General features: G+C 44.4%; 2 gene segments (V, D, J or C); one reads left to right on the top strand and one right to left on the bottom strand.

The window, feature by feature from the left end:
• Positions 1-24,616: 24,616 nt before the first annotated feature.
• LOC122497153 lies at positions 24,617-126,800 on the top strand. The segment is given in 5 exon segments: positions 24,617-24,621; positions 40,617-40,689; positions 40,814-41,108; positions 122,412-122,446; positions 126,271-126,800. Coding segments are annotated over 4 exon segments (717 nt in total).
• Positions 107,335-108,138, bottom strand: LOC122497159. The segment is given in 2 exon segments: positions 107,335-107,828; positions 108,033-108,138. Coding segments are annotated over 2 exon segments (528 nt in total).
• Positions 126,801-141,951: the final 15,151 nt, after the last annotated feature.

The raw sequence follows: 141,951 nt of genomic DNA, 5'->3' as shown, positions 1-141,951 counted from the left end.
AAAATAAATAAATGAAACATTAAAAGAAATAAAAAGTAGATAATATTAAGTGCAGTAAAGTGAACTAACTGTATATCAGGTGAATTCAAAGTATACACCCGGATAAAGATAAACATGTGCATGTCCTCCTCTAACTGCTACCCAGTCCAGAGACCCGTGTTTCCAGCATCCTAAAGACCTCCTCGTGTTCCTTCCATCATTTCCAGACTCCATCCCCACCACGCCCACCCGACCCCCAGCCGCCACCACTATTCTCTTTCCTCTGGTCTTAAACTTCACATAAATGAAATCACGCACTGTGTACTTTTTGGCAGCTGGCGTTCTCTGGCAACACGTTTTTGAACTTCGCTTTTGTGGTTGGTATGGCCATAATCTGTCCCCTTTTGCTGCGGAAAAGCTCTCTAGCATGTGAACGCATCACGATTTGCTTTAAATGTATGTGTCCTTCTAGATTTGAGACTGTCGTTGATAAAGATTTTAGGAACATTTTTGAAACGTCTTTTGTGAACTCACGCACTCACTTCCCTTGGGTCCATTCCTCAGAATTGCAAGCAGGGCGTTGCGTGAGCTCGGCTGCCAGTTGCTATCTAAGCTCCAGCAGCTGAGAATGAAAGTCCCAGTTGCTATAATCTTTGCAATACTTGGTGTATTCATACTTTTTACTATAATCATATTGGTAGATCTTTAGGTGGTATTGTGGTTAAAACGTACATTTGCTTGATGATTAATGATGTTGAGTAACTTCTCATATGTTTTTCATTAGTTATTTGGATATCTGGGGAAATATCTGTTCAAAACACTATATATATATAAATATATATAAATACACATATTTTGTTACATATTCTGAAAATAGATCTTTTACCAAAAATATGCACTGGGAAACCTTCCCCCATTTTTAAGAATGTCTGTTAACTCTCTTAATGATATATTTGAAAATAAGTTTCCAATCTTGATGAGGTCTAATTTATCAGTCTTTTTCTCCCTTAATTTTGCATGTGTGTGTGTGTGCTCCATTTAATAAATATTTGCCTTACCTTTAGAGCCTAAAGATATCCTCCTGTGCTTTGTTCTAGAAGCTTCATTATTTTAGCTCTCACGTGTAGATGATAATGCTCCAGGAGCTCATAGTTTTGCCAGATGTAAGGTGGGACAAGGTTTTTATTTCTACTGTCCATTTGATCGCATTTCCGCGTCCAATTGCTCCTCGTTATTTATTGGAAAAGAAAAACAGCATATCATCCACTCCATTGTGTGGCAAATGGCCACCTCGGAATCATTTGTCATTTAATGTGAATATAATTTCTTTTACAAAAACCTTTATTGTACAGCAGCTTTAAAAAAGAACCAAGGTCTGAAAAAAAAAAAAAAAAACCTCTTGGAAAGCAAAGAGACTAGAAATGAGCTAGAAACAGAAGAATGCTTACTTCAGTTGATAGGAAAATTCAAGGGCAGGAAAACCCAGACTACCGTGAGAGAGTCAGAATGATAGCTACCATGTTGGGAGTAGTTACTGGCTGGGAAAGTGCATGAATGAGGTTTCTGGAGGATTTGAAATCTTCAGTATTTTCATCCAGTTGGTGACCTACGTGTAAACCTTAGTCATTTGTGCCCTGAAAATTTTTGCCCTTTTTTCCTGTACATGTTTCATCTCAATCAAAATGAAAAAGGACAAACCCAGAGCCTTTCAAACAAACATAAAGAAAAAAAGCAAAAATCACTAGATACTTGTGGAAACTCAACCCCGTTAAAATATAAATACGACTAAGAAAGTTCTGAAAGACCAGAAAACTGGTTGAGAAAATAGAAGGGGACACTGAACTGTGTGCCTTTACCCCGGAGGCACCACAGAGTTTATCTCTATTGATTTTCCTCGAACTACGGAGACATGTTATCTTACTTGGCTCACAGGAGAGCCTCCCAACCCCTTCTGGTTCTCTCCACACTGCTGCACCCACAGGGGATGTGCACGCTGTTCTCTCGGAAGGCGCTTCCCTTGCAAGTCTGAGATAAAAGGTCAGCTCTCACTTTGCTTTGACTTATCAGGACTCATCAGTTCAGTTTCTCAAAAGGACATTCCCTGCTCAGTTCCTGGGGCAGCTTATGCTCTGGATCGCTGGCAAGGACAGAGGGCCGATGACAAAGGAACAGGGGTTGGGACGGTGAATTCTGGGGACAGAGGTGCATATCAGATGGATTTATCGACATGTTAGATGCATACATCTTGCTCCCTAGGATGGGTCATGTGATGTTTACATTCATGAGCCTGAGGAAAATTCCAGAAGGAACAAGGACCTGTGTTCTGATGAAGACTGTAACACAGAAGGAGAGGGATGGCACAGGTGACTTACACTCTCCTTTGAAGAGGCCCCTTTGTATGCTGCAAATCTCGGGTTCTTTTTGAGATTGGATATTTTAGGGGTTTTAATCAAAACTTTAAAAATGGTTTAGCCTGAAATAAGTAACAAAAGAAAAGTTCTAAAAATGACTCATAACGTTTGTACATAACCTTGCATTTCTCTCTTCTTACTGTAGGGTCTAGTGGGGATGTCGTGATGACACAGACCCCTCTGTCCCTGCCGGTCACCCCTGGACAGCCGGCCTCAATCTCCTGCAGGGCCAGTCAGAGCCTCCTGCACAGTAACCAATATACGTGTTTAAGTTGGTTCCTGCAGAAGCCAGGCCAGTCTCCAGGGTGCCTGATTTATAGGGTTTCCAACCGGGCCTCTTGGGTCCCCGACAGGTTCACTGGAAGCAGGTCAGGGACAGATTTCACACCCTTACAGAGCGGAGGCCGAGGATGCCAGAGAGTTCATTACAGCCTGCAGACTCTACAAACTCCTCCCATAGCTCTGCCCACAAACCTCCCCTCTCTGGTTCAGGCAGCTGCCCGCCCCGTGGTGATAGTTTCGGGTAAACAAGTGGGCAGATTATTGTCTTACTCTTTTGAGTTAGTCTCTGGGTGAGCTGGGATCAGCAGAGAGTTTCACACTTACAGACCAAAAGCCGTCATCTCCGGCACATGATTTTTCCCCTTATCCTTATGGATCAGTGTTTTAGAATCCACTCATAAGTGAGAACACACACTATTTGTCTTTCTCTGTCTGATTTATTTCACTTAGCGTAATGTCCTCAAGGTCAATTCATGTTGTCACAATGGCAGGACTCCCTTCTTTTTTTTTTTTTTTTTAAACGTTTATTCATTTTTGAGAGAGACAGAGCGTGAGCAGGGGAGGGGCAGAGGGCCCCTGCCCCTAAAAGTTTTCATCATAAGGAAAGAAACATGTTTTTCTTTGTTTTTGTTTTTGTTTTTTGTGGCTTTTTTTTTTTTTTTTTTTGGTTTGTTTGCATCTCTATGAGATGATGGAGTTAACTAGACTTACTGTGGTGATCATTTCACACTATACATAAGTCAAGTCATCATGCTGTATACCTAAAGTTTATACAGTGGCTGGATGTCATTTCTAGTTCAATAAAACTGAAAGGAACAAAGAATTTGGAAAACTTTAAAAGTTTTATGCTAATTTCACAGAAATAACATTATTCCCGGGGCGCCTGGGTGGCGCAGTCGGTTAAGCGTCCGACTTCAGCTCAGGTCACGATCTCGCGGTCCGGGAGTTCGAGCCCCGCGTCGGGCTCTGGGCTGATGGCTCAGAGCCTGGAGCCTGTTTCTGATTCTGTGTCTCCCTCTCTCTCTGCCCCTCCCCCGTTCATGCTCTGTCTCTCTCTGTCCCAAAAATAAATAAACGTTGAAAAAAAAAATTAAAAAAAGAAAGAACATTATTCCCTAATTCATACCTCTTAAAGACTTTTGTAAAAAAGAGTTTCTGAAAACTGGACCTGTATTAAAAGCAAACAAGATAAGATTCTCACTACCACTCATTTCCCCCTAATCTATGTTTTCATACTGGATCGTGGGCACATCTGTTCCTAGGGTTGCCATGACAAAGTATCACATACTTGGTTCAAACAACAGAAATGTACAACAGACTTCAAACAACAGAAATGTACAACAGACTTCAAACAACAGAAATGTACAACAGACTTCAAACAACAGAAATGTACTCTCTCTCAGGCCTAGAGGCTTCAAGTCTGAGATCAAGGTGCTGGCCAGACCCTGCCGTCTCTGAAACCTGTAGAAGACGATCTTCCCTTGCTTCTTCACAGCCCTGGTGGCCCCAGGCATTCCCTGATTTGGGGCAGCGAAAATCCAACCTCTATCTCTGTCTTCACATGGTCTCTTCTCTCTGTATCTCTGTGCCTTTTTGTTTCCTTCTTCTCCTCCTTTGTTTTTTTTTTTTTAGGTTTATTTATTTATTTTGAGGGAGAAAGAGTGCATGCGAGCAGAGGAGGGGCAGAAAGAGAAGGAGAAAGAGAATCCCAAGCAGGCTTCATGCTATCAGCACAGAGCCCAACTCAGGGCTCAATCTCACCACCATGGGATCGTGATCTGAGCTGAAATCAAGAGTCTGAGGCTTAACTGGCTGAGCCACCCAGGTGCCCCTCTCCTCCTTTTCCTTATAAGGCAACAGTAGGGGCTAAGTGTAGGCCACCCAAAATGTGCCACTTAGGCATATTGATTATTTTAGGTAAGTTAGTTGAAGGACAGCCTATGTAAGAAGGACACTTAGACCCTCATCTGTTTCCCTGAAAGCAGGAAATAAATATCTCATGTGAAAGGTATCCTCCCTGGACCAGGAGCTAAAGAGACTCCTTATCATCAGATACAGGAAGTTTCTAACTGAGAGGGCTGTATCAGCAACCTTCGTTACTTTTTCCCAAGTTACTACCACTGCCCAAATCTTGTTTAGAATTCCTTACTAATCAAAGTTCTCAAAGTTCACTTTTCTTTGTCCTGTCAATTCCTTATAGATTTGTTGTTTCTTTGTCTAAGGAGTATGAAAACTGTCTGTCTTTTTTTCTTAGGCCTTTCTTAGGGCCTCAAGTTCACTATTGGGCCTCTGTGCACACGTAACAAAAGTTTTCCCCTGCTTTTCCCCATTTTTGTGCTTACTGTGTTTTTCTCTTGTAAATCTGTGTCACATAAATTTCTTAGTCCAGCTAGAAGAACCTTGAGCAGAGGAAAGGCTCTTCCTCTCCTCTGCCACCAATCATATTCATCGAGGGCCCAACGTACTAGAGTGTGACCACATCCAAATTAATTCTATCTGCAACGCTTTTTTTTTTTTTTCCAAACAACGTCACATTCTGAAGTAGTAAGGGGCTAAAACGTCAACATAATTTTTGAGGGGACACAATGCAACCAATAATAGTGTATAAAAACAGTTTTTAATTTCATACATTTAAAAATAGTCCAAGGAGGGGCGCCTGGGTGGCGCAGTCGGTTAAGCGTCCGACTTCAGCCAGGTCACGATCTCGCGGTCCGGGAGTTCGAGCCCCGCGTCAGGCTCTGGGCTGACGGCTCAGAGCCTGGAGCCTGTTTCCGATTCTGTGTCTCCCTCTCTCTCTGCCCCTCCCCAGTTCATGCTCTGTCTCTCTCTGTCCCAAAAATAAATAAAAACGTTGAAAAAAAATTAAAAAAAAAATAGTCCAAGGAAACTAGCTTTATGATTTTCAATAGAGACCACGCTATGTTTCTTTGTTACTTTTTTTTTCTTCAGCTGCTTATCTTTCTTTCACTGGTGAGATTCATGAAGAGATCTGGAATTTTTAGGACGGCAGCCTATTACTTAGCAATAGAAACACAAGTATTGGTACCATCAGAGGCCAGGAGCAAGACCCAAAATTGTTTCGTTGAGCATCATAAGAAATGACCAGGTCCAAGAAACCAAAAAAAAAAAAAAAAAAAAAATTCAAAATGGAATAAAATAAAAGGGTAATAATCTTTTAACTAGTGGATTATGGGACATGTGTAATTCTACATCTAACTCTTCACCATGATTTATCTGAGCAAATGAGATCGCTACCATAGAGTTCAGAGTGAATGATCAACGCAATTGTTACTCCATTATCTTTTTCAGCACCGTGTTAAAATCTTACTCTTGTAGATTTCCCAGAAAATATTGTCAGCCTAAGTAATGAGGTAAAAACTGAGGCAAGTTTAAATGACCAGAAATTGAGTTTTTTTCTGGAAGAACAGGGAAATCACAATTTGGACCAAGCTACTGGTGAGTCTGCTGAGGGTTTGGGGTAAGCTCTATTTATGGGCAAGAAATGGAAGAAGGGGTAAGGCCATCCGGAGTCCCAGCAGTGAATTCATTGGCTTGAGGATGGGGAGAAATTCTTGGTGGATGTTCACTGGTCAGCAGATAAATCTGGATCTTCTGTAAATCAGGCATTTAATGAAAGTCAGTCTCTCGGTTCTCAATTTCCATTCTTCTGAAGGCCCATATGTGAGATTCTCCATTTCACATCCACCGGTTCTATATTAAATTGAAATCCTTTCACAATGTTCAGACCAAATATTCTTGTGGAATCTTACCTAGATTAGTATTTGTTAATTTGTTTCCTTGGTCAGTTCAGTCTGACTCTGGATTTAAATTACCCAAACTATAATAGGATGGCCAAATGGAGTTTTTCACCTGCTCCAGAATTTAATTTGCAGGACAAAAGCAATTTGACACAGGTACTGTTTATCAGGAACTGTTCGATTCAACGTGATCTGTTGACACATGAAGAAAAAAAATGGGTTATTTCCCTGTTTGTGAAGGGTGGTGGGATAGATTGACATCCCAGAGCAGCTCTGACCCAGCACCCTAATCCATAGTGATCATATTTAAATGAGAGCCGGGGCGCCTGGGTGGCGCAGTCGGTTAGGCGTCCGACTTCAGCCAGGTCACGATCTCGCGGTCCGTGAGTTCGAGCCCCGCGTCAGGCTCTGGGCTGATGGCTCAGAGCCTGGAGCCTGTTTCCGATTCTGTGTCTCCCTCTCTCTCTGCCCCTCCCCCGTTCATGCTCTGTCTCTCTCTGTCCCAAAAATAAATAAACGTTGAAAAAAAAATTTAAATGAGAGCCCAGGAATGGATCAGTGCCCTGAGATATTAAAATAATGGAGGCAGTCATTGCTCTTCTCAAATATGGGATCTCCTATTGAATTGTACAATCATAGCTATGGCTTCCCCACATACAGGCCAGGTGAGAGCCTAAGGTTCTCCCACAGAGCTAACAAGAAGTCAGAATATCCTGGTAGGGCTTTGCTCTATTTGATGGAAAAGAGTCAGTATGAAAAGAGGTTTTCTGGTTTTCCATCCAGGAAGAAATAATATAAAATCATTCCTTTTTTATTAGGTCCCATCATTCCAAGGGAATTATTTCCTTAAGAACTCTTTGATTGGCCTGCTATGTGTATATGTGTGTGTGCGTGTGTGTGTGTGTGTGTGCGTGTATACCACATTGTAACAACTAGTTTCTAGGAATTTCATATTCCTAGCCAGAGACATGAATTTTTTTCACCCTTACTATTCTCTGTGCTGGGCTATAGGCTATCTCTACAACAGACACGTTTTTTCCCTGTCCACTTCTTTCGACCTGGGTGCTCTATAAAATTCAATTCACTGAGTCCGAGGGAAAGACCATTTATGCCATGTGATTCTAACATTCTTAAACAATTAACCTACAAGAGTAGATACCAGAAAATTCTCAAACTAGCTCAACTCCATGTTGCTACTGGGAAAAAATTCTTATGAGCAGTACTTGTGAGGTGGGAGCTGTCTCCTTAACTAGATTAGGTGGAAGAAGGTGAGCGAGATGGCCATTCGTCTCAGGAGACTGACCCTGGACACACATGTGTGCATTTCAGGGTCTCTGATTCCTTCTCAAGGGGCAGAGCCCTGTGTGCTGTATGCTTACAATACATTCACACTTGCAGAGTGAGATTCGTCTTTCCACTACTGCAGGTAGTATGGACTTTAGCTTTGTATTTTCTTCCAAATGCAGAAGACCTTTTATTTCACTTGCTTGAAGGTAGGCTCCTCCCACCCTCTCCTTGGCTCTTTGCACACTGCTGTACCCACCAAGGGATTTGCATATTGTCCCCTAGGGAGGACCTTCCCCTTAAAGTCTAGATAAAAGGTCGGCTTGAATCTGGCTTTGACTTGTCAGGACTCATAGGTTCGACTTCTCAAAATGAGGTTCCCTGCTCAGCTCCTGGGGCTGCTAGTGCTTTGGTTCCCTGGTAAGGACACACGGGGAAAGAAAAAGGAGAACCAGGTGGGGAGGGTGAGCTCCAGGGGTACCACTGTCTCCAGGTGTATTCTTTGTGCATGTCTGACATGTGTGACTTGTCCTCCAGGGTGGGGCAGGTGACATTTAGATCTGTGAGTGAATAAGTTTCCAGAAGGAACAAGGGCCTGTGCTCTAGTGAGGACTGTGACACAGAAAGTGGCAATGGTGTTAGCGATGGTTAGAGACCTCTCTCCTCTTCATCTTCATAGATCTCAGGTTCCTTATTGTGATGGGACATTTTTGGTGGATGCTGGACATCGCAAGTACTGGGAGTAAAACAAAGTAGTATTTTATTTTTAAAAAAAATTTTTTTTAACGTTTATTTATTTTTGAGACAGAGAGAGACAGAGCATGAACGGGGGAGGGGCACAGAGAGAGGGAGACACAGAATCGGAAATAAGCTCCAGGCTCCGAGCCATCAGCCCAGAGCCCGACGCGGGGCTCGAACTCGCGGACCGCGAGATCGTGACCTGGCTGAAGTCGGACGCTTAACCGACTGCGCCACCCAGGCGCCCCAAACAAAGTAGTATTTTAGCTAAAGTAAATGAGAAGGAAATAATGAAAGTTGCAAAGAATATTTGTATGTAACTTAGCACTTCTCTCTCCTTCATTTAGGATCCAGTGGGGATGTCATGATGACCCAGACCCCTCTGTCCCTGCCCGTCGCCCCTGGATAGCCGGCCTCAATCTCCTAAAGGGCCAGTCAGAGCCTCCTGCCCAGCAATGGATACTCCTATTTAAGTTGGTACCTGCAGAAGCCAGGCCAGTCTCCACAGCGCCCCATCTATCAGGTTTCCAACCGGGCCTCTGGGGTCCCAGACAGGTTCAGTGGCAGCGGGTCAGGGACAGATTTCACACTCAAAATCAACAGAGTGGAGGCTGAGGATGTGGGAGTTTATTACTGCTTGCAAGATATACAACTTCCTCTCACAGTGATTCAGCCTTGAAGATAAACCTCTGTCTGAGCGGGTCCAGCTGCCCGAGCATGTGGCTTCTGGGGAACACACAGGACGTTCTCTGAGTCTGTGAAAAAGGAAGGTGCTGGAGAACCCGAGGAACGGCTTGCAGCTGGATATCGGGCTCCACATGTCAAGGGCCCGTCAGCTGCACAGTCTGGCAGGCAGAACCAGCAGGGAAAGGGAGGGTCCTGTCCTGTGAGGGACCGGTTACGGGGACAGAGCTAATGACAGCTCCGCCTGGTCCTCCGTGTCGTGCCCGTGTTTGTCAAATACACGTAGGCAACGTAGTAATGAGACAAGTGACACAGATGTGTGGCCAAAAAGTTAATACCTTTTGGAAATGAATAGTGTGGGATGTATTTTTCACAGGACCATATTTGTTAATCTTGGTATTTTCTCACTTTCTCCTTTTTCTACTTCTCTACTACCTACACTATCCCCTCCGTTAATATGTACAAGAGAGCAATCTACACAAGCTGCCCTCACAGAGAGAATGGGTGAGAAAGATTAGCAAAAATGTTTAATTCTGCTCAATCCAAGGACCTTTGCAAATTTTTAGTAAATATAAGATTTCGATGCCAAGTGTCTTTGATTTGCCTCCACTACATTTGCCTCCGTTTCAAAGGCGGACTTCGAACTAAACAGAGAAAAGTAATGATGGAGACAAAAGTTGCATTTCTACACCACAGGAAAATCCAGAATATATGAGGTATTCCTTTCTCTCCTCAATGGTAAGGATGTTAAGTATACGGAACCTAGACATTGCTTTAGATATGATGAATTTGGAATCTATTGCTGTGAAAAGGATCTTAAATAATAAATAAGTGCATTTTTTTCACATGACATTGTCATGGGTTGAACATGACCCTGAACAGTATGTTTTTTGGAAATGTACACAAAATTCATCCTTTGAATAGATCCCATTCAAAAGAATGCCTCAAAGTGACACCTGACGTAATTACTAGTCATGCCCTTATGTCATCACATACCTGATAAAAGCAAGAGTGATTAAATTCACAAAACACACAGCTTTGTAGATAAGAAATAAAGTGTGTTGGGGATGATCGCCTATTCTAAGATAATGAATATCATGACAAGTGCAATTCAGTCTGATGTGTCAATTCTGATAGTTTTGATAGTGTGTGGAAAATGTATATAGAAATCAAGTAACCAGGAGCCCACAGATCATGGGACTTTGGAATATTGATGAATGCATGATTGAGATGGACAGAGATTATGCAAAGCACTGGGAGGAAACGCAGTGTGAGCAGGAAGACCAGACTTCAGCAATGCCACAGTCATCTTACTCCGCATGATTCATAGCAACTTGTGATCTGGATGTTCTACTTTGATGTCAGACTGTAGAGAAAGCCAAACTCACTCCAAGTGTTGAGATAGTTAAAGGAATCCACATGATGCCCTAATCCCAAAGGTGCTATACTCAAAACAATAGCGAGAAATAAATTACGCCCCCTCCCCCATTGAAAGGGGCCACCAAGAAGAATCAGAAGACAATCTAATTGGCTGTTCCAAAGAAATCCCCAAATACTCATGGTTGAATGTGGCAAGATGACTCTGTCTCTAGTGAAACAGTCCCAAGGTGGGCAGGTGGGCAGGCTAATTTGGTAACATAAGCGGCTCTGCTCCATTAGGTCATTTGGGTTTTCCCAAACTGGTCAATGTGTGTAGTGATTAGTGACCCTGCTTTTTATTTCACTCCTTGGCCTCAAAACCTATTCATTCCTTTTCTTTATTACATGTATATATATTTTTATTTTTAAGTAATCTCTACATCCAACGTAGGGCTCGAATTTACCCAACAGAGGGCTGAGGTCAAGAATCGTATGAGCTACTGACTGATCCAGTCAGAAGCCCCAAACCTATTCATTCTTAGGCTGATGGTCACTATTTCAAAACACACATCTCACGATAGCACATCTCAAAGAACAGTCTTTGAAGTCTATAGCATTTAATATCCAAGCAGGCCTCTTTGTGTGTTGTCGTAGACAGTGTGATTGACGGAGGCCACAGTCCTGTGTCTATTGTTACTCGATCTTCATCACAAAATGGGTTCCCTTCCCAACCAACTCTCTCCCGTGAACTCTTGGATGTTGATAGCAGCTGAGCCTCAGTGGACAGGGAGGGCTTCACTGTATCTGGAATACAACGAATCCCGGGAATGATGCATGACACTCTCTTGAGGGGAACTGGTATGAAGTGTAAAATTACCAAGTGGTTGGTAGTGTTAGTCCCTGGGTGTGAGAGCTCAGATACCCAGAGGTGACAATAATTAGCTCTACACCAGTAGAGATGGCAGTGGTGGGCTCATGCCTTTGGGCCTGTGCATAGCCTCCACCTGTGTCACCATGGCTATGTCTCTCCTGAACAAAGTGAGCAAGAACTCTGGAGCTTGAGACAAAGGCTGAGGCCTGCTCATCTGCTCAGAGGTGTAAGCTTGTGTTTGTTTGTTTTATGTCTTATCTGTGGTGGATTCTCTGCTGAATTTTGCTGTGACATGAAGTCCTAATGACCGTACATCCACGATCTTTTTTCCAGATCTCACAATTGGTGACCTTCTGATTTTCTCTTCCTAGGCCCTTCATTAAACAGTCACCTAGGAATCCATGTCAACCTTTATCTCAAGCCAGTTCTCTATCCAGACTAAGTTCTCTGTGTGTGTTTGTGGTAGACAGAGGCATAAAGACAAGAATGCTTAGTAATGGAGGATTCCTGGCATGGTAATCATACTGCCTTCAGCTAGAGAAAAACCAAACACTTGGAAGAATTCACGAATTCTACTCCTTTCCTGTCAACACCTCTCTTGTCATACCCTCAGGGCCAAAGCAGCCACATAGTCTCCTTTATTTTTCTCACCTCCAAGCACCTTAAAATAAGAATTGCATGCAAGAAAAGTCAGCTACAACATAGAGAGTAGGGATCCCCTGGGTCTCCTCAACCCCAGCCTGGGTTTTAGGTTTCCTTCCTTGTTTAGGTGTTTTTGAAAGGGAGGTGCTGTCTCATCCAGCTGGGTTGTCACCTGAGGGTGCACTTTGGGGATTTACAAAGAAATAGGATGCAGGACAATGGCTCTGGATTCCCAGCATAGAAGAGGCCAGAGTGAGTCCTGAGAGGCTGTGTAGGTGGAAAACAAGAACTTGGCCCTCAGACCTCGGGCCACAGTCTTGGAAGCCTGAGGGTGAGGACTTCTTATCAAAGAGCCACAGTCACCTGAGTTGGGGTCTTATCAGGATACCCGATTTTATCATGACCATCACAGTCTGTCATGCATTTGGGGACCCACCTTCAACAATGCATCCATTAGGCCCCCAAACAAGGACTCTCAGGTGCCTTGGTTGAGGTGGGATGGACCCCACTGGATGAAGCAGGTTCGCGGTGGGAGCCTGTGGGTGAAACACCATAGTCCCCATTCAGAAGGCTCATAGTCACCTGAAGTAGGAAACAAGTTTCTCCTAATTGTACTGATGACTCTTACACTTGAGGGCCCCTCACTTACTGACAGAGGTTCTCTGGAGCTATTGACGGCCAGCATCTGGAGTGGGTCTGTGCAATCCAGCTAGAAACGTATCATGGAGAGAAGACTCTTCCTTTCCCTCCAGGAACAGCTTCATTTTCTGTCTGGTCCTTATCAAGGATAAGAAAGTCCTTTCATGACAGCTCTGATTTCTCACCTACAATTCCAGTCCCCTCTCAGGTCAGAAGCTATTCCCAGGAATCCTTCCCTGGGAGCCATCTCGTCTCCAGCACCTCCAGCCCATCTCTCCTAAAGTCAGGAAACATGGACTCCACTAGGAAGTGGTCCTCTGAGTTTCTAGGTCACTGAATCCTCATGTTTCCCCAGTTCTGTGATGTCAGGCACATATGAAACCTGCATTTTACCTCTTTTCTGTTTTATTTTGTTTTGTTTTGTAACTTTTGCAATGGTTGGGACTCTAAAGTGTTCAACATTTAACCTAGGAATGAAGATTCCTTTCATTTTTTTAATCTAAAAATTGTTTTGGGGGCGCCTGGGTGGCTCAGTTAGTTAAGCGGCCGACTTTGGCTCAGGTCATAGTCTTACTCGACTTCTCGACTTCTCGAGTTCAAGTGCCACATCTGGATCTGAGCCTAGAGCCTGCTTCAGATTCTGTGTCTCCCATTCTCTTTTTGCCCCTCCCCCACTCTCTCTCTCTCTCTCTCTCTCTGTTACTCTCTCTCTCTCTCAAAAATAAATAAACATTTAAAAAATTTAAAAATTGTTTTGGAGATTACAACCTTGGTACTATTTTGTCATAAAAGGAGATTTTTACAAAAAACATGTACTGTTTTCGTGTATCATAGTCATTACCTATGATTGAATATGATACTAATGTAATAATATTTGTATAGAAAATATATACTTTGGCTGGATACCATTTATTTAAATGCTCTAAAATTATTTCTGAACTAATACTGGCATGTCATTTACATATCATAGTACAAAAAAAGGAAACCAGTGTTTGGATAGCAAGGATAATACAGACTTATTTATGTTACAGAAATAAATCATATTAGACATTGTTTCCTTTTTCAAAATGTCGATTCCATAACGAGTGCAATAAAAATGTATTGTTAACCGAAAAAAAAGGAAAGAAAGCAAGCAAGCAAGAAAGAAAAAAAGAAAAGAACGAAAGAAAAGAGGAATGCTTTAGGTTAATGAGTTTATAACACATATAAAGAACGACAAGAGGGGCGCCTGGGTGGCTCAGTCCGTTAAGTGTCCAACTCTGGATTTCAGCTCGGTCACGATCTCACGGTTTGTGAGTTCAAGCCCCACGTTGGGCTCGGTGCTGAATTGAGAAGCCTGGCCGTGGAGGCTTTGAGGAGAAGACCACGGAGGCCTCTGACACAACCACCGGGTCCTCGTCTGTGTAAACAGGGGCCAGGCCATCACAGGACAGCGTCCCAGAGCCTCTTCCTCCCTCCTCACTTACAGAGTTCATGCCCCACAGACCCTCCCGGGAAGGGCCTGCCTGGTCTTCCTGGAGAGTCCGCTACCTGCTTTCACCCGGTCCTTACCCCAACGGAACACTAGGGGGCGGCCAAGTCAAGGGTTCAACTCACACCGTTCTCCTGGTGTAGGTCCTGGTCCAAAGTTGTTTTGTATTTTCCTATCACATCGAAGGTTATTGCTGTGAGGGTGTTTATTCAAAGTAAGCCTCTCATATCTCTCTCATTGTCTCTCATTCTCTCCCTGTCTCTCTCTGTAAATGTTAACTGGAGACAAATTTGGTAACGGCAGGTGCATGATCTTTCTTTTGTCCTTCACGTTCTGTTGTTGAACTGCCGTTGGGACCAGTACTACAAGGATAGTTGGAAACAAGGATACTGGTGGAAATGTTAAAACCTTGGAATTAAGGCAAAAACAAAAGCTGTTGCTCTCGTCTGCCCAGGCTCATCCTCAGGGTTGTCAGTGACTAGCAAATATTTGCTTTATTTTTTTCCTGAAAATCAGTAGATTTCTCCCGTTTATTTTGCCTTAAGTAAATCATCTTGGAACAGAATTACCGTTATACTAGATTAATATACACCCTCATAACTGGTTTCAAATTCCATCCAGGCCTGCTGGATTTCCAGAATATGAGAGAGCCACTGTCTGGGTTGAGGATGTTCCCAATTTCCTAGTCTAAGAGTGTGAGATGCGAGGAAGCTGTGCCCCAGTGAGTGCCTGACAATTGTCATAGCCTAGAACTTGTTGTTCAACTTCGAGATTTCATCCTGTGTCTGCTCCAGGCAGTTCAGAATTTAGTTATGTCATAATATTTTATTTTACTAGTGACCTTATTCTCAGCTGGGGATACTGGTAATCTAGAGGAGTCAACGCATACATTTCTGGAAGCCTCGAGCCCCGTCATGACAGGTGATACTTCCAACAGCATTTGCCCTTGGGGTTATCCTTGGCTCCAAGTCAACCAAAGACTGAGGACCTGTGAAGTTCACACTGAGAGGCTGCTGCTCCCCTAAGGCAGAAAATCACCATTTTCATTCACTAATTAAAATTCGCAACGACCCTTTGTTTGCAAATGTCACGTCTGAGGAACGGGGTGCTAAAACTTTAACCCTACTTTAAGGCAGGTAGAAGACACAATTCAACCAATAAGATTGTGTAGAAACAATCCACACAACTTTTGAAAATAGTCCTACAAAACTAGCTTTACAATTTCTAAAGAGTCCTTTCTTTCTTTCTCTTTCTTTCTTCCTTCCTTTCTTTCTTTCCTTCTTTCTTCCCTTCAGCTGTTAATGTTCTGACTGCTTTCATTGGCATATTTCGTAGGAGGCTGCCATTGTCAGGACACAGACAATAATACTGGTAATACGTATTTGAATTTTTTTTTTAACGTTTTTATTTATTTTTGGGACGGAGAGAGACAGAGCATGAATGGGGGAGGGGCAGAGAGAGAGGGAGACACAGAATTGGAAACAGGCTCCAGGCTCTGAGCCATCAGCCCAGAGCCTGACGCGGGGCTCGAACTCACGGACCGCGAGATCGTGACCTGGCTGAAGTCGGACGCTTAACCGACTGCGCCACCCAGGCGCCCCACTGGTAATACGTATTTGTATAGATATCGTCAGGAGCCAGAAGGAACACCTAGAATGACTTTGCTTATAATCATAAGAAATGACCCGGCCAAGGCAGCTCCAAACCCGAGCTAAGGTAGTACACTGAATGGTAAACAATGGTAAACAATATGGTTCCACATCTACTCCACACACTTTTCTCTGCAACCAGGATTCTTGCCCCGAGTTCAGAGCTGAACGCTCCGCAGAATTGTGGCTCAGCTGTGTTCTCAGCTTGTTTTAACATATGATTCCTGAAGATTTCCCGGAAGATGTTCAGGCCAAACACCCCCGAAGAATCTTACATAATACCGTCATGTTAATCTGTTGTCCTGATCGACTAAGGCTGAGTTTGCGATTAATATTCAACATAGAATAACATGGCAAATATGTCTTTTTCAATTGGTCCAGAATTTGATTTGCAGGGAAAAGCAATGTGACATGAGCACTATTGTTCAGGAGCTGTTCATTTCAAAGCCATCTGTGTCGGGCTGGCACGAGAAGTAAAATCACATCATTTTCCTATTTAATAAGGCTGGTGTGGTAGACGGACGCCCCAGGGCACCTCTGACCCAGCACCCTTTCCCCGAGTGATCCGATTTAGACAGAAGCTCAGGACGTTGTCAGTGATAGGCTGAGGCTCCGTGAATAAAATACTGGATATAGGCATTGCCTTTCTCACACATGTAATCTCCCTTTGAATTGTAGACTCATGATGTTGGATCCCCAACCTTTAGGGCAGGTGAGACCACAGGGTCCCACACAAAGCTAAGGAAACTGGGATGTCCTCATAGGACCTGGTTCTGCGTGATGAAAAGGCATCAAAGGGTACCATTCAAATACAATTATTGTAAAATCATTTCTTTTCCTTTATTTCCCATTATCTCAAGGGATTTTTGTCTCTGAGAAATCCTTGGAATAATTCTATCCAACTATCTAGATGTGTGTGTGGAGTGAGAAAATAAGATAGACTAGACACCGTATTGTAAAAATTGCTTTCCCAGAATTTCATGTTTTCTCATTCATAGCCAGAGATATAATATTCTTTTACCTTTTCCTCTTGTCTCACTGGGCTATTAACTCTCCCTACAAGAGACCCATCATTACGTCCCTGTCAAATTCATTTGTTGTGAGCACATTTGGGAAATTTAATTGCCAGGTTTCAGGAAAAGACCATTTCTTTTTTTTTCAACTTTTTTTTTTTTTTTTTTGGGACAGAGAGAGACAGAGCATGAACGGGGGAGGGGCAGAAAGAGAGGGAGACACAGAATCGGAAACAGGCTCCAGGCTCCGAGCCATCAGCCCAGAGCCTGACGCGGGGCTCGAACTCACGGACCGCGAGATCGTGACCTGGCTGAGGTCGGACGCTTAACTGACTGTGCCACCCAGGCGCCCCTAGGAAAAGACCATTTCTACACCTGATTCTTCCATTCTCAACACTTCACCTGATGACAGCAGCTACCAGACAATCTGGAAAGAGCTCAGCTCCAAACTGCTATTGGGAAAAGTGCTGATGACCACACTCATGGGGCGGGAGCCACTTCCTTATCCAGACCAGGTGGAAGAATGTGAGCAGATGGCCATTCACCTCCCAGAGATGGACCCAGGGCACACATGTCTTCTCCCATCTCCATGCTTTCTCTAGTGCAGGCACAGTGAGCGCTGAGTCCCTGCCGTGATTCACCCTTTCACGTGGGATTATGTTCCCACTCCAGCAAGTTGCATGGACTTGACTTTATAGGTTTTCTCCCAAACACAGAAAACCTTATATAGCACATTGCTTAAAGGGAGGCCCCTCCCACAACCTTCCAGCCCTGTCTACACTGTTGCACCCACAAGGGGATTTGCATGTTGTCCCCTCTGGAGGACCTTTCCCTTAAAGTCTAGATAAAAGGTCAGCTTGAATCCTGCTGTGACTTGTGAGGACTCATCAAGCCAACATCTCAAAATGAGGTTCCCTGCTCAGCTCCTGGGGCTGCTAGTGCTTTGGTTCCCTGGTAAGGACAGAAGGGATGAGAAAGAAGAACCAGGTGGGGAGGGTGAGCTCTGGGGGCACCACTGTCTCTGGGTGTTTACTGTGCACATGTCAGACATGTGTGACCTGTCCCCCAAGGTGGGGCAGGTGAGGTTTAGATCTGGGAGAGTGAGGAAGATTCCAGAAGGAACAAGGGCCTGTGCTCTAGTGAGGACTGTGCCACAGAAGGTGGGGATGGTGTCAGCGATGGTTAGAGAACTTTCTCCACTTCACAGATCTCAGGTTCATTATTGTAATTATGCATTTGGGGTGCCTGCTGGAAGTCACAAGTAATGGGAGAAAAACAAAGTTGTTTTTTAGCTAAAATAAATGAGATGGAAACAATGAAACTTGCTAAAAATATTTGTATGCAACTTGGCACCTCTCTCTCTGTTCTTCAGGATCCAGTGCGGATGTCGTGATGACACAGACCCCTCTGTCCCTGCCCGTCACCCCTGGAGAGCCGGCCTCAATCTCCTGCAGGGCCAGTCAGAGCCTCCTGCACAGTGATGGAAATACTTATCTGAATTGGTACCTGCAGAAGCCAGGCCAGTCTCCACGGCGACTGATCTATAAGGTTTCCAACCGGGACTCTGGGGTCCCAGACAGGTTCAGTGGCAGCGGGTCAGGGACAGATTTCACCCTGAGAATCAGCAGGGTGGAGGCTGACGACGTCGGAGTTTATTACTGCCAGCAAGGTACAAAGTATCCTACCATGGTGGTTCAGCCCAGAACACAAACCTCCCTTTCTGGGGGTCCAGCTGCCCGAGCATGTGGCCTCTCTGGGGAACACGCAGGACGTTCTCTGAGTCTGTGTAAGAGGAAGGTGCTGTAGAACCCGGGGAACAGCCTGCAGCTGCACAGAACGGCCCCGTCAGCTGCACAGCCTGGCAGGCAGCATCAGAAGGGAAATTCAAGAGGTCCTGTCCTGTGAGGAACCAGTCACGGGGAAGGGAAGAGCCAATGACAGCTGCACCTGATCCCCGGTCCCCGCCTGTGTTTTCAATTAAATGCAGCCAGTCTAGTCACCAGACAAGTCACATAGATATTTGGTGACAAATTCATCCATATTGCAGATGAACAGTGTGGGGTATGTTTTCCACAGCATCGTAGTTGCTAATATTGGTAATGTTGGTATTTTCTCACTTTCTCTTTTTCTTACTTCTCTGTGACTCCCTGTCCCCTGCATTCATATGTTCAAGAGAGCACTCGGCACAAGCTGTCCTCACCGAGAGTACGGATGAGAAAGGTTCGTAACGATGTTTAATTCTGGTAAAATCAAATTAGCCTTTTGAAAATTTTCTGTAAATATAATAAGATTCCAGTGCCAAGATTCTTTGATTTCCCTCCATTGCATTTTTCGGAGTGCAAAGGGGGTTCTCGCAATTTCAAAAGTGGGTTTTGATACTAAACAGTGAAAAGGAAGGATCGAGACAAAAGTTACCTTTCTGTATCCCAGGAAAATCCAGAATACATGAGATTTTTCTTTCTCTCCTCAGTGGTAAGGGTGTTAAGTATCTTGAACGTAAACACTGCTTTGGATATGACGAATTTGGAACTCTGTTGCTATAAGAAAAGGTTTTGTACAATACATGAATGCATCGTTCCATAGGGTGTGCTCATTAGCCAAAAATGACCCCGAATAATATATGTTGGGGGAATGCGTATTGAATTCATGCATTGAATACATCCCCTTCAATAGTGCGCTTAAATGTGAATCCTGACTAATCACGGGGTCATACCATTAGTTCATGGCACATACAACAGAAGCAAGAGAGATTAAATTCACAAGCATCTAATCCTATGCCTAGTTAAGAAAATAAGGTGCACTAGAGATGATCGACTCTTCCAAGATAATGAATATCATGACAAGTACAATTAAACCCAATGTTTCAGTTCTGGTTGCTTTGACAGGGTGTGGAAAAATGTATACAGAAATCAAACTGACTGGAGGCCACACATCATGGCAGCCTGAGTGATTGGTGTGAAACTCCTTTGCTAGTATGCATGTTAATCGTTACCAGTTCAGACCTATAAACCCACTGCGTTCTTGTCTCCCACAAAGTTTGGTATACGGTATATTCTTTCAACTCAAAAAACGTTCCAGTTTCCCTTTTTGTTCTCTCTGGACCTGACTTTTGCTTGGTAATTTCTTACTTCGTTTCTAAATGTTTGGGGATTGTTTGATAACTTTCTGTTACTGACTTTGAATGTATGTCCCTGTTTTCATAGAATAACGTTTTATGGCTTGTCTCCATTTTAATTGTATTGACATAACCTGTGGCCCCCACTTGTGGTTTATCATAGCGAATGCTTTGAGGGAACATGTATTTTATGACCTTCAGCACAGCATCCTCCAAGTGTGAATTATGTCCCTGTGGGTGATGTCACAGTTCGGGGCGTCTGTGTCCTCACTGGCCCCAGGGTAGGGCTGTCTGCACTGGGGGCTGGACCTGCAGAAGCCCGTCCCCTGCTGTGGTCCCCACTGGAAGCCACCTGACTTCATGTCACCTGGTCCCCAGGCCAGACCCGTCCTCCTAGACGGGATGGTCTTGTCCCAGAGTCAGGGATGCCAAAGGCAATTCCTTCTTAAAGTCAAAGATAGACACTGAACACAATGGAAGGGAAGGTACCCTCCAATCCTGTTCATGGGGTCCCCAGGCTGGGGTCTGTCACCAATGGGGGAAAATATTTTATGAAAATAAACATTCTGCTGGAATTCTAGAACTCTGTGGGTTGAGGTTGTTCCCCACTTACTAGGGTAAGGATAGGAAATATGGGGGAAATGTGCCCGAGGAAGTTTCTCCTAAATTATGGTACCTGGTAGTTTTTTGTGAAATCTTATGCTTTCATCATGTGACTGCTCCAGGGGACTCAGAATTCATTCATTCTATTTTTATTTTATTTTTATTTCATTTATTGTATTTCTGATCCTTATTCTGCGCATGGCCGAGAGGTACTTTAGAAGAGTCGATACGCAGATTTCTGCAAGCCCTGCAGAATGAAGCCAGTTGAAGTTTCAAACAGCACTTGAACCTTGGCTTACCCTTGGCTCCTGCCTAGAAAAGGCCACATGGATGTGTAGGTCACCAGTGTGCAGCTGTTGCTCCCCTGGGGCAGGAAGTTACTGTTTTCACTTACAGATGCGGACAGAGACTGTACTTTATGATCAGGCCAGGAATGGCCACTGACTACTCCATTCAGTCCTTGCCTCTTTGTTGTTTGGTACAATTCGTGTTAACAACTGGAATAAAAAGAGGGGGTCAAAGGGAATTTCAGTTAATTTAAAAAAATCAGCTTGAGTGATTGAATTCTGATTTTGCTTCTCCCAGAGGGTATAAAATTCTCTTGTTCAAAATTTGTGTAAGCATTTTGTAGATTCTTGCAATAGCTGAATATGGAAGCAACATTGAATTTGGGATTCTCAGGCTCCATTTTTCTGCGAGTAGACTAGCTTTTCTAAATAAACAAAAATCCAAAGAAAATTATTTTCTTTTTTCTCCTGGAATATTAAATTCAGTTTCTCTCTTTCAAGTCCCACATTGTATGTTCAAAGGCAGTGTCGATTTAAACTTAAAAGACTGGAATGCCCATGTCTCAAGAGAACCAGCCTCTCTTACAAGGTCAAACAGATTATGAAAACAGCGATTAAATTTGCAGACAAGCTGTGGCTTCTAGGAGACCGTGATAGCAGGGACTCCCATTTCTGCAAGGGCGAGCCTAGGGAGGGTCTTCAAGGAGGTGAAAAACTTATCAGGCAGAGATGTTCAGTAGGCAATAGAATTATTGTCTCACTTTGTCCAATCAGTCTGGACATGGCAGCGAGTTTCCCATGGACAGACAAAATGCCTTCATCTCCAGCACATGATTTTCTCACCTGAGAGATGAATCGTATATCTCTATAGGATTTTTATATTGATTTCAAGAAAAAGGAAACAAAACTAAATCAAATAGTTGGATACAGATTCATATGAAGCCGATGAAAAGTGACATCTTGAGAATTCAGAAAAGTCAGGTATGTAAACATATCTGGTTCTCAGTGCTTTCAGAGAACCTATACACTCAGAGGATTAAGCACATGCACTGAGCCTTCCCAGACCTCCCTGCACATCGGGAGTCGTCCTCTCATGGGTAAAACATTGTAGTTATTCAGGAGAGATGGACACATTTAATCCCAGGGGCCTCAGGGGCAGGAATCCCCTCTAGTTCACCTATGGTTGGGGGTGCTCCTTAATGGCTGGGTTGATCTCAGTGCTCTGACAATGACATCACTGGGTCTTTAATCAGGAAGAACCTCTATTTGTGTCCATGGAAGGAAGAGGCCTTTGTGTATCTCTAAGCTTGGACAAAACAGTGTGGGTTTGGACTGTTTGGACCGACAAAGTCTACAGAACACGGTGCCCACAATGTGTGGGAGTATCTTACTCCCCACTTGTGACGGGACCACAGACTCAGAAGTTCCATCTGCAAGACCGCCTTCCCACGTCACCCCACCTCCACACCAGCTTTCAGTTTCACTGAACCCAAACTAATGTCCTCCGACAACACAGACAAAATTACAGTAAAAGCCACCCGTATAAGTTTTCTTCTCATTCAGCTGATGATGGTCACGTATAGAGATACACAGAGCCGCTCTGTTCCCTACTCAGACCCCATACGTCCCTTCACCAGATGTTATTATTTCTGTCCAGGCTGGAATGACTGACTTGGTTCAAGGGCCGATTTGTTGTCCAGGGCACAGAATGGTTTGTTAGAACTCAGAGTGTCACCCTTTCTGTCTACAGGTAGTAAAGGAAAACCGTGAAGCCTGTGTGACCAATTCTATAGGATGCTACATGTGTTGTGTATTTCAGAGCAACAGACTATGTGACAAAACAATCAGCCAGAATCAGAGACTCTTAAAAGACTTTTTTTTACATTAATTTCACAGGAAATAACAAAACTCTCTGATACCGAAGTATGGCAAAGAATACTTTATAAAAGTAACCTTTTCAAGAATTGCCTTGTAACAAAGAAAACACACGTTTCTCACAGTTACTACCTTTCTCACAATGCAAGCTTCAGTTTGGGTGATCAGTTTCCAAGCCTGCAATAGCAAAGCTCCACTAACTTGGTGGTCAAAGGGGCAACATTCTCTGATGTTGGAGCTCTGGTGGCAAGAAGTCTGAAATTAATGCTGTTCAGCAGCTCTGACCCAGCACCTAGTTCCCTGGTGACCATCTTCCATGAAAGTCCATGGAAATGTACAGGATACACTGAAACTTGAAAGGAATGCTGTGTCTCTTGTTCTAACATCATGGAATCTCCTTTTAAACTGGGAACTCATGGGGGCGCCTGGGTGGCGCAGTCGATTAAGCATCCGACTTCAGCCAGGTCACGATCTCGCGGTCCGGGAGTTCGAGCCCCGCGTCAGGCTCTGGGCTGATGGCTCAGAGCCTGGAGCCTGTTTCCGATTCTGTGTCTCCCTCTCTCTCTGGCCCTCCCCCGTTCATGCTCTGTCTCTCTCTGTCCCAAAAATAAATAAACGTTGAAAAATAAAAAAAAAAATAAACTGGGAACTCATGGCTGTGGCTGCCCAAAATACATGACAAGAAAGAGTAGATGTGGGAAGAGATTTTCTAGAACTATTCGGAAAAAAAAATAATTTAAAATGATTTTTTGTTCATTTTGTTTCATCATATTTACTGCTAGAAACACATTTCCTTTGCCCTTTTCTCTTGCCTTAAACAGAACTATCAGTGGAGAACACTTTTGCACTTTGGGGGGGAATGCAAACTGGTGCAGCCACTGTGGAAAACAGGATGGAGTTTCCACAGAAAATTAAAAATAGAGCTGCTGTAAGAGGGAGCAATTACACTACTAGGAATTTATCCAAAGGGTACAAAACTGCTGATTTGAAGGGGCACATGCATCCCGGTGTTTATAGCAGCACTATCAACAATAGCCAAAGTATGGAAAGAGCCCAAATGTCCTTCGACTGATGAATAGATAAGGAAGATGTGGTATATATATATATATATGTATATATATATATATAGTGGAATAGTACTCAAACATCAAAAAGAGTGAAATCTTGGGGCGCCTGGGTGGCTCCGTCGGTTGGGTGACCGACTTCGGCTCAGGTCATGATCTCACGGTTCGTGAGTTCGAGCCCCGCGTCGGTCTCTGTGCTGACAGCTCGGAGCCTGAAGCCCGCTTCAGATTCTGTGTCTCCCTCTCTCTCTACCCCTCCCCTGCTCACATCCTGTGTCTGTCTCTCAATAATAAATAAACGTTAAAAAAAAAATTAAAAAAAAAAAAAGAGTGAAATCTTGCCATTTGCAACAAAGTGGATGGAACTAGAGTGTATTATGCTAAGCATAATAAGTCAAGTCAGAGAAAGACAAATGTCATGTGACTTCACTCATGTGCAATTTAAGAAACAAAACAGATGAACATAGGGGAAGGGAAGGAAAAATAAGATAAAAACATAGAAGGAGGCAAACCATAAGAGACTTCTAAATGTAGAGAACAAACTGAGGGTTGTTGGAGGGTTGTTGAATGGAGGGACAGGCTAAATGGGTGATCGGTATTAAGTAGGGCACTTGTCGGGATGAGCATTGGGTGTTATATGAAGGGATGACTCCCTAAATTCTACTCCTGGAACCAAGTAACACTATATGCTAACTAACTGGGATTTAAATTTTAAAATAAGTCGGGGCGCCTAGGTGGTTCAGTTGGTTAAGCGTCTGACTTCCGGCTCAGGTCATGATCTCACAGTTAGTGAGTTCGAGCCCTGCGTTGGGCTCTGTGCTGACAGCTCGGAGCCTGGAGCCTGCTTCGGATTATGTGTCTCCCTCTCTCTCTCTGCCTCTCCCCCACTTGTGCTCTGTCTGTCTCTCTCAAAAATAAATTTAAAAATGTGAAAAAAACTTTTTTAATTTTTTAAGTAAAACAAAGCCTTCTTTTTGATCAAAGAAGAATTCTTATAGTATTTTGCATTTTCTGAATTCTTAAGGGCAACAGATTATGAGATAAAAGAACCAGTTAAAATGGCAGACTTTTAAGGGAGGTATCAATTAATTTTCACAGGAAGTAGCGATATTTTATGGCATTCAAGCATCTTGAAAAATATTTTGTAAAAATAACATTTTAAGAATCAATGTGTGGGGCGCCTGGGTGGCGCAGTCGGTTAAGCGTCCGACTTCAGCCAGGTCACAATCTCGCGGTCCGTGAGTTCGAGCCCCGCGTCAGGCTCTGGACTGATGGCTCGGAGCCTGGAGCCTGTTTCCAATTCTGTGTCTCCCTCTCTCTCTCTGCCCCTCCCCCGTTCATGCTCTGCCTCTCTCTGTCCCAAAAATAAATAAACGTTGAAAAAAAAAAAAAAAAAAAGAATCAAGGTGTAATTAAAAGGAAACATGACGGGTTTCTTGCTGTTACTCATTTTCCCATAAATTGGGGTCCATACTGGAGTGTAGGTAAAACCGATTAATTTATACCTTTACAGAATGATCCTTTAAAACTAGGTTAAGGTATATGATATTGTTCTTTTTCTGTTTTTATCTTTGTTTTCATGTTCAATTCAATTGTTTTTTTTTCTTTTTCAACTGCATGTCTTTTTGACTTCTTACTCCAGGATGGTTAATTAGGAGTCCGACATATTCTCAAGACCCAGAATTGAAGTAGGTAGCATAATAAATAAAAGTCAAAGAAACACAGAAGTTCCAAAAGGTAAGGAAAGAAAAGATAAATAAAATTGTTGCTAGTGAAATATGAGACATTTATTGTAATCCTGTCTCCTTACCATAATTTGTTACTGGCCACCCAGATTCTTACCATAGAGCTCAACAGTGAAAAAACTATATCATTTTTACCCAAGATATTTTCCAACCTTGTTAAAAATTCTTATTTTGTTTATTTTTTCAAAAAATCAACTCTTGGTTTCATTGATCTGCTCTACAGTTTGTTTAGATTCTATAGTGTTTATTTCTGCTCTGGTCTTTATTATTTCTCTTCTTCTGCTGGCTTTGGGGTGTCTTTGGTGTTCTGCTTCTATTTCCTTTAGGTGTGCTGTTAGATTTTGTATTTGGGATTTTTCTTGTTTCTTGAGATAGGCCTGGATTGCAATGTATTTTCCTCTCAGGACTGCCTTCACTGCTTCCCAAAGCGTTTGGATTGTTGTATTTTCATCTTCATTTGTTTCCGTATATTTTTTTAATTTCTTCTCTAATTGCCTGGCTGACCCATTCATTCTTTAGTAGGGTGTTCTTTAACCTCCATGCTTTTGGAGGTTTTCCAGACTTTCTCCTGTGGTTGATTTCAAGTTTCATAGCATTGTGGTCTGGAAGTGTGCATGGTATGATCTCAATTCTTTTATACTTATGAAGGGCTGTTTTGTGACCCAGTATGTGATCTATCTTGGAAAATGTTCCATGTGCACTCGAGAAGAAAGTATATATTCTGTTGCTTTGGGATGCAGAGTTCTAAATATATCTGTCAAGTCCATCTGATCCAATGTATCATTCAGGGCCCTTGTTTCTTTATTGATCCTGTGTCTAAATGATCTATCCATTATTGTAAGTGGATTATTAAAGTCCCCTGCAATTACCACATTCTTATCAATAAGGTTGCTTATGTTTGTGGTTAATTGTTTTATATATTTGGGAGCTCCTGTATTTGGCGCATAGATATTTATAATTGTTAGCTCTTCCTGATGGATAAACAAAATTCATAAACCTCAAGCCAGGGTTTTCAAAAAGAAAAGGGAGATGACCCCAATAGATAAAATCATGAATGAAAATGGAATTATTACAACCAATCCCTCATAAATACAAGCAATTATCAGGGAATACTATGAAAAATTATATGCCAACAAACTGGACAACCTGGAAGAAATGGACAAATTCCTAAGCACCCACACACTTCCAAAACTCAAACAGGAAGAAAGGAATACTTGAACAGACCCATAACCAGCAAAGAAATTGAATCAGTTATCAAAAATCTCCCAACAAATAAGAGTCCAGGACCAGATGGCTTCTCAGGGGAATTCTACCAGACATTTAAAGCAGAGATAATACCTATCCTTCTCAAACTGTTCCAAAAAATAGACAGAGAAGGAAAACTTCCAGACTCATTCTATGAAGCCAGCATTACTTTGATTCCTAAACAAGACAAAGACTCAACAAAAAAGAGAACTAACTACAGGCCAAAATCCCTGATGAATATGGATGCAAAAATTCTCAATAAGATACTAGCAAATCAAATTCAACAGCATATAAAAAGAATTATTCACCATAGTTAAGTGGGATTCATTCCTGGGGTGCAGGGCTGGTTCAACATTCGCAAATCAATCAGTGTGATACATCACATTAATAAAAGAAAAGATAAGAACCATATGATTCTGTCAATCGATACAGAAAAAGCATTTGACAAAATTCAGCATCCTTTCTTAATAAAAACCCTAGAGAATGTCGGGATAGAAGGAACATACTTAAACATCATAAAAGCCATTTATGAAAAGCCCACAGCTAACATCATCCTCAATGGGGAAAAACTGAGAGCTTTACCCCTGAGATCAGGAACACGACGGAGATGTTCACTCTCACTGTTGTTGTTTAACATAGTGTTGGAAGTGCTAGCATCAGCAATCAGACAACAAAAGGTAATCAAAGGCATCAAAATTGGCAAAGATGAAGTCAAGCTTTCACTTTTTGCAGATGACATGATATTATACGTGGAAAACCCAACAGACTCCACCAAAAGTCTGCTAGAACTGATACATGAATTCAGCAAAGTCGCAGGATACAAAATCAATGTACAGAAACCAGTTGCATTCTTATATACTAATAATGAAGCAACAGAAAGACTAACAAAGAAACTGATCCCATTCACAATTGCACCAAGAAGCATAAAATACCTAGGAATAAACCTAACCAAAGATGTAAAAGATCTGTATGCTGAAAACTATAAAAAACTTATGAAGGAAATTGAAGAAGAATAAAGAAATGGAAAAACATTCCGTGCTCATGGATTGGAAGGATAAATATTGTTAAATGTCAATACTACCCAAAGCTATCTACACATTCAATGCAATCCCAATCAAAATTGCACGAGCATTCTTCTCGAAGCTAGAACAAGCAATCCTAAAATTTGTATGGAACCACAAAAGACCTCGAATAGCCAAAGTAATTTGGAAGAAGACCAAAGTGGGAGGCATCACAATCCGACTTTAGCCTCTATCACAAAGCTGTAATCATCAAGACAGCATGGTATTGGCAAAAAAACAGACACATAGACCAATGGAATAGGATAGAAACCCCAGAATTAGACCCACAAAAGCATGGTCAACTAATCTTTGACAAAGCAGGAAAGAATATCCAATGGAAAAAAGACAGTCTCTTTAACAAATGGTGCTGGGACAACTGGACAGCAACATGCAGAAGGATGAAACTAGACTACTTTCTTACACCATTCACAAAAATAAACTCAAAATGGATAAAAGACCTGAATGTGAGACAGGACACCATCCAAACCCTAGAGGAGAAAGCAGGAAAAAACCTCTCTGACCTCAGCCACAGCAATTTCTTACTTGACACATCCCCAAAGGCAAGAGAATTAAAAGCAAAAATGAGCTATTGGGACTTCATCAAGATAAAAAGCTTCTGCATTGCAAAGGAAACAATCAACAGAACTAAAAGGCAACCAATGGAATGGGAAAAGATATCTGCAAATGACATATAGGACAAAGGGCTCGTATCCAAAATTTATAAAGAACTCACCAAACTCCACACCTAAAAAATAAATAATCCAGTGAAGAAATGGGCAGAAAACATGAGTAGACACTTCTCTAAAGAAAACATCCAGATGGCCAACAGGCACATGAAAAGATACTCAATGTCGCTCATCATCAGGGAAATACAAATCAAAACCACACTCAGATATCACCTCACGCCAGTCAGAGTGGCCAAAATGAACAAATCAGGAGATTATAGATGCTGGCGAGGATGTGGAGAAATGGAAACCCACTTGCACTGGTGGTGGGAATGCAAACTGGTGCAGCGCTCTGGAAAACAGTGTGGAGGTTCCTCAAAAAATTAAAAATAGATCTACCCTATGACCCAGCAAGAGCACTGCTAGGAATTTACCCAAGGGATACAGGAGTACTGATGCATAGGGGCACTTGTACCCCATGTTTATAGCAGCACTTTCAACAATAGCCAAATTATGGAAAGAGCCTGTATGTCCATCAACTGATGAATGGATAAAGCAGTTGTGGTTTATATATGCAATGGAATACTACGTGGCAATGAGAAAGAATGAACTATGGCCTTTTGTAGCAACATGGATGGAACTGGAGAGTGTGATGCTAAGTGAAATAAGTCATACAGAGAAAGACAGATACCATATGTTTTCACTCTTATGTGGATCCTGAGAAACTTAACAGAAGACCATGGGGGAGGGGAAGAAAAAAAAAGGTTAGAGAGGGAGGGAAGCAAACCATAAGAGACTCTTAAAAACTGAGAATAAACTGAGGGTTGATGGGGGGTGGGAGGGAGGAGAGGGTGGGTGATGGGTACTGAGGAGGGCACTGAGGAGGGTACTGTTGGGATGAGCACCGGGTGTTGTATGGAAACCAATTGGACAATAAATTTCATATTTAAAAAAATAAAAATAAAAATAATAATAATAAATTCGTATTTTGAAGGATTGCCCTGAAGATAGTCAAGCCAAGATCTCTTTGAGAAGCTTATCGAGAACTGTGTTTATTTGTTTGTGTTCTTTGGCAATTAAGTATGACTTTGGGTTAGTTACCCAAGAATCCCCAGAGGCACACACTCAACTTTTCAATCGCTCTAGGCTGGTTTCTTTGTTTTGTTTTGGGTGACAAAGGACAGTGACTACCCTTGTGAAACAATTTAAAATAAGCTCCATTTTTCACAAGTTGTTCAATCCATCATGACTGGCATCACTGACGAGGGAAGGAGATTCAGGCGGATGTCCTCTTTGAATGACCCGAGGTATGGTGATCTGATGCCCCTGAGCCATGGCTATCTTTGAGGGAAATTGCAGGGAAATATCAGTCATAGGAAAGGGTTACCCCAAGATGTTAAAACAGCATCTCCGGTTCTTGCTCTTCTCACATACAAATCTCCTTTTGAACTCTAGGCTCATGGCCATGGCTGTGACTCATTCAGGTCGGGAAGAGACTCAGGTTTTCACACAGAGGGAACAAGAACCTGGAAGACCTGAAAGAACCTGTCCTACATGATGAGAAAGACTGTATGGGAGGAGTTTTTCTAAACACTAAGAAGGAAAAATAGTCCTTGTTTATGTTATGCCATTATCTTAGGCAGCTCTTCTGTTAAGAAATTCCTTTGATTAATCTGGTACATGACGGGTAAGTATGATGGGATACAGCCCATCAGTTGCTGTCCAAGAATCCTACATTCACTGCCTGATACATAAAATCTTCCCTGTCTTCCTCTTAAATTGGGCTATTAGCTCTCTATATGTAGGAGATGACCTCGTTTTCCCTGTCAAGTCCTCTTACAGAGTGCTTTTACGCTGCTTAACTCCCCAGATGACTTACAAGGGCGGTTTCTAACACTGGCATTTTACATTCTTAAGCAGCTATCCTGGCAACAGCAGATAGCTGACGACACTTGAACTAGCAGAATACCATCTGCCAGTGGAGACACCCTCTTGGTCACCATCAGAGTTGATGGGAACTATTTGCTCTACAGATGAGCTGGCAGGAAGCCAAGAAGTTGGACATTCACTTCCCAGTGGTTGAACTTAGCTAGATACACATCTCTACATAGTCAGTGTCCCTATGCTTTCTTAGAGTGTCAAGGCCGGTGCCCTGGGTCCTCACCACAGACCCAGATCTCCACGATCAGATCTTCACACTTCCACAGGCATCAAGAACCGTATCTTTATTGCTTTTCCTCTGACACCACAGCATGCTTTATATGAATTTGCTTACATGATAAAGCCTTTACCCTTTTGTTGGCTCTTTCCACTCTGCTGCAGCCACAGGAGATTTGCATATTGTCCCCTAGGGAGGACCTTCCCTTGCAAGTCTGAGATAAAAGGTCACCTCTAAACTTGCTTTGACTTATCAGGGCTCATCGTGTTCAGCTTCTCAAAATGAGGTTCTCTGCTCAGCTCCTGGGACTCATCATGCTCTGGATCCCAGGTGAGTGCAGAGGGGGCGATGAGAAAGGAGAATGGGGTGGGGAGAGGGTGCCCCTGCTCTCCATGTGTATTCTGACCATGTATGTTCATGCTCCAGGGAAGAGAACTCGATATTTTGCCTATGAGAATTAGGAACTACCTAAAACAAACAATGACTAGTGTCAGATGAATTCCTTGAGACAGAATCCTTTTTATGCCTTGTAAATATTAATTTTTTAATTATGATATGGGTCATTAATAAAAAAAAAACAGATGAACCTGAAATAATTAACAAAGGAAAATCAAGAAAATTGCTTATAATGTCTGTATGTAACCTTGAACTTCTTTCTCTTTAATTTAGGATCCAGTGGGGATATTGTGATGACGCAGACCCCTCTGTCCCTGCCCGTCACCCCTGGAGAGCCAGCCTCAATCTCCTGCAGGGCCAGTCAGAGCCTCCTGCACAGTAATGGAAATACTTATCTGAATTGGTACCTGCAGAAGCCAGGCCAGTCTCCATGGCTCCTGATCTATAAGGTTTCCAACCGGGACTCTGGGGTCCCAGACAGGTTCAGTGGCAGCGGGTCAGGGACAGATTTCACCCTGAGAATCAGCAGAGTGGAGGCTGACGACGTCGGTGTTTATTACTGCGGTCAAGCTTTACAGTATCCTCCCACAGTGGTTAAACTTTGAACAAAAACCTGCCCGTCTGGGATATTTCAACTGCCCAAAAGTGTCGTTTGTCTGGGGAAGCCACCGCAGATCGTCTGAGTCTGTGTGGGCGGAAGAAGTTGGACAACCCAGGGGAATAGGTTGCAGCTGAGGGCCCCAGACCATGAGGGCTTTGGCTGCCCCTCAGGCTCCACGTGTTAAGGTCCCATCAGGTGCCACAGGCTAAGAACGGCAGAGCCAGTCTCGCGATGTTTCTGTGGACTTAGACACGGGCTTATATTGGGTGTATTGTTAGCAATGGAGTCTGCATCACAGGGCTGGCATGTTTGGCTCCGGCAAGAACTGCCGAATGGTTTTCCAACAAGTCAAACGGACACTCCGTCACCTATGTACAAGTTCCAGTTGCTATAAATCCTTTGCAACACTTCTTATGCCACACTTTTTATCATATCCATATTGCTAGATCCTGAAATGGTACTGTGGTAAACATTTATATTTCCTTGATGAGGAAGACGTCGAGAAAATTTTCATGTTTATTTCCGATTAGCTATTTGGATATTCTTTTTCTTGGGAAGTGCTGGTTTTGCTTGTTTCACTGATATATACACTTACCTATCATCATATTGATATAATAGGTAATTTGTATGTTTATACATAAATATACATGGCTTGTCTCTTCTCTTGTAGGGAGTTCTTTATACATTCAGAAATAACCTTTTTGTCAGATTGGAGTATCCTCTCATGCTTTACGACACGTCTATTCACCTTTTAAATGATTATTTGAAATGAAATTCTTAATTTGATGAAGTCTCATGTATCGAATTTTTTCCTCCCACAATTATATGGCCATGTTGTTTAAAATGTATTTGCCTCCCTTTCTGGGTACGTGAGTGACTCGGTTGGACGTCTGATTTCAGCTCAGGTCATAATCTCACAGTTCGTGAGTTTGAGCCACCTGTCCGGCTCTGTGCTGACAGCTCAGAGCCTGGAGCCTGCTTCAGATTCTGTGTCTCCCTCTTTCTGCCCCTTCCCCACTAGCGCTATGTCTCTCAAAAATAAATAAAAACATTTAAAAATTAAAAAATATATTAAAACATCTTTACCCCCCCCTTTAGGGACCACAGATACCCTCCGACACTTTCTTCATTAAAGCATAATTACCTTAACGCCTACATGTAGAAATATGATCCTTCACTAACTCGTGCTTTTGCTTGATATGAGTTGGGCCAAGGTTTTTATTTACATTTTTATAACTTATTAAAAAGTAAAAATGACCAATAATCCACCTTACTGCCTTTGTTAGAAATCAAGGGACGGCGTACATGTGGGTCATTTCTTGGACTTTTTGTTTAGTTCTATTTGTTTGTCTATCTTTATACCCAGCATACACTACACTGTATTATGCAGCTTTGTCATAAGTTTTAAAACCTCTCATTATTAGTTTTCTGACATTATCTTACTTCTTAGGAGTTCCTTGGAGATTGTAGATCATATAAATTTCATGTAAGTTAGTTTATCAATTTCTTCAATTTTGAAAAAAAGTCCTTTAGGAATTTTAATTGGATTACATTGAATATTTATATCAATTTGGGAAAAATTTAATCTTAATAATGTTGACTCCTTTACGTTATCAACCTAGAAAATATCTCTAGATACCAAAATCTTCTCTAACCCACAATAGATATTATATATGTTTTTATTTATTTATTTGGAGAGAGAAGGAGAGAGAAAGAGAGAGAATCTGAGTGGGGGAAGGACAAAAAAAGAGGGAGAGAGAGAATCCCAAGCAGGCTCTGTGCTGTCAGTGCAGAGCCCGACGTGGGGCAGGTTCTTATGAACTGTGAGATCATAACCAGGGCCGAAATCAAGGGTGGGATATTAACTGACTGAGCCACCCCGGCACCCCTAGGTATTTTAGAGATCGACACTGAACCCAAAGCCTTTGCTAAGATATTTCTAGTGTTTTCTTTTAGATTTTTAAAGATTTATGTACACAATATGTTATCGTAAGTAAGGATAGTGTAATGGAACACATTTCACAGGGTTTTACATTATGAAGATGAAATACAGAGGCAGGTAACACTGCATCCTTATTTCCTGTCTTTTTTTGATTCATTTTTAACCTCAGGTATTTATGGTGACATTATGTTTGACTGAGTCCCCAGTCTCTGTCTGGAGCTTCTAGAGGGAGAATTATCATTACCCCCAAGGCCAATGAAAGTCTCAAGGACACTGATGGGAAAACCGATTTGAACCGGTCCCAACAGAAAAGGGGAAAACCCAAGCACTTCATTTACCATGTTGCCCAGTTACAGCCTGGGGGTCCCGGGATGGTTCAGGGCCAGTTAGTCTGACAGGGATTTCCCACTGACCATCAGCAGCCAGGAGGCTGAAGCTGCCACCATCTTCCTTCCCTCCTCCCACGGTGGTGCAGTCCCCAACAGAGACCCCACAAAACACATCTCCACGAGACTTCACTCTCAGTTGCTTCCCCCTACCCAGGCCCCTACTTGCCTGGTCTTAATCAGTGACTTGATGAATCTGTGGCTATTTAATTGAAACAGAAAACCCAAACCCAAACCAGAAACCCCAGGTCTAGAAGGAGCCACCTGAGTTTTAGTCAAGGACCATCCAGTGCCATTTCAATAATCTTGTAAATAAATAATTAATGCCTTAGAGTTGTCTTCAGTCGCCTGAAGGTAGAAACAATTTCTTGTCTTGAAAGAAGTCAAGAGATGAGGTACATGCAAATCACACTTGAAGGATGACAAACACATTTTATCCATTTTAAACCAAACCCGGCTACGCGTTAGTATTTTCTTCGTTACTGGGTGCAAGGTTTAGTGAGGAGAGGAATCATTTCGTGTTCCCTACAGACTCTGGCCTAGTGATGGACGTCATAGTGTCAACTTCATGAACAACAGTGAAGAGTCTCACAGCCCAGACTCAAAGGGACCCCACATCAAAAAATCCTTTGAGTTGCTATATCACACCAGAGCCATTAGATGGCAGGCAAACCCCACAATAAACAACAAAGAAGAACCCTAGTCCTGATCTTCAAATACTGAGAGCAAGAGTGATATTGCCCAGTTATGACCCAGGAGCTCCAAAGGCTGAATGGGTTCTCTGGTGCGGTGGGGACACCTGAGAGGAGCTGTCTCTGTGCTGGGTGGTGGAGAAAACCCTCTGTGTGGCTGTGCTCTAGACCAACGTGGCCTTGGCCCATCTCCTCTGTGATGGCTGTGTCTCAGAGCACTTCCCTACCTTCTTGGGGAAGGGTCAGCTTCAGCAGGAACCTCGGGGACATGGGGACCCCGGCTTTGCTCCTTCCTTCTTGCTGACTGACTCTGGTGAGGAAGGAGGACTCAGGCTTCATCCTCAGCTTGTTGGCATTAAACTTGGACATTTAAACTTGGACCAGTAATACATCAAACTGAATGAGCTATCTGCTTAGTATTAACGCTTGGGGATGTCCATGTTGGCTTTCCCACTTACGTGCCAGTGGGGACACTGTGTGGACATCTCCTGCGTCCCTCCCTACGGTCCAGGAGAGAGGGTCACCATTCCCTGCAGGGCCAGCCAGCAGAGGAACACTGCCTTAGCCTGAAATCAGCAGAAACCAGGAAGGGCTCCTGGGCTCCTGCTCACTCACACTGCCCCCTGGACGCGATGCCTGCCTGGTCAGGGGCAGCGGGTGTGGACAGAAGTCACTCTCGTCATCAATGACCGAGATGCTTGCATAAACACAGGTCCTGTCCTCCTGTCCCCTCTTGGGGGCACAAGCCTCACCCGGCTGTCACTCCTGCCCTGGGGCCGCTGAAGGTCTGGGACCTTGGCCACAGGAGTAGGGCCGACAGCTCTGACATGGCATCCTCCCCCTCTTCCTGCCACTGGCTCCCAGGCTCCTCATCCGGGCACCTCCAGTGTGTCTCCTCTTGGTCACCGAGTGGAAGTGCAGCGTGTGTGTGCAGCTCCTGTTCTGGATTCACCCACCCCAGGTCCCCTTACTTCCCGCACAGGCCCTTCACGCCTACAGACGACAGCCTTGTTCCCTCACACATCCGGGCCCTTGTTAACCTGCGGTTCTGACTCCACCTCAGAACTCTCTGTTGGTAAGTGCTGGTTCTTGGAGACCAGAAAGTAAACTATAAACACTCAGAATCTTGCACATGGGGACAGACCGGCCACTGAGACCCGCGTCCTGGAGGCCGTGGGTGGCAGTGAGAGCTGGGCAGGGAGATCACACCTGGCAGGGAGTCAGACACGAGGCTGTGACCAAGCCATGGAGAGGTTTTGTCTGTGAGCTTGGCTACAAGGGAAGGACTCATCCATCTGCCTCTCAAGGTGGGGTTGTGCCCTGTTGGGTCACCTTTCATAACTTGTCCCGGGCCCCAGGACGCATGGACAACTCCGTGAATTCTTGGACACAGGCAAAGGTGGGAAGGCCCAGGGGCACTTGATTTCCGGTTTGTGCCACATTTAAGCATGACGTGGCTCTTCTGAGCATCCACGTTTCCTCAAAGGCTTTGAGCGAAATAATACACTGCGGTGCCTGGGTCGGGTGTCGTTGCAGGCAGCGGAGGGTGGCACGTCCTGACTCGGGCCCCAGAGACCCTGGCAGCATCTCGGGACAGCTTCGTCTCCATCACCTGCAGAAGCAGCACGGAGGTAGGTACCTCCATGGCGTGGTACCAACAGAAAGCCAATGAGGCTCCCAGGCTGCTCATCTTTGGGGCGTCTGCCCGGGCCGCCGGAACCCCGTCCAGGTTCCGGGGAAGTGGCTCTGGCTCGGACTTCTCCCTCACCATCCACGGAGTGGAGGCTGAGGACATCGGGATATATTACTGTCAGCAGCACTTCAGCTGGCCTCCCACAGCGACACGTCCCCACACCCAGATCCCCTGTCTGGGTCGTGGATGCCGGTTCTCGAACCAAGACACCTGCTTCCTGCAGGAGGCCACGGCGTGAGAGGTGTGACGTGCCTCTATTTGAGATTCCACACCCTGAGAGTCTCTGTCTCCTGACCTGGTGATGCGGGGGCGGGCTCCAAAGAGTGAATTGACTGTAGAAATTTATAAATTGGTGGCAATGCTACTTTTATCATCACCGTCCACCGGCAATTGTGAACAATGCCAATGACAAGACACTTGTTCCCACAGGAAGGACCACGCCCCCCAGCACCCCACACTCCCTGTCACGCCACTGGATGGCCCACTCACATGTCCGGTGGTTGGTGCGGGCTGTCGGCCGGGTGCCTCAGGGCCCCACGTGGCCTCTCATCGGCCATGAGGCTAGATCGGCTTTCTTGCACTCTGAGATGGAAGGTGAAAGCTGCAAAACCTCTCGAGGCCCGGACTCCAGAACTGGCCTGGGGCCCCTCTCACCACATGCTGTTTGACACAGCACGTCCCAAGGGTGCACTTCGATTCAAGAAGTCAAGAAATAGTCTCGACAGTCCTAAAGAGATCAGTTCCACGCTCGATGGGAGGAGCAGGTGGCAGTGTTCTTCTCACCTACCATAAGTGCCTTGAATTATAAGTTTAACAACGGCCAAGAGAAGAACGGCTGAGATATGTACTTAATGCTTATTATGTGCCATAAACTGAGCTAAGTCTTAATATGAGATGTTTTATTTGCCTCTTCCAGTAGAAGGCTATGAGGCAGAGAGAGGTTATGTCATTCAGACAGGAAGCCAGGATTCTAACCAGAAAATCTGAATCATAGAACGGGGTGGGTGGTGTCACCACCCAGAGGAATTCTGCATAGCTAGCCGTGGAAAAATTCCCTGAGAAGCACTAGCACTGGGGGGTAGCCAGTCACATAATAAATAATCTCAAGCCTCAGATATATCCCAGATCGGACCAGCTCTCACCTCCTCCACTGCCTGACCTGGCGCAAGCCTCCATCATCTTTCACCCGGGCCAGGGCTGCACCCTCCTCAAAGATGGCCAGCTTCTCCCCTGGTCCACCTGCAGTCCGTTCTCAACTCGGCAACATCCCCTCGCATCTTCCGCTGACACAGGTTTGTCGGTCAGGTAGCATGACGCCAAGAATTTTGTGAGCCACAGACCGAGGTGCTGACAGTAGCATGGTAGACAAGGACGCCAAGCAGTAGCCAGACGTAGGGTCTACTGTAGTGGCGACAGACGGCTGTCCCCTTCTTGGTGGAGGGGGTGCATAAAATATAGCTACTACCAGACGGGTAGCTGGATCCCCTGGGCACTGAAGCCCGATAAGGGTTCAGGGATAGGATTCATCTTTTCCTTTAAACTGTTGTGCAATTACCTGGTGGGAAAATGCCACGTAAGTCCCGGTTAGAGGACGTCTGTGTTGTGGAGCCCGGGCGTCACCTCCATCCTCCTTGTCGTGGCCACCGGATGCCTGAGCTCAACAAACAGGCACCGGCGTGTCTGGGAAAGAGGCTAACTGACCTCCACGGAGTTGGTCATCTCGTCTGCCTGATGATTGAGAGCTCCCTGTACAGGGCACGTGTTGTCATGAGCATTTGCATAAGACACAAATGCTCTTACAGTAGGTGCCTGGTCCAGAGATCCATTCATAAAACTCTACTTTGGAGCCTCTCGTCACCAACCTCCCAGGTCGTTTTATCCAATCTTCTGACCGTCGGACCACACCGTTAAGGAGTGCCCTTGAATGTGGTAGATCTCTGATTTGGGTTCTGAGAGGTAACATGGATTGGAAAACACAACCCCAAGCTCTGCCCACTAGATGAATTTCCTCCCACGTGTTCTCCTCCCCACCCCACCCCCCCACCCCCGCCATTTTTAAAGTGGTCATTAAAGCTAAAAATCTACCTTGGAGGGCTGACAGCATATCCCACGTAAATTAAATCTAAACTATTTTCTTTCTCATTCAGTGTGTAGAGAAAATTCACATAAGGCTGTGGGTATAGGATGAGGGTAAAGGAGGAATTCAGCAAGTGCAGGTTCCAAGACAGTTTGAACAACTTCTATATGTATAGCACGTGTGCCCTGGGGACTTCGTCAAGGACCAGCCTGTGTATCCCACTTCTACCTGATGATAGGAGGCTGTTGCGCACGTATGCATTTATATCTGGGTGCATCAGATCCCACTGAATTCATAAAGGACAATGTAGATCACACAGCTTCTTTGTGTCCTAAAGACTACAGGTAGTCTCTACCGGGGCTCAATGAGAAGTCAGGACTATTATCCCACAAGGGACAGGTTATCTTTAGGAGAGACCATAACATTGTTGTTTCGATACCCTAGAGGTCTGTACTGTGGTTCTGGAACCTCCAAGCACTGTCCCTATGTGCCACAGGCACTTTAAGCATCATTGGCTTACTGAATCATAAGTCCACTGCATGCTGAACTTGGTGCGGACTCCTCTTCTGTTCTGGGACTCACTCGACACAGCCAACTTTACTACCACATCAATAAATGAGTCAGAGGAAGTCTCTCAAAAATGGACGTGTTGCCTTCAGGATCCAAAGAGGACGGCTACCGGGGTTGACTCTATCTTTTAGTTATGAGATTCATGTCTTTATTTTAGAAACAATTTCTCAATATTCCCCAGATCATTCAACTACGAGAAACTTACAACCACAACCAGGACCATGAGGGAGGTAGGGGCCAATTGTAGGGTTTATCTTGGGCTTGTATACTTAGCCACGGTATTTGATCTGTGACAAAGGAGGAAAGAATATACAATGGGGGAAATACAGTCTTTTCAAAAATGATTATGGGAGTCAATTATCCGACTCCCTATTTCCGTTCAGATCATGTAGTGCTCTGAGCTGGGCATGGAACCTGCTTAAGATTCTCCCTCTCCCTCTCCCTCTGCCCCTCCCCCTCCCAAACACAAACAAGCAAACAAACACATATTATACATACAAACACACACACAGTGATACTGGGAAAATTGGACAACTACTTGCAAAACAATGAAACTGGACCACTTTCTTGTACTGCACTCAAAAATAAACTCAAGATGGATTAGAGTCCTAAATGTGAAACCTGAAATCAGAAACTGCCTAAAAGAAAACATAGGTAGTAATCTCTTGGACATTGGCCCTAGCAACCTATTTATAAACGTGTCTCCTCAGCCATGGGGAAAGGAAGCAAAATAAAGTATTGGATCTACACCAAAATAAACAGCTTTATTACAGCAAGGGGAACCATCAACAAAACCAAAAGGCAACCTATATTTGCAAATGACTTATCCAACAAGGGGTTCATGTCCAAAATATATAAAGAACTCACACAACTCAAAACTAAAAAAACAAACAGTCCAACTGACTCTGGATTTTTAATTATATAAGCCCTAGGAATGATTTCTTAAAATTGGAATCAATTTAGCCAATATTGTTACAAATATTTTTGTACTCCCCTCCCCACATTCTCTTCTTAGATCTCCAATTATATGCAAAATAGACTGCTTGAAGCTGTCACACAGTTCACTGATGCTCTGTTCATTTTATTTTTTTCCAAGTTCAGAAAGAGTTTTCTACAAACCCAGCAGATTCTTCACGTGTATATCAGTCACTGTGTGGTCACATGTACAGAGGAACTCTGTAGATACTCTGGGTTCTGTCTCCGCGCTGACAACGGACCATCCCGAGGCCATCAGCAAATCAGATCAAAGAGAAAGATTGTCTGGCCTCGGTAATATCCCAACCTACCAGATGCAGAGCTTGTTAAATGGCTTGCAGTTTCTTAAAATGTGTCATTCTCAATCGAACCTATCTTAGATGGAGGGGAGGCAAAGAAAGCATATCATGAGCATTGAAGAGAACACAAGACACTTTCCTCAAAGGACAGTAGACTGATTCTATGCCATGGCCCCACGGAGAGACACGTTCTCTGCAGGCACGTGTGTGCCACCCTGGTCAGGCTCGGGCATCTGGCGGACAGGAGCCTGGCTTGTTACTGAGATTACCCAGCCCTGCAGCTGTGCCCAGCCTGTCCCTTCCTCTGCTGATTTGCATATTACTCAAGCACAGCCCACTTCCCTGAACGCTGATTAATGGGCCGGTCACACCCTGTGCAGGACCCAGTCCCGGTCAGGACACAGCATGGACATGAAGGCCCCCGCTCAGCTCCTGGGCCTCCTGCTGCTCTGGCTCCCAGGTAAGGAAGGAGAACACTGGGAAATTACTCAGCCAGCGCGCCCAGTACTGCCTGGCCCTCCAGCCGCGTCCTCTTATGACATGATTCATCATGTGGGTCTTTGTTTCTCTGTGCCCCATCTCAGGAGCCAGCTGCGAAATCCAGATGACCCAGTCTCCATCCTCGCTGTCTGCATCTCCAGGAGACAGAGTCACCATCACCTGCCGGGCGAGTCAGAACGTTAACACATGGTTAGCCTGGTATCAGCAGAAACCAGGGAAAGTTCCTAAGCTTCTGATCTATCGTGCATCCACGTTGCAAACTGGGGTCCCCTCACGGTTCAGCGGCAGTGGGTCTGGGACAGATTTCACCCTCACCATCAGCAGCCTGGAGCCTGAAGACGCTGCCACTTACTACTGCCAGCAGCATAACAGCGGCATCCACAGTGATTTAACGAGAGACAAAAACCTCTATAACCTTCAGTGATTATCTCATTATACCAGGTGCTTCTTTATCAGCAGCTGCTGTGGTGCTCAGCTCAGCATGTCTGTTCTGTTCGGAAATCCTGAGGTTCTGAAAAGCAAGTCCATGACAAGATTTGAACTCTGATCCCTGGCTGTGCCTCAGCCTTCGCTGCACGACCAGGTTCAAACACAATTTCACCACTAAGGGCGTCAGATCCGATTCATATGAACGGACGCCTCCGATGGTCCCAGCCGGCGTGAGAAGACACCCACATCTGCAACAAACAGACACAGGCAGGGAAGAGTGGAAACCAACGTAATTCGCAGATGGAAGGATTGTATGCAGAGAAAATTCCAAATATTTTACAAAGAAGCTACTAGAAATAATAGGAGAAATAGGTCATCATTGGATTCAAATCAACATGCAAAAGTCAGTTTGATTTCTATGCAACTGAAAGACATGCTTAAAAATTAAACTTAGAAAGCACACGAGTTCCAAGTGCCTCAAAAGCGTCCAGTATTTAGGGAAAATAACAAAATACACTCAAAGTTCCAGAATATCCTTTAAACACACACACACACACACACACACACACACACAATCTACGTAAATGGAAGGCCATATTATGCCCAAGGATTGAAAGTCTCCGTATTGTGACTATGTCAAATCTATCTTCCCCTTCTGCCCATGTCTGTGTAGAAGCTGGAACGTTCACCCCTCACAAGTCTCCAGCTCAAGCTAGGGTGCTTCTAGTGCCTATAATCCCACTCCCTAGCGATTATAAATGCTCAACATGCTGTCCCGTGGAAACCAGCCTGGACCTGCTCGTGCACATCCTGCTGTCTCCAGGAGTCCCTTGTAGGGATAATAAACACCCTCTCGACTTCTCTTGGTAGGTGGCATATCGTCAGCCTCAAAAAATGCCTATTAATTGGAAACGGAGTACTTCCCACCTCCACGGAAAAACCCTAAAACATAAATATTGAAAGAGATAAGGAAGGAAGGAAAGCCCATAGAGTCGAGCCCCACTTTTCTCTTTTCCGGCGAGAATCTGAGATAAAGGACAGGCCAAGAGGCCTCAGAGCTGAGCAAAGCCTTCAGCCATCTCACACAGCCATAGATAAAAATTAATCTCGGGGCACCTGGGTGGCACAGTTGGTTACGCGTCTGACTCTTGATCTTGGTTCAGGTCATGATGTCACAGCCCGTGAGTCGAGCCCCACATGGGGCTCTGCGCTGATGGTGAGGAGACCAGTTGGGATTCTGTCTCTCCTTCCATCTGCCCCTCTCCCACTTGTGCGCTCTCTCTCTCTCTCTCTCTCTCTCTCTCCCTGTCTCCAAATAAACTTAAAAAAAATTTTTTTAATTAATCTTCAAGGACTATAAAGAAGGAGGGATTCTGACAAATTTCAAGGACTCCAGTTGGAATCCTGGCAGGCCCACCCCCTAGGAGGAGGGAAGAACTGGGCAATGTATGACCCATGCGGGAGCCCAGACTCAAAGCACAGTGCAATCCTTGACTGGATGAGGGTGACATACCCTAGCGTTTCAGGCTGCCAGACTCAAATGTCATCTCTTTCTGGATGAAAAAAATCATTCCAGAGCCGAAAATCGCCACTAAACTGTTTCACGGCCACTGTGTGTGTAAATCGACACAAGGATTAAGTACACACAACACAGTATGGTTTTCAGTCAACAATTCTAAGCCAACAAAATCAAGGAGAGAAAAAAACAGGCAACAGAAACAGACCCCTCCTTTTGCAGATATCAGGTAATAGGATGTAACATGCGTAATGCAGGAGGTGACAAGATTGAGAGTTAGAAAGCCCGAAACTATTATAAGTAACCGTCAAGACGACCCAGCTCAAGGTTCTCCCTTCCTGCATGCATGACAAAGTGCGGAACCTGGTTCTCCCCAGGCCAGGGGTCATGGCTTTGGAGACCTGCAGATCACACTCACATATTTTTTAATGTTGTTCGATTATTGAGAGAGAGAGAGAACACAAGACGGAGAGGGGCAGAGAGAGAGAGAGAGGGAATCCCAAGCTGGCTCTGCACTGCCAGCACAGAGCCCAATGCGGGGCTTGAACTCACGAACTGTGAGATCACGACCTAGCTGAAACCAAGAGTCAGACACTTGACCAACCGGCTGAGCCACCCAGGCGCCCCGAGATTCACGTTTTTAAAAAAAATGTTTGTTTATTTGAGAGAAAGTGACAGAAAGAGAGAGCACACGAGAGGGGGAGGGGCAGAGAGAGGGAGAGAGAGAATCCCAAGCAGGCTCCACACTGCCAGCCCAGAGCCTCACGCAGGACTCGAACTCACGGAACTGTTGAGATCATGACCTGTGCAGAAACCAAGAGTTGGACGCTTCACAGACTGAGCCACCCAGGTGCTCCTGGTACATCATTTCTTTCTTTCAGAACTATTTTTTCCTATTTGCATTTCCATGGTAAGTTTCTTCCCTTTTCCAGTTTCCCATGGGTGGCTGTGCTGAATCCGGCTCTATCCCTCTTGTCGGTGGCAGTGGGAGGGCGTGTCTCCATCTCCTACAGGGCCAGTCTCAGTCCCATCCATGGCACCGGTTCCAGCAGAAGCCACACCGATCTCTGGAACCACTGACACAGAGGGTGTCCACAGGGCCCCCCGGGGGCCCAGCCTAGGTCAGTGCCAGTGGGTCAGGGACAGATTGCGCACACATAATAGGCAGCATGGAGCGTGGGGACACCACGCACACTCGTGCACACAGAACCCTCACTACGACCCTGCGCAGCGTGACGACCCTAAACACACCCTCCCGCGTGGGGGCGGCGGTTCCGCTCAACCCAACAGCTGCCTCCTCCAGGGATCAGTCAGGGCAGCTGCTCCTCTCAGAGGAAAACCAAGCTGGGGGGGGGAGGTGACAACGGTGGGGGGCCTCGCAGGAGGGCAGTGAGGCAGAAATATGGGTTTAACGCTAGCTAATAGCACAGGATTCGTGTTAATTTTCAGGTTTGGTAAGTAGGCTGTGGTTATGCAAGGTGATACGTTAGGGGAAGCCAGGGCGGGAGTATATAGGAACTCTCTTTTGTGTGAAATTTTGGGTGAGTCTAAATTATCCCGAAGTAAATGATGGCATAGAAATAAAAATAACTCAAAGTCAGGAGAGGGCATAGTCTTACTGAAGAATTCCGCAAGCCCCATTCTGTTTTTCCTTCAGTCTCCGGCTGTAATTCCAGCGGCTGCTGGTGATGCCCGGCTCCCATCATCTGCAGCGTGTTCACTTATTGGAGCAATCTTGAAAAACATAGAAGGTGATCAAAACCTGCTAATGCCTACTTCTGAGAATAAAACTCCAAGTGACCAGAGTTCAGTGTTTGCTTAGAATTCCATTTCTTTTTGTGGCACCTGGGTGGCTCAGTCGTTTAATCATCCGACTGTTGATTTCAGCTCAGGCCATGGTCTCACAGTTCATGAGATCGAGCCTCGAACTGGGCTCTGCACGGACAGCACGGAGCCTGCTTAGGATTCTCTCTCTCTCTCTTGCTTTCTTCCCCTCCCCTGTTCTCTTTCTCTCTCTCTCAAAAAATAATACACATTAAAATAATTCTTTAAATAAACATGAAAAAGCTTAAGATTCACCAAATATGTATGGAATTCAGCCTTATTTAGAAGTGTAAAGGTGACTGGGAAAGTTCTAGAGAACTACTAAACTGGTCGAGGAAAAGAAGGAAACATTTAACACAAGTTACTATTTTTTTAAATATGTATTTATTTTTGGGGGGGTGGGTGCAGGTGGGGAGGGGCAGAGAGAAGGGGACAGAGGATCTGAAGCAGGTTCTGGGGCTCGAACGCATGAACCTTGAGATCATGACCCGAGCTGAAGTCGGGTGCTCAACCGACTGAGCCACCCAGGTGCCCCAGTGTGTGCCTGTACTCTTTAGGCAGCATCGATTTTATCTCTCAATTTCCCTTCAAACACAGACATGTTATATTACTTTGCTCACGTGGGAGTGCCCCCCCACCCCCACTGCCTCCTCCCGGCTGCTGTGCCCACAGGAGATTTGCATATCGTTCCCTAAGGGAGGGCTAACGTACACAGTCTCAGATAAAACCTTTGCACCTGACATAAAAGATCAGCTCTAATCTTGCTTTGATTGACCAGGACTCACCAGTTCAGCTTCTCAAAATGAGGTTCCCTGCTCAGCTGCTGGGGCTGCTGATGCTCTGGATCCCAGGTGAGGGCAGAGGGGGGATGAGAAAGGAGAATGGGGCTTGGAGGGAGAGCTCTGGGGGCGCTACTGCTCCCCACGTGTGTTCTGTCCACGGGTGGGACTGCCCTCCGGCAGGGGAATTTAATTTGGGGGCCTGGGAAATCAAGAAAAAACTGAAAGGAACAAAGAGCAGTGCTTTAGTGAGATGCTGGAAAGGAAGAGGCCACTTTGTGCCTGCAATTCTTTGGAAACTGGGTACATTTAGAGGATGAATCAAATCACAAAATACGATTTAGCCTTAAATACAAAAACATTTTAAATCATAAAAGTGGCTTCTAAGGTTTCTGCATAACGTTGTGCTTCTCTCTCATTATTTTAGGATCCAGTGGGGATGTCGTGATGACGCAGACCCCTCTGTCCCTGCCCGTCACCCCTGGAGAGCCGGCCTCAATCTCCTGCAGGGCCAGTCAGAGCCTCCTGCACAGTAATGGAAACACCTATTTACATTGGTACCTGCAGAAGCCAGGCCAGTCTCCACGGCTCCTGATCTATAGGGTTTCCAACCGGGACTCTGGGGTCCCAGACAGGTTCAGTGGCAGCGGGTCAGGGACAGATTTCACCCTGAGAATCAGCAGGGTGGAGGCTGACGACATTGGAGTTTATTACTGCCTGCAAGGTACACACAGACCTCCCACAATGGTTCAGCCCCAAACACAAACCTCCCTGCCTGTCACTGCCCAGCTGCCCACATGTGCTGTTTGGGGAGCAGGCAGAGCAGATTCTGAGCATGTGTAAGAAGATGCTAGAGAACTCAGGGGACTAGGTTGCAGCTGAGGGCTCTGGGCCACAAGGGCCTCGGCTGCAGCTCAGGCACTCCACACCTAGGCCCTGGAAACGGCATGTCCTTGCTGGGTGGAGGCAGCAGGGGCGTGGAGGGGCCCGAGAGCCCTTGGAGCCAGCAGTCATGAGAAAAAGGGAGAGGTGACTGAAAACTCATTGCAATTCGCCCTGCCTGGCCTACGGGTGTCAACTCAGTCCGCATGACAGGCAGACAAGTGGGTCAGATTTGTGGAACACAAATTAAATACATGTTGGAGTTCAGCAATTTGGGTCTATCTTTAAGAAGATCAGATCTGGTAATATTATGAAATTGATATTTACCCACTTTCCTATTTCTCCTCTTAGTACTTATGTTCCCACTCCATTGACATGTTTAAGGGAACATTCTAAACTGGTGTCAGGTGGGATGAACCGAGAACAATCAGTAAAAGTGTTGGATTCTGAGTGTGCAAAGAATCTTCCGTAATTTCAGAGCAGGTATGATATTGTGAGAGGTGACTGATGTGTGACTTTTACAAATAATCAACACATTTAATGCTATAAATTCAGTGTGACGAAGTCCCTGTTTCTGGCAAACGACCAATTTTGGGGTTTTTCTTTGTTAAAATTTTTATTTTTTTTTATTTTTAGAGAGAGGGTGCACGCAAGTAAGGGAGAGGGGCAGAGGGAGAGAGGGAGAGAATCTTAAGCAGATTCCATGCCCAGCTCAGAGCCTGATGCAAGGCTTGATCCTATGACCCTGGGATCATGAACTGGGCCAAAGTCAAGAGTCAGAACCAACTGAGTCAACAAGCACCCCACAATCCACCAATTTCGATACACTGTTTTCTTTAGTTTTAAAACAATATCTAATTTCTCTTTTCATTTCTTGTTGGGCCCAAGTTTCACTTGCTGGGTATACTTTCTAGTGAGAGCAGATACTTAGGAAAGATGACCAACTTCAATCACAGGTGCCTCAGGGCCTAGGAATCCACTCCAGGGACCTGCGTTGGGGAAGGTCCTTCTGCTGGATGGCTTGACCTCAGTACTCATGCAAATAGAAAGTCTCCCTCTAAATCAGAGAGAAGTCCCTTTTGGGCCGATCAGGGAACAGGCTCTGCATATCTCTCATGGTGGCCAAAGCAGTGTGGGTTTGGAATATCTGAGCTGACAAAGTCTATAGGTCATCATAGAAGAGTATCACATTCTCCGTTCACAAACCCTGATTCTAAAAAAACAGATTCAGACTGTTTCACCAAACCTGTCTTCCCACCCACATCACACACTGTCTTCCCATTTTATGGAACCCCAACTAAGATCGTCTGACAACAGAGACAAATCTACATTAAAATCCACCTGTGTAAGTCCTTCCTCATTCAGCTGATGATGGTCAAGTATAGAGAGACTCACAGAACTGCTCTGTTCTCCACGAGGATGCCTTGCACCCCTTAATTCTCATGTGTGTGGACTCACGGTCAGTTTCGTTGACCAAGCCACAGCATGGTTGGTTATCAGGCAGGAGACATTCTTTTTTAGAATTGGGAATATTATGGTCTCTGTATATAGATATATAAGGACGTTTCAAAGCCTCTTTGTAACCAAGAAAGAATTCTTATAACATTGAACACTCTCAAAAATAGTAATTTGAACATATATGATGCATATCAATGCCCGGGTGAGTGCTCTGGGGGGACGTCTTCCTCACTGGGGACACAGAGTTAACCCTGGAAGCCCCAGCTCATTTTCTTTGCCTCCTATTACTCTGGCTCCCCGGGGAGAGGAACATGGGATTATTCTGCATGTCAATGAAAAGTTTCTCGATGTTGTTGAGTCCTGTGCGCCTATGCACAGTCACCCCAATAATTAAAGCTCCACAGAGACCAACCATCCTAGCTCTGCTGGGAAGACAACAGTTAAGGTCTAGATTACATGGACGACTTTTGTGTTTCATGTCCAACCTCGGCTACCGCCAGAGAAACCATGATGATGTAGTCTGCAGCCTCCCTTTCTCTGTCCCCAGGTGACAGGACAATCCTGACCTAGCCCTAGAGGCTAGTTTGGTACCAGCAGAAACGTGGGCAGACCTCCAGGCTCCTCATCTATGGGGCACCCCCCAAGGCCATAGGCACCCGAGCCCAGTTCAGGGCAGGTAGATCTGAACCGATTTCACTCTCGCCACGGGCAGCCCGGAAGCGGAGGATGTGCCGGTTTGCTACAGTCAGCCAGACCCCAGTGAGAACCACAGTGATCCCGTCTCTACCACAGCCCTTAGCAGCCTCATCTGCCTTCACCCTCTTTCACCCCTAGTGAACGGCTGTTTCCTCCAGAGACGGGGACATAGATCTTCGGCAGTTTTCCCTGTTCCCTTCGTCACCCCAAAGAGGAGGTTGTGAGAGTTAGAACCGTGCTTCATTCAGGTCTCGTTGAATTCCCTGGGCTTTCAGACTCTCTTTTGCTCCCCCTCCCAAAATGTCAGATGTTAAAGAAACATGGAGAACACCACGTTCACATCTACACTTTTCATCAGGAGGAAACTGAGGCTCGGGGAAGGTCATCAATATCCCAAGTTTGTGCAGACAGTTAATGGTGAATATATTAAGGGGAACCTCCTCTCTCGGATTCTCCAAGTACTTCTAGTTTGACCTGAACAAATGATGGCCTCATCTGTCAATGTGCAGTCCCTGACAAAATGGTTCCAGAAATGTTCCCCAGGGCCCCTCAGGGGATATGTTCTCTCAATCACAGCAGTAAGGTCTGGAGCCTGAAAATCTATTGTTGGCCAAGTCCTTTCAAGGAGAAGTACACGTTTTCTTTGCCGAAGGCCCCTTAAAAGCAACTCTGAGAATCGTGTGGTTTCAGAGGAAGAGAGATGCAAGTCCTCTGCGCGTAGGGGAGGAGGTCCTGGCTTGTAAATCACGTGGTCCATCTGCTTCCTTGTGTAAGTTAAGTGGATCTCCGAGAGGGAAGGTTCTCGGTGCTTTTACAAAATGAGCATCCACCTGGTCTGGGGTATCACCTGTCTGTCCCTGTCCGGACAGGCTTAATTTGAACTTCTTAGGAAGGAAAGCTCCATGGACCAGTTATGTGAAGTGAATTTCCTTGGCGATAAGAATCTGTCAAGGAAACATTCGTGTAATTTGTATCAGAAAATCCCAGCCCCACAGATCTGCCTCCTGTTTCCTTGGCAGTTGCTCAACTAAGACCTTGCCTATCTGTTGAGTTCTCTTCAAACACCCCTGAACCCTCAAAGCACTGGAAAAACGAGCATCCCAGTGTGTGACCTGGCATCTAATTATCCTCAGTACGAGTTTCCATAAAAGACAGGCACTGGTTCCATCCAGAGAAGAGAACCCACCAGCAGGCAGGGCAAAATAGATCTTTCTGTCACAAACTGAAGGACACTCAGCTATTGATTCATTAGCACAGAAATTTATCCAGCACTCTAACTCATTCTGGGTTTAAAAGCCTCCTATGCTTTGAGGACCTAGAATTGGGGCTCATATTAAATAACTACACATTGAAGTCATCTTTTTAGTCACAAGAGGAACGCTGTTCTGTTACTGGAACGTTTAGCTGAAAGTCATGTCTGTATCTATGAATGTTAGAGCAGTTTTCAAAAAGTTACCTATCGCTTATCAAAGAGTAAGTGAAAATACTAGAAGCGAGAGATTTTATGTAAGGATTTGTTCAAGGCAAGGTGATAAGAGATATTATTTCATCTCACAGCAAATGTGGATCTATCCCTGTGTATACTAAAGAGATATCATGAAGGGACCGTGAGGAAACGTGGAAGGAAATACCTCCCCTGCTTTCCGGGGATGAGGAACTGCCTCACTGATTCTCTCCGGAAACAATCTCCCATTGTTGGCCATTGATTCTTAAAGATTATTAATAAAAATTACTTATATTTGTGAGTAAAGGCCCCATGTCCAGAGATACTCATTTCCCAAGTTGTCTTGAGTTTACATAAATTCTTTGTTTTTAATTTTTTTTAACGTTTATTTTTGAGACAGAGACAGAGCATGAACGGGGAAGGGTCAGAGAGAGAGGGAGACACAGAATCGGAAACAGGCTCCAGGCTCTGAGCTGTCCCCACAGAGCCCGACGCGGGGCTCGAACTCACGGACCGCGACATCGTGACCTGAGCCGAAGTCGGACGCTTAACCGACTGAGCCACCCGGGCGCCCCAAGTTTACATAAATTCTTGAAGGACACTTTGCTGAGAACTGAACTCTAGTATGTGGCTTCTTTTTCTTGTCATTTTGAAGATGCCTCAGTCTCTGCTTCCCTCTGTTTGTGTTTGAGAAATTAACTGTCAGTCTTCTTGTTCCTTCGAAATGGGAGGATTTTCTTTCAGGTGTGCTAAGATTTTTTTCTATGTCATCAGGAAAGAGACTAAATAAAGAATGGTGTTCCTCATACAATAATATGTGCGCGCAGAGCAACGACAATCAACTTCAACGAACGCCAACAGCGTATGAACCTAATATGCGGTTGGTGAAAGAAGCTTCATTCGTGTAAAGTCCAAAAAAAAGGAAACATTGAACCGTTTGTGAGACGTCCTTCGGGGGCAAAGCTGTAAAGCAAAATGAGGGAGTGATTATAGTGGAGGTCAGGGTGGTGGTGTATCTGGAGTTCATTCCTTTTACTGCTAGTTACCATGGCATCGAATAGACAGATCACATTTTGTTTATCCATTTATAGGTTGATGGACATTTATGCTGTTTCTACTTTGGGGCTCTTATAAATAAGTCCTGTTTATCTAGCATCTACTGTAGAATACTTCACGATGGAGAACCAAATTTTAAATATCACATAGGATGCTGTCAGTACAAGTAACAGAGGGTTAGAGAAAGTGTGGGTTCCAGAGCGGACTGAGTCAATGACCTAAAGATCAAACAGTTTCGGGGCGCCTGGGTGGCTCGGTCGGTTGAGCGGCCGACTTCGGCTCAGGTCATGATCTCACAGCTCGTGGGTTCGAGCCCCGCGTCGGGCTCTGTGCTGACAGCTCGGGGCCTGGAGCCTGCTTCGGATTCTGTGTCTCCCTCCCTCTCCCCCCCTAACCCACTCGCATTCTGTCTCTGCCTCTCTCAAAAATAAATAAAGATCAAACAGTTTCCACGTCATTGCGCTGTTGTCCTCAGCCTAATAATAACAGGCACCCTCATGATGGGAAAGTGGCTGACATGCCACTTTGTGTCCAAACCACAGGAGAAAAACACTGTCTGTTCACTGAAACGTCAAATACAATTTTTGAGTCTGTATTTAAGTCCTATGGAGCAACCCAGAACAACAGCAGTAACTGCATATACTGCTTCTCTTCAGGCAGTAAAGGTTGGGGTTATGTCAGCTTGCCACGAATCCAGAGAAAAGATAGAAGCTGAAAGCATAAGGTACTGAGGTGTTTAAGAATGAAGCCTGTCTGGGGGCGCCTGGGTGGCGCAGTCGGTTAAGCGTCCGACTTCAGCCAGGTCACGATCTCGCAGTCCGGGAGTTCAAGCCCCGCATCAGGCTCTGGGCTGATGGCTCAGAGCCTGGAGCCTGTTTCCGATTCTGTGTCTCCCTCTCTCTCTGCCCCTCCCCTGTTCATGCTCTGTCTCTCTCTGTCCCAAAAATAAACGTTGAAAAAAAATTTAATAATAAAAAAAAAAAGAATGAAGCCTGTCTATATGCTCAGTAAGCATTCGATCCTCCTTCCACACTCATGTATGCCTTGAGATCAGGGTAGTGAGAATGGGTGAGTCTTCATAACAGAGACCCGGTGGCAGAGAGGAGACACAGCCCCAAGAGTCCAGAAGAATATGCAAGTATTTTCACACTGCAGAAACAGGAAACGCAGAGATGCCCTAGAGATCCTGGAACCTAAATCCAGACTCATTGTCAGAGATCGAACTATGAAGTCACCTCCAGCCCTACCTGTGAGGTCTATGCAGCTTCTCTAAAACTCACATAGTCCCGCCCCTGCTCAGTGTGACCTTAAATGCTTTTGCAAGTCTTTAGCTGAGATCCAGTGAGATATTATTTTTCCATTTTCCCTTTTCCTGATAGCCTCTTGCCAGAAGAGAGAAGAGAAGCTGAGCGAAGGGCAGTCTTCTGAACTCACTGAGGAATGGTTTCTTGAGTTGGGCAGTGAGGCAGGTGATGGGATGGTTACAGGGAACGCTGACGTGCCACATTCCCGGAGAGCATATCCTGCCGCGAAAGCACACTGGCCCCCTCTCCACAAGATGCAGCCGAAGCCATGAGCGGGCCAGTGATATAAATCTATCTGTGAGAACAACTCAGATTCAGGAGATACAAAAACTCTTGGGAAAGGGAGACAAGGGTCCATGGGAAGTCATTACAGCCTTCACAGAATGACTTCCTTGCCCAAGACACATAGAAGAGGCTACTCAATCTTCCCTCGAGCCTTGCACGTTCTTCCACGATGAAGCCAGAAGACCTGCAACTCATACAGCTTAGGGAGAGACAGGGCTGAGCAGGGAGGAAGCAGCAGGTGCAGCAAAGCCTCCCTGACCCTCAGCCCCGGGAGAAGAGGTTTGTGTGCGAGGCTGAAGCACTGTGGGAGGAGAGCTAGGATACTGCTGACAGTGGTAACCCTCCACGTCTTCAGCCTGGAGGTTGCTGATGGTGAGGTTCACGTGAAATCTGTCCCAGATCCACTGCCACTGAATTGGTTGGGGACTCCAGATGCCCGGGTGGAAGCCCAGGAAATGAGCCGTTTGGGAGCCTGTCCCAGTTTCTGCTGGCACCAGGCTGAGTAGTTCTGGCTGGAGCTGTATAGAAGGCTCTGGCTCCGACTTGCAGTTGATGGTGACGCTCTCTCTTGTAGACCTAGTCACGGAGCTGGGAGACTAGGTCCTCACGATGTCCCCAGACACACCTGCAGTCACAAATGGACAGTGGCCGTACACGGCATCACTAATATAGTAAAATACGTATTCGAAAAATGTACGTTTTCTTATTTCTCATAGGAAATCAGACCTTTCTAATGAAATGTTTTATCCACGCCACATGGGAAAGTCATCGGCCAATTTTATAAAGATCTTTCTCCTCTCGGCCTCTCACCTGAGATGCAGAGCACCAGGAAGAGGAGCAGTTGGGCTGTGGCGTCATCTTGCTGTTGGTCACCCGTCTGATGCACCCAGGCCCCATCCCCAGGAAACCCTATTAATAGAGCTCAGAGCAGCCAGCCTAGGGCGTCAGGAGCCTATGCAAAGCATCAGAGAGTATGAAAGGGTCTGCTCGGTGACTTGTGAAGCACAGAATGGAAAGAAAGAGACAAAATACCACGACCGGAGGGAAAGTGACCGTCTGCCACAAGAGGTCCAGAAATCACCTCAAACTATGATTCGCAATGGTATCCAGCCAAATCCCCAAATGTAAATGCTTGTCAGCACCAACTGTTCTATTTCAAATCAGCTGAAGTCAGCCTAAAAACATAAATCACTCTTTGTAGTAAAATGTATGTTTATGAGCATACAATTTTCACAACCTAATGGAAACAAGGTAAATACAATGTCAGGACATGGAATATACTCATGCTGTTGGATACGATGAAGATACAGCGCACACGTTTATGTCTCTATCTCTGGCTCTCTTCCGAATTTTAAATACGTATTTGATGTTGCTTTTGGACAACTCAAAGGCGCCTCGGTTCATCCAAAGCAGACCTCTTACAGGTCCCTCTGCACAAACACCATCTCAGAAAATGTGTCACCACATACTTATGAATCACCCCTGTCGCTGCTCCGCAGGTCAACCAGTGTCTGAAACAACATCTCAGATCCTCCCCACCCCCCATTCACTGACTGACCTATGGGGTCATCGCTCCTCTGGGGGTGGTAGGTGAAATAGCTTCAGCTCCCAGTTCTGTGGGGGCAGTTTTCATTTATTCAGACTCCAAATCAACAATACTTCCAGAATTACATGAGGAACAGCATCAGGAACTCTCCTGGGCATAGAGCAGTTAAAACAAATCAAACAGAACCTCCGACCTCCTAGCTCTCTCCTTTCAGTGGGAGGGACAGATAACAAAGAAACAGATATCATGTCTGCTGCTCCCTGCCCTGGAGCAGTGTCATCACTCAGGGTGAATGGGGCAGTGGATGTCCAAGTCCATTTGGTGGAACCTCATCCTTCAGCATGAACAGAGTCAGAAGAAGAGAGGACGCGTCTGTGCAGGCTAACCCTTCTGTTCTGGAAAAATAAAGTCAACTGTAGTCTCACATATTGTCACGTATCTAAATCATCTCTTGATCACGGACAGTAGTCTTTCAATTCACCACTTCCCTACAGCCTGAAACTACCCCGGACACAGGCCAATGACAAAAATCAATACCCTAACACCGTATATAAAAATGAACTACACCCAGTTTCATCAGAGCACTTGGTATGGTTAATACTCATTTCTAGCGAAGAGAACCACCTTTCGTTTTCTCTTTTTCCATTTTTTCTTGAAACATGAACTTTATCTGCATAGAAGAGGTAAGCATTGATTCTTAATTTGCCTCAGATTATAGTGACTTCCCCTTTGAAGCGCTCACTGTTTCTTCCTATAATCCTTAACTCAGAGCATTGGGTACAGATGGTTCCTCCAAACCATCTAGCTTCTCTGCTCAAGACTCTCTGTTACTCTTTGGTAAACTTGGTTTGGGTAATGCTGATTCCAACCTGATTCCAAGGATGAAACGCAGGACAGTAGATTTTTCTTTCAGCAAGTTCTCCTCCTTGACTGCAGTGGTCTGTAGAAATCTGTCAAGAATGGTCATTACTGAAGCTTGACCATCTGCAGAGAATCTCAGAATTCCCGATAGGATGTGAGGAATGAATACTGTATGTACAAGAAACATACAACACCAGAATCCGTTGGGATCCATGCTAAAGCTTCCCTTAGTATGGAACTAGCACCACGGCAGTGAACGTGGAATGGTAGGAGGGAACTGGTAGTGACATAAATAAGTGACAGGATCAAACCTTTCCTGAAGCCTTCCACTCTGGACTTTTCATTAGCTTAAGTGCCCAGATTCCCTTTACTATTTAATACAGTGCAATTTGAGGTTCCTGCTAATTGCAACCGAAAATTTGCCAAAAGATTTTGTACTCGGGACCAACCTAATAATGTAATGAAATTGGAAATATCCCCATTTTATTTTTTGGCCTGCAAAGTGTCACCACAGAAAATACGAAAGAAGCATTGTTTCCAATGGTCTGTTCCTAACCTGGAAAACCATGAAAAATGCAAGCCAATATGGTGATATCAGGCTTTTCCAGGGAAAAGATCATTATTTTCTTTAGATTGCCAAAACTTGTTTTTTAAGCCATTAAAAATCCTTTACTTAAAGTATAAATTCAGTTATTTTTATCGTAGTTACAATCATGAAAGAGAGCATGATCTCCTTCAGGAATGAGCACAGCACATGGGAAGGATCGGACCATATACACACGTGCGCTCACCTGCACACAAACATATCTACACGTTGTCATAAAATAATCATAGCCAACTTGATAGAAGGTATGGTTTATCCATTTATACTAGCTGTATATGTTCACATGCATTCCATGAACTATTCCTCATCATAAATTATACCATCTTTTAAATCAGTAATCAAAAACCTCCAAGTAAACAAAAGTCCAGGACCAGACAGATTCACTGGTAAATTCTACCAAACATTCAAAGATTTAAGATCTGTTCTTCTTTTTTTTTTTTTTTTTAAATTTTTTTTTTCAACTTTTATTTATTTTTGGGACAGAGAGAGACAGAGCATGAACGGGGGAGGGGCAGAGAGAGAGGGAGACACAGAATCGGAAACAGGCTCCAGGCTCTGAGCCATCAGCCCAGAGCCCGACGCAGGGCTCGAACTCCCAGACCGCGAGATCGTGACCTGGCTGAAGTCGGACGCTTAACCGACTGCGCCACCCAGGCGCCCCAAGATCTGTTCTTCTTAAGGCGCCTGGGTGGCTCAGTCAGTTAAGTGTCTGAATTTGGTTCAGGTCATGACCTCATGGTTTGTGAGTTCGAGCCCCGTGTCAGGCTCTGTGCTGAGAGCCTGGTGCCTGCTTCAGATTCTGTGTCTCCCTCTCTCTCTCTGCCCCTCCTCTGCTCATGCTCTGTCTCTGTATCTCTCTCAAAAATAAACATTTAATAAAATTTATCTATTCTCAAAATTCCAAAAAGTTGAAGAGGAAAAATGCTTCAAATTTGTTTTATGAAGCCAGCATCACCCTGATACCAAAACCAGACAAGGATACCACAAGAAAAAAAAAAATTACATGCCAATATCCTGGACGAACATAGATACAAAAAGTCTCAACAAAATAATAGCAAACCAGGTTCAACAATACGTTAAAATGATCATACACCACGATCAGGTAGGACTATTCCAGGGATGCAAGGATGGCTCACCAGCCATCAATCAATCAATATGTTGTATCACATTAACAAAATTAAGAGTAAAAACATAGGATTGTCCCAATAGAGGCAAAAAGAGCATTTGATAAAATTCAGTACCCACTAATCAAAAAGACAAGAAATAACAAGCGTTAGAGAGGGAGGTGGAGAATGTAAATTGGTGGGAATGTAAATGGGTGCAACCACTATGGAAAACAGTACGGAGTTTCCTCAAAAACTTAAAAATAGAACTACCATATGACCCAGCTATTCCATTTCTGGGTATTTATCTGAAGAAAACAAAAACAGTAATTCAAAAAGATATACGCATCACCGTGTCCGTTGCCACCTTATTTAAAATAGCCATGCTATGGAAACAACCTAAGCGTCCATCGATGGATAAATGGATACAGAAGATGTGATACACACACATACACACACAATGAAATACTACTCAGCTATGAAAGGGAAGCAAATCTTGCCACTTGTGACAATGTGGATGAAACTTGACAGTAATATGCCAAGCAAAATAAGCAAGACAAAGACATTCCTGTATAATAATCACTTACTGATGTGGAATCTAAAAAAGCCAAGTACGTAGAGACAGAGAGTAGATTTGTGGTGGCCAGGGGCTGGCTGGTGAGATAAATGGGGAAGTTTAAGTGCTGATCAAAAAGTACAAACTTCCATATATAAAATAAATAATTTCTGAGGATCTAATGTACAGCATGGTGACTGTAGTTAATAGTATCGTATTGCACTTGAAGGTTACAAGAGGCTAACTGAACATGTTCTCACCACACGCACACACACACACACACACACACACACAAAATTAAAAGGAAAACTATGTGAGGAGATGGTCGCATTAACTATCCTTATTGTGATAATCATTTCACAATGTAAACGTATATCAAATGATCACATTTGGTAAAACTTAAACTTACACAAGGTTGTATGTCAATTAAATCCAGAAGAAAAAAAAAATGCCGCCATCATTTCCTCCTGGCCTCTATGGTTTCTGAATTGAATTCCTGTCATTCAACTGGTTTTCTCCTATGGCTAAGCACGATCTCACTCCTTCTGACTTTCAGATTTTTTTCTTTTCCTTGGGTGCTCAGAAATTAAAATGTGATGTGTCTTCACATAGATTTCTTCAGGTTTATCTTGCCGAGGGCTCGCCAAACGCGGAAACCTTTCAGCGATTTTTGTTCAAAATATTTTTCATCTCCATCCTCTCTCCCCCCTCCTTCTGGGATTCCAGTGGCACAAATGTTAGATCTTCCGTTTGGTCCCGTGTATCCCAGAGACTCTGTTCTTGTCTTGTCTCTTCTTTTCTTTTTGGCTTAGTTTCTCCTTTTCGTTTAGACCGGGTAGTTTCTTGTCTCTGATCTTTCCTCCTTTACCATTCCAGCCTTCTTCCAGGCCCTTACTGGCCACCACCCAGTAGTGCGTGCACGTCCTTGAGGCCACTTCTCCAGCCCCATCACGTCGACGGCTCTTCACACTCTTTGAGTATCTACTACGTCAGCATCTTACTTCACACTCTGTGGTTACAGCTCCAGTATTGGGACAGTATGGGAACTGTCCGATTTTACGTACACCAACGTATGACGCCAACCCGGACGGAGACTGGAGTTCTTTCTCTGGCGTCAGCCGGTTGGGAAGCCCTGCGTCTTTGACCCGATATTTTAAGAAACAAAGACAGGAAGGTTACTATAATGCAGTAAGTAGTTTTTACTATACGCACAGAAACGGAACACACAGCAGGGTCCCAAGGCGACACGGCAGCACGGAGGTGAGAGGGGTGGGCAGAGAGAGGAACCGTAGGCCGTGTACTTTACTGTGTATTTCGTGAGAAGAAATAGGGACGCAAAGTAAGCAAGCCGCTTAGGCCTAAGATTGGACAGTTTGAAAGTTGCAGCAGGCTGCACACCACAGGAGGGTCCCCTGCAGCCGGGTACCTGGGGCGATTAGGGCAGGGGACACTTCACAGACCGCAGGTCTGACTGAAAGGAGGCATGGGGGGATGTGGGGATTGTCCGGCCTGCGTATCAAAGGTGTGCGCTTGGGCAAGGCTTTTACTGTTTGGGGGAATGCGCTAACCTGGGGAGGGGCGGTTCCTTCATGGCCGAGGCACCAAGAATGCAGAAATACAAACATACATTTGATATAAACCCCCGTGAGGCTACAACCATGAGCTGAGGCAGAGGTGTTGGGGCAAGAGTGGCAAGTACTGTAGAGAGCTGAAACTCCTGTCCTGTGAGTTGAGTGTGTCCACTGAACCGGCTTGGGTCCAAAACTAAAGACAGTGCTGTCGCCTTCCTGGGACTGCCTGCTGCTGAGCTCCACCCAATCTTACCATTCATTTGGGGTCTCTGACATTTCCGGTTTATGCTGGGCAGCTGAGACACACGGTCACTTGATGAACCACGGACATGTCCACCGGGGCCCGTGCCATTCTGGGAACCGCTTTGTGAACAGTGAAGAATTGATTTTGCGAAGGGCCAAGTCCTGCTGTAGAACCCTTGACGTCTATGCTACGACTCTTTGTCTGGGCCGGCCAGAGCGTCCACCCAGTGTCCTCATCTAACACAGATGCACGTGCCACCAGGCGATGGGCCCAAATGCTAGAGCCACCTGCATCTTGACCTAAACCTGATAGAGGTTCCCTCCCGGCTCTGCGCCCACTCTAACCTGGTGACCTCAAAGTTGGCTGACATGCGGAACGGTGTAGTTTCTCCAATGTGTTGCTTCAACACTCCAGAGATGCCTACAAAATATCGTGCTTCCTTCTCAGTGGCCGGAGGTACAAGATGCGATTTCTATTCCTTTACCTTGAAGAGGATGTGCCTGCCACGCTCGGACGTCTGGACCCCTGACACAGCCACCAGCGAGGCGGGCCCGGGGGTTTTTGTAGGATCTGCACCCCACTGTCGGAGCACATGTGTTTTTGCAGGATATCTACGTCCTCGCCGTTTCTTGCCCATCGGGTCTAATGACCATGATGTTATCAAAAGAGTGCGGTACGGTGGGACGCTTCATGTTGTGTTCACACAGTGCACTGTGACAGAGAGCAGAGAGTTCACATAGCCCCGGGCCAGGACTCAGGATGTGACCTGCTGCTCACTGCGGAAGCATGGAGACTCCAACAGAGGACTGTGTTAGATGAGGTGTCATTACCCTGCTGGGGGATCTTGCCTTTGGTCCAGCATGGGGTAAGCTCTTTCAAAACCCCCACAGGCCAGAAGAGGGAGCCTTGATCCAGCCAGAGAAGGGTAAGGGCTTCTGTGGACCCAACATAACTTTTGAGCCTTTGAACAATACAAAAGGCCCATAATTTGCATATACTCTTCCCCTTAGATCTGAAGTGTTTCTGCCTCTCGGGAGCTTATAAGAGAGAGAGTCTCTCTCTGGGTAAGTGGCCCGAGCAAAGTAGACCCAGCGAAAACAGCAAGATGGTGTCTCCATCACAACTTCTTGGGCTTCTGCTCCTCTGGGTTCCAGGTGAGAATATTCGGACCGAGGTAAAAGTGGGGGGATTATTTTCAATCACCGATTTTCTTTCTTCCTGAGACTCTTTCGACAACGAATGTGACGTACTGACTAAGTCTGAAAAATTCTAAAATAAATAGCATTCTTTCTCCTCCCTAACTAGAGAATGTGGGCTTCTAGGTTCTGCTAATGTTTTTCATGTGTGGTTTCAGCCTCCAGTGGTGAGGTTGTGCTGACCCAGTCCCCAGCCTTCCTGTCCAGGACTCTAAAAGAAAAAGCCACCATCACCTGCCGAGCCAATCAGGGCATCAGCACCAACTTGCACTGGTATCAGCAGAAACCAAATCAGGCTCCGAAGCTCCTTGAGAAGTATGCTTCCCAGTCCGTCTCAGGAGCGCCGTCGTGGTTCAGCGGCAGTGGGTCTGGGACAGATTTCACCCTCACCATCAGCAGCCTGGAGCCTGAAGACGCTGCCACTTACTACTGCCAGCAAAGTAGCAATCTCCCTCCCACAGTGTTACAGACCAGACCATAAACCACCAGGGACGCAGATGCCAGAGGCCGGGCTGCCCCCGCCGCTCCTCCTGTGCCTGTATCTGCTCAGAGAGTCTGTCAGACGCAGCCCCGCTCTGGGGGGGGGGTCACTGGGAAGTTTGGGAGGAGGGCAGGGAGGCGCCTCGGGCCCCTGACTGCCCTTCCCCCTCCTCAGTCCAGCGGCACAGACGCGACAATGTCTCTTCCGATGTAATCCAGACGGAGATGTGGCCAATGGCATCCATCAGGGTTCACGCGGCAAAAGAGAAGCCACTCTAGATATTCCAAGCAGGAATTGCTTAATATAGGGAAGTAATGTCTAAACTTCACTCTTTCAAAGGCCTGGGTATATAATAATAAGGGAAGCAGATACTAAAAATAGGTGATTCCTCCGTGGTCCCCCATAAGCCAGAGAACATATGCCACTGCCTTATACACTGTATGAGATTTAAGAGGCTGCCTAACTACGTGGTCCTCAGGACTGTCTAGGAAGGCCAGGGATGGGGGTGCTGATGCTGTAGTCTCTGCAGCACCCCCCAGGTGATTCACCGACCCTCCCTTGTCCTCGCCTCTGCCTGCAGGTGCTGATGGACGGTCCTGAATCCTCGTCTGCTGACGTCCATCTAAGGTAGGGCCTCTCCGCGAGCAGCCCCGTGGGAAACCGCGGAGGGAAGGGGCTGGCTCTGGGAAACGTGCTTCCGGAAGTGATGGTGGTGATGGGGGGCGGGGGGGAGGGGTGGGTGGTGACAGCAGACAGCCTGGATGGCCGCCATTGTCACATCCTCTCAGCATTCTCCCAGTCAGGGGAAGGCCCCAGATACATTGGGACATGCTTCTAGCTACCATCAGCAGGTGTGAATTCATAACAAGAAAATTTTGTCAAGCGGCCCAGAAAAGAGAAAAGAGGAAATCGCATCACATGGTATAAGAATAATTTGACACACCGTGACTTTCTTGATTAAAAAGCAAACTAAGTGTGGATGAAGCATTGTGTTTCCTTAATATGAAAATATCTCCTTGCTCAAAATTTTCCAGAAGCCAGAGCATCATGGACACCCCTGGAAGCCGTTACAGATGCGAACTAGCAGGCTCTGGCTGACACTACTTACACGGAGCTTCATCTATCAAGATACAGGAGACGTGTGTAAGGTGTAAGATGCCCCGCTTTAGAGCACATTTACTTCCGCTAAGCAGTCTTTTCTATTTTCATTTATGAAGTTTCTGTTTAAAACCACATGTTAGGGGCGCCTGGGTGGCTCAGAAGGTTGGGCGTCCGACTTCGGCTCAGGTCATGATCTCGCGGTCCGTGAGTTCGAGCCCCGCGTCGGGCTCTGTGCTGACAGCTCAGAGCCTGGAGCCTGTTTCAGATTCTGTGTCTCCCTCTCTCTCTGACCCTCCCCCGTTCATGCTCTGTCTCTCTCTGTCTCAAAAATGAATAAACGTTAAAAAAATTTTTTTTAAAAAACCACATGTTAACAACATATCCGATTTTATTTTCTAATTCACACAAAATTAAATCTCACACCTGTTTTTATTTTATTTTTTTAATGCTTATTTATTTTTGAGAGAGAGCAAGTATGCATAAGCAGGGGAAGGGGAGAGAGAAAGAGGGAGAGAGAGAATCTTAAGCTGGCTCCCTGCTTATTGCGGGGACCCACGTGGGACTCAATCTCACGACTGCAACATCACGATCTGAGCTGATACCAAGAGTCGGAAGCTTGACCTACTGAGCCACCCAGGTGTCCCATAAGCTTCTATTTAGATCGTAAGCACCGAAACATATAATTATTTGGAAATAGCATGACCGTATGACTTAAAAATTAAATAGCATAATGTGTTTTAACTACTTAAAGAATTATGAAGACAAGGGGCGCCTGGGTGGCGCAGTCGGTTAAGCGTCTGACTTCAGCCAGGTCACGATCTCGCGGTCCGTGAGTTCGAGCCCCGCGTCAGGCTCTGGGCTGATGGCTCAGAGCCTGGAGCCTGTTTCCGATTCTGTGTCTCCCTCTCTCTCTGCCCCTCCCCGTTCATGCTCTGTCTCTCTCTGTCCCAAAAATAAATAAACATTGAAAAAAAAAAAGAATTATGAAGACTTAAGAATAAATCAAAATTATATGCGATTGTGTTGGCCATGATTGGACTTAAATTTGCTGGGCTTGGGATTCTGTACCTTCCTACAACTTGCCATGAGAATGATGTACCATGGGTAATCACCACACCCTCTGTCTTGGCCAGATCAAACACAATCTATAGGCTGAAGAACAATTCGTCTGCCTGCAGAAGAACCACACACTGAGCCCTGTGTCCATCATCTAAACCACTGTTAACACGAACACCCGTGACTGTAGAAACAAATGCTTAGTATTATAAGCCATTGAGTTTTTGGCCGATTTGTTAAAATCCTGTGTAAAATCCGACTAATACAATTTTTACGCATCTTTGCATGGAGATCAACAGGTTTTATTGAAACCAATGGCATAAAAATGAATACTTGTGAATCCCTTTATAAGAGGATATAAAAACATAAAGAAATGTTTATAAAATTAAATATTTGAATTAAAAGGGTAAAATCTATCCCTTGGTAGAAACATCTAACTAAGGTTACATAGAGTAATAATAATGACAATTTTTGTAGATCATCTATCTATAGATGATCTATCTATAATTTAGACTTAAGTGATTAAGTCTAAATTTTATAAATAAAATTACATATGCAAACACGTGTCCATATGCATGTATGTGTAATTGTATATAATATACACACATGGGGGTACATATTTTTGATGTGTGTATACAGTTATTTTAGGAATCAAATGGGTTAATATGACTCCAGTAACTCCCCATCAAAAATTGGCGTCCAGGACTAGGCATAGTACCTAACCTGACTTAAACGAAATTTTGTGGTCTTTGTTTCTAAATAATACACCAGTTGGCATACTTAACCTGAATATATGTTTTCTAACTCTGTGGAGATCCGAGAGGTATGAATGGAGGTATTTTTTTCCTACTGTGAGAAAGTAAACATCACAGCCTACGAAAGTCCCATGGTCTCTATGTCCTCATTCATGCTATGAGTTCCAGGTACGAGATATTAACAAATCATTTTTTTCATTATGGCGAAATCTATTAATGCCCTCATGACATAGGTCACAGCTCCTGTAATTCACAGAGAGAATAACAATAAGCGACCGACTCTTGATTTTGGCTGAGGTCATGATCTCACCATTTGTGAGATCGAGCCCTGCATCGGGGCTCTGCGCTGGTGACATGAAGACTGCTGGGATTCTCTCTCTCCCTCTCTCTCTCTCTCTCTGCCCCTCCCTCGTTTGCTCACCAGCTCCCTCTCTCTCCCAAAATAAATAAATAAACACAAAGAAAAGCATGGAATGGACACCTAGATTATGATCCTTGCAAATCTCCTTCTCCTGTCTGTACTTAATCTTATCCATAGTTTTGAAACCTGTGACCATTTCAATGCAGCCCAAATTATCAATCTTTTATGTGTGGTGCTCTTCAAGGTTTATCTGAAAAGCCGTTTCATACACCAAATTGATGAATACATTACTACTTATTTTTTTATGAAGCTTTATTACGGTACTTGAGATTTATAATCTGGCTGGATTGTTTGATATGGTATAAAGTAGGGGGTCAGATTTAATTTTTCTTTCAGTATGAATACCCACTTGAGCCATCACACTACATGAGGAAGAATGTTCTTTTGCCAGTTGCCTGAGGAGCCACGTTGATCGCAAATTAAGTATCTCAAGAGATATAAATCTGTGGACTATGTTTTATCCCCCTGGTCTCTTTGAATATCTTTGTGACAAGTATAGAGTCCTCATTACTGAGTCTTTAAATCAGTCTTAATAGTCATTAAAGTATTCTCCCCACATTCTTTCTTCCTCTTCAAAATTGCCTGGATTCTTTTTAGTTCTCTGAATTCCCTATACATTTTAGAATTTGCTTTACAGAATACATAATAACTGGGTTTTTATCGGGAATACGTTGAAGCCACAGATCACTTTGTTGAGATAGATATATTGGGTCTTGAGATGCATGAATGTGTTTTATCTCTCTGTTCATTCAGGTCTCCTTTACTCTCTCTTAGCAAAGTTTTATTACCCTCAGGTCTGTATGGTGCCTGGTCCCTGGCACGTAAGAATGCATTTCCTCTCAATTGTACATTCAGCTTACAGTTTATTTCTAATTGCCAACATAATCAATTATCCTTGAAAACTTTTGCTTTGAATGTCCGTCTCCATTACGAAAATCCAGTTTTCCATTTGGACAGGAACCTTGCAGCCTTGATAATCGCTGTGGCCTCAGGCCGGAAGAAAGTGTCTCCTTGTGAATATTAGGTGGTAGGTCAATATGTATTCTTCTAGTCTATGATTGACCGAATCACTAGACTTATTCAGGAAGCTCATTATGCTTTACTATCTTTCCTCTGTGACAGTAGTGTGAGGTCTTTAGATAAAGAAGGACTATAACCTCATTGATAAGGAAGGAATTCATCCCCCGATGCAAGACCAAGGAGGTCCCACAGGAGAATGGCAGTCTTACCTAGGAAGCTGGGACCCATGCATCATGCGGGAAACTGCTGTGCCCCGAAGCACTGCAGACTTTTGTTTATGAAGGTCACACTGTGGCGTCCTGGCCACTCGTGACTGTCATAGGTAGCAGCATCAGCTGTCCCCACACTGCTGAGAGTGAGAGTAAAGGAGCTACTACCACTCAAGGGTGTTGGGACACCTGAGGCCCCTGTGGAAGTGTCATATAGCAGGACCTGAGGACTCCTGCCTCGTTTCTATGGGCACCAAGCAACCTTGCTTTTGTAATTGGGATGTGTAATTGGGCGGCTGGAGAATGCATCATACCATTGCCTATTTTTAAAGCTGCAATTTCTAAGACATCCACAACTCAACACAAATACAGACCCTGACTTGGTCCATATGAATACGCGCATATATTTGAATTCTCAAAGGACACACTTTTGGCCGAAGGATCCGTTTCCGTGGAGAAAAATTCTCTCAGGCACATACCTAATGTGATGAGACCCTCCGGGACTCCCAATCCCAGCTCCCGTGGCAAGGATACTCAGAGTAACATTTCCGCTGTCCTCTTCCTCTTCTCAGCGGGGACACAGAGCAGCAGGAAATACAAGAGCAGGGACAGAGATGCCATCTGGCTCTGAGATCTGACGGACTCCGGCTGTCTCCTCCCTCGGGGATCCATTAATAGCAGCTCAGCAAGATGAGAACTCAGGGTGACTGTGCAGATAGACTCAGGTAGAGCAGAAACCGCAGTCACTACGCAGAGATGCTCTTTGCCCATTCTTACACGTCAGCCATAGTATTGGAGGTGGTTGAAAACACGCGTAGTGGTGCCCTGTGCAGGGACTACCGAGGCCAACCTGAGCGGGACACGGACACGATGCCTCCCCTGCACTATTCGTGCTGCACACGAAGCCACAGCTGTCCTAGGGGCCAGAGGGGGAAAACCCTAGAGGCGTGAGGGCACAGTGAACAAGGAACGTCCCTAAAGAGGCGTCAGAACACAAGATTCACGCAGCATCTCATGCCTTTGTGCCTCATTTGAAAGAAATGAGAGTGTAAGGCGTGAGTGAAGGAGTGTGAATCTCATCGTTTGAACCTGAACACAGCCCACTTCTTTCTTCTGGCACCTGTCATGTAGGGCGTTCGGAAGAGGCCGTGTTTCCCCGAGGCACGCCTCGCTTCCACTCCTGAAGGCCACTTCGTGGTCCCAGATGCTTTCTCCCTCAAAGGTTACCTCAGTTATGATTTTTCCTGTTGAACTACATGTTCTAATGATTTTCTTTACAGAACACTTTCTCATTCCCTGATTCCCTTGTTTGTCAACAAATGGCCTATGCCTTGCATCAGAAATGTGAATCATGAGGGGCGCCTGGGTGGCTCAGTCAGTTAAGCACCCCACTCGGCTCAGGTCATGATCTCACAGTTTGCGAGTTCGAGCCCCGCATCGGGCTCTGTGCTGACAGCTCAGAGCCTGGAGCCTGCTTCGGATTCTGTGTCTCCTCCTGTCTCTGCTCCTCCCATGCTCATGCTCTGTCTCTGTCTCTCAATAATAAACATTTTTTTAAAAATTAAAAAAAAAAAAAGAAATGTAAATCATGACACTCTTTAAATAGAATTCCAAATAAAACAAAGAAACTTAGATATTTTGCAACTCTGTTGATTACAGGTTTGTCATCAATATGAGGAAATTCAGGTTGGCCTTTTGAAACCATCGATATACTAACCACTGTTAGCTGTTTGGAAACTCCTGCAATCTCTGCCTCGGTTAGAAACCACTGCATGAATTTCTGGAAGAGCAGAGAAACCTGGATCTAGGCATTTCTCATAAGGAATCGTGGGTCACTATGGGATTAGCTGGGTTTTCTCATGAGGGTTAAAAAAAACTCTACTGGTGACAATTTTCCAGCTTTAAGTGTTGGGCGTCCTGGTTCCACCACTGGATTCAGAGTTTCGTAGGTGTATGTAACCTGTGACCAGAATATTTACCCGTGAGTTTATCTTCTAGTGGGTGACAATTTGCAATTACTTAGAAAGGTTGAACAGTTTCAATCATTGGTCCCAACAATCTACTCAATAGACCTAATGTTGGGGAAGCTCCCTCTGCTGGATGGCTTGATCTCAGTTCTCATGCAGGAAAGCTCACCTTTTATCAGAAAGACCTTGCATTTGGGCTCAGTCAGGACACAGGCTTCTGTGTGTCTCTCATCCTGGCCAAAGCAGAATGACTTTGAGCCGTTCAGGCTGATAAAATTTATAGATCAAAGTCTACAGGATGTATACCAGCCTCACACACTCACCCCTCGCACTCTGGCTCCCGGTTAATGGACTCACACACTTTCACTAAAAAGACCTCTTCCCACGGAACACAAATCACACCTTGGCTTCCAGTTTCACGGATCCCAATGAACAGCCTATGACACAGAAACAAGACTGCGATAAAAGTCACCTGCCTAAGTCCTTGGTCTCAGTAGATGGTCATCAAGATTAGAGATGCCTGGAGTCCTGCTCCCTACTTGGATCTCATGGAAGTTCTTACACCGCTCACGAATGTTTATTATTTGAGTGTAATGTGCAGCGACCCGCTTTGATGGCATCCATTTTATTGTCCAGGGTACAACAGAGTTTGTAAACACGCAGGAGAGAAGGGTTCTTTTTTGGAATTAGGAGCCCTCTTCTTCAGTCTACAGGTAGTATAGGAAAATTACAAAGCCTTTTCCTGATCAAGAAAGAATTTTTAAAAGATTATGTATTTCCTGGATGTGTTCAGGCAAGAAAATTAGAGATAAGCCACCACACAGGAGACTTTTAAAGTTTTCATGTTAAGTTTCATAGGCAATAGTAATACTCTTTGAAAAATCAAGCATTCTTGGGGCGCCTGGGTGGCTCAGTCGGTTAAGCATCCGACTTCAGCTCAGGTCATGATCTCACGGTCCGTGAGCTCGAGCCCCGCGTCGGGCTCTGTGCTGACAGCTCGGAGCCTGGAGCCTGCTTCAGATTCTGTGTCTCCCTCTCTCTGACCCTCCCCCATTCATGCTCTGTCTTTCTCTGTCTCAAAAATAAATAAACATTAAAAAAAAAAAGAAAGAAAAATCAAGCATTCTGAAGAATACTTTGTAAAAATAACATTTCCAAATGGATACACAGTAAAAGAAACTCGACAGATGAATAATTCTCAGCCATATTTCCACGCTTGGAGGTTTCACACACAATAATGTGGAGTGTGATTTTTCTCTCGGTATAGTTGACACACTGTTTTATAATGTGACTCGTAATCTAACATCTGTACTGGCTAGTTCTTCCAACTCAGCTAGGATGTCTAAGATGGTCTTGTATCTTTCCTCTCTGTTTTTGGCCTTGTTTTTTTTCCATTTTCAACTGCATAACTTTCTGAACGAATTCACTATCGGGATTCTTTAGGAGCGCTAGAACTGCCAAGAATAAAATTCAGCGTGCCTTGGCTAGGGCTGTAAATAAGATCAAGGAAGGAAACACACAAAAGGGTAAAAAAATGTCAACCAGCAAAATATGGAACATGGGATACTCTTATTTCTATCACAATATGTCATCAGCAACCAACTCCCTCCACAGAGTTTACTTTTTTTTTTTTTTTTTGTGGAGAGAAGAGAGAGAGGCAGAGAGAGAGAGAGAGAGAGAGAGAGAGAGAGAAATGACAAAGCACACTCAACAAGGGGAGAGCAGGAGGACAGAGAATCCTAAGCAGGCTTCACACTCAGCACAGAACTAGACATGGGACTCAATCCCATGACCCTGGGATCATGACCTGAGCCCAATTCAAGACTCCAACCCTTAATGGACTGAGCCACCCATGTGTCCCAGGGTTCACTCTCCATATCACTTTTACACAATATCTCTCAAACCTTGTTACAAAATCTTTTTCCTGGAGGATTTCTGGAAGATATTCACACTGACCTTATTTCTGTAATCATGCCTACAATTGTATGTATTTGTGTTTTTTTCAGTTCAGTATGACTTTAAGTTTAAATTACCTGTGATTTAATAAAACAACAAATCTATTCTTCCTGTAAGCTCCAGCATTTTGGTCATAGGACAGTGACTCTCATTGTGAGGTCACTTGAAGCTGACACAATTGTCATGATTCAATATGACATACGTCAGGCTGACACAGGAAGAATCATCAGGTCGTGTCCCTATTTAATGAAGGATGGTTGGTAAACCGATGCCCCCCAGCAGCTCTGAACATGCACCCAATTCCACAGTGACTGTCCTTAAATGAAGATCCAGGAAATGTCAGTCATAGATACAGGTGACACCCGGACATCAAATAGTTATCCCAGGCTTTGCTATTCTCACATACACAATCTCTTTTTGAACTCATTGACTCATGGTTTTTGCTGCCTAACATACCAGTGTGAGACTTAGCTTCTCAGACAGCGCTAACAAGAAACCAGAGCCTCTGACAGAAACTGCTAATGTGTGATGACAAGCCTCCATATAGGAAGGGATTTTCTAAGCATCAAATGAAGAAAATGATACATTACAAAACAAAACATTGTTCATTCTGTCCAATCTACTTAGATTTTGCTTCCCTTAAGAAATCTCTTTGAGGGGCGCCTGGGTGGCTCAGTCGGTTAAGCGTCCGACTTCGGCTCAGGTCATCATCTCGCAGTTCATGGGTTCAATCCCCATGTCAGGCTCTGTGCTGACAGCTCAGAGCCCGGAGCCTGCTTCCGATTCTGTGTCTCCCTCTCTCTCTGACCCTCTCCCATTCATGCTCTGTCTCTCTTTCTCAAAAATAAATAAACGTTAAAAAACATTTTTTTAAATAAAAGAAATCTCTTTGATTTGGGGTTTGTGTGTTTCTGTGTGTGTATCCATATCTCACATATACCATATGGTGTGTGTGTTGTCGGTCTTTCTGTCTATCTATCTATCTACCTACCTACCTAAATATCTAGGGGGAAAGAGAGAAGAATGACAGGATACACACCATGTTGTAACAAATGGTTATCACAAATTGCATACTCACTGCCTGAAGCATAAAATTTGTTCTCCTTTCCTATTCTCCAAAGCAGGGCTATTAGTTCTCTACCTGTGAGTGAGAGATTCTTTTCAGTCAAGGTCTTTTTACTTTCATCTTCTTGAAAGGTCCCAGGGTGAGTTTAATTCATTATTTAATCATGATTAAATTATCTTAAACCATTAACCTGGAAACAGCAGACACCAGAGGCTCTAGAAGACTCTCCAGCTCATCCTGTGGTTTGGAGATACTCTGCCAATCAGCTGGATTGGGGTGACACTGTTTTGTCCCGGACATCAGCTGAGAGGAATCCAAGCAGGACGGCCATTCACCTGCCAGCAACTGCCTCTGGACACTCAAGTCTCCATCTTCAGGGTATCTGGAGCTTTCTCAGAACCGTGGGGCTATGGGCACCGTGTCCTCCCAGAGACCCTGACCTTCACAGTTAGAGCCTTCTGCCCACTCAGGCAGTAAGGAATTTGTCTGTTGGTTTTCCTCCCAACACAGAAGACATTTGAAGTTATTTTGCTCACAGGAGAGGCACCTGTGCCCCCTGCCTTTGGCTCTTTCCACTCTGCCACACCCACCAGGGAATTTGCATCTTGTCCCCTGGGGAGGACCTTCCCTCTGACATAAAGGCCAGCTCTGACCTTCTCTTTACCTGTTAGGACTCATCAGTTCAGCTTCTCAAAATGAGGTTCCTTGCTCAGCTGCTGGGGCTGCTGATGCTCTGGATCCCAGGTGAGGGCAGAGGGGGGATGAGAAAGGAGAATGGGGTGTGGAGGGAGAGCTCTGGGGGCGCTACTGCTCCCCACGTGTGTTCTGCCCACGGGTGGGACTGCCCTCCGGCAGGGGAATTTAATTTGGGGGCCTGGGAAATCAAGAAGAAACTGAAAGGAACAAAGAAGTGAGACATTTAGTGAGATGCTGGAAAGGAAGAGGCCACTTTGTGCCTGCAATTCTTGGGTTATCTTTGGAAAGTGGATATCTCTGGAGTAGGAATCAAATCACCAAAAGTGATTTAGCCTTAAATTCAAAAACATTTTAAATCATAAAAGTGGCTTCTAAGGTTTCTGCATAACGTTGTGCTTCTCTCTCATTATTTTAGGATCCAGTGGAGATGTCGTGATGACGCAGACCCCTCTGTCCCTGCCCGTCACCCCTGGAGAGCCGGCCTCAATCTCCTGCAGGGCCAGTCAGAGCCTCCTGCACAGTGATGGAAATACTTATCTGAATTGGTACCTGCAGAAGCCAGGCCAGTCTCCACGGCGACTGATCTATAGGGTTTCCAACCGGGACTCTGGGGTCCCAGACAGGTTCAGTGGCAGCGGGTCAGGGACAGATTTCACCCTGAGAATCAGCAGGGTGGAGGCTGACGACTTTGGAGTTTATTACTGCTACCAAGGTACACATGCTCCTCGCACAGTGGTTCAGCCCCGAACACAAACCTTCTGTCTGGCGCGTCACCTCCCTCCACATGTGTGGCCTGCGTGGGGAGCAGACACAGCAGAGGCTCTCAGTGGCCCTACGAGGCAGACGCTGGAGAAGTCAGGGCATAACGTGCAGCTGCGGGCTCTGGACCATGTCGTGGCCCCTCAGCTGCGACAGCCCAGCGCGGCATGACCCGCACGGGAACGGAGGTGATCACAGTGCCCTCTGAGCAGTAAGACGAAAGGGAGAGCAGACCTGCACCCCGTCCAGATGCTCCCCGCTGTGCGCCTGGGTCAAGTACATTTCGTCACTGAAGGGTCAGCAATGGAGGCCTATTGGTGACGACACAAGTTGAATACATTTTGGAGCTAACAAATTTTGCTGTTTTTCAATACGGTAATATTTGGTACCGTGTAGAGATATTTTTTGTTTTTGTACTTTCTGAACTTCTTCATTACCAGTTACACGAATCCCTCTTGGACAGTATTCTCCAGACGGCATTACATACGCACTACCCCCACAGCAAATATGACTGAGAAGAATTCTTAAAAGTGTCTGGGGTTTGGGGCGCCTGGGTGGCGTAGTCGGTTAAGCGTCCGACTTCAGCCAGGTCACGATCTCGCGGTCCGTGAGTTCAAGCCCCGCGTCGGGCTCTGGGCTGATGGCTCAGAGCCTGGAGCCTGTTTCCGATTCTGTGTCTCCCTCTCTCTCTGCCCCTCCCCCGTTCATGCTCTGTCTCTCTCTGTCCCAAAAATAAATAAACGTTGAAAAAAAAAATTAAAAAAAAAAAAAGTGTCTGGGGTTCGAGCACCAAATAGACTCTTGTAAATTCACAGCACATGTGAGCTCCTAATCCTGTAAAGAAGATGTGGTCTACATATACAATGGAATTTTACTCAGCCATTGAAGAGAAGGAAATACTGCCATTTGCAACAACATGGGTGAACCGTGACGGTATTGTGTAGGTGAAACAAGTCAGACGCAGAAAGACCAAGGCCATACGACGAGGATTTCATTTATGTATGGAACCTGAAAAACAAAACAAACAACAAACAACAAAAGCATAAACAGACACGTGAATGCAGAGAACACACTGGGGGTCGCCAGGCAGGAGGTGGGCAAAGGGGATGGAAAAAGAGGCGAAGAGGAATGAGAGGGACAGGTTCCCAGTTATGGAACGAATAAGTCACTGTGATGAAAGCATAGGGAATACAGTCAGTGCTCTTCTCATGGTGTCTGTGGGGACAGACGGGAGCTACTCTTGTGGTGACCACAGCGTAGCGTACAGACTTGTCTCGTCCCTATGTCGTACACCGGAAACCAATGAAGCATTGTGTATCTCCATAGTTGAATAAAACAACAACAACAACACGCACATGCACGCATGCCTGTGCGCGCACACAGAAGAACCTATTCTAAAAGAGTGTATTTGTCTCAATGACCTTTCTCTGAGAGAAAAAGGGACTTCTTGGAATTCCAAAGCAAGTTCTGAGAAAACAAAACAAGCGGGACGATGTAGAGCAGAGAATGTCCCTCGTATACCACAGGAAGTGTACAGAATGATACGAACTCTGTTTCCCAAAAGGGACCATTTTAAGATCACCTAGCCTAAATATTATTTTGGAGGTGACAAATTTGGTACGATATTGCCAAAAAAGATTTCGTGCAATAGATAAATACATTAGTTTTCCAGAACATGGTCTTACCCAAAAATGAACCCGTAGTGTATGTTCCATTGAAAAAAATATATAAATTATATGCTTTGAGTAGATCTCAATTAAAACAGTGCTCAAAAATTCTATCTGACCTAAGTTGGGCTCCTGTCAATTTCCTGTCATAACACGGTGCACTAGAAGTGAAAGAATGATTAAATCACCACAATAACATGATCCTGATTCTGGGTGAGTAAATAAAGCTTCTCTATTGCCTACAACTGCCTATTCCAAGATACTGGACTCCATGGCCTATGTAATTAACATTCAGGGATTCGCATAGACTCCCTGCCTCCACACATGCACAGCCCCACCACCATCAATATCCCTTTCCAGAGTGACACATTCGTTACTGTCAATGAAGCTACACTGACACATCATTATCACCTCAAATGTACAGTTCCCATTAGAGTTCACTCTTGATGTTGACAATTCGAAGGGTTTGGACAAATGTACCGTGTTGAGTATCCAATACAGTATCACACAGAATAATCTCACTGCCCTAAAACTCCTCCGTACTCTGCTTAGTCACCCCTCTCTCCCCTCTAAGCTTTGGCAACCGCTGAACTTTTTACTGTTCCCATGGACAGCAGATTATGCCTTTTCAGCTGAATCGCGTTTCATTGCTTAACGCACCATAGTTTATTTATCCATTCACCTTTGGAAAGACACCTTGGTTGCATACGAGTTTTGGAATTATGACCAAATCTCCTATACACATCGGTGTACAGGTTTTTCTGTGGCCATAAGTGTTCAGCTCCTTTGGGTAAATACTAAAAAATGTGACTGCCGAATTGTTTGGTAAGAGTACATTTACTTCTGTAAGAACCTGCCAAACTGTGTTCCAAAATGGCTGTTCCATTTGTGCATTTCCACCAGCAATGAATGCTAGTCTGCTTCTCCTCATCCTCACCAGCATCTGGAGCTGTCTGTGTTCTAGATTTTGGATATTTAAATAGGCATATAGTCTTGTTGGGATGAGCACTGGGTATTGTGTGTAAGTGATGAATCATAAGAATCTCCTCCTGAAGCCAAGACTCCATTGTACATTAGCTAACTTGACAATAAATTATTTAAAATATATATGCAAATAAAAATAAATGGGTGCATAGTAGCGTCTCTAATTACATTTCCTAATGACACATAATGTTGGTTATCTTTCCGATTCTGTTTGATATCTGTATATCTTTTTGCGTGAGGTATCTGTTCAGACCTTTTCCCCCTTTTTGAATTGGATTGTTTCTTTTTGATGTTTTAAGCATTCTTTGTAAATTGAGATAATGATCCTTTGCCAGATGTGTTTTTGCAAGTATATTCTCCCAGTCTGTGACTTGTTTCCTTATACTCTGGAGAATGCCTTTTACAGAGTAATTTTTCTTGTTGCAACTGGACCTTGTCATTTCATACATTGATAAAGAATATATCACTGTATTGCTAATTTTTGAAACATTTTGATATCAGTATTTAAATATAGTTTCTTTGTAATCTTATGCCTTTTTTGTTTTGTTTTGTTTTGTTTTTGCTTTTAAAAACATTTCTGTGAAGGGCACCAATGTGACTAGGTCGGTTAAGGATGCAACTCTTGATTTCAGCTCAGGTCATGATCGTGTGGTCTGTGAGATCGGTTCCAAATTGGGCTCTGTGCTAATGGGGGTGGAGCCTACTTGGGATTCTCTATCTTGCTCTTTCTCTCTCTGCCCCTCCTCACCTTTGTCTCTCTCTCTCTCTGTCTCAAAATACATAAACATTTAAAAAAAAAAAAAACCTTTTTTTTGTGTGACTAGGCATCATAGATTAAATCTGACTACACAGAGGGAGATCTCACTTCATATGTGACTAAAGAGTGAAGAGAAGACGCTCTCCCAAAATGGTTGGGACACATGAAAAACAGAAGGTTGCTGGCTGGATCACCTGACAGAAGTCACTTCTATAAAACCCTAGTGTTTTGCAGATTGCTGCCTCTTCTCCTTGGCTATTGTCAGTAAACACAGCAATTCATTGAAATGCCATTTCCTTAGAGGTTATTTATTTACTTGTTTTTAAAGTTTATTCATTTATTTATGTTGAGAGCAAAAGAGACAGTGTGAGTGGGGGAGGAACAGAGACAGAGAGGGAGAGAGAGAGAGAGAGAGAGAGAGAATCGCAAGAGGCTCTGTGCTGGCAGTTCAGACGTGATGCGGGGCTCGAACTCACAAAACCCTGAGATCATGACCTGAGCCGAAACCGAGTCTGAGGCCTGACCGACTGAGCCACCCAGGAGCCCCAAGGTTATTTATTTTTGATGGAGGTGATCAACTAAGTCTTTCATTTGCCAACACATTGAATAGTTGAGTTCTTCTCGATTTCTCTCAACCTATCTGGGTACATTGTATCATTACCTTCCCCCAAGCACCACCCAGAATGGAGCCTAAGTTTGCTCATAGCTTGTGATTCATGAGTCTTTTATCCAACTGACTTGCTGGAACAGGAGTGGAAGGGAGAGCTGGGCTGCGGACCCTTGAAGGTGCTCCAGTTTGTCTCCATTTGACTCCATTCCATCTGGAATTCCCTTAATGATCAGTCACCTACATTACCTAATAAAGATTACAAACTCTTTCCGCCAATCACCTCTCTGTCCCTTCCACCTCTGTTTTCCTGCTCCCTCCAGCTTCAGGTGGGGATGCTCCAACATTTCACACGGGAAAAAAATATCTGGGGTTCAGAGAATGCCTTGCCACGGGTCATTAGGTAAAAGCAACGGAAACTGGAGTAAAAGGACAAAATCTTCTAAATGATTGTTGTTGTTTTCAGTTGAACCCCATAAAAGCAGAAACCCGTGTAAAGTTTCTCTGCTCTCCCACCAAAGAGAACATACAAATAACTTTTGATCCTCCCTTTTCTCTCTCTTAATTGGACTTCATAAGCAGAAGTTTTAGAGGGAAAGGGGACTTGGAGTTCTCTTCCAAGCAGAACTCATTCCTTTCCTAACGAGAACCTTTTTTGTTTGCTTAGCGTACTTTCTTTTAGATACAATACCGGTATTCCATATTTCATTTTTTTTAATACACAAATACATCTGTGCTACCAAAAAGCGCTCCAAGTGAGGAAAGGACCTCAGGCAGCGCTGTCCCTCCAGGCAGTGCACAAGGAAGGAGGGCTAAAGAACCACAGTCCAGATCTCTGCTCTGGCGCCCTGGACACTGTGGTAGAGCAGCCAGGCGAGGCCACCCGACCTCTGAAATGATGGTGACCTTACAGAATTCCTGACTTATGCCTGAGAGATGATAGAACATACATGTATTTGTCTCTGTGCCCCATCCCTGGCACAGAGGTCCTAACCCCCTTCTAATTTCCTAAGTGATAAGGGCACTAGGAGCAGGTCTTGTTCTGGGAAGATGACCCTGAGTGGGCTCCTAGATGGGTGCTGCTCATCAGAAACACCGAGCCGTGATTAGAAGCATGGAATTTACAGCACCCTCCCCCATCCTCTAGAGAGAAGAGAGGGGGCTGGACACAGAGATAATAACGGATCCTGTCAATGTGAGCAAAGCCTCCATAAAATCCCAACAGTGCGGGGCTCCAAGAGCTCCCAGGTTGGTGAACGCATCCACCCTGGAGGGTGATGTACCCAAACCATGGGGACAGAAGCTGCTGCCCGCAGGACCTGCCTAGAGCTCACCTGTGTGTCTCTCCATCTAGCTGTTCATCTGTAACCTTTATCATATCCTTTACTAAACTTGGAAACATAGGTAGGTGTTCTCTGAGTTCCGTGAGCTGCTCTAGCAAATTAATCACCTCAGGGAGAGATGGTGGAACCGCCCCCGCCCCCATCCACGGCTGGTGAGCGGCAGGAGTTTCTTCTTCACCGACTGGTAGACGCTGAGACTCCTTATGGGCTGGTCCTTCTCAAGCTGGGTCTCCAACCCGCCTTGAGGAGCCACAGGCAGCTGCTGTAGCAGGTGAAGTGCGGACACACAAGCCGCCCAAGAGCAGACTCGGACCCAGGAGTCTGTGCTCCTTGCGAGACTTCATCATGTATGTGCTTGGTGTCGTCTACACAGCAGGTCACACACAGCCACCTGGCTTTTATGGACTGGAGTGTCTCCACCACCGGGTGGTTATCGGTGCCCTGTGTCTGTGAGTTGTGACATCTTCCCCACAATGTGCAGGGGGCACTCTGCCTCCTCCCTAAATATTCACATAGGATGGACCTGGAACCAAATTTGAGGTCTTCCCTGAAACCAAGTTGAAAGTCATTTTTCTCTCCCATCGCAAAGTTCAAACCTTGCCCTAATATATAAACAAAATGCTAGAGTGACGGCAAAAATAATATTATAAACTCTTCTTGCTTTCCATAAAAAGCAAAAATAAAAGTGAAAATGAGGCAACCTGAGAGGAAATTAGGAACCAATATTAAAGGGCCTGCTTCTCTGACAAGTGGATCAAAGAGGCATAAAAAAGGTACAGGATGAAGAGGAAGAGATGATACCACAGACAAGGGCCTGGCCCCTGGGTTCCAATTCGCGTCAACTCTGGAGAGCCGTCATAGCTCTGCACCTGCCTGTGGAGACGGCTTCGGCTTTTGTCCGCCTGCATCACAGCCCAACTTCCTCCTCTCCCCAGTCCTCCTTTCTCCCTCCGGAGATGTTCATCCCAAGAATATTCCCCAATCAGCGTCCCATGTGCTAAATTCGATGTGAGTCTGCTGTCCAGGGAATAATGCCCGTGACCAAGGACGTCAGAGAGTGACACAGGCCAGATTGTCATAATGACCTTCATACACAAAAGGTGTTCATTTTCCAAAATGAGCAGGGGCAGAATATGGCAGAAATAGGGATCTGTGGCAATAGACAATTGATCACATATTGTAGGATATTAAATCAATGTGCAGACACTTAGAGAATTTTGTCTCTCTCACTGGAAAACTCTAGGTCAGGTGGGCTGAAGCCTAAAAAGTCACTGCTTCTGACTCAGGTCCTCGACCTCAGCCAGTTCAACGTCTCAAGCTCACCAGCCAGGTCTTGGAAGAAGGACCCTGAAGTGCTGAGAGAGATATATTGAGCAAATTTTGTTTCCTTATCTTCTCTAAGGAACTAAGAGCTCAGGGCTGAGCTCAGAATGTTCTTTCTCTGCACTGATGAGGGAGCTCTCTGCTCGGAGGAGACAAGGGGGAAGGCCATGCTCCAGTGGGTGGAGAAGGAAACATTTCTCTGTGCTTAGTGTTTAGTGTTTAGTGTTTGAGAAATTAGAAGGGACAAAACTGACGGTTCTAATGTAAATAGTTGTCTTAATGGTGCCAGAATTTTCTTCTGGAGTGTTGCATTGATAGGATATGCTACTGCTGTGGCAATCTGCACTCAAATCATACCTCTCTTATTGACAGAATAGACAGTTTCAATAAATCACATAAAGATCAAACAGATTAGTGTCCTCTTCAAGTATTCTTTCCTCTCTCTCGCTCATACTCTCTCAGTTGAATCAAACTTTCCTGGAGACAAACAGCGAGCATACAAATAAAAAAAACATCTATCTATCTCACATTCAAACAGTGGAAGATGGCACCAAAACAGACACATAGACCAATGGAATAGAATAGAAACCCCAGAACTAGACCCACAAATGTATGGCCAACCAATCTTTGACAAAGCAGGAAAGAAGACCGTCTCTTTAACAAATGGTGCTGGGAGAACTGGACAGCAACATGCAGAAGGTTGAAACTAGAACACTTTCTCACACCATTCACAAAAATAAACTCAAAATGGATAAAGGACCTGAATGTGAGACAGGAAACCATCCAAACCCTAGAGGAGAAAGCAGGAAAAGACCTCTCTGACCTCAGTCGTAGCAATCTCTTACTCGACACATCCCCAAAGGCAAGGGAATTAAAAGCAAAAATGAACTACTGGGACCTCACGAAGATAAAAAGCTCCTGCACAGCAAAGGAAACAACCAACAAAACTAAAAGGCAACCAACGGAATGGGAAAAGATATTTGCAAATGACATATCGGACAAAGGGCTAGTACCCAGAATCTAGAAAGAGCTCACCAAACTCCAACCCGAAAAACAAATAACCCAGTGAAGAAATGGGCAGAAGACATGAATAGACACTTCTCTAAAGAAGACATCCAGATGGCCAACAGGCACATGAAAAGATGCTCAACGTCGCTCCTCATCAGGGAAATACAAATCAAAACCACACTCAGATATCACCTCACGCCAGTCAGAGTGGCCAAAATGAGCAAATCAGGAGACTATAGATTCTGGAGAGGATGTGGAGCAATGGGAACCTTCTTGCACTGTTGGTGGGAATGCAAATTGGTGCAGCCACTCTGGAAAACAGTGTGGAGGTTCCTCAAAAAATTAAAAATAGATCTACCCTATGACCCAGCAATAGCACTGCTAGGAATTTACCCAAGGGATACAGGAGTACTGATGCATAGGGGCATTTGTACCCTAATGTTTACAGCCAACAATAGCCAAATATGGAAAGAGCCTAAATGTCCATCAACTGATGAATGGATAAAGAAATTGTGGTTTATATACACAATGGAATACTACGTGGCAATGAGAAAGAATGAAATATGGCCCTTTGTAGCAATGTGGATGGAACTGGAGAGTGTGATGCTAAGTGAAATAAGCCATATTGAGACAGACAGATACCATATGTTTTCACTCTTATGTGGATCCTGAGAAACTTAACAGGAACCCATGGGGAAGGGGAAGAAAAAAAAAAGAGGTTAGAGTGGGAGAGAGCCAAAGCATAAGAGACTCTTAAAAACTGAGAACAAACTGAGGGTTGATGGGGGTGGAGGTAGGGGAGGGTGGGTGATGGGTATTGAGAAGGGCACCTGTTGGGATGAGCACTGGGTGTTGGATGGAAACCAATGTGACAATAAATTTCATATGTTGAAAAAAATAAAAAACAAAAACAAAAAACAAAAAAAACAGTGGAAGAATATTTTTTAAATGACAAGAAAGTCGTGGGATTTCATCAGACTTCTCAGAGCAGAAGTTCAGCCCTCACGGGAGAGGCTTTGGGGTTCAGAATAAAAATTCCTACAGAGAGTAAAGAGTTCATAAAAGTAGAGAGATGACAAGGTGGCAGATGGCCAAAGGAAACTTCTGTCTCACTTTTCCCTATTAGACTGTGGTGATTTGGGCCTCCCGTGGGAGTAGCATCCTTATAAGAATAACCTTCACAGGCGATGTAAGACATTGCAACCATTTCTCCATAGGACACAGATGAATCTCAGGTATCTCGACAACATGTATTTCCTTATTTATTTAGTCCAAGGAAAAAGAAAAAAAAAGAAATTACCATATTGGGAAGTAATTCAGATTACGCAGGTAGAGCCAGGGATGTGAAGGTTCTAGATCACTGAAGCTCATAAGTGACCTGCTTCACATGGCCGAGACGTCACGTATAAAGTCAGAAGATCGACGCATTCGTAGGTGTATGTGAGCTGCCTGTGACCAGAATATTTATCCGTGAGTTTGTCCTCTAGTGGGTGACAATTTGCAGTTACTTAGAAAAGGTGACCAGTTTCACGCAGGTCCCAAGAATCTACTCAACAGGCCTGAAACTGCAGAAGCTCCCTCTGCTGGATGGCTTGTATCAGTTCTCAGGCAAGAAAGCTCCCCTTTTATCAGAAAGAACTTGCACTGGAACTCAGAACACAGGCTTCTGTCTCTCATCTTAGCCAAGGCAGGATGAGTTTGAGCTGTTCGGGTAGATAAAATGTATAGATCCAAGTCGACAGGATGTATAACAGCATCACACTCCCCACCCCGCACACTCTGGCCCCGGGATAATGAACGCACATGGTTACACCCACAAGACATCTTCCCGAGGTACACAAATCCCACCCTGGCTTCCAGTGTCACGGGTCCCAGTGAACACCCTGCGGCACAGAAACAAAACTGCAGTGAAAGCCACCTGGGTAAGTCCTTGCTCGTTTGGTGGACGGTGGCCAAGACTGAGACGCCTGGAGCCCTGTTCCCTACCCGGACCCCACGGAGATTCTTCTTACACCACTTACAAATGCTTCTTCTTTGCACGAATGTGCAGTGACAAGCTTTGATGGGGTCCGTTTTATTGCCCAGGGTACGACGTAGTTTATAAACACACAGGACAGAAAGATTCTTCTTTGGAATTAGGAGCCCTCTTCCCTCAGTCTACAGGTAGTATAGGAAAATTTCAAAGCCTTTTCCTGATCAAGAAAGAATTTTTATCAGATTTCACATTTCCTGGATATTTTCAGGCAAGACATTTTGAGATAACCAAAACCAAACGGGAAAGGAAACCTTTAAAGTTTTCATGTTCAGTTTTGTAGGAAATAGTGATACTCTTTGCAATTCAAGCATTCTAAAGACAACTTTGTAAAACAAACATTTTCAACACTGAACACACACACACAAAAGAAACATGATACATGAATAAGTTTCAGCGATTTTCCACACTTTGAGGTTTCATATATGATAATGTGTAATGTGATTCTTTTTTTTTTTAGTATAGTTGACCGTGTTATGTGATTCATAATCTAACATCCGTAATGAGTAGTTCTTCAAACTCATCTTAAGGTTTATAATATTGTGTTGTAATTTTCCCTTTTTTTGTCTTTATTTTTTTCATTTTCTTTTTTTTTTTTAATTTTTTTTTCAACGTTTATTTATTTTTGGGACAGAGAGAGACAGAGCATGAACGGGGGAGGGGCAGAGAGAGAGGGAGACACAGAATCGGAAGCAGGCTCCAGGCTCTGAGCCATCAGCCCAGAGCCTGACGCGGGGCTCGAACTCACGGACCGCGAGATCGTGACCTGGCTGAAGTCGGCCGCTTAACCGACTGCGCCACCCAGGCGCCCCTATTCTTTTCATTTTCAATTGCTTAGCTTTCTAATTCATTCACTAGCAGGATTGATTAAGAGGGCTGGAATTGTCAAGAAGAAAATTCAGCATTGCATTGGGTACCACTATAAAGATCAATGAAGAAAACACACAAAAGGGGAAATAAAATGTCAACTAGTATAATATGGGACACGGTCTATTATACTCTTACTTCTATCACAATATGTCATCAGCAACTGGGTCCCTCCACAGAGTTCAGGCTTTCCTTTTTTTTTTTTTTTTTTTTTTTGAGAGAGAGAGAGAGAGAGCACACGCAAGTGGGGGAGAGGCATAAGGAGAGAGAGGGAATCCCAAGCAGGATCCACACTCAGTGCAGAGCCCGCCGCAGGACTCAAGCCCACAACCCTGGGATCATGACCTGAGCCAAAGTCAAGACTCCAGCACTTAACTGACTGCATCACCCAAGGGCCCCAGGGTTCACTCTGAATATCACTGTTACACAGTATCTCTTCAAACCTTGGTTATTCCTGGAGGATTTCTAGAAGGTATTCACACTGACCTACGTTGTGTAATCATGTCCACAATTGTACGTATTCAGCTTTTTTTTTTTCAGTTCAGTATGATTTGGGGTTAATTTGCCTGAGATCTAACAAAACCACAAACTCTATCCCTTCAGTTTCTCCAGGATTTTGTTTATAGGACAGTGACTTTTGTTGTGAGATCATTTGAGGCTGACACAATTCTCACAAACGAGTCAATAGGCCATAAGTCAGGCTGACACAGTTAGAATCATCAGATCATGTCCCTATTTAACGAAGGATGGTTGGTAAACTGATGCCCCCCAGTGGCTCTGAACCGTGCCCGATTCCACTGTGACTGTCCTGAAATGAAGATTCAAGAAAATGTCAGTCATGGATACAAGTTATACCCAGACATTAAATAATTATCCCACGTTTTGCTATTCTCACATACAGAATCTCTTTTTGAACTCATTGACTCATGGTTGTTGCTGCCTGACATAAACCAGTGCGAGACTTAGCTTCTCAGACAGCACTAACAAGAGACCAGAGCCTCTGACAGAAACTGGTTATACATGATGAGAAAGTCTCTGTATGCGAAGGGATTTTATAAGCATCAAAAAGAAAATGAAGGGGTGCCTGGGTGGCTCAGTTGGTTAAGCGTCTGACTTCAGCTCAGGTCATGATCTTGCCATTCCCAAGTTCGAACCCCACATCAGGCTCTGTGCTGAGAGCTCAGAGCCTGGAGTCTGCTTCGGATTCTGTCTCTCTCTCTCTCTCTCTCTCTCTCTCTCTCTCTCTCAAAAGTAGATAAATATTTTTAAAAAAGAAAATGACAATAAAGTAAAATATTTCAAAACGAAACATTGTTCACTCTGTCCAATCTACTTAGAAAGTGCTTGCCTTAAGAAATCTCTTTGATTTGGGGTGTATATATTTCATATATACCATATGGTTTGTGTGTTACCTGTCTATACTATCTGTCTACTTAAATATCTAGAGGGAGACAGAGAAGTATGACACGATATATGCCACATAGTAACAAATGGTTACCACAAATTGCATACTCACTGCCTGAAGTATAAAATTCTTTCTCCTTTCCTAGTCTCCTAGGTAGGGTTATTAGTTTTCTACCTGTGAGTGAGAGATTCTTGTCTATATGTCAAGTTCTTTGTACTTTCGTCTTCTCATGCATATAATTCCCGAGGTCCCAGGGTGAGTTAATTCATTATTTAATCATGAGTAAATTATCTTAAACCATTAACCTGGAAACAGCAGACACCAGAGGCTCTAGAAGACTCTCCAGCTCATCCTGTGGTTTGGAGATACTCTGCCAATCAGCTGGATTGGGGTGACACTGTTTTGTCCCGGACATCAGCTGAGAGGAATCCAAGCAGGACGGCCATTCACCTGCCAGCAACTGCCTCTGGACACTCAAGTCTCCATCTTCAGGGTATCTGGCTGGAGCTTTCTCAGAACCGTGGGGCTATGGGCACCGTGTCCTCCCAGAGACCCTGACCTTCACAGTTAGAGCCTTCTGCCCACTCAGGCAGTAAGGAATTTGTCTGTTGGTTTTCCTCCCAACACAGAAGACATTTGAAGTTATTTTGCTCACAGGAGAGGCACCTGTGCCCCCTGCCTTTGGCTCTTTCCACTCTGCCACACCCACCAGGGAATTTGCATCTTGTCCCCTGGGGAGGACCTTCCCTCTGACATAAAGGCCAGCTCTGACCTTCTCTTTACCTGTTAGGACTCATCAGTTCAGCTTCTCAAAATGAGGTTCCTTGCTCAGCTGCTGGGGCTGCTGATGCTCTGGATCCCAGGTGAGGGCAGAGGGGGGATGAGAAAGGAGAATGGGGTGTGGAGGGAGAGCTCTGGGGGCGCTACTGCTCCCCACGTGTGTTCTGCCCACGGGTGGGACTGCCCTCCGGCAGGGGAATTTAATTTGGGGGCCTGGGAAATCAAGAAGAAACTGAAAGGAACAAAGAAGTGAGACATTTAAGTGAGATGCTGGAAAGGAAGAGGCCACTTTGTGCCTGCAATTCTTGGGTTATCTTTGGAAAGTGTGTATCTCTGGAGTAGGAATCAAATCACCAAAAGTGATTTAGCCTTAAATTCAAAAACATTTTAAATCATAAAAATGGCTTCTAAGGTTTCTGCATAACATTGTGCTTCTCTCTCATTATTTTAGGATCCAGTGGGGATGTCGTGATGACGCAGACCCCTCTGTCCCTGCCCGTCACCCCTGGAGAGCCGGCCTCAATCTCCTGCAGGGCCAGTCAGAGCCTCCTGCACAGTGATGGAAATACTTATCTGAATTGGTACCTGCAGAAGCCAGGCCAGTCTCCACGGCGACTGATCTATAAGGTTTCCAACCGGGACTCTGGGGTCCCAGACAGGTTCAGTGGCAGCGGGTCAGGGACAGATTTCACCCTGAGAATCAGCAGGGTGGAGGCTGACGACTTTGGAGTTTATTACTGCTACCAAGCTACACATGCTCCTCACACAGTGGTTCAGCCCCAAACACAAACCTTCTGTCTGGCGCGTCACCTCCCTCCACATGTGTGGCCTGCGTGGGGAGCAGACACAGCAGAGGCTCTCAGTGGCCCTACGAGGCAGACGCTGGAAAGTCAGGGCATAACGTGCAGCTGCGGGCTCTGGACCATGTCGTGGCCCCGTCAGCTGCGACAGCCCAGCGCAGCATGACCCGCACGGGAACGGAGGTGATCACAGTGCCCTCTGAGCAGTAAGACGAAAGGGAGAGCAGACCTGCACCCCGTCCAGATGCTCCCCGTTGTGCGCCTGGGTCAAGTACATTTCATCACTGAAGGGTCAGCAATGGAGGCATATTGGTGACAACACAAGTTGAATACACTTTGGAGCTAAAAAATTTTGCCATATTTGGATATATTAGGATACAATAATATTTGGTATTGTTCAGCATTATTATTTTTATTTTCCCACTTTCTGAACTTCTACTTTACAAGTTACACTAACCCCTCTTTTACCGTGTTCCTTAGACAGCATTACATACACACTATCACCACAGCAAACGTGGCTGAGAATGATTAATAAAAGGATTTGAGGGGCACCTGGGTGGCTCAGTCGGTTAAGCCTCTGACTTCAGCTCAGGTCACGATCTCACGGTCCGTGAGTTCGAGCCCCACGTCGGGCTCTGGGCTGATGGCTCAGAGCCTGGAGCCTGCTTCCGATTCTGTGTCTCCCTCTCTCTCTCTGACCCCCCCCCCCCCCCCGTTCATGCTCTGTCTCTGTCTGTCTCAAAAATAAATAAACGTTAAAAAAAATTTTTTTAAAAAAGGATTTGATGTTCAAGCATCAAAATAGACTTTTGTAAACTCCTAGCGCATATACGCCCCTAATCCTATAAACAAGATGTGGTCGGTGTATACAATGGGATTTTACTAAGCAACAAAGAAGAATGGAATCTTGCCGTCTGTGACAGCATGGATGGACCACGAGGGTTTTATGCGATGTGAAATAAGCCAGACAGAGACTAACAAACACCATGGGATTTCATTTATATGTGACATCTAAAAAACAAAACCCACAAACCAACCAAACAAAAGCGGAAGCGACCCATGAATACAGAGAACAATCTGGTCGTTGCCACAGGGGAAGGAGACAGGAGGGAAGGGCAAAACGGCCGAATGGGAGTGGAAGGTACAGGCTTCCAATCATGGGATGAATAAGTTTCACAGAGAATATAGTCATTGATATCGTAATAGCGGTGTAGGGAAACAGACGGTAGCTACACTCGGGGTGAGCTTAGCGTTGCATATGGACTTGTCACATCTCTATGTTGTACACCAGAAACCACTAGAACATTGAGTATCAACTATACTGCAGTAAAACAACAACTACACACACACACACACACACACGCATGGGCGCACACACAAAAGAACCTAATCCTAGAAGTTTTTATTTGTGTCTCAATTCCCTTTTTCCGAGAGAAAAATGGAGTTCTTGGAATTTCAGAGTGGGTTCTGAGGATTCAAAATAACCTAAAAGAGGCAGAGCAGAGAATGTACTTCATATAGCACAGGAAGGATGCAAAATGATACGAAATTTTTTTCCCAAAAGGTAACATTTTAAGACCATTTAGCCTAAATATTATTTTTGAAGCAACAAATTTGGTACTATAATGCCGACAAAGGTTTCATGCAATGGACAATGGCATTAGTTTTATAGGACATGGTCTTATCTGAAAATGAATCTGAATTGTATATTCCGTTGAAAATGTATAGATCAGGGGGTGCCTTGGTGGCGCAGTCGGTTAAGCGTCTGACTTCAGCCAGGTCACGATCTCGCGGTCCGGGAGTTCGAGCCCCGCGTCAGGCTCTGGGCTGATGGCTCAGAGCCTGGAGCCTGTTTCCGATTCTGTGTCTCCCTCTCTCTCTGCCCCTCCCCCGTTCATGCTCTGTCTCTCTCTGTCCCAAAAATAAATAAAAAAACTTTGAAAAAAAATTAAAAAAAAAAAAAAAGAAAATGTATAGATCAGGACGCCTGGGTGGCACATTCGGTTAACCATCCGACTCTTGGTTGGGGCTCAGGTCATGACCTCAGGGTTCAGGAGATCGAGCCCTGCATCAGGCTCTGTGCTGACCTTTGGAGACTGCTTGGGAATCTCCCTCTCTCCCTCTCTCTCTGTCCCTCCCCTGCTCTCTCTCTCTCTCAAAATAAACATTAAAAAAAATTTTAATTAAACTCAGATTTACACAAAACTATTTGTGTGAAGAGCTAAATCGTTTTTAAACATGGTTCTATAAGCATCATCAGGTCTAGATATATTAAAATTTATATTTCAAAATGATTCATCAGAAATGTATTGTAATGTTGTCATAAACTATAAAGTATTCCTCAAAGTTCAAGTGACAGTTGCAACAGCAAAAAATATTCCCTATCAGAATTAAAAATGATCAAAAGACATTTGTGGTCTTGTATTTGCCAAGAAAGACTCATGTCATTTTCAATCATATATGGAAATTGAATTTGCTCAAAGTACAAATTTTGATGCCATAATAAATGAAATTGCAGAAAAGCAATCCAGAAAAATCTTATAACCAGTCAAAATGTCACATTAATCAAGTATGATCATCTATTATATGTACATATTTGTTGTATTTATAAAATTATAACACACAAATATTATCTTTGCAAGTTTATCTGTAAACTTACTGCAGGTTTATTGCAATATTTGCGAGTTTATTCCCAGTATTATTTTGCAAGTTATAACACACAAATATTATTTTTGCTAATATTTATTTGTCTTTGTTTGCTGCAGTCCTGTGTGTCCTCGCTGGCCACCAGAGCCAGGAGATCAAGGGGCACGTCCCCTGGATGACAGCTGTATAAGCAGAGGCACCAGACAAGTGCAGGGGCTCTTTCCAGGGAGACCCCAGGCACCTGGAGCTGGGCAGAGAGAGAATGGGAAGACAGTGCAAACAAGGGTTTCCCTGATTTCCCGCGAGGAATGCAGTCAGCCCCTAGATGTGTTCTATATTAGAAAGCCTAACCTTCGGGCAGCAGCTTTTAAGATATGAAAATAGGCTTCTCTGAGGGTAAAGCTGGCAGGTGGGCATTTCTGTCTGCTCCCTCTGTGCTGAGCCCTGAGATCCGTTTCTTTGTTTACTGTTGTCTTGTGGGTCTCCTGCAAGCCCCGCTGGCTTCCAGATCACAGTGTTTTGGTGGTGTGGGGGGGAGGGGGGTTTCCTCAGGTAGAAGTCTTACAAATGGGGGACCTAGATGTTGGGTCCAAACTCTTCACTCTTCAGGGAAAAGCAGGAAGTTACAAGTCCCCTCCCGATCGTATGTTATTGTATTGGGGGTGGAGTTTATGGCAAGAATGTGTCCCAGCTTTGTGCACCTGTTTCAATCTGGGTGTTTCCTGCTTAACCCCATGTGTAGGAGTCCCTCCGCTCGTTTCTGGGTTTCTTGCAGTGGGAGTTGTCCCACGTGTAGCTGTAGATTCCCGGTGTCCCTGGGAGAAGGTGAGTTCAGGAGCCTCCTACACCACTGTCTTGGACCAGAACTTCTTTCTCTCTGCATGTCCAAGGTAGAAGTTTGGATCATTGATATTCAATGTTTCCTCTTTTTTATTTGAGCATACGTGATGCACAATGTTATACTATTTCAGGTGTACAACATACTGATTCAACAAGTTTATATGTTATGCTATGCTCACAGCTGTCACCATACAATGCTATTACAATATCACTGACTATATGCTTTATGCTGCAAAAATATTAAATAAGTAAGTATAAGTAAATAAACATTTCCTGTTTCTGAATACAGGAATTTAGTGCTATTAATTTCCTTCTAGGTATTGTTTAACAACATCCCACAAATTTTGATGTGCTGTGCTTTTCTCATCATTTAGGGATACTTAGTATCATCTAATACTCACTTACCATTACTACAATTTATGCTTTTACACATAAGTGATATAGAAAGGTATTGCTTCATATTTGAGGATTTTCTTTTTTTTTTTAATTTTATTTATTTTTTTTATTTTTGGGACAGCGAGAGACAGAGCATGAACCGGGGAGGGGCAGGGAGAGAGAGAGACACAGAATCGGAAACAGGCTCCAGGCTCTGAGCCATCAGCCCAGAGCCTGATGCGGGGCTCGAACTCACGGACCGCGAGATCGTGACCTGGCTGAAGTCGGACGCTTAACCGACTAGCGCCACCCAGGCGCCCCTAGGATTTTCTGAATAATTTATTGTAACTGCTTCTAACTTAATTATTTTGTTGCCAAAGAACATTTTCTGTCTGCTCTCCACACTTTTACGTTTACTTAGTTTTTCATCTTGGTGCACGCTCCATGCACTCTACACCAGGATACACATTTTTCCACTTGTGCTAGACCGTTCTTTAGCAATTATTTCAGGTTGGTTGGTAATGTTGCTTATATCTTCTCTTCCCTAATAGTTTTAGTCTTGTTCTATCATGAGCTGAAAGAAGTGTGTTAGGTATTTGACTACTTTTATGGAAATCGGCAAATACTACAAACCAGAATTTTATTTTTCTGGAGATCTGGTTGTCAGGCATTCACGAGCACAATAATGGTACAATGTAGGCTATAATTGTTTCATAATCGTTCTCTTTTTTCTGTTTCTACCACTGCTTTCTCATTGTTGGTGGCCCTAGGTCCTCTATCACATACAGTGACTCAAAATGACGCATAGAGCTGTCTGAATCACATACTTGCTGGCAGCCTTCCCTTAGATTCAGGCACCTCTTGCCAAGGAAAGTGAAAATCACTCAGAGGGGACACTCGTATTCAGGCCTTGTGCCTAGAAAAGACGCCAGGGACAGCCAGGCTTTAATTAGACCAAACCAAAGGGTCCACAGTCCAGGATACTACCCCACCTGCTATCAATGAGTTTTATCATCTCAGGAGAGGAAGTAGGAAGAGAATACCAGGCACGGTATTGTAAGAAATTTGTCTGGGTGACTCAGTGGGTTAAGGGCCCAACTCTTGGTTTCCGCTCAGGTCATGACCTCCTGGTTCATGAGTTCGAGCACCGAGCCTGCTTGGGATGCTCTCTCTCTCTCACGCTCTCTCTGCCCCTCCCCTACTCACTCTCTCTCTCAAAATAGATAAATAAACTTTAAAAAAAAGAAGAGCATCTCCAAAGCATTGTATGTTTAAGCAGGACGATGATCCTGGAGCTCCAGTGAGCCCAGATGATTTGTCAATGTAATTGAACACAATAATGAGTTACAGAAAAAACTAATTCAATCATATGGATAAATGATCGGAAGCTAGCTGATAAACTTTCACATATATTTCTAATTTTTAATTACGAAGTCTCTTAGTATACTAGGAATAGCAAGAGTTAGAATGCATATACCTTTTCAAACGGACTCATTTATGAAAATAAAGAGAAGGTGCTCCGGATGAGAACACTGGAGCTGTATCAGGCGAAAAAGAAGACACAATCATCTCAGCCATGATTATGCAAAGAGAGAAAGTTAATACACAAAATGAGAAAAAGGTAATATACGAAATAAATTCACCTCCACACTAAAGAATGATAGCATCCATGGAAATAGGTGCTAGGAGGCTGTGAGCCTGCTTCACTGTGCAGGCCTCCAGAGGCAGAGCCCAGGCTTCCTCCAAACACGTCAGCTGTCTCCCTTCTTCTTTTCCCCCATAGCTCATAGTATCTATTCTAGGGAACGTATCGAACCAGAACTGGTATTTCACGCCCATCTCCAGAAGATGGTTTTAATATAGTCATATTAAAGCTTAAAACTTAGAATGGCCATCTAACTTTTCTTCTCATTCTTGGAAGGTGCATCCTTGAAAGTGGGTGATGGATAGGCACTGAGGAGGGCATTTGTTGGGATGTGCACTGGGTGTTGTGTCTAAGCGATGAATCACGGGAATCTACCCCCAAAACCAAGAGCACAACATATACATTGTATGTGAGCCAGCTTGACAAGAAATTATATTAAAAAAAAAAAAAAAAGGTGCCTCCTCGCTTCCAGTTACAAACTCTTAAACCTTGTGGACAAAAGAGGATCAGAAAAATTAGAGATGCTTTCTTCTTACAAACACGCTGGAGGAGCTCCTCTGGGACTGGATGTGAATCCTGCATCCGATGAGAACCCCCAGTTGGCACTGGGCCCTACAGGGGCCTTGGTTTCGCGGCTGCAGCCAGACCCGCCCAACCCCTCACTGATTTGCATGTTTCCCCCAGAGAATCCACATTTCTGCTCTTCAGGATCCCCATAAATAGGCTGCTCAGTGATTCGGGGCAAAAAAAGAACCTGAGGCAGGCCCTGGATCGAACAGGGGGGTCCTGACCCAGCTCCTCTGCCTTCTGCTGGCCTGCCTCCCAGGTGAGGAGGACGGTGCAGGGGACATCCCCGAGATGGTGGCCGTTCTCTCCTCCTGACTGGGGGGTCTCCCCAGGGCTCTGACCCGGATCTCTGACCCGGGATCTCCCCTCCCCTCGGAGACCCAGGTGCTCTCAGCTTAGGAGACCAGGACGCCAGAACCTTCTGGGAGGGAATGGAGTGGGATCTCGTAAACAACCGTGACTTTGTGTTTTGTTTCCTTGCCAGCTGCCGGCGGGACCGCTGAGTTGACTCAGTCTCCCACCCATCTCTCTGTGTCCCTGAGAGACAGCGTGTCCCTCATCTGCAGGGCCAATGAGAGCGTTAGTGATTACTTAAGCTGGTATCAGCAGAAACCAGGCAAGCCTCCCAAGCTTATCATCTATGATGCCGATAACCTAGAGTCTGGAGTCTCAGACCGCTTCTCTGGGATTCAGTCTGACACAGAATTCATCCTCAAAATCAGCACAGTCGAGGCTGATGACGCCGCCGTTTATTACTGCCAGCAGGATTATGCGCTTCCTCCCACGGTGCTGCAGCCCCGAGCATAAACCCTCCTCCCGGGCTGGGGCTGCTCCTGCGGCGACGGTTGTCAGGTGGCCGGGGTTCCAGCAGCTGCACTGTGCCCTGCGGTCTGTTGGTCGGGGCAGGGCGTGCTCTGGGGAAGGGCTTGCGGGGCTCAAGGGTGATGGCCTGCAAGGGACTTTGTCTTTCCAAAGCTTTCTTTCTTGACACCCCCAAACCCTCAAACCTTCAATTAATCTAATATTGAGATCTCTAGGGGAGCCTGCAAAGAAATTTGTCCATGGTCCATGGTCTTTGAATCCCATCTCTGAGATCCACTCTGAGAACTTGGGGGTGGGGGGGGAGCCTATATCCAAGAAAATGCTACTACCACTACTCAACAGCAATAACTACACAGTCTATTGCCATTTGCCCAAGTCTCGAAGACCTGCTACGCGTTCAACGATGCACTAAGGCCTTACCCATCTCGAGGAATCAGTCGCACAATAATCCTCTAGAGATGAGAAATCAGAGGGGCTCAGGGCTCAGGGCTCAGGTACCAGTGCTTGCAGGGAAGAAGATGGAAAAAACAATCTGATCCTTGAGTCTGTAATGCCCACTCATTGGTGAACTCATTCATTTAAAAAATAAAGTGCATTTGCTGTGTATAACGTGAATTTAAAGCGGACACCTGGATGAACGTGACCATATGCATCCCCCCTCGCACGAGGACTCAGACAGAGACGGTCTCCAGCGTCACACTCTTCCCTCATGCTCCGTCCGGTCAATTCCATGCTCCGTTCTCCCCTCCCCCCCGCCACCAGAGGCCACCACCACCTTTCTGTTTCCTAACCGTGTAGAGCAGACTTCCCCTGTTCTTGTACCTCATACAAATGGAATCGTAAGGTATGGCCTTTCTGGTGTCTTGCTTCGTTGGCCCCAACACGTTCTTTGAACTTCCTCTATGTTGTCAGCGGGGCAGTAACTTGTTCCTTCTCACTGCAGAATAGTTTGTTGTTACAAGAATACGTCACAACGGCTGCATTTTTCAATTAATGAATTGTTTCAGATTTCAATGGGTTATCAATACAGTTGTGAAGAACACTCGTTCAAAGTCTGGTGGATTTATGCACTCACTTCCCATGGGTGTGTTCCTAGGCACGGAAGCGCTGAGTCACAGCGTTAGCCTAAGGTTGCTTTTGGTAGATACTATGAAACAACTTTCTGAAACGGGGACCGTCTTTACGCTCCACCCACCATGTATAACCTTTCCACTTGCTGCAGATCCTTTCCCAATAGTTGCTATTGTCAGACTTTTTATTATACCCATATTGGTGGATCCTGAAGGAGTATTGTTAAAATTTACATCTCCTTGATGACTAATGATTTTAAGTAACTTACCATATTTACTACTGAGTTGCTATTTAGATAGTTTGTTTCTTGGGCAGTGCCTGTTCTAGTCAGACACACACATAGTTGGGTCTTTTTTGGAGAGTACTTTGTATTCTGAAAATGAATCTCTTGTCAGAAATGTGCATGAGAATATCTTCTCCCATCTTACGGTTTCTCTATTTACTTCCTTAATGATACATTTGAAAAGCAATTATTAACTCTAATGAGACCTAATCTTTTTTCATTTCTTTCTCCTGCCATTTGGCATGGGGGCAGGTGGGTCTGTGTCACAGATCTGATGTCTATTTTGCTCCCTCTTGTTAGTAAGCGGCTTCATGCAGGCTCAGAACGTCTGAAATTTGCTTGCGCTGTTTTCTGGTCATCAGATTGAGGGGAGGTAGCTTATCCTCACCAACATACCTCTCGGTGCCTATGGATATAACCACAAATGATAATAATTTCTTAGTTGTGCACGCCTGGATTGACATTGGTCCATTCACCCAGGGGATATTGGCATGAGATGCCTCCAATGACATGTGTTCACTGATTTAATGGGAATGGACACAGAGGCGGGCCTGTGGTGACATGCTTAGATTCCCTTTCATGATAAAGGATTCCTGCAGGTGCTGTGAGGGCTTCCTGCAGGCCACCCTCCATTGTTCGCCCTCTGAGGAGATCACCTTGGTGGAAGAAGACCGCCTAGCCTAAGGTTACACTTCTTTTCCAGGAAAGACAATAACTACTCGATGCAAGGGTACAAAGGCCCAGCCTTCTTACACCAATCCAAATCAATTCTGTAGAGCCACTGCCTCTCTAGACCTCCCTATGGGGTTGGCAGTGGCTTTTCTCGAGACTACATCACAGCTCAATTTCTCTCTGTCCAATCCTGCTTCCTGTCTCTCCTTTCCAGGGATGCTCATCTCAAGAACACTCTTTAATTTTTTTTTTCAACGTTTATTTTTGGGACAGAGAGAGACAGACCATGAATGGGGGAGGGGCAGAGAGAGAGGGAGACACAGAATCGGAAACAGGCTCCAGGCTCTGAGCCATCAGCCCAGAGCCCGACGCGGGGCTCAAACTCACGGACCACGAGATCGTGACCTGGCTGAAGTCGGACGCTCAACCGACTGCGCCACCCAGGCGCCCCTCAAGAACACTCTTGAATAAACAGTCTAAACTCTCTCTCTCAGAGGTGGTTTCTCAGGGAATCTTGGGATTCCTACGGGGAACGGATTTCCCATTGTCGCCCTGTGACGAATGGAATCAGGGAGCAGCACAGGCCAGGTTGTAGTGATAACCTTCACAGGTAACGTGTGTATAATTACCAAAAGGGACAACAGGTGCCAAGTGATGTCAGAAATAGGGATCTGTAGCAGTGGCTAATCGACCATGGGTTATTAGGGATTAAATTGATGTGTAGACCCTTGGAGAATTTCATGCATATGACTGGAAAACTCTAGGTCAGGTGAGCTGAAGCCTGCACTCACATCTTCTGACTCAGTCCCTGGATCTAAGGCAGTTCATGTGCCAGAGAGCACTGCTTGAAGCTGAGGCCACATCCTCTTGAGAAAGGACCCTGAAATTTAGCCACAGATGTTTGGAGAGCATGTGCTTCAATATTTTCTGAGAGGAACTCAGGGCAACTTCCTCAAAGCAAACGTGAACTAGAGAAAGGAAAATACCCACATTTTCTCAGCCATGTAAGGTCTCCAAGTTTGTCTAATATTTAAGTGTCAATATGAATTTTCATAAAAGCCAGTTGGTTATCAGAGGGACACCTGGGTGGCTCAGTTGGTTAAGTGTTGACTTCGGCTCAGGTCATAATCTCACGGTCCATGAGTTTGGGCCCTGCATCGGGCTCTGTGCTGACAGCTCGGAGCCTGGAGCCTGATTCGGATTGTCTCCCTCCCTCCCTGCCCCTCTCCTGCTCGCGCTCTGTCTCTCTCTCTCAAAATTAAGTAAAAACTTTTAAAAAAATTATAAAAAACCTGTTTCCGATTCTGTGTCTCCCTCTCTCTCTGCCCCTCCCCCGTTCATGCTCTGTCTCTCTCTGTCCCAAAAATAAATAAACGTTCAAAAAAAAAAATTAAAAAAAAAAAAATGGGGCGCCTGGGTGGCGCAGTCGGTTAAGCGTCCGACTTCAGCCAGGTCACGATCTCGCGGTCCCGGAGTTCGAGCCCCGCGTCGGGCTCTGGGCTGATGGCTCAGAGCCTGGAGCCTGTTTCCGATTCTGTGTCTCCCTCTCTCTCTGCCCCTCCCCCGTTCATGCTCTGTCTCTCTCTGTCCCCAAAATAAATAAACGTTCAAAAAAAAATTTCTTTTTAATTATAAAAAATATTACATCTTCATAAGAAACTGATTTGCCTGGGGTGCCTGGGTTGCTCTGATGGTTGAGTGTCCAACTCTTGATCTCAGGTCAGGTCATGATTCTAAGTTGTGGGATTGAGCCCCTGTCCAGCTCCAGGCTGAGCATGAAGGCTGCTTGGGATTCTCTCTCCCTTTCTCTTTTTCTCTTTCCCTTTTTCTTCCTCTCTCTCTCTCTCTCTCCCTCCCTCCCTCCCTCCCTCCCTCCCCACCTTCTCCCCCACTCATGCACTCTCTCTCTCTCCAAAAAAATAATAATTCAAAAAAAAGAAAGAAACTGATTTTTGTCATTCTCTCCAAGCATGATGCTTTCAGTGTATCTTTCTTATTTTCTTCCCTAAACGGACATCAGGGCAGACACAATACTCACACAGTCTCCAACAACTTTTTTTAGTTAGTTTGTTTATTTTTGAAAGATAGAGAGAGAGCACAAGTGGGGGGGGGGGGAGGGCAGAAAGAGAGAGAGAGAGAGAGAGAGAGAGAGAGAGAGAGAGAATATCCCAAGCAGGCTTCATGCTCAGCATGGAGCTGGACACAGGGCTCAATCAACCTGAGCCGAAATCAAGAATCAGACGCTTCACCGACTGAGCCACCCAGGTGCCCCGTGGTCTCCCACATTTGTCAATGGCTCCAGGAAACAGAGTCACCATCAACGGCAAAGCCGGCCGAGCCAAAACATTGATGATGATGTACACGGGCATCAACACAAACCAGGACAAGCTCTTAAATGTGTTTCCACTCTTATCTCTGGGATTTCATCCTGGTTCACTGGCAGTGGGTATAGAACAGACTTATCCTGAGAGCTGATAAGGTGAAATCTGAAGATGCTGCATATTATTTCTGTCAACGAGATGATCACGCACCTCTCACGGTGATATACTCTGTTACAAAAACCTCCGAAGCCATCAGTGGGACGGCCTTGGCTGCCAGTGAGAATGTTCAGTATGTGGAACTCTGTGACCCATTGGTACCTGCAAAGTTCTGGTATGTGAATGCACATTCGCCTCCTTTCTCTGTTTGCCAGGCTGGACCTGACACACTTGATAAGGGAGAGACTATTACAACTTTCCACGACATTGTCCAGCTGAGCCGATGATCTCGTGTTGAAGCAGAGACAAATTCACGTGGCTGTGTCCCTGTCTTCTGCCACACCTATCGTTTCCACCCCGGAAAAAGTCAAAGGCACCAATGGATCCAGGTTAGGTTCCGAATTGCGGCAGTGAATGCAATCTTCCCTCTCTCTCTAAGCACACTCACACTCATCCACACGCTCATTTAAACTCGTCCCTAACGGGCGCCTGGGTTGCCAGTCGGTTGAGCGTCCAGCTTCCGCTCAGGTCATGATCTCATAGTTGGTGAGTTTGAGCCCCACATCGCACTCTCTGCTGTCAGTGCAGAGCCTGTTTCAGATCTTCTGTCTCCCTCTCTCTGCCCCTTATCCCTCTCTCTCTCTCTTTCTCTCTCTTTCTCTTGGTTTGCTCTTGCTATGATGACCACTAGAATGTCAATTATTATTATTTCTTAGATCTTTGTTCCTTTTGGAAACAGTTCGGTTCCATAATTCCAAGGTTGAACAGCTATCCCCTACCTCCTCCCCGAATAGTATCATCTGCTGACTTTGGGCTTAACGTTTTTGTGCCGCTGCCTAAATTTCATCTGAAATCCCAAATACTTTTCCAAACCTGAAGGCTACATACATAAACATCAAAGAGATTACCTTAAATTTGTGAACTCCGAGTACCTGGGAGCCACAGATCTGTGTACCTTCTCCCTCTAGCATGGGGACAATGCTATTTCATCGAGTATCGGTTGCTTAAAGGCACTTTGCTTGGATCTGACGAGAAAGCAATAATGGCACCAAAGTAATACCCATGTGTTGACCCCATCATTCCCAGCCTATGATAGCCTGGCTTTCATGCTATCGTACCATTACAGGCCACTACCAGGAAAAGCTTCGCATGTGACTATAAAGCTTATGGCTCCTCATGGAGCTCATCGACGCTCAACCGACCGAGCCACCCAGGCACCCCAGTTAGGGAAGAGTTTAAATGAGCGCGTGGCTAAGTGTGAGTGTGCTTCGAGAGAGAGGGGAGATTGCATTTACTGCTGGACTTTATACTGCTGAAGTTACACCCGACTCTGCAACTGTTTACAGAGTACTCAGCTTAGTAGTTCATAACCACCAAACAAGGAAGGCAGTGGCGGGCAACAATATTGCCCAGAGAAGGAACTCATTAGATAATAATGATGATTTCGTTTATGTTCGTGGTGTGCTGAAGGCCGGCAAGAGCCACTGTACCCAGTAATGATGTGCTCCATAATAAGCTCCAAAGTAAAAGCACATTCCTAAATTAACCACCATTCAACGGGGCTGAAATCCTGGAGGCCAACGGTAGAGGGATGATCTCACGAGGGACGATCTCACGATTCGTGAGTTCGAGCCCTGCATCGGGCTTTGCACTGACAGTATGGAGCCTGCTTGGGGTTCTCATTCATTCTCTCTCTCTCTCTCTGCCCCTCCCCCACTCGCATGCTCCTGCACATGCTCTCTGTCTCAAAATAAATGAAACTTGGGGCCCCTGGGTGGCTCAGTCTGATGAGCGACCAACTTTAGCTCAGGTCATGATCTCATGGTTCACCAGTTCAAGCCCCACGTTGGGCTCTGTGCTAGCAGCTCAGAGCCTAGAGCCTCCTTTGGATTCTGTGTTTCCCTCTCTCTCTGCCCCTCCCCTGCTCGTTCTCTCTCTCTCTCTCTCTCAAAAATAAATAAACATTAAAAAAATTTTAATAAAACTTTCCAAAAAAAAAAAAAAAGAAAGAAAGAAATGTTTCCTTTTTTTTTTTTTTTTTTTTTTTTAAAGAGCAGAAACCAAAAAACCCAAGTTGGGATCTCATTTTGTCTGACAGCTCTTTCCTACAGTAATTTCTCATCCTCTTCTGAAGACATTCATTGATAACAGCAGTCAACACAATATAAAGGTGACATAAATATTAATTTCTACCCTTGAGGAGTAAGTAGAAATGTTGGTGTTTGTCAGTTTTTAGAAATGACTTAAGCCTCTCTTGCCTAAAGTAATCTCTCTTCCTCTTTCTGGAATTAACATCAAAAAGACCAATAAATAGTATGGTTCATCTCAAAGGTGGTATATATATAAACTATACATATATCTATAGACATATATACAAATACACATGTCAGGGTGGGGATTATGAAGTATTTAGATCAAAAGAAAACTACCAATTTTTGTGAGTCTGTGCTCCCGTATACGTGTGCTCACACAGGGGACACATAAATGCATTTCTACCTCAGGGGAATGCATAGGAAACCTTGGTTAGTGTTTCTTTGTATAGATTCATCTAGTGCATGCCTGCAAGCTGTCTCGTCACTGAATCACTGCCTTGCACCATATATACAACCACCAGTGGTTTCTGATGAGAGGTAGCTATTAAAGTAGATAGCACAGATGAGGTTGTTTATGTGGGCAAGTGTATGCATCCGTCAGACATCCCCTGGGTCTCCCACACTGTTACTACAGTAGCATTATACGAATAGCAGCTTGGGGCACCTGGGTGGCCCAGTCGGTTAAGCATCCGACTTTGGCTCAGGTCATGATCTTGTGGTCCGTGAGTTTGAGCCCTGCATTGGGCTCTGTGCTGACAGCTCAGAGCCCAGAGTCTGTTTCAGATCTGTACCTCCCTCTCTTTCTGCCCCTCCCCTGCTCACATTCGTGTTCTCTCTCTCTCTCTCTCTCTCTCTCTCTCTCTCTCTCTCCCTCTCTCTCTCCCTCCCTCCCTCCCTCCCTCCAAAATAAAAACATTTTTGGGGGCACCTGGGTGGCTCAGTTGGTTACTGACAGCTCAGAGCCTGGAGCCTGCTTCGGAATCTGTGTCTCCCTCTCTCTCTGCCCCTTCCCACTCATGCTCTGTCTTAAAAATAAATAAAACATTAAAAAATGTTTTTAATAAAAATAAAAACATTTTTTAAAAATTGAAAAAAAAAAACAATAGCATCTAGCTAGCTACCTATCCACCTAATCTACTGCACCTCATTACTAAGGATAGTAAAAAATGCTCAGAGGGGACACTTGTATTCTAGTCTTATGCTTAAAGAACACACTGGAGACAGATAGCCAGATCTTGATTAGACCAAACCAAAGGGTCCATAGTCCATGAATGTTACCCCACTTGCTATCACTGGATTTTATCATCTCAGAAGGAGGCATGAAAAATAAACCAGACATAATATTATAAGAAATTCGTTAGTCTGGACATTTTGTAACATCATAATTTTCTGTCTAACTCTGTCAGCTACTACAGGAGTTAGGATTTAATCAAGTATTCCAAAAATAATTTCAATATGACATTCATAATAGGAGAAGAAGAAGAGGCATTGGTTTTCATTCATTAATCCTTCATAGGTGAACACATCATTCCAATCAAATAACACTAAAGACCCAGGACCTGTGTTCTGCCTGCCCCCAATCATATTCCTTTAATGGGAAGGATGATGTACAGCCAATTACACCCATTTGAATTTAATTACAAATAATTAAAAAATAATAATTTAAAAAAATAATCTATCCCCAAATTAATGCTCTAACACTGTTGGTGGGAATACAAATGGGCACAACCACTATGGAACACAGTATGGAGTTTCCTCAAAAAAAAATTAAAAATCCAAATAGTATATGGTACAATAATTCCACAAATAAATTCTATTTATTCCAAAGAAACAAAAACTAATTTTAAAAGATATATACACCCCTATGTTTACTGCAGCATTATTTACAATAGCCAAGATAGGCAAACAAACTAAATGTCCATTGATAGACGAATGGATAAGGAAGATGTAGTGTGTGTGTGTGTGTGTGTGTGTGTGTGTGTGTGTGCATGCGCGCACGCGCACAGCTTTCATGCTCTAGCCAGCAGGAGCCCAAAGACATCGAAAGCATCATGGCCACAGTAAGTTTGCCCAACATTTCTCTGTGTGCCCCTTCTCACCTGGAACCCAGAACTGCAGGATGAAGATCAGGGGAGCCCCGGACCCCGTCTCTGACAGCTGGACTAGAGGCTGCTCCTCAAGGTCCCTGACCAGCTCTGCCTTTAAGGATGTCGAGAGCAGCCTGGAGCTTTGTCTACTGACACAACATGCAAATCAGCTCAGAAGACCTTGAGGTTGTGCTCAAGGGGGACACCTGCTCTCACAGCACCCTGTGGGACTTGGGGTCACCAGAAATTTCCAAGTGGAGCTCAAGCATGTCCCAAGGGACTCTGCGACCAGTTTCCTGAATCTCTGTCTTCTAGTCTGTCTGAGAAACCCTGTGTGGGAGTGACCTGCGGCTGTCTTAACGTTAGGATAGAAGTTGTTTCCCTTAATCCCTACAATTAAAACTTCATATAAGCACAATGATGTATTTCAAGCTGTGATTATTATCAGGAAGAGGAAGCTGTGGGATTATAAAAGATGGAAACAGGGGGGCCTCGTTCAGATGGGGAGGGGAAGTCCGCTCCACTGAGTAGATGGCCTTGAAACCAAGTCCTGAAATGTCATGAGGACCTGGAAAGGGTGGGAGGGGTGAGCATGGAAGCTTGGTGAAGGCTAGAGACCTACACTAATCAGTGAACTTGCCTCCGTTGGGTAAGACTGGGACTCTCCAGTTGCTCAGTCCTGAAAACCAATGTCATGTCCCCCCCAAGCCCTCACAGGTGGACGGGTCACTCCTACTCAGAGTGGAGAACAACCAGTCCCCAACTTCCCGTTCACCCTGTATCTAACATTAATGTATCATGTACAGGCACTGGGACCAAGCACAGAAGAAAAACCCATGTGAACTCAAGCTCACAGGTCAAGAGGACAGGCTTTACCTACCACCTAAACACTTTCTCTCCCATGGGCTAATTCTTTGTCTTCTGCAAGATGCCCTCCCAAGTACCTTCCCCCAAAGAGGAGCGGGCTCAACCACACGTGATTCATCATCTCCTAACCCATAATTCTAGTTGCTTGTCATCTGTCAGGGGTTGGGCCAGACGAGGGCAGGCAGCCCAGGGGAGGGGCTGGAAGGCAGCAGCACAGGGGCCACCACAAGCCTTGACTCTGGTAGCTCCACCTCCCTACCTTCGTCCTCCGTGGGGATTTGCATCAACCTCGGCCCAAATGCCTCTGCCACAGGTCCGGCCCTGTAGCCAGATGCTGATAAATGGGTCTTTTCCAGGGACAGGGTCTGAGCAGCCTGGGGAAGGTGACAGGTAGCAAGGTGGTGCCACCATCCCAGACCCTCGGGCCCCTGCTCCTGCATTCCAGGTGAAAGAACGTCCCCAAGTGGAGAGTTCCCTCGGGGCAGGTCCTTGTGCTCCTGAAGAAGAGTGGTTGTTGGTTTTTTGTTTTATTTATTTACTTAGAGAGACCGAGTATGTGCTCAAAAGTGGGAGAGAGGGAGAGTGGGAGAGAGAATGCCTAGCAGGTTCCACGCTGTCAGCACGGAGCCTGACATGGGGCTCGATCTCATGAGCCGTGAGATCATGACCTGAGCCGAGATCAAGAGTTGGACGCTTAACCAACTGAGCCACCAGGACTTGATGCTTTAAAACCTTCTCCCAACTCACACCCTCTGAACCGCTGACATGCCCTGTAGCCTCGGTCTCTTCTAAAAGCTCCCTCAGCTTTTGTGCTTCCTCGGCAGACGTCTCAGGAGCTCCTATTGCCCCCTTCATTTGCCACTTCTAGACCTCCTACCCAAAAAGTGAAAACACAGTCTTTGAAATCAATATAGGTAGACTATGTCACCCAGTATCACTCCTTAGTGCACGCAAACACCAGGCCCAAAGTCTGTCTTCACTTCTGCGGTGTTTTAGTTCCTGGCTCATAGACCCTGTCACGTGCCTGCTGGTTTCAATACATTCGTGTATGAGCCTTCCATTATCCTGCTCTCTCAGTTGTTTGACTGATTCTCCTCCAATTGGCTCTTCCCCACCCAATCTTGATCACTCACTCTCATGGCCCCACCTCAGACACATCAATGGCAGCTTCTCCATCATTAAAATGTTAAGCATCTCAGGCTTGCCCACTTCTAAGAGCTCTGCAGCTCACTCCACCTGGCATGGCCACAGCCAATAATTGCTCGCTTTCATTAGACTGAGACCTGACATCTCTAGGAAAACATATGTTGTCTTTCCATGGAAAATTCGGCGTGTCTGTGGTGTACCTGTCCGGGTTATCAGATCCTACCCCTATTCATTGTCTTTGAGCTATCCTGCAACTCTTTATAAACTGTTGGTAACTGATAGATGCATGATTCTGTCCTGTCTAGTAGTAATTTCATTGACTTCTTACCTCACCAGTTTGCCTCCACTTTTCCTTTGACCCAGTTAGAACATCTTCGTAGTTCCACAGTCGTCATGTGAGTAAAATAATTTAACATGCGTTCATTAATATTGTATCTCCGTGAGAGTCATAATTTTACTGTTCTCTGAAAATTATCTTTTAACATATCTATTGACCTTTCTACATTTTCTCTATCCCTACGCCCCTCATATTCTCATCTCCCTCTTTACTCAGCTTAAATTCCGCGATCCTTCTTTATAACGACTCCCTTATACACAAGAACTTCCTCAGCCTTCCATTCGTTCACTTTGTGCAACAAAATCCCTCATGCCTGCTAGAGAAAAACACACAGCAATTCTGACTTCTGCCAACTTCAGGTTCATGACCAATCACTTCCTGAGGGCCCTTAATCCTGCCCCACAATCATATCTCATTTCCCTGATCTATTCGGTCTCCACTCTTTCTCTTTCCTTCTTTCTTCAAGTCCTAACAGCTCCTCCCCCATCCTCAAAGCCAAATACCCCATTTCCTATTTCCTAGGTCAAGAGAGGGGATCCGAGGAGAACATCCATGGGCTGCCCGTCCATCTTCTGACCCGCTGGTTTGGGTGTTGCCACACTCCGCCTTTCTTCCCAGCACTGTGGGGAGGCAGACAGCCCTCCCATCTGAGGCTACTCCCTCAGAACCCACATCCCTTGCCTCCTCAACTGAATTGCTTGGCACTTCTCCTTTCCTGAATTGTCAGCGTTCTCCCCTCTCTGGCATCATTCCCATCAGTATGTGAACATCTTTTAAAAAACTCTCTGGGGGGCGCCTGGGTGGCTCAGTCGGTTAAGCGTCCAACTTCAGCCCAGGTCATGATCTCACAGTTCGTGAGTTCGAGCCCCGCGTCGGGCTCTGTGCTGACAGCTCGGAGCCTGGAGCCTGCTTCACATTCTGTGTCTCCCTCTCTCTCTGCCCCTTCCCTGCTCATGCTCTGTCTCAAAAATAAATAAACATTAAAAACAAAACAAACAAACAAACAAAAAAAACAAAAAAACCTCTCTGACATCACATCTCCCTCCAGTTATGGCCTATTTCACTCTTCTCCTTCACCATAAAGCTCACTGACGGAGCTACCTACAGCCGCCGTCCCCAGATGTTCTACCCTCGTTCTTGCTCGAGCTTTCTACATTCAAGTTCTTACTTCCACCATCTCATCGAAACTTCTCAAGGTCCCCAGTGACCTCCATATTGCCAAGTCCAATGGCCACATGCCAGTCCTCGTCTCGCTAGACCCATCAGCAGCATTTAACACACCGACAACACCTTCCTCTTTGATATGCCTTTTGCTCTGGACTCCAGAGCATTTGCACCATCTTGCTGGGCCTCTGATCTAGGCAACGCTCATGCCATTGCTTATCATATTCCAAGCTCCGGTCCGATTCTCTCCCTGAACTCTAGACTCGTATATCCAACGGATACTTGACAGCTGCGTGTGGAGATCTAATACGCATCTCAAACTTAAAATGTCCAACACCAAATTCCTGATCTCCTTCCCCAAATCCACTCGCCCACAGTCTTCTCCATTGGAACAGATGGCAACGCCTTCCTACTAGTACTCAGAGAAAAACTCTGGAGTCACCCTGAGGGCTCTCTTTCTCTCACACTCCCTGTCCAAACCACCAGCATATTGTTATCCCTGTCTTCAAAATATACCACTTCTCACCTCCTCCACTGCCACTGCCACAGACCCGAGCTGTCATCCTCTCCAGCTTGGAAGATCTCACTGGCCTCCCAACTGTTATCTTTCCAGTCTTGCCTCCCAGAGAGATCCTGTTAAACTATGTACCAAAGTATGCCCTGCTCTATTCAAAACTCTCCCACTTACCACATCATTCAAAATAAAAGCCAAATCCTTAGAGGAGCCTACGAAGACCTGTATCAGGTGGCCTCCTTGTGATTTCTTGGATCTCATTTCTACTCCTCTCCCCCTTGTACACTCCACTTTGGCAACATTGGTTTCCTTCTCCTTCCCCCACATGCTGATCACATTCCTGCCTCGGAAGTGTGCTGTTTCCTCTACTTAGAACCAACTGCAACTCTACCGCCTGGAGTATTCCTATGGTTCCTTTCCTCACCACATTGAAACATTGATTAAGTCACACCTTCTCAGTGCAGCCTTCTACGACCGTCTATAGATTGACTGCAAATACAGATCCCCCCACTCTCTACCCCTCCCTCTACCCATGCTTTTTGCAGTATCACTTTGCAGCTCCTCCTATCAAGAGCTGGGGTCTATTCACCTTCTTCTTCAACAGGATCAACTGTATCGACCTTTAGAACGCATCAGACAGGGAACTGTGTCAGCACTAAGGTTAGGCATCAAGATGCCTCATGTGCTTTTACCTCCTCACTTCGGACCCTGCCACCTGCCACAGAAAGTGGGGATTAATCTGCCGCATGATGAGAGACATGACGCCCAGTCGCCCAGACAGCCCCAGCTGATAGCCAACCACGGCAATGTGAAAGACAGGAGAGAAATGTGAGCCTTTCTATAACCGGAGCACCTAGTTGACCTGTCAGCTAACTTTAAACACACGAGCAAGCCAGCCAAGACCTATCAGGATCAATCAGGCCTGGCCCATAGCAACAGAACTACTCAGCCAACCAGTAAACATGCCGGCAATAAAAATGCTACCATTTTAAGTCACTACATTTTAGGGGTGATTTATTACACGAGAATAGCTAACCGATACATCATCTGATTTTAACTTTCTACTCACTCTTACCCCAGCAAGCTTTGATCCCCTTCATTTTTCTTTATAGCACTTCCAAAACAACATAGTAAGTGTTCACTGATGCAGGTTATTTATTGTCTGTCTCCCCTGGCTGGGGTGAAAGCAAATATCTCTGCTCTTGATACATAGTAAGCGCTCAGAAAACATACCTGGGGGTGGGGGGGAACCTGGGGGGCTCAGTTGGTTAAGTGTCTGACTTCAGCTCAGATCATGATCTCACAGTTCTTGTGTTCGAGCCCCAGGTCGGGTTCCGTGCTGACAGCTCAGAGCCCGGAGCCTGCTTCGGATTCTGTGCCTCCCTCTCTCTCTCTGCCCCTCCCCCATTCACACTCTGATTCTCCCCCAAAAACAAACATTAACAAAAATTTTTTTTTTTTAAATAAAACACATCTGGGGGCGCCTGGGTGGCGCAGTCGGTTAAGCGTCTGACTTCAGCCAGGTCACAATCTTGCGCTCCATGAGTTCGAGCCCCGCGTCGGGCTCTGGGCTGATGGCCCAGAGCCTGGAGCCTGTTTCCGATTCTGTGTCTCCCTCTCTCTCTGCCCCTCCCCCATTCATGCTCTGTCTCTCTCTGTCCCAAAAATAAATAATAAACGTTGAAAAAAAAATAAAAAATAAATAAATAAAACACATCTGGAATGAATTATATGGATTCCTTAATATGGGTACTTTAACAATATTTCTAATCATTATGAGAAGCTGTTCTGTAGGTAAGAGTGTTCAGAGCACCCTGATCAGGTTTGTTGTGGTCTTTTCCTGAACCCATGTATCTCAGAAGGAGGTAAAGAAATCATACTTAAAAGGCTTGGGATTTTTTCTGTTTTTACAATGAAATGGGCATGTCAATTAAATGTTTTCCAAGGGATTCAGGTTATGCAACACTTAGAGCCATGATTTCCTTCAGTCACAAGGTTCGACCTGAATGCCTAAGGGACGACTTTAAAGAAAGAGGTGACAAATGACGAGAACGAGGTGCTGAGGGACACTAGCTAGCTCATATTTCTAGAGTGACGGGGTGAGAGAATCAGAGAATTGCCTTTGTGAGAAAGAGCACACCTGGAAGAAATGGAGAGGAGAGAGAAGGGAGGTACGGAAGGAGACAGAGCAGAAACAAACGTCAGGGCCATTGCTCAGGAAAGCTGGAAAATAGGGATGCTACCTTCCACGTCGGAGGTTCTGAATAGGAGAGGTCAAAGGTTTAATATTGGGAAGGTCCTGAGTTGGAAGGTGATTGCGGGTGAAGAAAGGAGACCAAGAGAATAAGGAAATAAACGAGAAATGTTCCAGAGTCAAGGAGGCACAGGGAAGACAGAATTCCTCCATCAGGGTGTAAAATCCACCGGACCCTTCCCCAAAGGGTAGAGACAACCTTACTGGGTCAATTATGCTGTCTGTCTGTGAAAAACGCACAGGTTCCTGCGACACAAAAACTCCTGACAGCTTCTCTGAGACATCTTTACGGCATTTGTCTTCACTAATCTCCCCCCAAAAGGGATCCAGAAAAAGCCAACCCCCTTAATTTTCCCCTGGGCCCTGAACAACCCTCCAAGGAATAACTCGGGAGAGGTGGCTTCTCAGGCAGATACAGGAATGTGCATGTTCAGGGCCGAGCAGGGAGGAAGCAGCAGGTGCAGCCAAGCCTCCCTGACCCTCGGCCCCAGGAGAAGAGGTTTGTGTGCGAGGCTGAAGCACTGTGGGAGGAGAGCTATAATACTGCTGACAGTAGTAACTCGCCACGTCTTCAGCCTGGAGGTTGCTGATGGTGAGGGTGAAATCCGTCCCAGACCCACTGCCACTGAATCGGTCGGGGACTCCAGATGCCCGGGTGGAAGCTGAGTAGATGAGCAGCTTAGGATGCTGCCCTGGTTTCTGCTGGTACCAGGCTAAGTAGTTGCTAACACTCTGACTGGCCCTGCAGTTCATGGTGACCTGCTGACCTGGAGACCCAGCCAGGGAGCCTGGAGACTGCGTCATCGTGATCGCCCCACAGGCACCTGCAAACACGAGTAGATAATGATGATACATACGCACTTTATCGTGACACTGAAATACATCGTCTGAAGAGCGTTGTACCTGTCCATGCATAATTGGGTCTATTTTGGAAATCACCAGTATTTCTCACTATACCTTAAAAAAATGTTTTTAACTCTAAACTGATACTACTCCAAAAGGATTGTGGCAAATTTTAAATTTCTCACCTGAGACCCACAGCAACAAGGATATGAGGACCTGCCTCTGGGTCACCATCGTGCTGTCCCTGCCTGCCCGATGCAGCTGAGCTCACATGGCAAAGGGCCCTTTTATCAAACCTGAGCAGCTGGTCTGGGCCTGGAGGGGCCTATGCAAAGCAGCTGGTGAGTAAAGAAGCAAACTGCATGAGCAGTGGGTTATGAAAGTATCCAATGTGAATCTAAAGAGCCAAAAATATCACCAAAAATATAGTTGTAGGACTAGAGACACAGAAGTCAACTTAGAAGCTCTTAGAACAACTCAGAAGTTCTAAAATGACAAACGGCTACAAGATCTAATGATGAGTTTCTATTTTATTTTATTTTTTAAATTTTAATGCTTATTTATTTTTGAGAGAAAGGGAGAGACAGAGTGTGAGCTGGGGAGGCTCAGAGAGAGAGGGAGACACAGAATCCAAAGCAGGTTCCAGGCTCTGAGCTGTCAGCACAGAGCCCGATGTGGGGCTTGAACTAGTGAACTGCAAGATCATGACCTGAGCCGAAGCCAAACGCCAAACCAACTGAGCCACCCAGGCGCCCCGAGCTTCTATTTTAAATTCAAGAATGTTTTTAAATGGGTTGAGTTTCCAGAAATGATGAGCTAGGCTCTTCATAATAATAATCCTGGTAAAATTATAAAATATGCTGGGAAACGAAGGAAGGAAGGAAGGAAGGAAGGAAGGAAGGAAGGAAGGAGAGAGGGAGGAAGAGAGGAAGGAAGGAAGGGAGGGAGGGAGGGAAGAAGGGAGGCAGGGAGAGAGGGAGGAAGGAAGGGAGGGAGGGAGAAAGGAATGGAAGGCACAAGAAGGAAATGGAGAACTTTGGGCCCAACTTTTTATAAAATCTCTGACCAAAGATATTGGGACTCTAAAGCCATTTTTATGCCGCAGATCTGTAAGAATGCCACAAACCCCTGAGCTCGGTTTTGGGGCTGTACAAAGGGCCAGAGAGATGGGAAGACAGGATCAGAACTTACTCACTTAAGGAGAAAAGCAGGACCCTAATTTGAGCTAAGGGAAGTCTGAATCCTGAATTTTAGTTATTCTATTTTTTCAAGTCAATATTTCCATTTTGCGTTAAATTAGCGAATTAATGAAATCTAGGTTCTTTCAAGAAAATTTAGTTCCAGGGTGCCGGGGTGGCTCAGTCAGTTGAGCATCTGACTTTGGCTCAGATCATGATGCTGCAGTTCATGAGTTCCAGCCCCGTATCTGTCTCCAGCCCCACAGTGGGCTTGCTGCTGTCAGCACAGAGCCTGCTTTGGATCCTCTCTCCTCCTCTCTCTCTGCCCCTACCAGGTTCACACTCTGTCTGTCTCTCTGTCTCTGTCTCTCTTTCAAAAATAAATAAACATTGGAAAGGAAAGGAAAGGAAAGGAAAGGAAAGGAAAGGAAAGAAAAGAAAAGAAAAGAAAAGAAAAATTTAGTTCCATCCAATGGTTTGAGAAGTCAGCTCAGGGTTGCCTGTTCCTGGTCCTGCTGTTGATTCTCCAGCAGAGGGAAGAGTGGGGGTGGGGGGTGTGCAATTCCCTTAAGAAACTGAGCGTGCATCCCCATAAGGACGGCATAGGTTTCTGTGGCCTCAGGTATCCAGCTACTGAAACTCTTCCAATCTTGTCTCTGAGTGCGGCAGATGCCTGGTGCCCACTCCGTGAGGTGGTCCGTTGGCTGTTCTGTGGGCATCCACGTGGCCTCTGCACTGCTCCTTGACGTGAGAAATTTCCTAAGACCCAGCTATACTCTGTATCAAGTAGATCCAAGCTGGGGATCCATACCTCACCCTGACAAAGGGTCAATTCTCCCATCATTCAGCCCCCCAATCCGCCCCTAGCGATGGTTGATTTTACGTGTCAACTTAGCTAGGCTATGGTGCCCAGTTGTTTGGTTAATTGCCAGTTTAGATGTGGTCCTGAAGGTAGCTTTTTTTTTTTTTTCAATATATGAAATTTATTGTCAAATTGGTTTCCATACAACACCCAGTGCTCATCCCAAAAGGTGCCCTCCTCAATACCCATCACCCACCCTCCCCTCCCTCCCACCCCCCATCAACCCTTAGTTTGTTCTCAGTTTTTAAGAGTCTCTTATGCTTTGGCTCTCTCCCACTCTAACCTCTTTTTTTTTTCTTCCCCTCCCCCATGGGTTCCTGTTAAGTTTCTCAGGATCCACATAAGAGTGAAAACATATGGTTATCTGTCTGTCTCAGTATGGCTTATTTCACTTAGCATCACACTCTCCAGTCCCATCCACGTTGCTACAAAGGGCCATATTTCATTCTTTCTCATTGAAGGTAGCTTTTGGTGTGATTAACATTTAAATTAGTAGACCTTGCATAACACAGATCACTCTCCGTAATGAGGGTGGGGGCCTCATCCAATCAGTTGAAGGCTTTAAGAAGCAAGACGGAAGTTTCCCAAAGGAGAAGTGATTCTGCCTTAAGATGCAACATAGAAACTCAGCCTGAGTTTCCTGCCTACAGATTTCCAACTCAAGGCTGTAAGATCAACACTGACCTGAATTTCCAGGCTGCCAGCCTGCTCTACAGATTCTGGACTCACCAACCCCCACATTCTCAATTCTCAAAATCTCTCTCTCCATGGATATCTTATTGGTTCCGTTTCTCTGGAGAACGCTGACTGATAACACTCTTCACATCCCTCAGGTCCCACCTGTAAGATTGCCAGGCATAGCATTCGTTTCTGCCTCCCCACTGTTCTTTCCATAGACCATTCTTATTCCTTCTCTTACTTTACAAAGCTCTCACGGGGTAGGACTCAACTGCTGGGCTGTATATATGGGAAATCCAGGCAAGACAGTGTGGGACATGTCTGTACTCTCCAATTCTCTCCCCCTGGGGGGAAAAATTTTAAGGGAAAATCCAATTGTATTTCTTTTAAGTTTATTTATTTATTTTGAGAGAGAGCACAAGCCAGGGAGGGGCAGAGAGAGAGAGAGAGAGAGAGAGAGAGAGAGAGAGGGAGGGAGAGGGAGAATACCAAGCAGGCTCCACACTGTCAGTGTAGAGCCTGATGGGGGGCTCAAACCCAGGAATCCTGAGATCATGACCTAAGCCTAAGTCAGATGCTTAACCTACTGAGCCACCCAGGTGCCCCCGATGTTCTGGAATTACAAGCTTTATGACTGCCTCTCACATTCGCTGACCACACCTAGTGGCAGAATAAACAAAATGGGTATCTTCTAGGATTCTGAGGACTCACCCTAAAGCTTTCTGAGAAAACATTCCTTCGGTTCTTTTTTTTTTTTTATTTCTTTTAAACCTTCAGAGAAATTTTGCATTCTTTCCCACGATTGGTCCATTTGCGTTTTACTATAAAGTATTCTCATCACAAATGTTATACTTCTGAAAATCCCTATCACCCTAGCTTGAGACACAACGCCCAAGAAAGGGCACAGAATCAAATTCTCTCAAGTATACTACAGCCACAAATTAAACAGTCCCCACTGATACTTCTTTAAAAAAAATAAAAAATTTACGTATTGTTGAGAGACAGAGTGCGAGCAGGGGAGGGGCAGAGAGAGAAGCAGGCTCTGAAGCAGGCTCCAGGCTCTGAACTGTCAGCACAGAGCCTGAAGCGGGGCTCAAACCTACAAACCATGAGATCATGACCTGAGCCGAACTGGAGGCTTAACTGAATGAGCCACCCAGGTGCCCCCTCCATTGATATTTCTTTATTCACAAGCTAGATCCAGTCTTTACTTCCAATTCTCATATTTTTTATCATGGATTTTTGCATAAATTTTGATTTTTAAATATTGCATTAAAAGATTATTTTATCTGAATTACTGAGCGGTGTGTGTGTGTGTGTGTGTGTGTGTGTGTGTGTGTATCTCCCTAAGTTTTGTGCCTGAGGCGAGTACGTCTCCTGCCTCACTCTGGTTCTGATCCTGCATAAAGGACTCCAAAGAGCCTGGATGACTTTTAACACCTCAGACTCACACATCTTCACTGTGAAGACAAAATTAGCCTGTGAATATTGTAATTGATACCTAAAGATGCACACGTTCCCAAGTACAACCAGGGATGAAAGATTCTAGCTGCTAAACTCCCCACCCTCCAAAGTTCCAGATTCTTGATAGGAAGGAGGACCCCAGGGGCCAGGACCATAACAGAGATGGAATCTGGGGTTGGCCTTGAAGGGCTCCTGGCATCTGGCTCAGCAGTGAGGAGGCTCTGGGTCCCCCTGAGGGGAGAAAGAACTCAATCCAAAGATCAGAAAGAAGGCCTGGGGAATGGAGCAAAGGGAGAGGGGGCGGAGTAAGAAACGCAGTTAGACAGTAGCCAGGGGTCAGGTCAAGTCACCCTGGAATGACCTGGAAAGTTCATGAAAATCCCGGTGGCCAGTGACCACCCAGACTGGTTCCATCAGAATCTCCAGGGGTGGAAACCAGGCATCAGTAGTTTTTAAAGTTCCCCAGGAGGTTCCAATCACAGCGGCCAAAAACGAGAACCACGGGTGTAGGCCTAGGAGGATGTGACAAGGGGTTTTTAACTGCAATGAGAAACCTTTGAAGAGTTTTAAACAGGGAAATCATTACATCTAGTTTCCTTTTTTTTTTTTTTTTTTTTTTTTTAAGGATCACGCTGGTTACAAAAGAGAATCATCCAAAAGGCTTGTTGCTCATCAACCACTTATCTATAAATTTGCTTCCCCTGTAAGTGGGGCTGACCACTGAAAATCAATATACACTAAGAAATAGAACTGGAGGTAGACAAACAGAAAGAGGGGACGGGGGTGGACCAAATGTTTATACAGGGGTAATAAGTTTACAGGGGGTTTTATTTTACTATCCTACCTAAATTCTCAGTAAGACTTATAAATCACTTATTTTAAAAATAATTTAAGATTTCTCTATACCTGCCTTTTTTTTCTCTCTCTCTCTTCAAATATTTCCATGACTTTTTGTCTAAAAACAATAAAATCTGACCTGGCTTGTAATAGTTTTGTTACCCAGAAACCTCAATCATCCCGTTAGACCTATGTAGGTTTGTTGGCTTATACAACACTGCCATCTACTGGCAGAACTTCACAACTGCACCCTGACTAGTGTGTGGTGAGTCGCTCTAGGAAATGTGACACTGTTTCTTTTTATTTTCATTTTTAATGTTTACAGCAATGGCCAATCATATACAAAGATAGATCATATACATGTCCACACATGTGCGCGCGCGCGCGCGCACACATACACACACACACACACACACACACACACTGGAGTATTTTGAAGCTGATCCGTTAAGAATTTTAGTACATTGCTCACCGAAAAGGACTTTAAAAAACTTAAGTGCTATGCTACTATGGTACAGAACTAAAAGTAATTCTCTAATATTATCTAATTCCCAGGTTTTATTCAAACCACCTTGATCATCTCTACACACTGTTGTTTCAGTAAGTTTGTTTGAATCATGGTCCAGGTCCAGGTAAATGTATGGTTAAGTTTTACCAAAAGCTCAAAAAAAAAAAAAAAAAAACCCTCTGTTTTACAAAACCTGTCCAGGAAATAGTAAAAGAGTGCGGACCACCATTATTTAGAAATATAAATCATGTCACGGGATGAGGATAGCCTTGAGACCAAAATCTTTACCCCTCCCTCTACCCATGCTTTTTGCAATATAACTTTGCAGCTCTTTCCAGTTTTAAAAACTGTTTGGTATCCTGAGTCCTACAGCAGCTGACATGCTGAAGAAAGACACATACGTTCATGTTGCTCAGGGTCATTTTTCATTCTTTCACTGGATTTCAGAAAGTGCATTAAAAATGTCCCGTCAGACTTGGACCAGATGGCAACTGTGCAGAGAATTTTCCTGGTCTGCAAATATTCTTCCAAGTGCCTCAGGAAATGTAATAGAAGTGCTTTAACTGGGAGGCAAAACATCTGGTTCTTCCCCCATCCCAGTCCTTCCCTACCTGTGTAGCCTTGAGTGAATCACTTCCTCTCTTAGACACCTAGCCTCCTCCTGTTTGTTACCAACGGGGAGAGACACAGTTTGTCTCTGCCAGTTCAAACAGTCCACAAACCTACAAAACCCCTCCAAGGAGGCACCCAGTCTATTTTCTATTCAGTCTAACATGGTTTCTGGGTCTGCTGTCATGAAGACAATCCTGGTTTAAGGCACCACTGTCCAGTTTCCAGGGCTTCAGAAACTACCGAAGACAAACACCAGAGGGGACCATAGCAAACAAAGAGAAAACAACAAGGATTTCCCGTGACTCCTCAACAATACTTGCTCATTTCATTCATTTATTCAATAAATATGTATTGGGCACCAACTGGAGGCCAGACACTTGTTAGTCACTGAAAGCACAATGGTGAGTAAGAACTCTTATCTATCATCAAAATAACATAATTCACAGACTTTGGGTTCAAAATACATAGAAGGAACAGAGAACTATGGACGTTCCATTTCCTAACTGCATCCCTACATTTTCTAAGAACACACTGACCTCACCTTTTAAGGAATTTCTCCTTTCTGATTGGATACTTTTTTTTTTTTTTTTTTTGGAAAGAGAGTGTGAGCGAGGAAGAACAGAGAGAGAGGGAGACAAGAGACAGGCTCACACTGGCAGCATAGCCCGATGTGGGCTCAGACTCATGAACCATGAGATCGTTAAGATCATGAGATCATGACCTGAGCTGAAACCAAGAGTCAGATGCTTTTGTCTCCCCAGACAAAAATAATTTATCATTTTCATGATATCAGTTTTCTCTAGGTTAACATGCAACTCTTTGAAATCTAGTTTTTAATTAGGTATAATTAGAAATTTTTAAAAGCTTCATTTCTCTAGCAAGTCAAATGACCCTGAAAGGACACATAGTGTTAAAGAAACAATTACTCAAGACATTCGTTGAAGAAAAGTAAGGCAGACGTAGGATCATCAAGATAATGTGTAGGAAACACTGCACAGTGGGAAGGAGAGATTGGGCCCCACTCCATCTACAAGGAAAAGTGGGAGTTTATAGCCAAGGAGCAGAGTGGGGGGTCAGCGGATGGAAAAATGACTAAGAGAAAACATCCAGTTCAAGGGAGGATCTGGTAAAATCGATCTAACGGGACTCTTGCTGAAGGCGCGCCGGGGTGATCAGACATCGCCTGGGAACAGTGAAGGTGAGGAGCCCATCAGATGTTGATGGTGATCGATTGGGTTTTGGAGGGTTGGTGGGGTTCGGAGCCTACGGCCAATTAAGAATTCTTGAAGACATCTTTTAGTGTAAAAAGATGATTTTGTTAAAGCACGGGGACAGGACCAGTGGGCAGAAAAGAGCTACACTGGGGTTGTGAAGAGTGACTGCTTATACACAGTGGAGTTGGGGGAGATAAAGTCAAGAGGAAGTTTCTTGAAGGGATTTCCATATGCTGAAGAAGATTCCGGATTACTGGAGGCCTAGCTATTGTCAAGCTAAGTGGTTTTCCCTCTAGCAAAGCATTACCATTAAACCAGTAGGGAGTTCCTGGAGATTAGGCCCTCGGGGATGAGATATTTGTAAACTGATGGAGACTCTATCCTTTAACCATTTGTTTTCTATCTTTTCCTTTGTTTATGGGCAGCCAGGGGCCAGGGTACCTGAGGAATATCACACATATCCTACCTGGTGTGGGAGATGGGGGGGGGGGGGCAGGGTTGGGGGGGTGTTGTAAGCTTATGCTTTGTCCTCAGCTTGCCTTATGCTCCCTCATCAGTGATCAGACATCAAGGAGGCGGGTTCTGGTTAAACTGACTTAACAGGGTTCTTGCTAAAATTGGACAACGCAAAGATGAACACAGAAGCCCAAAATTCGGGGTCCACTTGAGAAGAGAGCTCAGAGGAGCCAGAGTACAGTTTGGTCAAGGAAAGAGTCTTCACTGACAGTCATCTCTGTGCCTCATTTTCAAGTTTTGAATAACTTAACAGCATTTATTACAGTTTATGACTGTTCTGTTTGGACTTAGTCTCTCCATCTTATTTTGTAATTCTATTTATCTAACATTTTTCTCTTGACTTTTTTATTTCCTCTTCCTGAATTTTGCCAGACTGGTTTAATTTGCTTTGTCCATTTTTTGTTTCTTCTAGTGGCCTGGAAGATTTTTATCCCATTGCTTTTGAATGCCTGTAACTTGGCCTCTTTTTCTTCCCATCACTATCACCATAGCCTGAAGGGTGGGTGAGTGCAAACTCAATGGGGGCAGCCCAGGTGTTAGTCCCATCCCACACACAGGCCCAGTCCCTAATAACTCTGAGGTGCGTGCTCTCCACGATTTTCTGAGGGAACATTAGTACGGGCTACTCAAAGACCCCTTCTATTTTTGCAATGGAATGGAAGATTCTAGATTTCAGTTTCTCCATCGATTGAATCACAAAATTTAAATCTTTGTGATTTTCCACAACTTTTTTTCTGCTAATGGGATCCTGCGTGATTCTCCAATCACAAAGTAACTGTATTCTCATTTTTGTATTTCTTCTGTCATTGCAAGGGGGATTTTTGAACGAGTGGTGGACAGGTCCATTATACTCAACTTAAAAGTCCAAATCAGGAGCACCTGTGTGGCTCAGTTGGTTAAGCATCTGACTCTTGTTTTGGCTCAGGTCATGATCTCAAGGTTTGTGAGACTGTCTCTAGATTCGTGAGATTGAGCGCCCCCGTATTGGGCTCTGCTCTGACAATGCAGAGCCTGCCTGCTTAGGATTCTCTCTCCCCCTTTCCCTCCTCTCCTCCCCAACTCCCTCTCAAAATACATAAATAAACTTTTTTTTTTTTTTTAAGTCCAAATTATTCCTTGTTTCAATGTGTTGGGTTTCGGTTTTGCTTTTGTGTGTAAGTGCATTCGTTTTCCTGTAGGCCTGCCCTCTTCCCATCCTTCTGCCCTGTTTGTAACTCTGTGTTATCAGCCAGGATAATCAGGATACTTGGGGTGTTGGGGGGGTGGCAGTGATGGAGAAAGGAGTAATCTGTGCTTCCTCTTTCACCAACAATAGACTAATAGCCCTAGAATGTGTATGCTGATTAGGGGGAGAGAGAGAGCCAGGACCTGGCCTAGTAACCCCATTTAGAACTCAAAGGAGTCAATTAAGAGAGGATCCAGGTTAAGATGATGGATTAAACACATACATTCCATCACAATACCTGCTTGTTAAAAACAAACAAACAAGGGCACCTGGGTGGCTCAGTCGGTTGGGCTTCTGACAGACTTCGGTGCAGGTCATGATCTCAGAGTCCCTGAGTTCGAGCCCCGCGACAGGCTCTGTGCTGTCAGTTCGGAGCCTGGAGCCTGCTTCCGATTCTGTGTCTCCCTCTCTCTGCCCCTCCCCCACTCACACTGTCTCTATCAAAAAAATGAATAAACATTAAAAAAAACTTTTTTTAAACACCCTAAAATACAAAAAAAAAAGACTTTTAAGAATATTATTTTAAAGAAATAAACCCACAAGAACAGGAAGAATAGGGCAAGAGGCAAAAACAATACAATATTAGGTCAAATGGTAACCAAGACCCACAGAGCTGAAAAGAAAAGCTAATGGGAACAGAAAGCAGTGAGAGATCAGAATCCTTCTGCATGGGATCAGGACTATACACGTTGAAGGTATAAGGCAGTTTGGGACTGTGGGCAAAAAAGATCCAGAGCCCAGGTCCTTACCCAAGATGAGCAAGACTAGGTGGGGGGTGGAGGGCACTCAGGGCTGGGTCCTGAGCCAGCAGGGAGGAAAGCAGAGTGCCCATGAGGGACCTGAAGATCTGACAGTGGGGAAGAAAACAAGTATGAAGAATCAAGCCTGAAATCATCAATTTCACAACTGCATCCAGAGCTAGCCCAATCAAAGTAGTTGTCCATGATAGGTTTCTCAGTAGTTGGATAAAAGAGGACACAGGGCTAGGGCTAGATGCCAAGGGGACAAACAAAGGGGGGCAGGGAACTCCAGAGCAGAGTTCGAGGGACTCATCGCTTGTGTATAACCAACCAGAAACCACAACACTTGACATGTAAATCTGGGTGGCAAGCCTCTCCAAGGATAATAAACCCTGCACTGTTACTGCTGTTTTCTTTTTCACTCTAGGAAGTCAGAAAATACCCGCAGCCTTAATGTCTTCTTGGAAACATGATGAACATCTACATTTTCCAGAGCAGGTCCAAAATCTTGGGTCATGTCTACGGCACAAGCATGTGCACATGTTAGAACAAAGGATTTTGCTTCTTTCAGCACCTCTTCCTTCAGAGATGAGTGGAAACAGATACAGCTCCAAAGGACTAAGGAAGCAGCAATTTCTCAAGTAACCTCCTCTGCCTCCCTTCTTCTCGCTATGGGGCCACCTTGCCCTTAGGAATTCAGGATAGGTGTCAATTTGTGGCACTCTAGCAGGAAGACCACCAATTGATCAAGTTCTAGGCACCAGTGAATGTGGACTCAAGAATTTCATCCTTACCTTATGGGATATCAACTTGAATCAAGTATAAATGATAGCCATTACAATCCTAAGGAGGAGTAAAGCTGATGTAAAAAGAACCACCTATCTTGGACTCCACTGTGATTGATGAGCTAGAAAAAAAACATTGAGCCACAGACTTCAAGATGGATTATCAGACACAAATATTCCAGAGCCAGGTAAGGAAACCACCATCCTCAAACCTTGCAAAAAGCAAAACTATGCCATAGCGTCCTGGACAAGTTAGCTGATTTACTGTATGTTACCGGTGTGAGTGAAGTTGATGTCTCCAAATAGCCTGGTCAATTACGCCAACTAAAGGGCAAAAGTAGTGTTTCTTGATATGGTAGATGTGAAAAACATTGATTAGACAGTTTAGCAATAGTTTTCAGGATGACTTACAGGTGGGCATTTGGTCTCTCTTGTTTCACTCTCTTTCCCTTGCTTTCTCTCTCTCTTCCACAAGCAGTTTAGAATTTATTCTAAGAATCTAACTTTGCTGGGGGTCAAATGGGAAACAGCTTCAGTGATGAGTTTGTTGGAATGCTCTCCCCAAATTTTTATTTCCATCACTCTTATACACAAATCCAAGAACCTGTCAGACTAGTGTACTGACAGTGTGCCTTTCCTCAGTAAATCAGTATTATCAAGGTCCATCATGGGCATTTTGTAGAATGGTAGATCCTGGCAGAACCTCACAGATGCTTTGAAGACAACCTTTACCTTCAAATGATGAACCATACACATATTAAGGATCTCAACCATTTCTCAGTGATCCGTGTTATGTTACAACATCACAGCAGCCATTCTTATTGATCATGACTATATGGGATCGGTAAAATAGTTTCTGTCACAATAGTTCTTATGATAAGCAAATACTGTAGCAAATGCTATATTAGTACAATAATTTAGACGCACTCTTCACGGTAGATCCCAACTTCACATTAGTTCCCAATTTCACATTATTCACTGAGGAACATAATCCCCAGTAGAGCCATATCATCTTTATCATTCCCACTTTCCAGCCCCTACATCACGCCCACATATCCTACATTTGTATCTCCTATACAGAACCAGATTAATTCTTGATTTAAAGATTACAGAAAAACACTAATTGACCAAAAATGGCCTGTATTTTCACAAACACCTTCCTTGTGACTATATAGAAACCGACCTCTTCCTCTTATTGGTTGCTTAGTGCACCATTGCAAAGTTCTATCATAATCCATTTAACCAAATTCCTATTGGTGAAAATTTCAGTTATTTTCCATTTCTTCAACTTCTAAACATTTCAATGATCAGTCTTGTATATACATTTGAGCACAGTCATCTACTCATTTCCGTCCCTAGGACAGTCTAAGGAGATCCCTTTTCCTTCTCCCACCCCAATGTCATCGGCCATCCATGCTGCTTCCATTGGGTGTTTCTACTCCCAGGGCCAATTAAGTGCATGAGCTCCCAGTGCTGCCACTCACTATTAGGGTGAAGTTACTTAACATCTCTGAACTCAATTTTCCTCATCTATAGAACAGGGATAATATCAGTTTCTTGTTCCTAGATTCTGGGGAATAATTAAATGTGGATGATTCATGTAAAATGTCTGACACTTTGTAAGTGCTCAATAAATGTCAAGTATTACGGCTAGTATTGCTTGTATCTCTGCAGAGAAAAATCACTCTGTCCTCTTTAGGATCTATGTTGACTATGTCCTCAGTCAACCATTTTGCACACTAAATGTCCACTGGCCAGTTTCTCTCTTCTGTCTACCTCCATGATTCCTCTCTTTCCTCATCTTCTGGTGAGATCCACTGCTGATTTTGCTATTAAAGACAATAGCAAAGCTCCTGCTGACAGAATCAAGGAAACCTACCCCTACCTTTCAGAATTACAGTTACAATTTCTCTTATGAAACTTACTATTTCTTTAATTTTTTTTTAACATTTATTTATTTTTGAGAGACAGAGACAGAGTGTGAGAGAGGGAAGGGGAGGGGTAGAGAAAGAAGAAGATACAGAATCTGAAGCAGGCTCCGGGGGCTCTGAGCTGTCAGCACAGAGCCTGATGTGGGGCTGGAACTCATGAAACATGGGATCAGGACCTGAGCCAAAGTTGGACACTTAACTGACTGAGCCAGCCGGGAGCTCCAAATATTTTTTCTTTTTTTTTTTTTAATTAACATTTAGTTACTTTTGAGAGACAGAGCGCAAGCGGGGGAGGGGCGGGGGCGGGGGGGGGGGGAGACACAGAATCCAAAGCAGGCTCCAGGCTCTGAGCTGCCAGCACAGAGCCCCACGTGGGGCTCAAACCCATGAACTTTGAGATCATGACCTGAGCTAAAGTCAGATGCTTAACCAAGTGAGCCACCCAGGTGCCCCTGAAACATACTATTTCAGTGGTTAGTATTAGTCTTTGGTTTATTATAATTTATTAGCTCTGGTTCATTATTGATTTTCAACTCTTCATTGTGGAATGTCTTTTTTTTTTTTTCATTCATTCATTCTGCAAATGTTTGTTGAACATTTGCCAAGTGAAGGTACTAGACTGGGCCTTCCAAATACAAGACAATGAAACATCAAACAATTTACAATCCAGTAGGGTAGAAAGAATCTGACAGCAGATAAGAACAACTAGGTGTTCTAGATCTGTCTCTGTACTCTGCAAAGCAGAGTCATTTGGCTGGGGGATAATTCAAGAGAAGGTCTCTCTTGAACTGAGTTTTGAAAAAAGTCATTGGGCCCTACACTGACAGTACAGAGCCTGCTTGGAATTCTCTCTCTCCCTCTCTCTCTGCCCCTCCCTCACGCTGTCTCTCAAAATGACACACACACACACACACACACACACACACACACACACACACACTTTGATGGGATTACCACAGAAACACCATGGCATGGCACGATTCCCCGGCAGCTCCAAAGAACCATCCTGTACATGGTTCATCTCATTGAACGTGGTGGGTACCCCTCTGACAACAGATGATCAACTAAGTAAAGTCTACTTTCTACTCTATTGATCTTTGATCTTTGTTTTGGGCTCAGATGTCCTCTACAGCTTGATGCCAAAATATGTTTCAAAGTAAAACATGGGCCTTGATCCGATATGATATACATTTAGTCTACCGTTTTTGAAACATCATGGCAAAGGAGAGGTCAAATACGAAGACACTCTTTATCCTTAACTGAGAGAAACTAGAATCCCATAATTATACTGAATGAGGTTTATCACTTGCAAAAGCCCCCTGCCCCAGGAGAAGGTATAAAAGAGTGAAAATTTTAAAACTTACTTGTTTTCTTTGTCATTTCCATTCAGCCTACCTTCAAATAAATAAATAGGCAGTCCAGATAGGGTAGATGGCTAAAGAAAGGGATCATCAGCCTGTAGACATAAATATATCCTCTTCCAAGATTTTAGATCTTACCTAAAAAACATTCTCTATCAGGGAAGCCCTGAGGGTTCGACACCTGCTGGAAAACAGAGTAAAGCTTCAGCAGCTGACCCAGGGCCTCTGGTCCCCTTTAGTGAGAAGGGTTTTTGTATATTGACACAATGGGGAGCTATCACTGTGGTGGACATTTGGCCAAGGAACCAAGCTGGAAATCAAACGTGAGTAAAACCCAAACCTTCCTTCTTCAGTTGTTTGTGTCTTGTGATTCCCGGGTCTATGAAGCGATCTGTATAAGCTGACGTTTTGCAACCAGGATCTGACATCCTCTAAGGCAAAGATAAAGTCTATAAACAAACTCAAAAGTGGATTACCCATTTTCTGTGAGGAACGGGATTCAGTCATTGGGTGAGAATAACTTGTCTAAGTGATAGTTTCAGAAATCTATGGGGGAGCATAATTATATGTTCTACACAGCGCCTTGCTCAGTTGTCAGAAAAGGAAATTCAGTTTTTGTATAGGAAGGAGATTAGGAGGAACTACTGTGTGTACAATTTCGGCCAGGGGACGAAGCTGGAGATAAAACGTAAGTATTTTTTTCAACTGATTCTTCACTGTTTTTGTCTAATTGGTTTGCTTTTTCTCCCCCCTGCCCCCCTGCCTTTTCACGTGTTCTAATTAATTACATGTCAGGGATAAAACAAATCTCATTCCCAGACCAGGTACAGAGGAGGGAAAATCATTCCACTGGAGGCTAGCTGACCGCTGATTTTTAAGATTTCCAAATCAAAATAGGGTCACTGGAGGGAGAGACTACCGTTTCAGGGTGGGTTTTCACAGAGGTGGAGGTTAAGGGAAATCACTGTGGTTCACTTTCGGCCAGGGGACCAAATTGGAGATGAAACGTAAGTACCTTTTTGTTCAATTATGTGTGAGGTTTTCGTCCTGTTGTAATATTTGTTCAAGTTTGTGACATTTTGGTAAAATGAGCCACTCCTGGTGCCCCAAAAGAAAATAGCAGAAAATGAGAAAATAGCCAATTTTTCAGCTAAGCAAACAAATCGTTGAGTTTGTGATGAGAGTAGGCTTTGTGGGGAGAAGGGGAAAGACAGCTGGATTTTTCTCGGAATCGGACTTTCTTATACGATCAGCATCAGAAGGAGGTTTTTGTTGGGGGCTGAGCGTCAAAGCCCTCGGTGTGGCTCACTTTCGGCCCAGGCACCAAGCTGGAGATCAAACATAAGTACCCTTTTCTAGTCCTTTTCTGGTAGCGCTGTGAAATTTGGGGGTTTTCATGTGTGGAGTGTGAGTTGAGGTCAATTCTGAAGAGCACGGGATTCTTCTGAAAATCAGATGAGTAAGGGACTGAAAATCAATTTGTCTCAAGGAAGAGCAAAGAGACAGTTAGTTGACATGGCATCTAAATTGCCAGATTTTTCTCTGTATCCATCAATCTAATGAGCTTAGCAGCAAAAAGAGGGTTTTGTTGAGGGAAAAGTAATCAAGTTAATACAGTGGACCACCTTTGGCCAAGGGACACATCTGGAGATTAAACATAAGTAATTTTTCTCTGCTGCCTGTTGAAATTTGGGTCTAAATATCAGTGATGACTTTCAGAGACTGAAGGATGAATTTTGTGCGGACGGGTACATGAGACCATTTCAGATTTGTCATCAATTTCAAAAGTTAAACTCAGCTCCAAAAATGGATTTCTAGACAAAAAAAATTAATTTAATCTAAATTTCATTGTTCAAAAGGAAAAAAAAATAGTGTAGATGAAAACGAATCTTTGAAGCTCGAGAGAAAAAGTGAACTAATTTTCGCTGAGTTTTACCAGATGTTATAGCGAGTTTTGCTTGTGCTGTGTGATACAGAAATTTATTTCTTAGCCTGTTTTCTCTCCTGATAAATAATTTTATAAGATAACAATTAAAATCCATAGAATGCATGAAAAATTGGTAAGAAGTTAGAAAAGCGTAGTTGTTTGCCATGTAAAACCTGCAGCTTAATTGAGAATCAGCTGCAATGCTATCTTTGGAGCCTAAGACGAGTGATAAACTGTTAATATTCAAAAATTCTACAGAAGTTCTATATCCTGATAGCTACCTTCTTTGTAAAAATCCAATTTCTATATTAGACTAAACGTGAGATGATTTCTTATTGTAATGGGAAAAGATGGTTATCGCGAAAATCTCAGTTTTGAAAACATTCGTTTAAATTAAGTAAAATAAAATAATTGCATGTTTGAATGCCCATGGACTTGTAGAAAAATAGTAAATACTTTAGTGAGTGTGTTCTTTTCTTTCCCTCCGTTATTACTTGGCCACTTTATATCGTCAAGGAAGCCATGGCACATCTTGCGTGGTCTATAGACCTCATGGCGGTCTTTTGTCATGACTGAATAACTTTCGTGATCAGGCCACAGCACTCGTGTGGCAGTGCGCCTAGCCACTAAAGGCCACGGCCACTCCACGTTCGTTCGCCTGTTCAACTCTACTGTGGCGGCTCTCCCGACACAGTGATACGAATAATGGCACTAACGAAAAAGAATAGAAATGTAGTGGGCACTGAGCTAACATAGAAGAAACAGGGAGAAGTCTGATTTATTAGAAATTTCAGAAATAAAATTCAGTCATTGTTACATGAAAATTTCCATTAGAGGACTATAAAAAAGTTACAGCTACTTTTGTTTTCAGTGACATGTAATGATTTCAATATCCTCTCATCAAATATATTTAAATAATAAAAGTACAATCCTAAAGAAAGAAATATATATCATTCTTTCCGAGTAAAATCCTTACCAGCAAAAACTGAATTTAAGGCCGTCTGGTCATTCCAGTTTTAGTCAATTAACTTTTACTGAGTTCACATTAAATACCATCAGATAAAAAAATAAATTTGTGACATGTTTTTAATTTTCAAAAAATTAATGGCTTGGGAAGAACTATTTTTCAGTTGTATGAAATATCTAATCATAGACAAATGCCCTTAATAAAAACTTGATATAAATATATTTTCCAATACTTTCATTCTGTGATAGAAAATTTTTAATCTGAGTATTTTAATTCCATACCCTCTAAAATAGTTTAATTTTTTGTTGTTTACTTCAGCTGATTTCAAAAGTGATACTTATGAAAGATTATTTTTGGTCTGCAACAGTTTTATAGGACTATTTCAGAGCTGTTTTAAAACTCTGAGAACTATTTTAGAACTATTTAAACCACGTAGCTTTTTAAAACTATTTTAGGGTCTTTTAAAAACCTATTTTAGAAGTTTAAACTCCATTAAAAGCTAATAAAATGTCTTGTAAGACTTTCCATATCAATGTGCTAATCGTTTATTATTTGAATGCAGGATGGATATTTTAAAGGCATCAAGGAGTCTTTCTAGAATACTTCCCTTCCTTTTTTTCTAAAATTCACACTATTTTGCGGCCAATGCTATTTTATAAAATTCTCATAAAAAAATTAGTAATGAAGGTGAAAAGAGAAAAAAAATCAAAACATAGAAAGTTCAGTATCTTACTTTGAAATGCTTAGTTAATGGAGGTTAGCTTTATAAAAACCTGTTCACTTATCTGCAGTCTTCTCCCAGCAAAGGATTCTTGATTTGTTATTTTAGCCCTTGCTCTCTGACCAGACAGCTTGAATGCCCACAGGGGGGGGATTTCCCAGACGCCATCTGGCAGCTGCTCATGGTCAGAACCGAAGCTAGCTAGTTCCTTGTAGGCAGGTGGCCAAAATTACAGTTGACCCCCATTGTCTGGTCTGTTATCGCCCCATATCATGACAGCTGCCAGACGAGGGCTCAGTCTTCCTTCAAGGCCTTTGTAAGGAGGTGGGAGAGTTGCTAGCCTGATCACAGAAGGTAACAGGGCTGTGCCTCAGCCCAGGCACAGACTCGGGGCTCAAAGTCACTCTACAGGGGGGGTCTGGCTCTAACACACTCAAAGAAAACCCAGGAAGGAAAAAGCAGCCCGATATTGCCACACAGTTCTGGGAGAGGCACGGAGGAATGATCTCTGTAAGGGGGTCCAAGACCTGTTTTCTCTTCTAAACTTTGAGGGCGTCAGACTAAATGGCCTTTGTTTCTTTGCCTAAAGTACTGGGTGTATGGCAGGGGGCAGGGAACACAGCTGAAGGAAAGAAGGTGAGGTCAGAAAAGCAAAAAAGCCCTTAAAATGGCTGCAAAGAGTTCAAACAAAACAGTGTAAAACTTTCTTAAGAGATAGGGACTAGAGAAACACTCAAAATCATGGAGATTATAAATCTGCTTCCTGGTGTCCCTCATTGCTACACAGAATAAATTGCTCTGTCTCCCTTATGGGCTCCGGGATTGCCCACAAACAATATGCCCAAATGGAGAACTTCCCTGTTACTTAACAACCATTCTCTGTGCTTCCTTCCTCAGGGAGTGATGCTCAGCCATCTGTCTTTCTCTTCCAACCATCTCTGGACGAGTTACATACAGGAAGTGCCTCTATCGTGTGCATATTGAATGACTTCTACCCCAAAGAGGTCAATGTCAAGTGGAAAGTGGATGGCGTTGTCCAAAACAAAGGCATCCAGGAGAGCACCACAGAGCAGAACAGCAAGGACAGCACCTACAGCCTCAGCAGCACCCTGACGATGTCCAGTACGGAGTACCAAAGTCATGAAAAGTTCTCCTGCGAGGTCACTCACAAGAGCCTGGCCTCCACCCTCGTCAAGAGCTTCAACAGGAGCGAGTGTCAGAGAGAGTAGCCTAGCAGGCCTCATCACCTGCGCCTCAGTCCCAGACTCTCTGTCTCCCTCCTCAGGCCTCCGGACCTTTCCCCATCGGAGACCCACACCTATTGCAGGCCCTTGTCCCCACCTTACTGCCTCCCCCTCTTTGGCTTTAATCATGCTAATAATATTTGGGGGGGAATGAATAAATAAAGTGAATCTTTGCACCAGTGATTTCCCTCTTCCTCCTCTGTTAATGGTTGGTATAGTTTGTTTTGGTTTTTTTTCCAATTACCCAGTTTATCTTCTAAGCAACTTAACACCCAGTTGCTATAAAATCACCACCACGTATAAAAATCATCATCCCGCATTCTACCTGACCTTCCTGTCCTCTACGAGACACCCCATGAAAGCCATAAGCGACCTATCTTCATATCCTGCCCACCCCCAGGGCCATGGTGTAAGAGGCTTGCTTCCTCATTTTCCCCTCCTCAGCAGATCCTCAGAGTCCTTTTAAGGGTGACAGTTTCTACAGTCACATATCTTCTGATCCAGTTGAACTTACCTAAGAATTTACTCAAAGCAAATTTTTCAAAAGAAAGAAACATCTATAAAGAGTCATTCACTGTGACATTACATAAAATAACAAGACAATGAAAATGATCTAAATGAACACGCAATAGGGAAATGTTCGAGTCCATTATGGCACTTTAACTTAATGGAATGTGATCTCTCTATCTGCCAAAAACCATACTGAGTGCTTTCCACAACCTAATTTAAACCTTACTTTACTGCAAGGTTAAAAATGTTCATTAAAATGTTGGGCAAGTTCTAAGGTGCACCTGGCTGGCTCAATCGGTTGGGCATTCCATTCTTGGGTTTGGGCTGAGGGCATGATCTCATGGTTTTGTGGGTTCGAGCCACGCATCAGGCACTGTGCTGACAGCACAGAGCCTGCTTGGGATTCTCTCGCTCCCTCTCTCTCTGCCCCTCCCCAACTCATGCTGTCTCTGTCTCTCTCAAAAACACATAAACTTTAAAAACTTTGTTAAAAAATAAAAATAAATAAAAAATTTTAAATGTTGGGCAAGTTCTAGAAAGCGGAGAGAGATTCATACAGTATAACCTAGCAATCCCACTCCAAATGACTGTGTCTCTGTCCACCGGAAGACCTGTGCACATTTTCAGAGCTGCTTCATTTATAAAAGCCCAAAACCGGAAATAATCCAAATGCCCACCAACAATAGAATGGGTCACTAAGTTGTAGTATGTTTACACACTGAAATTCCATTACATAAGGAGAATTTTAAAACTATAACTATACCGAATGGCATAGATGAATCTTCATAAACATGACAAGCAAAAGAAACCAAACACAAAAGATAATTTTAAAAAATTTTTTTAACGTTTATTTATTTTTGAGAGAGAGGGACAGACAGAGCATGAGCAGGAGAGGGGCAGAGAGAGAGGAGACAGAGTCCAAACTAAAAAAAAAAATTTTTTTAATGTTTATTTTTGAGAGAGAAGAGACAGAGTGAGCACGGGTGGGGGAGGGGCAGAGAGAGAGGAAGACACGGAACCGGAAGGAGGCTCCAGGCTCTGAGCTGTCAGCACAGAGCGGACACTGAGCTTGAACCCACAAGCTGTGAGATTATGACCTGAGCCGAAGTCAGATGCTTAACCACTGAGCCACCCACGCACTCCCAAAAGATATATTCTGTATATTTTCATTTATATAAAGTTCCAAGCCAGTTAAAACCACAATTAGAAATTTGGATGGGGATTACTTTTGGGCATGGGGTGAGGTGGTGCCTAGCAGGAGGGCTTCTGGAGTTTTGTTAAGTAATGTGTACCACTGTGGAAATTTGTCAAACTGTATAATCTGTGCACTTTTCTACATATAGATAGATAGATATAGATATAGATACAGATATAGATATAGATATAGATATATAGATGACTGGTACTTCAAAATAACTTCACATCAAGAAATATCTTACACCAAGGGCACCTGGGTAGCTCAGTCGGTTTAAGCGTCTGGCTCTCGGTTTTGGCTCAGATCATGATCTCACAACTTATGGGTTTGAGCCCCATGTCGGCTCTGCACTGACAGTGTGGAGGCTGCTTGGGATTCTCTCTCTCCCTCTCTCTCTGCCTCTCCCCGACTCATGCTTCTATCTCACAAATAAATGAACATTTAAAAAAAGAAATATCTTACACCCAATTTATAGATAAAAGAGGCTAAGGTCAAGACCACATGGTCAGTGGTGGGCCTGGGATCAGATCCCCACCTGCCTAACTCTGCTCTCTGAAAACGTATACAATTCTGCCTTCCTGGGCTTATGGTGCTGCATAGAACAAAGAGTTAAACATTCCATCTTCCTGAGGTCTCTCCTCTTTTCATCCTTCTAGAAGGTGCCATTCGGCCTGGGTACCTATGCTGGGGGGAGGAGAGGGAGGGTTGGTATCAATGTGAACAAGGTGGGACCTTTTACTAAAACTGTATCAGTGGCCAGAGTGGCCACTGGAGGACCTAAGGCTGAATCTCCAAGACAGAAGCCAGGGATTCTGTGCTCTCTCCCTACTGGGGAGTTAGCACTAGGGTTCAAGTCACCCATTACCATGAGCCTGGCTAGATGAAGTGGACACATTGTTATGTTCTTTTCCCACATCATTGTACATATATAATTGCCTGGGAAGATATGCTCACAAGTCATAACAGGAAGTTACTTGACGTTTGTGCCTCAGTTTTTTCATCAGAAAGTCTTACTTGTAAGACTGTTGTGAGACTTGAATGAAATAATTCATGTGAACCACTGAACACCCAGCCTAGCATGTATTGAGGAAGGCACAAGTATTAGTCATCGTCACAATAACAGTAGCTCAGTTTGGCTACTATTTGATGTCTTTCAACTTATTCTCCAGCCATAATTCTTTTAACCCCAAAAACTTCCCTTTCCCCAGTTGGAGTGCTTTGATACCTTTGTTGAAAATCAAGTGACCATAAAGTTGGGTCTACTTCTAAAAGCTCTATTCCATTCCGGGATCTATTTGTCATTAGACACTGCCTTGATTGCAGAAGCTTTAGGAGTTCCACTGTGGATGTGCCAAGTCTGAGATGCCTACCAGGCAACAAAGCAGAGATGACAGGTGGACAACTGGATAGAAGACCCTGTAACGTGGAAGACAGAGGTCAGTACTAGAGGCGTAAATGTGGTCATCGCCATAAGGATGGTGTTAAAAGCCCTCAGACTGTGACAGAATAGACACCAGGTGTGCAGGGATAGAGAAACCCAAGCACTAAGATGGGAAGCACTCCAACATTAAGAAGTTGGTGAGATGAGGAAGAACCAGAAAAGAAGACAGAAAGGATTGGTCAGAGAAGGAGGAAAATCAGGAGAGTGGTGTTGTCCTGGAATCCAAAAGAAGAAATGTTACACGGAGGAGAAACTGATCAGTTGTCAACTGTTATCAACTGGAATGAAAATGGACCACTGGATCTAGAGATGTGGGGGTCATTGGTGAACTAGATAAAAGCAGTGTCCATAGAACAGCAAGGGCAAAAATCTGATCAGAATGAGTTCAAGAGAAAATGAGAAGAAAGAAATTGGAGACAGTTTGCACGGCCAAGTCTTTGGAGGAAAGAGTTGGAAAAAGGCAGTATCTGGAAGAAGAGAAATGACAGCCTTTTGGAATGCTGATGAGAATAATCCGGTAAAGAAGAAAATCTGGTGCTGCAGGAAAGACAAGAGAAACATGCTGGAGCGATGCCCTTGAGTAGGTGAGATGGGGTGGGTGGAACACAGGTGGAGGTGCTGCCCCTCGCTAGGAACACGGCTCAACCACAGACAGAAGTGAAGGGAGTGTCCACACGCACTGATGCAGAGAGGTCCACAGACATGCTGGGAATTGTTCGTAACTTCTTCAATAAATATGTAGAATTTAGATTGTGGAGCTTTAGCGATTCAAGAAGACTGTGTAGATAGAAGTACACAAGTAAAGGCTCCAGGAAGGGGGAAGCTAAGAGAAGATGAAGAAGATTGGAATTCACAAGGGAGTCCCCTTACCATCCGCCACTTCCTGTCCCCTAGGTTCCACATGCCAATTCCTTCCATGAATTCTTAGAGACCACTGGCATGGGAAAGACCCCCATAGATACCTCTGGTCTCTCCCCTTAGCTCCTCTCAGCCTTTCTACCCCTCCATTGTCCTAACAATCTCTTCTAAGGACTTGAATGGCTCTTACTACCCCTACCATGTGGTTACTTATCTCTTAAAAGAAGGTCCTACCTCCTAACTCTGGAACCTCTGTATCCCTGAAACCAGCAAGATTCTCTGCATAGAGGGAGAAAAGGGATGACGGTGAGGACAGGGGCAATGGGGTGGGGAAAGCAGAAAAGGTCATTTGCTAGCACTGTCACTAGCACGACCACCTTGATTCTCATACCACACACTGAGGTATTTATTAACCTGGCCTCATAGATGAGGATCCTGAGGCTAAGGAAGGTTATGTAGTGTGCTTAAAATCACAGAGCTCACAAGAGGTAGAACCGTAACTTAAACCAAGCTTATCAAGCCCAAACCACCATGTCTTAGAGTTTGCACTCAGCAGGTTCTGTGCAGGTTTTCAGTAACACTGGTTTGTCATAGTAATAGTAAGGCCTCAAGCGACTCTAAAACTAACAAAAAGATTGGACTAGAGAGTGAATGAAGGTCTTCCCTCTCTCTGAGTCTTTCTTAAAAAATTACACAAGCTTTTGTTTCACCACGGGCTCAAAGAACAAATAAGGTACAGCCTTCAACTTACGACACCATGATAAAATGTTGATGGTCAATGTAGGAAACAAAAAGTACACAGAGAAAACCTTCTGTAATACTCCTTCTGTCTCAACACATGCCAGCTTGTAACAGGTTTTTACTCCACAATAATAGCAATGCATACAATGTCCAACACTGACAACGATGATCGTGTCGCTGAATCCTCCAACAAACCCATGTGTAGTCTGTATTACAAGGAAACTAAGACTTAGTGTAAATACCATGTCCAAGGTCACACAATAAGTAAATACCAAAGTCAGGCCTCAGACTCAGGCAGCCTGATCAACAGCCCTAACTGCAACACATTGTGGTCCCTTCACAACTTCTATTCACAGCTGCCATTCTTAGGGGCAAAGAAGGCCTGGGTCTTTGACCGAGTAAAGAGCTTGGAAGTCAGGTCAGGAGACTGAAGAGCAGAGGCTAGATGGCATGGCCTAATCACCTGGAGACAGACTGAGATTCAAGGCTAGAGTTCTTCCCATCTGTTACCAGATGCAACAATGAGCTCACTACGGACATTTCGGGAGAGAAATCTGTGATGCTCAGCAAAACTGGAAAGTCGGCCATGCCGAAGATAGCTAGGAGTATTGGTCTCATTTGGAAAAATAACTCATTAACCAAAGGTCCCTCTTAGTACCAAAACATCTTCCATCATCATAGTGCTCAGACCCCAGACAGGCCCTGCCCATCCCCACCCCAGGTGGGTTAGTATCGAGTTTCATGGTGACTGGCCTAAGAAGATTAAAAAAGTAATGCCACCTTTGGAGGGAGAGTCCCAGGGACCAAGATAGCAACTGTCATGGCAACGGTCACACTGCTTTGGTCAAGGAGAAGACCTTTTGGGGAACTGAAAATAGAACCTTGAGCACATCTGTTGGTTTCACTCCCATCCTCCTCCAACAGGCTGGGCAGTGCACTCCACGCCCTTCCAGTAGTTCCTATGGCCCCCTGCACCTGGGTCCTCACAGTACCTGGCCAAGTCTGTGTCCAGCACTTGGCTGGAAGTAACACTGACCCTAACTTTGCTTGATACATTTCTACCTAAACCCACTGCCCCGGCTCCAGTCCCAGGGTTCTCTCCCTGGAAAACCTCAACCCAGAATAGGCAGCACCCTCTCAGAGGTCTGATATGTTGACAGGACCCATACAGGCTGCAGGTAAGAAAGACACTGTGAGCAGGTAGATGCTTCGTGAAGCCCACAGAGGTCCTGGAAGTATTTGAGGGCAGCAAGAAATGATTCACGTTGAATAATAGTTTGGGCACCTCAGGGATAGAAGGCCAGGAAAAATAGGGATGAGTCATGGCAACATTACAGAGCACATTTCAGTAAACTTCCTAGCACCCATGACAGAAACATTCTCTTCTCTTATATTCCCCTTCCACCAATACATATACCCGGCCACACAACCACTTACTCATCCATTGGTCCTTACCCAAGTCACCATGTTAATTGCTTGCCCATCTACACCATGCAACCCTAACTACTACATACAAAACTCGTTTATATGATTGGATGTATGGATGCCCACCTTCATTCATTCTACAGACATTGATTAGCATCTTCATGTACCTGGCTCTGTACTATGTTCTGCAGGTAACACAGTGAACAAGAGACAGCTCTCAACCTCAAGGAACTCCCAGCCTAGTGTGGAAACAAGTTAACAGAAATTGCAACATGGAGCAATCGGATGGCCAACGGGGTGTCTAGGGGAGCTCTATGGAACCACACATAACACATGCTGGAGGTCAGGAAAGGTACATACCTTCACCCTCCTGCCCAAACATTAGCCAGCCTGGGACTTACTGACACTAAGGGTGTCCTCATAAATCACTGCAGTGCTCCAGCCCTCCAACTGGGAAGCCATAGCTTCCATCAATGAACTCTGACATGGGGACTCATCACTCATAACTTATATTGGAATTAACACCCTCCTGGTCTCAGGTTCTCTGTCTATAATAAAGTAATAGTACTAAAACCTCTGTCTCCACATCACTATTGACATTAAATGAAACACTGTACATGACCCACTTAGTAGAAGGCGTGCACAGAATATATGCTCAATCCACGATCTTTTCTTGTTCTTAATTATTAATAGGTTCTTGGATTCCATGACTGAGTTCAATGGATGTTCTCCTTGCAGTCATTCCACAAAGAAGCCCTTTTAAATTGGGCCTGAAACCTTCATTTCTTCCAATTTGCAATAATACATCACAATCCTTCTGTTCCTCTTTACCTATTTGACATGTGTCAAATAGGCAAGAAAAATCTCTGTCTGAAAGATGGAGAAACTAAGGTACAGTGAAGAACTATTTGTTGACACAGTATCTCACCCACAGGCCTAAGGATCAAGTTCAGTTCAGTGTTATTTCCCCTGAGCTTGCCTGACACCATAATGGAACGTCAAAGTGTTGCAGGGATTTAGGTGGAAGGTGCGTTTCCCAAAGACCAATATTTTATACTGAAAGAAAGGAAATGTGCTCCCAGTCATCAGCATGTGATTTCAAGTGGCCCAACCATACAGCAGTCTTCCCAGCCAGAAGGAGAGTGAACTGAGGGTGTCTTTTATATCCTTGTGGAAAAGAAGGCTCTAGAATCTGAGACATCATAAACTCTTCTTGGACTACATGCCAACTGAGACCCGTCTTCCTACCCACTTGGTTCATGAGCAGGTGGGCAATGGTTCATTTACAGAAGTCCTCTACTCTCTGGAACTGGTTTGTTGCCCTTCACTGTGCAAAAAAAACAAATATCAAAGGAAAAAACAAACATCACAGATAGAGAATAAGAAAATACACAGGGGCGCCTGGGTGGCTCACTCAGTTAAACATCTAACTTTGGCTCAGGTCATGATCTCACGGTTCATGGGCTGGAGCCCCACATTGAGCTCTGTGCTGACAGCTCAGAGCCTGGAGCCTGCTTCAGATTCCGTGTCCCCTTTCTCTCTGCTCCTCCCCACTCGTGTTCTGTCTCTCTCCTTCAAAAATAAGCATTTTTTAAAAATACATAGATAAATAACCTGGGAATCAGAATATATTCAACCCAGTCCCTTACAACTTCTGATCCCACAGGTATTCCTGGATTCTTTCATTCTATAAACATTTATGAGTACCTGGTCTGTGTGCTGGCGGCTGGAGAAGGACACAGAAGTCCCTGTCCTCTACGGCAGCAGCATGACCTATGAACACTCACCTTGAGCTCTTCAAGATCCTCAGTCACCAAACACATGCTCAGATCTGCTCCCTGAACCTGGATAATGTGAGAAGAACTCCTACCTACTCCCATCCAATTTTCACTGTACTCTCCACAAACCTGAAACTCCACATATGGGTTTCCAATATGTATTTTCTTCTGTTGTCCACCAAAGACAATAATCTAGACATGAGGAAATTCTGGATTAAGGATCACTGATCCAAACAAATACAGTTGACCCTCAAACAATGCAGGGGTTAAGGGCCCTAACCCCCACACAGTCAAAAATCCACTCAAAAAAATATAACTTTTAACTCCTGGAAAACGTATCTACTATTAGCCCACTATTAACCAGAAGCCTTAATGATAACGTAAACAGTTGATTAACACATATGTTGTATGTTAAATGTATTATATATTGTATTCCTGTAGTAAAGCTAGTGAAAAGAAGACGTTATTAAGTATAAGAGAGAAAAATGCATTTACAGCACTGTACTGTATTTATCCAAAAGAAAAATGTATGTATAAGTGGACCCACACAGTTCAAACCTATGTTGTTCAAAGGTCAACTGTAATCTGCTCTGGACTTCTACATTTTGGAGAGATTTTTTAATTCTGTCTTCTTTTTTCAAGAAACAGAAAATAATGTGTGTGTGTGTGTGTGTGTGTGTGTGTACACATTTTATTTAGCAAACGAATGTCTATAATTTAATTCCATAGTGTGTTTAATTAAAGTACATTTACAAAAAGATTAGAGGGGAAAGGATAACAAAGAGAGCTGGAAGAAAGACAAAAGAGAAGAGGGATGGAAATAGCAAGGAAGAGAGAAAAGACTATAGAAACAGAGAAACGGGGTAGGCTCTGTAGAGATCTGATCAGAGGTCTTTCCCCTGAGAGCCGGGGCTATGGGCTCCTGAGAACCGCTGTGCACTGAGATACTGATCAGCTGGCCTGCCCTCACTGTATACCTCCTGTTGCTGGATTATATCCTTCTGATGAGTCTCCATTGACTGTCCTAACCAGAGCAGCCACCTAGGAATGGAAAGCTTTCCTCGGAATGCAACACTAGTGACAAAACCCACATCAGCCACAGGACTAGAAGGGTCTGAGGCTTTTGCCCTTGTGTTAGCTTGCCTTCTCCTTCCTACGCCCTCCCTGCTCTTCTAAGATTGTAAATGCTTAAAGATACAGTGTCTCCTAAACTGACTGTAAAAAAAAAAAAAAAGGCAAAGTTCTTGAAACAGGAGAAGCTAAATAGACATTTGTGGAAAATGACATAATCCAGCCTTCATTGCCCTCATCCCAATACACACCTACCCCCAGATATGTGCTTCTGTCTACAGTGTCTCTCACCCCTGCCACTGTCTCTCTCCACCTTCAGCCCTTGCTTCGTTTTTAATACACTGTCGCTCAGAAATATAGTAAACCCTAATTATTAGGTAAGAAAGAGGAATATACTCTTCTCGGTCACTGTATTCTGTATTAAGAGTTTATAAGTAAAATTTAATAAGTTCCCAGAGCTTATGTTTTCATAAAGCCTACCTGATGTGGCAGTTGCAAATAACTTTTTCACTCATGTTGACAGATTCATTATGTACTCCAAAATAACAAGTCACATGTTAAATGTAAGGCCATCAAATTTATGAACCTGGTAACTCTTATTAGCTATTTTTCTGCAGGTAAGTCTGAAAATTAATGAAACTGGTTTTATTTACAGCTCACCTAAAAAAAATTCCACCGCCTCCAAAAGATCATCTGTGAAAAATGGAGAAAATCTGATTTCACCCAGAGTCCACTCTCCCTCGATTTCCCACATTACTGAATTCACTATGTCCCATCCATCACTTACGCGTTTGATTTGCGTGAGCCCCAAGTAGCCCTGTCTTTATTTCCCATCAAAAGTTAGTCTCCTAAAAGGCAGGGCCTTTTGTCTATTATAAAGAAACCAGCAATGTGGCATTTGGAAACTGTGCAACAAAATAACACTGGAGAATCATAATAGTAGCTGGAAGACCTACAGAAAGTCACTCTTTATTTCCATGCTTCAGTTTATGACTCATCTACCATTTATTGAGGACCTGAACTAGAATTTCTACACCTTGATCTTTATACAATTTTTTACTTGTTGCAGTGCTTAGCACAAAACACCGGGCCTTGGTTGTTCAAGCATTTACTGAAAAAATAAATAAGCAAATGAACAGTGAATTGTTGATGCTGATACATGTTGGTAGAACTATCATACCGATTGTTTTTCTGTGTGTCTGGTTGTGTTTGTTTGTTATTTGGACACGCTAACTCACAGAGTGTGACAATACTACCCTAGTTTACAGATGAAGAAACAGGACCAGAAAGACTGAAAGACTTGCCCAAGTGGAAAGGCCAACTCTTAGATATTTGTCCTCCGATTTCAAGCCCGCTGCTCTCTTTGCTCCACACCGTCACCTGCCTGGAACCACCCCCATTGGATCTGATGACCCAGGTCTTCCTGAAAAGCGGCGCCGCCCTTGGAATCCGCTTTTCCATCTGTGACTTTCAAGGATGGTCTGTTTATTCCTTTTCTGTCCCTGTACAGCGTGCCCGCTCTGTGCTGCCTTCGGTCACACAGAACGTTGCATGGAAGCATAGGAGACCGCACCTTCTAGAGCCAGCCAACTGCAAGGCAAGTTTCATTTCTTATGACCTCAGATAATCTAATCCAGTCCAATTCCACCGGCACCATGCCCCGTCCAGCACCACGGCCATTCTCGCCACCTCTGTGATGGTAGCTCACAGTGGGCACTTCCACTTGGAACGGAAAGGATCAGTCCACTTTCGGGTACAGTGGTTCAACCAGAGGCAAGAAGTCATGGAGCTGACAGAAAAGAAATGCGTGTTTGGACTGGACGACTTGCAATTACTGCTCTGCCAACAACTGGAGGATTATCTTGTGTCCCTCTCCACATAAATTTGTCAAACAATCTTATTTAGTTAAAAGACTATATCTTTTAAAAAAACGTGTGTGTGACATTATTTCCAATGTTAACTCTAAAAAGAAATACTGCATCTATGAAACTTCCAGAATGTATTGAAAATCGTGATACCTTCTTAGGCTCAGGTCATGATCTCACGGTTCATGAGTTCGAGCCCTGGGTCGGGCTCTGCGCTGACTGCTCGGAGCCTGGAGCCTGCTTTGGATTCTGTGTGTGTCTCTCTCTCTGCCCTTCCCCCACTCATGCTCTGTCTCCCTGTCTCTCAGAAATGAATAAATGTCAAAAAAAATTAAAAAAAAAAAGAATTTGTTACAAAGATGTGAGAGATACCCTAAAAGAAAGGACAGAATCACCAAGAAGATGTTGTTTTGACAATGGTTCCAAGAGTTCGAGTCACCATGAGGAGATACAAGGATATGAGTGTCACAAGCCCTGTCCTCAAGAAGTCTGTAGAAAAGTCTGCAGAAAAAAACATAATCCTTGCCCCCCCCAAAAAATGGGTACAAATAAGGAAAATAATTAGAATAGTGCTAAATTGGACACTGATGTTCTGAGAAGAGCCAACTAAAAGTATCAGAGTAGTGGAAATTTGGTTTCAAATAATCAAAAAGTTTGTACAAAAGAGCTGAAGGTGAATTCATAGACTGCCAGGACTGGAGAGAAGTGCTCAAAAAAATTAGACTACTGTCTCTATTTGAATAAATTAGGATATTAAGGCCTCAAGAGGTTGACCACTTACTCAATGCTGTTAGTAGTTGAAATTGAAATAAGCCTAGAAGCCAGGCATCGAGGCTCTGTCCAGTTCCCCTTCCTCCAATCTACATTCTCAAGCACACATAGGCCAGGAGGCCTTGAGAAGTTGGCACACAAGGTGAGTGGAAAAGGGCCAACTCAAGCCATGCTGTTTTGTTCACTTCTAATTCGGGGGGAGATGATGTTCCTTAGATTCACTGACACAAACACCAACATGCTTCTTGGACTGGTTAGATTGGACTAGTTTGCACTGGATTGGCTTGCACAGGGCTGAACTGATTTGACCCAAATTAAATTGAAAGCTGGAGGGTCACAGCCATGTTGTATCTCCTCAGTTTCTTCCCCTTGACAAGAGCCCACTTATTCATGCTACGGAAGAACCAGCCTAAGTACACATACTACCTACAGGGTAAGTGACCACATGAAATCAATGTGTTCCTGAAAAGTCAATACATTTTTGAGGGACACTCATGAAGAATTCTTTTGAAAATGAAGGGTCCATCTGCCAAAATAAAATGTAAATCACCACCTGAATTATCCATTTGCCAAGTGGACTGTGGTATATTGGTTTTTCTTGAAGGGATATGTGCCTCTATTAAGGCTGACTGAAGCTTGGGAGAGAACCAGGCATTTTCTAGAGAAGTAGCAGGCCAAATCCCTAAAGTTCAAAATCAGAGCTCCCAGGGCCTCTCCCTTCCTTTGGATTCAGTATCAGGTTGTAGGGAATTCGAGAAGGAAGATCTACAGAAATGTAAATGGAAGAGGTCTCCATAATCTCCTGGATTTGTTGTACTTTTTTCTCTTCAAAAAAACAAAACAAAACAAAACAAAACAAAAACAACAAGCCATTCAAGAGAGAGATCACAATGAATATCACAGAAGAAGTCCTACCCCAAAGAAGGATGGAACCTTCATCCAGGGACTGGCATAATATTCAGCACAAGTCGTTACTCACTATGAAATTATTCCAAATAGTTGGTGTCAATTGTTAAACCTGAAAGCCTACTAAAAGGAATGTTTTTGAAATTCACCCATAAATCCATAACCCTAACACATCTATTATTTTGATTCCTCACATTCTATTCTCATCTAATATTTAACTATGCATCTTCATACAAAGCTACAGGATAATCCACACCGTTAAGACCATTTTGTGTTCAACTTCTCTCGCTCACTATTTCGCAGCACTTCTCTTTTCTATTTACATGTTGCAATGATCATTTTGAATGATACGCCTCATTCTCTCTTATTGATAGTGGACAATTTTCCTTAGCTTTCCCCTCACTGTTGGACCCCTACAACCTGTGGTCTTGACTCTTTCCTAGGATGGTCACGTGTGCTGGCACCCCACTCTCCTTGAAAATGAGACTCAGAGACCATTGCTGTGAAAATGTGCCTGCTCTGTTAAGGGAGGCATACCTTGTCCCCAGGCAGCGATCAGTCATGTCCTGACTCAAGCTGTTCTCGAATTGTTTCATATGTATTAATTTGGTCTCGTTAAAACGTTGCTAGCTCCTTGACATCGGAGGGCCAATTTTTCAGCCTCAAGCCTAACCAAGAGCTAGTACTCAGGAGCAGAAAAAAACGAACTTACACGATCCTGGGAGAACAAGCATTTTCTGAGTGCCTAGTTTGTATCAAGCAGTACCCCAACCTCTTGCTGAGCTAATTCCCACAACAACCCCATGAAAGAAATATTATTCCTACTCTACAAAACAGAAAACAAAAATACTGAGACTCAAGGCTTGGTTTGACCTTCAGTAAACACACACACACACACACACAAACACACAGAAGAGTTTTATAAATATCAATTTCTTAAAATCTAGTCTCTTAAGATTTAGAACTTTGAAAGGAATCTTTAATTCCTTAAGACAGAAAGGAAGAACAGGGAAATAACCTTCCCTGATGTTAAATTAAATCACCTTATTGTTTGGGGCACCTGGGTGGCTCAGTTGGTTAAGCGTCCAGCTCAGGGCATGATCTCAGTGTTTGTGAGTTTGAGCCCCATGCTGGGCTCTGTGCTGTCAGTGCAGAGCCCGCTTCAGACCCTCTGCCCCCCTCTCTCTCTGCCCCTCCCCTGCTGTCGTGCTCTCTCTCTTTCAAAAATAAATAAACATTAAAAAAAAAAAGAATAACATGCCTTGGTACCAGTTTAGTAGAAAATCCACAAAATTTAAAATAAAATAAATCACCTATTGTTTTCTGTGATCCCAAACACATACATGGAAACTTACTCAAGCTTTTAAGTGGTTCCTGACACCTGCCCTAGAGAGGGTTGCTGATATAGAGCAAATGGGATGTCAAGATGGTGAGATGACATACTCTAACCATCAAGAATCATTTTGAGGCCCAGCTATTTCTGCTAGAATAATATTGCTGGGGGAACTAAACAAGACAGAGATGGCGAATTCAAAGATCTGAGCCCTAATCAGAAACATGGACACAGAGGGGCGCCTGGGTAGCTCAGTCGGTTGAGCGTCCGACTTCAGCTCAGGTCATGATCTCCTGGTTCGTGAGTTCGAGCCCCGCGTCGGGCTCTGTGCTGACAGCTCGGAGCCTGCACCCTGCTTCGTGTTCTGTGTCTCCCTCTCTCTCTGTCCCTCTCCGCTTCCCACTCTGTCTCTTTCTCTCAAAAATAAATAAACGTTAAAAAAAAAAAAAAAAGAAACGTGGACACAGAACATCAAAGCTAGGAAGGATACTCGTTGAGGTTGCCAAGAACAAGTCCTGTATCTTACAAGTGAAGACACTAGAAAGGTCAACTGACAAATGAAAGGTCCCACAGAAGTCAGGAAAATGCCAAGATGAGGGCACAGATCTTCATCATGTCATTAATTTGAACAACAGGTAAAGAAGCAAGGGGGCTTCCATAGTGCCACGTCACATGGAAAAAAGGCGTCTATTTTAAGAACCCACCTCTGCACCTGCTCTATCCAGATGGGCCTTTGCAAAAGAAGAAATGAAAAACAGGGTTTTCTCACTATGGGGCTGGCATGAGGGCCCAGGTCAGGTGGCTTCAGCCACAGTGGAGGAACCAAATGTTGCTGATGTGCACCCCACAGAAGTGGGGGCCTCTCCTCCTAAGATTCCCAGTTCAGTTACTACAGAGCTTGTCCCCTACCACCAAGGGGAAAAGTAAGGCAAAGTCAGAGAAAGGGAATGTTTAATACTCTGGCTCCTGTGAAGTTCCCCTGCCATGTGCTGATCAAGCAGGAGGAATGTGAAGAAGAGAAAGGTCCAGCCCAGCCCACAGATTACAGACAGAGGAGTTAAAGGCCCACACTCCCTATTCAGCATGTCCAGAAAAAGGAAATCATTGGCTCTTGGAATCAACCGACAAGAAAAACAGGAAAAAAAATAGTCATAGCTTCTTGAGTATAATAAAAGTGCAAAGGAAAGATCAGGGACTTCAGAGCTAGGTAGACTGGACTTCGAATCTAGCTCTGCCACTAACTTGGTTGATTGGCCTTGAGACTAACACTATCAAAACCTCAGTCGCTGCATCTGTAATTTTCAGATAATAACAAAGCACCTCTTTGCAGGTTATTGTAAGGACCGTGACAGCATGAAAGCACCAGTGAGGGCCTGAGTAAAGGTAACTACTCGTTACTTTTATGAACCACATGCGAGCGTTGCTTTAACCTTTCAAAAC

Source organism: Prionailurus bengalensis, chromosome A3, assembly GCF_016509475.1.
Source record: "Prionailurus bengalensis isolate Pbe53 chromosome A3, Fcat_Pben_1.1_paternal_pri, whole genome shotgun sequence".
Classification (NCBI taxonomy): Eukaryota; Metazoa; Chordata; class Mammalia; order Carnivora; family Felidae; genus Prionailurus; species Prionailurus bengalensis.
The sequence above is the reverse complement of the archived record's forward strand: the minus strand, read 5'-3'. Positions and strand labels throughout refer to the sequence as shown.